The sequence below is a fragment of the Simochromis diagramma genome, unplaced genomic scaffold (genome assembly GCF_900408965.1).
Source record: "Simochromis diagramma unplaced genomic scaffold, fSimDia1.1 OVJJ01000302.1, whole genome shotgun sequence".
Classification (NCBI taxonomy): Eukaryota; Metazoa; Chordata; class Actinopteri; order Cichliformes; family Cichlidae; genus Simochromis; species Simochromis diagramma.
In genome coordinates this window covers 13,103,703-13,247,881 of record NW_024386792.1, presented here as the reverse complement: position 1 = coordinate 13,247,881, position 144,179 = coordinate 13,103,703, and the positions used below count along the sequence as shown (strand labels likewise).

General features: G+C 41.1%; 2 protein-coding genes across 7 annotated transcripts; one reads left to right on the top strand and one right to left on the bottom strand.

The window, feature by feature from the left end:
- Window positions 1-66,413: 66,413 nt before the first annotated feature.
- tnrc6c2 (trinucleotide repeat containing adaptor 6C2) lies at window positions 66,414-131,420 on the top strand. Of its 5 annotated transcripts, XM_040024645.1 has the most exons (23): window positions 75,698-76,570; window positions 83,889-84,009; window positions 87,069-87,169; window positions 88,121-88,142; window positions 99,199-99,600; window positions 109,369-111,822; window positions 112,811-113,014; window positions 113,602-113,768; window positions 113,860-113,937; window positions 114,372-114,429; window positions 114,676-114,818; window positions 115,543-115,686; window positions 116,470-116,610; window positions 117,102-117,221; window positions 117,464-117,547; window positions 118,185-118,467; window positions 118,810-118,974; window positions 119,925-120,113; window positions 120,659-120,808; window positions 121,644-121,859; window positions 123,291-123,364; window positions 123,631-123,770; window positions 124,360-131,420. In XM_040024645.1, the coding sequence occupies exons 3-23, from the start codon at window positions 87,107-87,109 to the stop codon at window positions 124,706-124,708; spliced, it is 5,646 nt and encodes a 1,881-aa protein (XP_039880579.1). In that variant the 5' UTR covers window positions 75,698-76,570; window positions 83,889-84,009; window positions 87,069-87,106; the 3' UTR covers window positions 124,709-131,420. The 5 variants fall into 5 exon arrangements, with proteins under 5 accessions (XP_039880580.1, XP_039880579.1, XP_039880577.1 ...); XM_040024646.1 differs by lacking the exons at window positions 75,698-76,570; window positions 83,889-84,009 and adding an exon at window positions 66,414-66,511; XM_040024643.1 differs by lacking the exon at window positions 83,889-84,009 and having other exon boundaries at window positions 75,699-76,570.
- Window positions 131,421-133,799: 2,379 nt separating this feature from the next.
- On the bottom strand, window positions 133,800-140,631 carry LOC120729155. 2 transcript variants are annotated; one of them, XM_040024649.1, is made up of 4 exons: window positions 140,364-140,631; window positions 139,278-139,631; window positions 135,916-136,019; window positions 133,800-135,498 (listed from the first exon to the last, which is right to left on the bottom strand). In XM_040024649.1, the coding sequence occupies exons 1-4, from the start codon at window positions 140,422-140,424 to the stop codon at window positions 135,313-135,315; spliced, it is 705 nt and encodes a 234-aa protein (XP_039880583.1). In that variant the 5' UTR covers window positions 140,425-140,631; the 3' UTR covers window positions 133,800-135,312. The 2 variants fall into 2 exon arrangements, with proteins under 2 accessions (XP_039880583.1, XP_039880582.1); XM_040024648.1 differs by having other exon boundaries at window positions 135,916-136,043; window positions 140,364-140,628.
- Between the last annotated feature and the right edge of the window lie 3,548 nt (window positions 140,632-144,179).

Genomic DNA, 144,179 nt, shown 5'->3' with positions numbered 1-144,179 from the left:
AGGTGGACTCATGAAGAAGAGAAGGGCAGAAGTGAGGATAAGCGGTAAAGCTGACATTAGGGTCAAGTGCTGATCTCGTGTTCACATTTCCCTTTTAAATCCATCTATATGCATATTCTCACATACACACATAGGAGCCTTTAGCTAGCCGTGTGTGGCTGCACGCCCACATGCTCTGCTGGGAACAACCAGCCAGACACACGTGGAGTCACACTGAGACAAAAAGCAGATGGATGAAATCAAATGAGTAAAGGAGAATATTGCATTTTATTTAACTGTGCTTGTGTGTGCACGTGCCACAGTGAGAATATATAGGAGAGGAGAGAAAGGGAGAATCTATTCAGGATAGAGGTAGTAGATCACTGACAGCCTGCACTGCCATGCTCAGCCAGTTCATTGCTGTCATTCCTTACTTCTTTTGACATTTTCAATTATGTCTTTCACACATGGCTGGGCACTTGTTTTTTTTTTTTTTCTATGCTCCTCTTATCGTCCTCGTCTGCTTTCCTCTCTCGCTCTCCCTCGCTAACACCTTCCTATTCTATTCCCCCACCTTATTCATTCCATTTCCTCTTTAAGTGGCCGCTCCCTCTTTGCTTTGTATGTCAGCGCCTTTCATATATAGGGGTCAGTTAGCCCACAGATCCCATTACTTCCCAGCTCTGCGGTGGATGGAGCGAGTGGGGGACAGTGGAGTGAGCTAGGATAGGGCAACCAAGGAGTGAAAGGGACCCTGTCAAATATGTCAGGGAGCCCTGTTAAATCTATCAGGTTATCCTGAGGGGGACCTGACAGGGCGAGAGGTAGAATACAGGAATACCTGTTTTAATACATGATTATCCCTTTCTCCCCCCCTTTTTTTTTTTAAACCAAGCATTCACCTGATACCAATGGAAAACAGATTAACACTTGTCAGTAGTGTAGACTGAGAAGGCCTCTAGACTGTAACGTGTATAAAGTTTTCTGGTATGTTATGGTCACCTCTGTGTAAAACCTTAACTTCAGCTGTGAGAGTGAAAGTTAGTGTAATCAGCATTCTCCAATCCATGTCACGCATTAAGGAAAATAGCCCCTGATACAGGGGTTGCCTGCTTAACCAGGACAGCTATAGGGGTTTGCACTGTAATCAGTATAGTCTTATGCATGGATTTTCAGGATTTAGGATTTTCACCCAGGAAACTGTGGTTCTTTTTCCATTTTACTTCATTATTTCAAATTATTTTTTAGATTTTCTTTAGTTATTAGTTACTGTTGTTTCATTCATTACTTGTTTTATGTTTTTAAGTTTAGACCAAATAAAATATGTAGCTAGCAAAAGTTTGTAAGTTTTTACTTGTGACTCAGAAGAGCTATTTTTAAGGAATCTTTGACCAAAGAAATCTGTGTGAAGTTGTAAATAACAACATTACTAATAGGTTAAAATAATTCAAATCTTTACCACATGTGACTACTCTGCAGGCTATGATTATCTGAAACTCCTCCTTTGTACTTTTATTGCAATTTTTTGTTATATTTTTCAAATTACAGAACTAAAATATTAACATGTTTTTACACCTTTTTAAGTAGAAAAATGGTGACTTCTTTGGGGAAATACCCATGCTTGTGAAAATGACTCAAAAATAAAATTAACAGAAAAATAGCTAGCGACAGTTTCTGTTGCAAAATCTGCAAACAAACAATGCACTTTTTTGGCCCGAATCCTTGTCCAGGAAAACTCTCAGTTATTAGGGGAAACCCCTCGCTCAGTGTAGCCACACACACCCAGAGGTACGACCTGGCCAGCCATTCAGCAAAATTTGCCCTCTTTGTGATGCTGGTGACTTTTCTGTGTTGCTGCAGAAGTTTAAACATAGTAATCCAAAGAACAGACACAGTTTGACATCTTCATGTCAAACATTCATAGAAAAAAAGATAAATAAGTAAAAAAATATATTTTTCATGTTCATTTCAGGAAACAAGTTTAGCGCTTCAGCTTGGTTTTCACATTCTGCACCATAATTAGTCCAAATCCAATTTCAACGTGACTAAAATGGTAATTTATCCAAATAACAATAAATCACTAATGTAATGCACTTTCAGTAAACTTTTTGCGGGACTCTTACAAGTCATGATTGTGATTGTGATGATTATGACAAAGCTTTATTATTACAACAGTGATGTCCATTACACACAAACAAAAAAAGGTAACAAAACCCGAGACTGAAAATGAGCATCACCATCCCAATAACAGTAAACACAAAGGCTGTCTTTCATATAGGAAACATTTAAATACTGATTGATGGATTGGCTCTCTGAATGATTATCTGACTAACTAATTGATTGAACCATAATGAGGACATGATGTTTTTCTCCACTAAGAACATCAGAGGAGACACAACATCCATAATGCATGTTTCATATTAGGGAAGGAAGGGATCATTCAAGACTAGCTGATGGATTTACTGATTGATTGGCTGACTGAATGACTAATTGATTGGTTTTGCAATGAGGGTAAAACACATTTTTCTCCATTAAGGTGAACCAGAGGGGATTCCCCTTGCTGGCAGCCATGATGTAATGTGTAGGTTCTAATGACCTCAGCATAATCACCACCATTATGAAACAGGCACTCTGCTCTCTAAACCACTTCATCATCAGTGTTGCCTACTCATCCCGACAGCCATCGCTCATTCACTTTTTGCTCCTCTTTAACTAAGTGAGCCAAACAGATTACCAGCAGTGCTGCCAGAATCGCAGCCAAATCGAAGCAGAAATTTAGCTGGCTGCCAGCAAAGCTTTGTTTGTCTGAGTTTGGATGAAAAAGAGAGAAAGTGAGTGGCTGTGTGTAAATGTGAGGTGGTAGACTGCTGGCATTGCAAAAAACGATGGCCCTGGATGTACTCACTTTCACCAGGAGGCAGACAAGTAGGCAGAAGGCCAGATTGCTATTTTTTTCAGACTAATCATGAAAAGAGGCTTGCCAGGTATTCTCCCCTCTAATCCCCTCCCTCCCCTCTCCTGCTGACTCTTAACCCTGACCCTTCAGCGGGAGATCCCTCTCTTGGCAAGAGGGATGTAGAAACGCAAGACAAAAAATGGGGGAAGTCAGTGGCACGGGCTGAACAAGAGGAATGGGGAGTCATGGTCAAGGGCTGATTAATGAGCCTTTAATTTAATCAGCAATTCCCATCTCGCCAGGGCCTCTCCACGTGGCTCTGTAGCAGCTTATTAGTTTTAACAAGTCTGTGATCTTTTTTTCCCCCCCTCTTTCTGTCTTATCCAGTTCCTCTTTCATGCAAAGCCCTTATCTGTGTGAGAGTCAGGCATATGAATAGGGGGGAAATGATTAATGGATATTTAAGAACTATGAAGGACGCCTAACTGACTTGTCATTCCACACAGAGTCACATTTGTGTCACAAAAAAATTGGCTAAAATGATTGCGCTTGGTCTAATAATGTGGAACATGTTATCTTATCATCTTATCCACCAAATAGTCTTTTATTTGGTTAGTATTCATTATTTAACAACAGTATTTCAGTACTGGGGTTAGTTTCTCTTCTGTCATTTTTGTTTTGGATCTGTTGCCTTAACACAAGACACACATTATGTGACATAAAAAAGAATTCAGGAAACACTGAAGCCGTTCAGATTTTTTAACATCTTGCTAGGGCGTTGCTGTCAAATTTTAAATAGTCTTCTGTTGCTGTCAGCTGTCATTTCAATCTCTGATCAAGCTTCATTAAAAACAAACATGTACCAGAGATATCTTAGGTCATGTGTCGGCTCTTTGCTGGACTTTTTAACTGTTTCGACTCTCATGTGCTGCAGTTTTTTTAAGGCCTGACGCTTCTTCTTCTGTCCTCCCATTTTTTGGGGACGCTCTGCACACCTGGAAATGCCAAATTTGTTGGTTCCGAAATACCACTTTTTGCCATTCGCGCTGTTTTTTGGCATATTTTGTAGATTCAAACAAAGAAATGTGAGCAAATTGTGTTTTTTAATTTGCACTGAATTCTTTGCTAAAGATAAATCAGTGGTTCATAGGTCAGTGTTAAATGGCCTGAAAAAATGGAAAAAATTTAAAAATTCCTCTGAAAATCATAGGTACAAGGAGTGGACTGCAAGTGTCCGAAGAAGAACTTTGAAAGACCTTATGAAAGCCTGGAGAAGTAATCCTCAAGGCCACTTTAAAAAGTATAAGGTGGCTCTTTTGGAAGCAAAACGTAAAGAAATCAGGGGTGACTTGAAAACTTTAGCACATTACAGTAAACACTGAAGTTTCAGTGATTTCTTTTAGTTCATAATTGCAGATATTAAGAAATACGTGGCTAAAAATGGTCTAAATATGAGATGTCACACAATCACCAAACAACAAGAATGGTGGAATTAGCAACTTATTTTCTTTAAAGGTTAATATTAATCATGTTTGTACACAATGACAGCATTCTGTCCTCTGAAAACAACTTCACCAGACTCTCCAGACCTCTGTTCCCTCTTCACACACAGCCGCTCTGCCTACTCTGCCTTCGCTCTCATTTCGACTGGATAAAAACAGCACACACAGCATCTTTTTTTCTAACGCAGAAGCAATGCATTTATTTCTAGATAATTAGAAATGATGGCAGGTAAAAAAAAAAAGAGAGAGAGAGAGAGAGCGTAAGAAGTGATGGAATAAGAAAAGCTTTGTAGTGAGTCAGAATGGAGATGAGAGAAGCTCTTTAATTCTTCCTCTGATTACTAAGTGGCTCCGTCCATTATCTTTACACAGTGAATAGCAGAACACCATAAAAGTAAAATGTGACTCATCCATCCCCACTGGTTATCGCACTCAGTTGCTTATGGAAGTCAACCCTGCACACCCCCACCCCCACCACCCCCATCCATCCGCACACAGATTGACAGTGCCCACTTAACATAGACCTTCAAAAAGTGCTTTTAGATGGTGTGTACTTGTGTGTTTGTACATCGAGGTCCAGACATTGTTCATGTATGAATGTTTGTGTTTGCATGAAAACGTGCATACGTGCCCTAGTGAGTGTGTTTGCGTCTCATGTTATTTCTTCTCATATTCTGAATCAAGAGTAGAGTACGTAGGTCCTCTCTTCTCTTCTGCTGAGGTTTTCTGAGAGGTATTACCTCTCTTATGGCTGTTGAAAAGTCCCATCAGTGCCAGGCATGCTGATTTATGTCCCTGATCCCCTCCACCTCTAGCTCCTTTCCATTAGGCTTTACAATATTCCCCCATTGTTCAGCTCCCTGCGTTATCGGTCCTGCCCAGGCCTGTCAGCAAGACCTGCCTCATACACAATCGCACCGAGAGTAGTAAAAGAAGGGGGGCGGGGGCTGATGGGATGGAGCGAGAGATCGACGAGGTGGGGTAGACACAGAAACAGAAAGACGACGAAGGGGAGGGAAAGCACGGGCGCTGGGATGAAGAGGGACATGGAAAAGTGGCAGGCAGGGATGGGTGGGGGGAGGAGAGGGGAAGGACAGAGAGGATTGGATGAAGAGGAAGACGAGGTGGAGGGCAGCGTGTAGAGGGAAGAAAAGAAATGGGAGATGTCCATCTAAGCCTCGGTTTTATTGTTTCTAAAAAGGGTGGGGGTGGTGATTTGAGGGGGAGTGGTGGGGTTGCTGAGCATAAGTTAGACAAAATGTGAGAGGTTGACTGTAATGATGGGGGTGGCAGTGCCATTTGGATGCATTACTGTGGGACATTCTCTTGGAGTACGTCCATTAAGATATAGATTTTATTGTCTCAGAATGGGCTGGGGTTGCTGTGCATTAGATGTTGACAAAATAGGGTGTTGGAGATTGAGCTGGCTGGTAAAGCTTCTGATATGGACCCCACTCGGCCAATTTCAGCCAGTTTTACTGCCTTGAGGAAAGGTACGATGAACCAGGAGCGATGCACTTGGTTAAATGTAGGTGCCTTTCAGGCTGAGGTTTACAGATGCACCGGAGTTAAGTGCGGTACAATGACTGCTTGAAAGGCAGCCTTGAGAAAGGTCGAGAGGGCCACGTGTGTAGAATGTGAATGAGGGGACGACTATTAAAGAGATTCAGGATCAATGCTTGCCTTGACGATGTGAAAGCAAAGACGCAGCACATAAAGGTTGCTTGTGAGGGTAAAACACTGAAAAAATGTGCTGGTTTACAAGCACTTCAAGGCGACTTTACTTTGCTTCACTATTTAAAGCGTTATCTCTTCAACTGCCAGTAATTTGACGACAATTAAGCCCCATGTCATCACAAATCTAAAATGTATTCTATCCCCCACCTTTTGAATTATTGCCAAAGTCTAAAAAATGTGTGTGTGTGTGTGTGGAGGGGGTGGAGGGGAATCCTATTTGTTTCAGTTCTGCAATTGCCTGCCCAGATAATGGGATGGTAATTTTAAAAGGGAACTCAAATCGCCCCCATTTTTATATGCAGGGGGCTTCTCATCCTTTGAAGAGCTGGATCCTTCCTCTGAAAGATATTTCTGACATATACCTTTAAGAGGAGGAAGATGAGAAAACGTGGATGAAAAGAAGAAGAGGCAAGGGAGGAAGGGGATGAGGAGGGGTGGCTGATAAGCTTGCTTGCTTTCAACTCTGTGGAGGATAAGGGAGAAGAAGTTTTAATATCTCTAAATCAGCTGCTCGATATTGAAAGTGTCATCTAATTGAAAATGATTTAGGACACCGGGCTCGCCTGGCAATCATATATAAATTCACTCCTGACACCAGCTCCAAAGTCTCTCTATTTCTACTTTATGAGTCATTTGCATGGTGGGGGCCTTGGAGAGTATAAACCATGCAAATGATATGGAGCGCTGCACAAGGTGATGTATCCCCGCTCCCTCCCCTCCCCTCCTCCATCTCTCCATCTCTCTCTCTCATTGCCCCTCTTAGCCTCAGGAGAAATGCTTTCTGCTTTGCCGCTGCCTTTGTCCAGAAAGTCATTTATTTCTCTTGTTGTTTGCTCGCTTGCTATTTTACTGCTTGCCACATAGGTTAGGGGGAAAAAAACAGCTGCTTCCCCATTCAGCTGAATGACTGTCATCTTCTATTTGCAAGCCCGTGTTGTGCGTGGAAGTTATTTCCTTATTTTGTGAAAAGACAGATAGACAAACCCACAATAGAAGCTGTGGTGTATATCCACACTGGTAGACATTGCAATAAACACACCTGTGCTTTAATGAGGCCTCAAAGTGCATCTGTGTACTTCAATCTCTAATGCGGACTATTAGTGTCTGCGGCTTGAAGCTGAATGAAAAGTTTTCATTTTTCACTGAGCTTTTTTTTCTGCCTTTCCTCAGCGATGTGGTCATTAGTGTGAACATAGACTCAGACCACTAAACACGCACACATCGGTGAGAAGAATTAACCTGAATCACATGGCAAAATCAGAAGAGGTGAAATAAAACAGGACAATACGCGAAACTCAAAATAAGTTAATGTTAGACTTGGTTCTTCAGCTGACTGAACACCTCTCCTCTCAGGTGGATATAAAGAGCGCCAGTGAGAGTTCAGAAGGGCCGACTGTACATGTTCACCCTTTACGACTCCCATAAAACTTTTATGACTTGAAAATCCTCTATTTCGCTCTCTGGAGAGAAAAGCAGAGATTAAGGGATGAGAGGATGAGGGAGTAATGGAGACAGATGGAAAGCAAGCAGAGAGGGGAGCGCGCTCCCTTTCGCCTCTGTTCTCCCGTAAGTGGGCTGAAATTTGAAAGCAAAATCCTTGTGGTCTTTATGGCTACTTGCACCGCCAAAGCTGCTGTTAATTAAGTTTAAGTAAACTGGCATAAGGGCATATCCATGTTCACATTATCATCTAACACTCTGTGGCTTTCTGTTGTAGAAACAGGACTAAGTGATTCCACAGGGTGTAATTTGTGCGTAAACATGTGTGGCCTCCCCCCCCCCCCCCCCGATCTGTGGTTTTGGTCCATTTACCAAGAAGCACAGTGGTATAAACCTCTTTATGTGTGTATGCGTACATGTGGTTTATGATTTGTGTGTCAGATTTTGCTATTTGCGTGTGTGTTTCTAGGTTTATTTCTATTTTTTTATTCTCTTTTTTTATGCTTTTTTTGATTTGTGCCTATATGCACTGATAAATATATGCAAATATAGTGTTAGCATATATGCGTGCATGTTCAGGAGACGGTGAGTGAATGACTGCGGCGGTTTCGAGTGTTGCCCAGGGAGCTCCTGTGTGCTGTGGCGGTCTTGTTTGTCTTCCAGCTGCTCAAACAATGGCTCCCCATGGGCCCGCTCGCTGCCTAATTGAGAGACTACAGAGAGAAGAAAGAAGTGATAGGGCCGCACTTACACTGGCTCGCTTACACACACACACACACACATATATCCACAAACACACCCAAACACCTCCACGCGTTCACAAGTAAACACAAACACAGACATGTAGCAGCATAAAGCATTAAAAATGGAGCAAATAGTGCTCATAGAGCCACTCTTCATCCCTTTTATGTGTAACAACAACACACACACCGTTCACCTCAGCTGCACTTAATCCAACAGCACCGAGGAGCCTCACAGAGCAAAACCACATTGTCGATACAATATTTTGTTGTATCTGGTTCTCTTTTTCACCAAGACGCAAGTCCTCCCTCATACAACTGTAATGCGAGCCATGGCTGGTTACAAGCTCTTAATTGTACGGATTATAACTGTATGTCATATGTAAGTGTATGTAGACTGTACAAAATGGCATATGTGGAGATGCCTCTTGTTTGATGAATGTAGAAAATTAAAATGTGATGTGTTATATGACCTCAGATTTGCCATGGGCTACAAGCAAAAGCTTATTAGTTCAATAATCTTCACCATATGGTTGCCCCAATACATTTTTTTCAAAGCTGTATATTGAAGAAACCCTGCAGAGGACAGCATCATGTATGGGAGTCATTATATGGGAGTGTATATGGCTGCTCTTTGGACTTGTCTGACAAAAGTAATGGTTAGGAAAACTTGAGTGGCTGTATGACTTTTAGCTAGTCTTATTCAGTATTTTTAGTGTCCATATTAAACTGAACCGTTTGAGTAAACACAATATAGCTTTTAGCATGCATGCCACCTATGACTGTGAAAAAACAATATTTGGCTATTAAGGGGCATAACAGCTCTCCAAAAGCACAGTTATGTTACTTTGATACTTCTTTAAAGGAATGCTACCAAAGAATCAAAAGGAAAAAAAAAACAGGGAAACAATCTTTTTATCATAGACTTGATTGCCTGATTACTTGGCTGCATCATGAACAAAAATAAACTCCATTATTCTGATGTATTTCCAGTCTGCAAAGATTACTCATTAACAGCTCCAAGTGGGTGCTTCACGGAACAGGAAGATGAAACTGTGACACAATACTGCAGACGTTTCAGAATTGTTACAAGCCAACAGCATATGCAGCTAGCAACTGTTACTACAAAATGTTTTTAATCTTCAAAGGCAGAGGGAACTTGAATGCCAAATATGTAACAAATAATTTGATCTGATTTGGTTTTCTGAAGCAGATGAAACTCATTATGAGTTTTAGGAGAATTATATTCAATGCTGTACAATGCTGTATAACACATACATAAGCATTTTTAAACTATGGCAATAGGAAGTAAATATTAATGTGCTTTCATAGAGCTGTGGTTGGTACACCTAACATGTGAAGGGTCCTGAATTTGAAACCCACTATTTACTCAACAAATACTTCTGTTTTTTGTGGGTGTTTGTTTTTTTATATATAGAAATGCATGCCACTGAGGCAAGACTTTTATTGTGAAAATTCAAGTTGTCAGAATTTATTTTACTTCCTTTGCCCACACTCCACCTTTCCACCATGTTTCCTGCAGCATTTGTGTAATACTGCTGGCAGACAGACAGGTATCCTGATCAACAAGAATGAAAATGGTTTACAAGGAATACATCTTTTTATGTAGTTATGTAGTTGAGATGGTGTTCCCACCCTCGTCAGAGGCCACAAGCTGTGGGTAGCAACTGAAAGAATGAGGTCGTGGATACAAGCGATGGAAATGATTTTCCGCCAAATAATGTCAGTGGTTTGTCTTGGCAATATGGTAAGGAGCTTGGTTATTCAGGAAGAAGAGTAAAGCCAGAGTAAAGACACTAGTCCTTCACATTGAATGGAGCTGTTAGAGTGGTTCGGGAGTCTGAGCAGGAAGCTTCCGAGGTGAGATGTGTAGGGCATATCCTACTAGGAGGAGCCCCCTTGTAGTCCAAGGACACCCTGGAGAGAATGTGTCAGTGGAGCTGGGGGAGGTGGCGAGGGAGGAGGACACTGCTGCCCCCGTGACCTATAGACCTGGATAAGTGGCAGAAAATGTAAAAACTATACTGGATTTGTTCTTCGAAAAAGAACAAAAAACATTAGGTGCTCTCCCGCCCTATAATTCTGTCTCTCTCTCTCTCTCTCTCTGACACACACACACACACACACACACACACACACACACACACACACACACACACACACACACACACACACACACACACACAGTTTGACAGCAATGGCCCAACATTTCTCTTCTTTCACTCTCAGCACTCCAAGACCATTATAGGAGGAGAAGGAGAGAGAATGTGTTTGTGTGTGTGTGTGTGTGTGTGTGTGTGTGCGTTTGTGTGTGTGTGTGTGCGTGCGTGCTAAGCTCTCTGGGCCCATTAAAGTGGTAGCACAGGGCGACTACCAAGAGAATAGACTGCAGAAACAAGTGGATTAGGAGTTTCTAATAAGGACAGGCAATACCTCTTGATGGATGACAGCCTTCATACTGTACTGCCGCGCTTCTAGGTTGCGTGTGCTGAAGGGGTTTACTGTATGTGCACATGTTAGTGTGTGTGTGATTAAGTATGTGTATGTGCTGTGTGCTGTGTGTTCTGGTTTGAATGTGGATGTCTGCATGTCATTACCTTCTGTATCAGTGTTTGTGTAGCCCTCCCTTTCAGAAGGAAACAGCTAAAATTATATCACAAACTTCACATCCCCATAATACGTTTTCTCCTTTTTTTTCTTTCTTTTTTTTGGTGTCGTTTTTCCCCAAGTATCATAAAAGACCATCTCACGGATATCAATATAAATATGCACGGTGCACTAATGCTACAAACCTATTGAAGAAAAAACCCCACAAGATATTGTTAAACAGTGCGCTGTGTTCAGCCAGTATCATTGACACATTCAGTTGGAAGTACAATAGAGGCCAGAACGAAGAGGCATGGAAGTGTTGGCTGCTTGTGTAGTCAATGGGACCCTTTTGCAAGCTATTTAAGGGGATATAAAGCATGTCCTTTTCAGCATGACACTGGTGTCAGTGTGTTTCAAAGGTGCTCCAGGGCCAGTGACAGCGCCGCCTGCTTTGATTAAAGCAGCACAGTGCAGAAAAGAGAGAGGCAACACTCTGTTAAGTGAATATGTAAATGACCTTCGCCATCCTCTTTTGCTCCCACGCCAACCTTTCTAAATGCACAGAGCAGTGTGATACAAATGAGTATGTCCTGTTTCTCTGTAAGCAACAAGGCATTAAAAGAGGCCCCCTGTACATTTCTAGTTAGGTTATAGCACTCGAGAAGTGTGTGCGAGTTTGTGGAGGAAAGAAAAGAATCAGGAAAGAAAGGGAAAGAACATGGGGACATTTGGTTGATATCTGAAAACAGACTCCCCATGGTTTTAACAAAAAGGCTAGCTTTATTTGAATGAGAGAATAAGAAGTTCAGTAACTTGTGGAATCACCTTGATCAGCAGTAACTTGAAGTATAAAATGATCACATCATGGAGCTTTGACCCACTCTTCTCTACAATTACGTTCATTGAGGTTTGTGGCCATTTGTTGATGCACAGCTCTCTTTAGTTCATGCATTGAAGGAGAAACACCTTGATGCTTTTTTAGCCATTCGGTCGTAGATTTGTTGTTGTGTTTGGAGTATTCATAGTGTTCACAGCTCATAGTGGAGTGACTGCAAAGTGCCCAAGTCCCAGGCAAAGCTGGCCCAAATCAGGAGCCCTCTACTACCATGAGGCATTGTGCTGATGTGATAAATTATTCTTCTCCTGATGTGGTTCTGTTCATTATGATCTAACATCTTCAGTTTGTCCTTTAGACAGATCCGTACCCACATGTTTTTGTTTTTTGTTTTTTAGAGAGAAGAGGTTTTCTAATGGTAACCCTTCCAACCAAGCCATACTTGTGCAGTGCACTTTTTCTAATTGTACTGGCATCATCTTTAACATGTAACATGCCAACACGATTTCAAACCCTGTGTTTTGTTTATTGTTATCAAAGTAGACTGTTTTAATTCGATTCATTTGCACAGGCACAGGTGGGACTCTGCATAGCTTTAAAGCAGCTTTATTTCAAATAGATACTATTAGAGGTTTTTTTTCTTCAACTTCCCAACTATTTGGTTTTGTTGGTAATAAAACATAAGAAAATAGTAAGAAAAAACTTGTAATTATTTTAGTTCTGCTAACAAAACATGCTATTATTGTGTTGAAAATGCAAAGTTAAAGTAACAGTCATAAGTAGCCTACCACAGAGCTGTTACATGTTAAAGGGGATAATTAGGGCGATCGTGGCTCAAGAGTTGGGACTTCGCCTTGTAATCGGAAGGTTGCCGGTTCCAGCCCCGGCTTGGACAGTCTCGGTCGTTGTGTCCTTGGGCAAGACACTTCACCCGTTGCCTACTGGTGATGGTCAGAGGGCCCGGTGGCGCCAGTGTCCGGCAGCCTCGCCTCTGTCAGTGCGCCCCAGGGTGGCTGTGGCTACAATGTAGCTTACCATCACCAGTGTGTGAATGTGTGCGTGGATGACTGGATGTGTAAAGCGCTTTGGGGTCCTTAGGGACTAGTAAAGCGCTATACAAATACAGGCCATTTACCATTTAAAGATTTTTTTTGTTTTGTTTTACACCTCTTAATAATATTAATAATAACTTAATAGTAATTGATGGGCCTCCTCTCAAACTAACAGCACGCCAAAGACTCATAACTTTTATATATATAATGTACACACACACACACACACACACACACACACACACACACACACACACACACACACACACACATATATAGTCTCTGTGCCTCTCTTTTCCTCTCTATAAATATTTAGTTCGGGGTAATCTATTCACATTTAGACAGGTTGGGCGAGATATACAAATTCCACCCAAGCCTAAACAGCTATGAAATACTGATAAATTACAATGAAACAAATAATTCCTTCATCTATCTCTGGAAAGATGCAAAAGAAAATGCATATACAGCTCAATACAGATCCTTTTTCATAACAGATCACATGGTCGGGCATAGCTGTGTCCTGTAGGTGAGCTCATTTGCATGTGCACTCTGTTACATGCCATTGGCCCTCAAATGGATGTGTCTCACCACGGAAGATTCAAGTAATTAACCCAGCGCAACATAGTTGTCATCCAGTAATTGACCTAATTGTTTGGCTTGTCAGCTCCCGTTCTACGTATTAGGCATTAAATATGTTGGGCGTCATTAATCAAAGGATTATCATGTATTCAGGGGAAGGGAATGCACTGCATCTTGCTCTTATTTAGCAGTGTGAGGTGTTTTGGTATCAACAAGGTGTTGTATAACTCTGTGCTTCTTTATGTATTTTAATCACCATAACATATTTACAGGCTCTAAGCCTTTAATAGCTATTGAAAGTACTTATTTTACAACCCAACAACACTCCATCAAATTATGCACAGGGTTTACTGTGTGTCGTCTCTTCCAGCCAAAGTGGGGGGCTCTTTGAAAAGTGGGTAAAATTGAATTTTGTTTAGCCTGGGTAAATCGCAAATCAAAATCTGTTTTTCCAAACACCATCATCCCATTACTGTAAAGCTCCTCCACTCTAGCCTTAATGTACTGACTGTGAGTGCCGACATCAGCTTACCAGCCCTGATACTTTTCTGTAGGCCCTCATGGAGGTACTTGTGTGCATGTTTGTGTATCTGACTGCGTGCACACCTGTGTGTGCGTATATGTGTGAGCAGGAAGATGGCTCAGGTCCAATTCACAGCTGATTCACGGCTGAGGCTTATGTATTTAGAAGCAGATTGCCTCCAGGTTGCAATAAAAGGTGTTGAGCTGCCACTTTTATTGGATTTTTAAAGTGAGGCGATTACATTCCGAATATGTCTAATAGTTCCCTACATACTGCTTATTCAGTTTCAGCTCTCTCCTCTGGTCAGGTTTTTGTACTGGCTACACCAAACGAGGACGTGTAGCCAGTACAAAAACCCAATGCACACACCCAGTGCATTAATAACAATAACAATAAAAAAGTAATCAAATCTGTAAAAACAATATGTACTTAATGTTGGCCCAGGATCCGCTGCTAAAAGCCCACCTCATCAAACTGCAAATTAGTCTCGGCCGTAACTTTATTACAGCCTGGCCCGGAGACGGGCAGCCATAAATAATTCAGCTGCACTATCTCTGGAAGTGGTGAGATTTAATTCTGCAGACTGGAAAGTGTGTGCACTTGCTTAGATGCATGCATGCATGCCTGCGAGGTTTTGTTTGAGCTAGTATGTGAATGTGGTTCTGAAATTAGACAATACCTCCCTCCACACATGAATAGTCATATAAACGCACACACCGCTAACACCGCCCTCCTCTTTCTCTCCGAGTTGTCATTGGCAGACTGCTAGCCTCCTGTTGCAGGAACATTCCCCGCCAGGTAGCACCATGGCAACACGCTCCGCCGCATCCGTCAGTCAGCTACTACCTCAGCCCTCCCAGCTTTAACCACCTAGTGAGAGACACACATAGGGAGAGTGGAAAGAATAAGGGCTGGGGTGCATCAGTGGAGAGGGTAGAGGATGAAACTCCTCAAAGAAAGACAATAACGATTTCCATAACAAACACATTTTGTCGCAGTTGGCTTCCCATTCATGTTGTAATAATATAACCCGTTCCCATTCCCAGGGCATTAACCACTGTTGTTTTGTTAAAGCCGCTGGTGTCTCACAGATGCAAGCTTTCCTTTGGCGTCTGTGGCATGGTGCAGCGGGTCATGGCAATAGTGAGATGGGTCTCTCGCTATTGGTCTGTCACATTCGGATGCTTCAAAAGGACCTCTCTGCATTTAAAAGCACTGAGTATGCATAGTTTTTCAATGTGAAGGGTTAATATGGTTCAATGGCATTCTTTGACACAAACAAACATTAGTATTTTCCTAAACTTCATCTGGTACTTTTTGGCGCTTAAACCCAACTACAGAATTAAAATATAAAGGGAGTGCAAATTAAACTAATCATAAAGGGAACACAAGCCAAACAAAATCCAAGCAGATCACAGATCACGGTCTTCTGGTTGGCAAATATTCAGAAAATCAAGTCTTGTATACTTTATCTGAAAAACATTATATTTACCGGCCTTTGTTGACAGTCATCTAATGGCTAATGGGTTTTATCAAAATAGTAAGTTTACGTAACAGTGTTGGTACTTGTATACACCTGGGAATGGTTTCCCTGTATCGTTAAGTTTTACTCTTAACCATCCCATAATATATAACTATATATAACTTTTCATTTATGCAAAAAAGCTAGAAAAGTCTTGCCTAAGTTTTACTAAAGCTGTCCATTTTAGCTATCATACATTTTCATCCCATGGTGTCAGATACGCAGATACTGCTGTTCCTTTTCTATTGAGAATGATGTTATTGCACACTGAGAGGTAAAAGGCATTTTTTAAGGACTAACGACACAAATTTAGAGGTTGGCATTGAAGAAAGTCAAGATACCTCAAAACATTAATACAGAAAAATGATGTTTAAAGGTGGTGCAAAGGGGTTTTCTGTGGATAAACTTTAGCCAACTTTTGCATAACAACCGATCTGTAATTTTTCAATGTCAATGACAACAATAGCTTAAATCAGCATGGCAGAATCTGGATTGAGTTTTCTATCTGACAGGACAGAGAGCTCATTTCCCTAAACTCTTCACTGTATTTTTTTTTCCTCATTGTGTGTGAAACGATGGACTTTCCAAATCACGGAGCAGACAGCCATCGTATGAAATGATGCCTCGGGACAGATGGAGGATGTCTGCTGCCTATGAAATTGTCATCACTGTACCTGTGCCATATATCTTCATTAACACAGCACAGATAGGCATCATGGGAATATGTCCCCAGTTTGCCTGGGAATGCTTAAGTGCAGCACGTTAAGCTTGGTGTGGTGTACAGCAGGCAATTTGAATTCATTGTGTGTGTAGAATCAGCCTATTAGTGGCATTTAGTGTTCAGCACTGCAAAGTTTCCTCAGTATGTTTGTGTTAACCTGTCTGCATGTGTAAGGGTGACAGCAAGAGTGTGATGTATGGTGTGGTGTAGCATCGGAGCATATTACCAGTCTACTGTAAACTCTGACGGGTGTCACTTAGAGAGAGGCACCTTTTATCCACAGGGTGACGGTGGGTGGGTTAGGAGAGGGGGGCGGCACGAGTGGAGCTCCAAGTCTTATAATTTAGGAGTGGAATGAGAAAATGTGTAAAAGTGAAAATGGTCAAAGAGGGACAGCTGTGGGCGAAATGTGAAATGGTTTTTTGCCTTGTGGCTAGAGCAGAGGTTGTGGCTTCCTTGAGATTACTGGATGGTGTGTGATAGCAGTGGGGAATGCAATGTGTGCGTGCGTGCGTGGGTGTGTCTTGAATGATGTAACACCGAGGCAATATCACCGGGAATATTGGTGGTCTACGAAGGGCTCGAGTGAGCAGGACCTGGGGGAGTTTGTTTCTCTCTTACTCGCTCTTTGTGTGTGCAGCCATATTTCTGGAGTTTTGAGGACATAAATCAGTTTGTGGTTAGAACAGATTTCGGGTAAGGAAAGACTAGATGGGAGTTCATTACATTGCATTTAGTTATTTAGATGAGTCTCCAGGAAATAAATATATGTACTGTGAGTCACTGCCGTCCACTGCAGTCATGGAAGCAAGGCTATTTGTGTGTATTTTTGAGTGTGTGCGTTTATACCTAATAGAGCAACAGCTCTGTGACTGCAAAGCACAATCAGTTCCACCAAGCTGACATTCCACCAGAACCTGCCTCGCCTCTCCTCTCCTCACCCCCACACCATCCGCACCCCCGTAGCTCGCCGAGTCTCGGCATAGATGCAGTGGCGCGAGCGATAAGGCCAATATTACTTGGGGATAAAAGCAGAATTAGCTACCTGCTGTGAAAAACGGGCACTGTGAGCCGTGATGGGAAGCCAGGGGGTTTCAGGAGGGAGGGTTCCACAGCTTTACACTGTGTGTGTGTGTGTGTGTGTGTGTGTGTGTGTGTGTGTGTGTGTGTGTGTGTGTGTGTGTGTGTGTGTGTGTGTGTGTATTGATGTGGTGGTTGTTCTGATAATATTGGATTCCTGTGAGAAAAATGGCCTTAAAACACCCCTTAGGTTGTGCTTCAGTAGGCTCGCAGATACTGACCCTCACTGCTGCACACTGATTCAATTTCATATCCCCTTATTTTTATGTTTTGACTTCTTTATCTGTCGCTGTAGATGCCTAAGCTCCTCTTATTATATTTTAGTTCCATTTCAATAAATGGCCCAAAACGAGCAAGTCAAGTGGTGTCTTCACAAAGAGTAGCAGCACACGATGTAACTGTTAGCTAAATAGTTTTCCAGAAAATACTCCGTGTCAGCTTCTTTCAATCACGAACGTTCCCCCCCTAAAATCTTTACTGTTAAAAATGATAGTGAAGTTCCCAAAACCTTTTCAGTAATCATTTTAAGCCTAACCATAATGCTTTCTGAGACTTCTTTTGGCCATTTTAGCACTTCTCCTGAATTTCATCATTTCCATCTTAGGTCCTGAAACCTAAAACCTTCATGAAAGCATATTTCTGCCTCCACTGATTTTGGAGGGCGCAGACTGACAGTGTCTTCCTGCACGCTGGAACAACATATAAAAACACTTCAGTGTGCAGGAATAAAGGGGAATTCCATTTTTGGGATAATCTGCTACTTGTTGTAGCAGATCATCTCACCCATCATCTCTGGCATCCTCTTCTGTCAACAGCGCTGAAGGCAGTCATTGTTAACCAAGTCCGCAAGTGATCCGGTAAGGAAATTTCATTCTTTGTGATCTGAGTGTTTGATTTAGGCAAAAGTTTTATGTCAGACGCACTTCCTTTACATGGAAGTGACCTGAACTCAACCCAAAGTTGTCATGCAATTGAATTCTGTGACTTGGAAGAAGAACAATAAGAGGAGACGAGAAAAAGACTAATAAGAAGAAAAAGCAGATTTGTAAAACAAGCCAAGCTGATAAAAATCCAAAAACAACAGCCTGTGGGGGTCTTTTTGTGTCTTACCAGCAAAATCCCCAGAGATAGACGCTTACTGGAAATACTGAAACCTGCCACTGAATTCATACTCTGTATGAAACACCTACCTCTGCCAAAACAAATAAGACACATACTTCAATGAAACCTCATTTGTGTCCATTTGCTCTTGTTTTAATTCAGGCTTAAATGCTCATTTCCCAACACAACCCTGCCTGAGGGTAGGAAAAGTTGAGGTGTGATGTGGGCTATCGTCGTCCAGATAAAGGGAAATACAGTATAAAGAAAGAGTCCTGAAATATTGATGAGGGCCCGACATGGAGCTTACAGCTCTGTAGCTCAGCTACCACCAAGTGCTTTATCATTCTCAGCTGTAATTGAGCAGTAGGTGAGAAGCCCTCAGGGCGGCTTGCAAGACCCAACAGCTATTGGGCTGCTCCAGCCAAGGACCTCCCATGATGCCTCCCAGACTGAAACAGAGAATTGTGGGGAAAAGACTTTTGTATCTCATATTAATTGGACATCATTTATCTTCCAAATGCTGCTAAGTCCATCTCTGCAGGGACTGACTGGAGCCTGTGCCTGGGCTCTACATAAAGACTTTCTTTATATACATAAATAGATCCTTTCCTGGCAAAACCTCGCTAGTCAGTGGGGTAGAGAAAAAACTCTGCTTCATGTTGTCTAAATACTTGGCAACCAAAATAAATTCATTCAGAACAATGAAGAAATTGCCTGCTTTAAAACTGCTGGAAGCGGGACTATCTCTGAAACAAAAATGGTTGCTCAGATTTAGTCACATTTCATTTTATGGAAATGAGATTTCATTTCTGCTGTTACGCATTATCCTGTGGCTCTTGGCTCAGTTTGATACTGAGATGTACCACAGTCTCTTCAAATTGTAATTTTTGCACTCTGAAAAAACTTAGAGACACCGCCAGCAGCTCTTTTTGTGAGTCTCCCTGTTCATCCTTGGTGTATGGCACTTTCAACATTGCTCTCATTTACATATTTTGAGGAACTCCTCCCCGCGGAGCTGCCCATGATAATGACCATGTTTTGCCCTTTCCAGCAAGCCATGTGGGCACAGGGGCACAGTGACTTGCCAGTTGGCAGGATGAAAAGGCTGCCTGGGGTTGATAACTGTAATCAAACAAGTGAGCGGGTCTGTTGGAGGACAGACAAGAAAAAAGCAAAGAGGGATGGAGCGAGGAAAGAGTAGAGGAAAAAAGAGATGGTGACAAAAATACGCCCCAATAAGGGAGCTGGTGGAGGGTTTTCATGAAAGGCAGGCAGTTGAGGGACTAGAACCTCCACCCTGTGTCACTTCGATACTCCCATTTAAATCAGTTAATTAGTGTGAGGCTACATAGAGGGAGATTGACGAGTGTGTTGCCATGAGACGACTTGCTTGCTAATTAAGACGAGCTCTGGGAGGGCATGGGATGACTGCGTGCGAGGGAGCGAGCACACTCGCATGAATAACCTTTTGCATAAATCTGCGTGCGTGGTTTTTTTTTTTGTGCTTGTGTATCTGCGTGTATACTCGCATGTTGTGCAAGCATACGTGTGAGTGTGTGTGTTTATGGAGTGCGGGTGGGGTGGCACAGGAAGGGAGGGGATGATAGGGGCTGTTGTAATCTGTGGGGGTACCCGTGTGAAACAAGCGTGGAAGGTAGAGAGGGAGAATCTGTTATTTTCTGTAATTACCTCATAATTGTGTCTCTTACTATCAGTGATTGCTTTGTTTATTAGAGGGAGAAGGGTAAATGAACTCCGGGTGGTTTCACTCATACAGTCGCCGCTATTTCTACTGTCTATATTTGTCATTAAGAAAGTGTGCCATGGGGTCTTGTTTGTTAAGGTACAGTAGGCAATTGGTGTATTAATAAAGTGGTTAAAAAATGTAACCCCAACCAGCATGATAGTGGCGGAAGAGGTAGACGTGTCATTGTGCCGTATCACGTCCGTACAGCTGTGTTGAACTGAGAAGATTCAGAACACTATAGTGGCTCAAATAACATCCAGCAGGTCTTCAGTCGGACTTAAAATTTAGAAATCTTGCTGATTCACTACAAATTATTTAAGCAGCACATACTTTATTCAGATCTCATGGGAAAACATAAAGTAATCACAAAATTACCTATTTGTTAGCATGCATGGATGCATTTTATGTTTATTTTTAGTTCAGCCTGAAGTCTAATTAGTTCATTCACTTAAATTCTACTCTTTTGTATTTATAAAGCACCAAATCACAACAATATTTGTCTTAAGGACAATTTATATTAAAAAGTAAAGACCCGCCAATAGTACAGATAAAACCTCCACAATCAAATGATCCCTTATGAGCAAGCGCTTGGCGACAGCGGGAAGGAAAAACTCCCTATTAAGAGGATAAACCCTCAGGCGCAACAAAGCGCACAGTGATGGGCTTCATAATACTGCAAAGTAGAAGGTGAAAAAGAGTGAGTGATGGTGAAACACTCAGTGCATCATGGGAAGTGCTCAGTAGCCTCTGCCTGTTACTGCACAATTAAGGGAGGATTCAGCCCTAACTATATGTTTTATCAAAACGGAAAGTTTTAAGTCTAATTCTAAGTAGAGACGGTGGCTGTTTCCCTCATCCAACTTGGAGCTGGTTCCACAGAAGAGGGGCCTGAGAGCTGAATGCTTACTTTTAAATATCCTAGTGACCACAAGTAAGGCCGCAGTCTGAAAGTGAAGTGCTCTATTGGGGTGATGCGGTGCTCTGGGGTCTTTAAGATAAGATGAGATCAATAAAAAAGGCCTTGCATGTAAGGAGAAAGAGCTTAATTTCATTAAATTGTGATTTCACAGAGAGCCAGTGAAGAAAAGACAGTATGGGAGAAATATTTAGTGCCATCATCAAATATGTATATCAGCTGGGGAATCAAAAAAGTTGAAAAACCTTGAATCAGTTAGTAAATTTTAACCCAAATCATGATCCAAACCGAGCATGTTTGATCCCTAATGTAACCAACTAGCAACTGAAAATCAGATCGTACAGTAAAAATGATTGAAGGCCAATGAAAACAGAATCTGAAACACTGATTCTGTATGTAAATCCAAAGAGTTCTGGGAGGCTAAGCCAAGGTGACTATTTCCATGTAACTGATTCTTGGCTGAGGACATTCGCAAGAGTTTCTTAATTTCTAGAGTTTCACCATCTGGTAATTCCTCTGACATTTTCTGGGCTGTGAAAACAGAGAGTAGAAGTTTCTGGCACAAATGCACCACGAAGAGCATGAAGTCTCCAGAAACACGTGTAGTATATAGATAAACGTTATTGTTTAACGAATGCGTTTTGGCTCGTGGGCTTCTGGACTATCCTGACGGAGGCTATGAGCTGAAATTCTTGAGAAACTCGTAGGGCCAACGGATTCTTTCGGCCAGAATTCAGTTAGATGGAAGTACTTAGCTTGCCCGCAGTCTGCATGGCGAGCTTTTTTCTTGTGCTGTTGCACACAGAAAAGAGGGGAAACTTTGTGCCAGTGAAAACGAAAGAATAGATTCGGTTTTTGTGAAGGTAATCCCGTTAATTTGCACATGTGGCTGTTGTCTACATCAAAACAATGTACTGTTCTCCTTCCTACCATGGCTAAAGGGGGGAAAACACATTGCAGCACTTGCTGTGATATATGGTGCAGCATTTGCATATGCTTTTATCGTCCCACATATTTAGATTTGTAATTTTCTCTGCCCACAGTTTGTTATAGGTTTGGGGAATTTCGAGGGATTATTCATTCTATCCCTGCGGCAATGAGTTGTGAGAGATTACGAGGTCGCATAGAAAGAAATCTTTATATATGGTGCAGCTCTGTTGTCTGTTGCTACAACAATGGCGTTATAATGTGCTGCTTGGGCAATTTAACAAAGTATGTCACAAGAAGATGTGCGTTTTTAGTATGAATGGCAAATGACGGCGGGACTTAGGCTATAGTATGCATACAGAGCTCTTAAAGGGCTTGGCTCATTAGAGAGATGAGTTTATGATTGCACACAGTGGGCTGGAACTTCAGCATGTGCCATCTACTTTTGAGGTGTACAAAAACAGTTAGTTTCAAAAGGGAAAGGAAAATCACAGGCTTTTCATGTAGTTCCTCTAAAAGAAATGGTCTAAAAGAACAGCATAAGCAGAGTTTTGCCTTAAATTATCCAATCCACGCGGAAGATGTTTGCTTCATTCATCATCCTCCTTTTTTATTTTTCTGCCTTTTCCTTTCCCCACATTCAGATACAGAGGCTCAAAATGAAAGTACCAAATGACCTTCAGCTGTCTCTCTTCTTCATTGTGCTTCTCCACTTTCTGTTGTCTTCTAAAAATAGAGCTCCCCAATCATCAGCGGAGTTCTGCAACCGGCCCTGTGGGCACAGGCTTCAGCAAGAGGGTGCCAGAGATGAGCCTAATTAACTCATTGAGAGGGAGAGAGTGAGAGATGTTGTGGGGGGTGAGGAAAAGAAAGAGAGAGCGTAACAGAGGTAGGGGGTGGGTGAATAATGACAGAGATGGAGAGGGTAAAGGATGGAGTGGTGCAAAGAGGAAACGATGAGGAAGAAGGGAGAGAGGAGTAGATAATGAGAATAAAGGGTCAGAGACAGAGAAAGAAGAGGCGAGGCAAGGTCTCTGGGGCAAGGATGTAGTCGTGAACAAGGCAGAAGAAGAGTGATGGAGAGGAGCACTAATTAGACATAGGACCAAAGCCCCTTCTCACTTTACATGGGGGGAGAGAAGGAATGGAAGAGAGAAGGAATGGAGATAGATGGGTCGGGCGGCTGCAGCACCAAGATATGAAAAAAGGAAATATGTAATCTCCAATATGGAGAGAGCAAACCGAGCGACGGCAATCTAGCCAACTCAATTAGCCCACGTCTATAAAACAAACTGCTCTTAATCGCCTCTGTCAGGCACTCATAGGCAAATGAACTGGCTGCTTCCTGCAGGAGCGGGAAAGAGCCAGAGATAACGGCAAAGATGACGACACCCCGGCACCGCTCCACCCCTCCTAGCGCTTATCTGACGTCCACTCAGTGTGCTTTAAAATTGTGTGGGTTTTTTTTACTTTTCATTTACCTTCTCCTGCACCCTGCTCATTTTTTACCACACAAATTATCTCTATCTTTTTCCCCTTTGTCACCTCATTTATTGCCCTTTCTGTCTGCTTCACAATAAAAAAAAGCTGTTTGTTTTCGTTATGGCTCTATGTATAATGATTTTTTTCTATTTTAGTTTGCTAAATATTTCCCAGAGTGGTTATTGTAAGTGTAGAGACACAGTTACATCCAGAGTTTTGAAGAACTTTTTAAAGTATGCTAAAGTCAGAGTTAAATTTAAGGTAATTTCTGATAAACTTTCTGACTTTTAACAGCAATGACTCAAATATGAGCCTAATGATGGTTTCTAAGTATATGCCACGAATTTGCTTTAAATAACTACACTCATGCGTAACAGATGTGTATAATCACAGGTGTTCGCCAACGAGACCTAATTAGCAACTGCTCTCCTTCTCTGCCATTCTGCTGACTGAGGTCTAACAAGCATCGGAGCCGGGAGGTTTGCTCTGCAAACAGGTGATGTACATCCATTTGTGGCTTTCTCCTGGATAACTTTGTAAATCTGACAAAAGAACACTTTTGCATATTTCATTTTTTTTTTTTTTTTGCATATATCGAGTTGTGGCTATGAATCTATGCAAAGTTTCATGAATTTGACCTCAGATGTCCTGGTTTCCATTCATTTCCATAAGAAATATAAAAACCATCACGTTGGCAATCAAATCTGCATACATTATTGTCATAGTTGTTCTTGTGGTGTAATGCAGACATGCAGACGTTTAAAATGAGTCTATGCTAAAACTGCATTACCACTCCGTGATATTGTATCGCTTACGTGAATTTATGCAGACTTTATGGAGGCCAATATGTTTTGTTTTTCTCAATTTGTAGGGAATATACAGATAAGTACCCTAACTTATATGACTTCTACAGGTGGTTCTACAGATTTGGAGCCTTTCTAAAAACAGATGGCACTACTTTCAGTGAAGTCTCTCTTAAATAAGAGGAAATAAAGGAACAAGAACTGATCATTTGCATCTGATATCAACCAACATTTAAAAATGTCCCTGTGATCTTTTATGTTAAACTAACAAACTGATTTTGTAAGATCTATATTTTATGATCTTTAGTGTTGGCCATTTGTAACACTCTTCACTCTTTGGTGAATCAATGCAGCAGATACCATCTCAGTCATATGTCTCCTTACTCGGCCTTGTCTGCCCGACTGTCTTGCATTCAGTGGCCCCTGATGAGTGGCCTGGCCCAGACTGACTGTAATTACCTAACAGGAGGAGCAAGTAGTCTAATTAACACATTAACAAGCAGCAGCCAGCCGACAAGGGTCTACAGCACCACCGAACAAGGGTCTGACAACTTCATCCCCCATCTGTCACCATGCGTGTGCAAACACATGCACAGTGTGCGCATTTGGTGCATTTGTGTGTATGCTGCTTGGCATAAGATAGGGTCCACCCCCTTTTGCACAGAGGAGGTTAACAGAGATGGAGAGGCACGATGTTAAGCGCCTGTTCTTCATGAGACCCTCCTGATGGTCTTGTGTCACTGTGCAGGGGGTCCCTTCCAAGGTAGAACTATACATCACAGTTGGCATCAGCCAGGTGGTCTGGCTCTCTGTGCCAGGCCCAGCCACACTGTGCCATGCTGTGCCATGCCACATTGAGGAAAGGCGGAGCAGAAGTCTTCAAGCTGTTTGTATGTGGTTGTGATTTTACCACCATGTTTTATAAAATTATAATTTAGAATGAATATCATTCAGATCAAAATAAGCTACAGAGTCTAGATAATCCGACCTTTAAAGGTAACAGCTTAAAAAAATAATTAGCTTTATGAAGCTATTGTTGTACTGTACCATTTGTAGATGACCTAACTTATTTGTGAATGTTACACTGGTTTGTTATAATAAGGATTCATATTATTTTTACTGCTCCATTGGCCAGCTATCTTATTTTGAAAAGGAGGCATACCATGAAGTCTATTAGTGAAAATTAGATATTTAAACTCTAAAAGTGAAGTTGTCTTTGAATGGATTGTTCGCTTGGTTGCTCATGTCTGATTGCGTTATCAGATGCTCAGTCACCACTTTGCAAATGAATAATTAGTTAGGAGATTAGTAGCAAGGCGCTACTTTGCTCTTTTTTTGGGGACTCTTTTTGGAAATCCCTCCCGATAGCCTGGATACAACTGTACACAACTGTGGTACCATACAACAAACCCTGCTCTGAGACCCTCCTGGGTGATCGAGTTTGTCATCCTATCTCTCAGACTGAGCCCAGACACAATTTGAGAAAACTCATTTCCAAAGCTTGTATGTGGGATTTTATTCTTTTGGTTACTGTCATCACCTTGTGATCATAGATAGGAACACAAATCGACCAGTAAATCGACAGTTTTGCTTTGCTTTAATGCTCAGCTCACGCTTCACCACCGGTGTACTGGACACCATCTGCATCACTAAAAACACTCCATCGATCAATCTCACGCTCGCTTCTTCCCTAACTCGTGAACAAGACCCTGAGATACTTGAGCCCCTCCACTCGAGAAGATACAGACAGCTTAAGTGTTATTTCTGGTGTAGTATTATGCAGAGATGAATGCATCTAGACATGTTCAATAGCACACACGTACATCGGTGTGCTGCACAGCAACACTCAGAGCAGAAACATAATAGTTACTCATTTTGAAGCTCACATTTGGATTTCTTATTTTGGACTGCAGCTCAGACTAATGTCAGGGTTCATGTTGGGTAGGATGATGATCAGGATGTTACAGCAATCAAGGATAATGGGCAACTTTTCAGTGCATTGCTGGTAGCTCATTAAGCATTCTTAGAATGGCAGTTGGGGTGAAATCAGTGGAGATAACATAATGGGCTGAATGAACAGTTTTTGATTAAAATAGCCAGTCTCCATTATTTCATATTGTCAGTGGATCCTGACAGAGGCATCTATTCTGCAAAGGTTGGATGCTGTAGCACAGACTTTTTTTCTTTTTTTTAATGGTTCATGTGTGTTAGCGGGGGTTTAGGAATGCTTTTTCTGTCCATCCCTCCTCATGTCTCGATCTCCATCCACTCTCAGGGTGCTGCTCTTCTTCTGTTGTCACGACAACCGCACACAGCGGCTCTGCCTGTGTGTCCATTTGTCTGTCTGCCCGCGCCCGCCTGTCTATTTTTATTTGTGTGGTACTGTTCAGACATCCAAGTACTTTGCAAACTGAGAGCAGTGTTTGGTTGCAGTTTCCAGCAGCAGCGTGACCGATCACAGAAAGGCTGCGTCTGACCGATAAACTACGAAACTAGGAGTTTTCTGCTGAAGCTTATATCAGTAAAATAAAGGAGCTTCTCTTTTTTTGTAAGTTGCAAATCTAAACTAAAAAGAGCATTTTTCCATGACCCTGTTGTTGTTGTCTAATCAGCTTCTTATTGTGTTTGCGCCTGAGGTCTTCGGTATCACACTGTCTCAGCAAACAACACGCTTTCCCCAGCGGCACGGCGATGCTTCATATCCAATTGGTTTGATTTCTTCTCTGAAAGAATAGAAGGCGCATCACCCCCCTCCCCCCCTCCAGCCTTGTGAAGTGTAGCGGATAGTCTTTTCACGCAGTGTAGACCCAGCACTATTCTCATTCATCAGCTTGTGTATTTGCATTTTCAATTAATTGCCAGCGTCACGCGCGGCGACTCCGAAAGCAGCCCCAGCATTGTGTGTGACCCTTAATTGCAATCATTACGCAACGCAAGGAACCCGCCTTTGAGTGTTCAATTGTACACTGGGTTTAATTATGGGAACGGAGTTAAAAGCATTACTCAACAGTCTAATAGACCAGATAGCTGGGGTTTTTTTTAACTGAATGAACTGATGGTGGAATGCTGAACTGGTAATTGTTACAGATTTGCATAGCTGCATGGTTTCAAAGAGGATGTAAGCATATTTGAAAACACAGACGGCACTAATGCAGCTTAAAGGAAAAGTGTCACATTCAAGCAAAGCAGCTTATTATGTCTCACTGAGAGTTAGTTGAGATTAATATCCATTTCAACACTGTGTGCAATGTAAAGATGGAGGTAACTCTGTGAGATAGGTAAGCTGGTTCCCATCCACTTACTGTCTTTCTGCTAAGCCATTCAAAATGTTTTGCATATTTACACAAAAGATCAAATTAATATTTATCTCCACATCTAATTCTGGCTGAGACAGCAAATAAAGACTGAAAAGTATGAATATTTTTTAAACACTAACACAGGCTGAGTCTCATATTCATTCAGATACACATACTCGCAGGCAGCCAGACTCACTCTTATTTATTCATCTGCATGCTGGCACGTTCTCACTCACAAATAGATTTCGCTTCTTGCGTGTGAGCGGTTAGGAACAAAGAGACGGCGTGATGCAGAGGGATGAAAAAAAGCAATTATTCTGTGCAGGGCTCTGTACCTGGGGTTAGAGCCTCGCCTCTGGAGTAAATAAGTCACTGTGAGTGTGTGTGCTCACGTTGCAGATCTAAGGAAGCCACACACACACACACACACACACACACACACACACACACACACACACGTATATATGCATGCTTCCTAGCGCAGGCACACAAATTCAATCCTGCATCTCGCTACAAATGTAGATCGCACACATATACGCTCCTTCACAGACACGCACGCTCCCCATCCTTCTTTCTGTTGCACAGATAGTCGTCACTCTCCAGTAATGAAGCCCGGTGTGTTGCATTCACACTTGGCCACTGAGCCAATAACAGAAAGACTGCAGCAGAGAGCTCCCCTCTGCTCTCCAACTCCATTTTTTCCCCTCTCTCCCCTTCACCCTTTCCATTTTTGCTTCACGTTTTTTGCTCCCCACTCCCTCACTCCTACACTTTCTAGAGCCCTGATGACAAATCATCCTCTCAGTGCCATGAAAGAAGCAAGGACAATTTGACTTGAGCGAGAGAGCAGGAGAGAGCAAGAGAAGAAGATGGAATCAGTGTGCTCGTGAAAAAGAGAGACAGGTAGAAGAAGGAGCAATTGTGTACTTGTCAGTGTACTACTGGAGTCTGATATAAATCTTAATACCCTATTTAAGGCTTTTCTTCATCATGAGCCCTGATTTATTAGTGGGTCTTCCCCTTCAATTTATCAAAATAAACTATGAGCTCACAGTCGCGGCCAGCAGGGCAAATTAAAGCAAACAGCCAAGTGAGAGGGGGAAGGGGTGAGGAGACTTACACACACATATACTTAGATATGTCTTTTTGTCTTCCTTTCTTTACCTCCTTCCATCTCCATCAGTGGCTCAATGAGGTCAACTAGTGTAAATGGTTGAGCTTCCCAAGAGCCAGACAGACAGAGAGAGAGAGAGAGAGAGAGAGAGAGAGAGGGAGGGAGAGCGATGGGGGGAGAAGAGCGGGAGAGCCGGGTGGGGCACGGATCTAAGACGCCGGGGAGAGATTTGTGTAAAAGCTGGATAAATTTGTTTAGGGATCTCCAGTGTATCAGTTGTGAGGAAGTGAAATCTGAAATCCACTCAATTAGTTCTGTGTGCATTGCTTTGGTGTGTGTGTGTGTGTGTGTGTGTGTGTGTGTGTGTGTGTGTGTGTGTGTGTGTGTGTGTGTGTGTGTGTGTGTGTGTCAGTGGGTGGGTGGGTGTGAAGGAGAGGCATATTCTTGTGTGTGTAGATAAAGGGTTTATTGTATTTGGTTACTATGTATGAATGCAGATCTATGCACAGCAGATTTTGCAAGAAGTTCTTGTCATTATTTGTTTGACAATACAAGATGGAGACGTTCAAAAGTGGGTTTTTTCTTGCAAATACACAAAATATTTGCACTAGTAGGTAATATGGAGAAGATGATATGATATTGTACTGATTCATTACAAAGAGAGAGCGTTACATTTACTACATATGTTGAATTTTACATGTAAACAGTACTACAGCGCTTTAATTGGAGCCCAACAAAACTATATCCAGTTTGGTCTTAAAACAGGAACAGGTGGTCACAATGGTGTCAGATGGTGGAACAATGATGGAGATGGTGGCATTGACAAGAAGACAGAAGACCGACCTGCAGGATTAGAAACCACAGGTGCAGCTTTGGAGACAAAGTTAGAGAAGCAATGCTGAGATGGGTTGGACATGTACAGAGGGATGATGGTGGGTATACAGGACAAAGGATGCTGAATATGGAGCTGGAGGAGATTCATGGATGTAGTGAGGACATGAAGGGCGACAGTGTTACAGAGGAACATGGGGCTCTAGAGAGAAAGATGTTCAAGCAAAACCTTCATTTGACCTTTAACAACTGCTACCTGACTCTAACGTAGCTATAAAAATGTTTAATAATGCTATAGTTACCCTAAAATCCCCATATTACAATGTTGAATATAGTGGCCCTCGACCAGTAAACTGATCTTAAACATTTCCCCATTATAGAGAATATAAACCGGTTGGCCTTTCTTATTTAACTTATATTTTATTTTTGTTTTCTGTATATACTCTAGAAGTGCCTTAACTTGCACTCATTTTAATGGCCTCCAGGGGGCAGCCCAAGTGGGAGAAAAAAGACTTTTAGTTGTATGGAAAGTTGTATCCCCACAGCTTTGTGACATCAGTAAACACTTTACTGTTGAATTTATGGGCTCAGTTACCATTTTTGGGGTCATATTGAAAAGAACATTAAGTCCATTTTGTAAATTATGGTCCAAGAGTCAGAAAGGAGCATCATCCAGGATGTCATCACCGGAAAGCTTGTGGGTTTGCTGTCAGATGTACCTCTTACTCGTCAGGCTTTAAAACTCTAAGCCAAGGATGGCAGGCTTCGTAATGGGATATCTCAACCCACTGGGTGGTATGATGGGAGGCTACATCAATCTTTGATATTGTACCATTAGACTAAATGTGAAATGAACAACAATTTGAAAGCACTCTAGACACCGATGGCATCGCACCAACTAAGTAAACACCATTCTTGGAACACTCATCTTTGATTGTATTATATGTTTAATTAGGGCTGGGCAATTAATTGAAAATGAATAAAAAATTGACATTCAGAACCTGAATGCTGGGAGCCTATCCCAGCTATCATTGGGCAAGAGGCGGGGTACACCCTGAATACGAGGAGAACATGTAGAAAGACCGTATCTGAAAATTAAAAATTATAAAATCATAAAATTATATTGTTAATGCTAAAATAATTATTGTTGTTATCCATAAATTTTCACATTTACTTTGTTCAAAAAAGCAGAAATGTTTTTAAAGCACATCATAATTTTTTGATTAAAAAGCCAAATTACGGTTATTTACTTGCATTACTGAACAGAAGAGTTTGTTTTTGTGGTTGAATGTTATGCTTTATTAATTTCTGACTTCTCGGAGAAGTTCATGTGTTTCACCTCAAATTTGGGTGTAAATGTTTTTCTAAATGTGAATTCAGTTGATTTGCCTAATAAATCATTTTAAAAGATTTAAAAAGCTTTGAAATATTTGGGTTTTCTAGTTTTTATGACAGATGGTCTTATAAAATTGTTAATGCTCTTTCTCTATCTGTCTGTCTGTCTGTCTGTGAGTGGCTGTATTTAATTGTTACTTGTTCATTATTCAGAACTGAGATAAAAATTTTATTTGAGGTCATATCACAACCTGTGTCAGATTGGCGACCTGCCCAGGGTGTTCCCCCGACTCCTGCCCTATTGTAGCTGGGCCAATCCCCCCCTAACTCTGAGTTAGAAGTGAAACAGAATGGATGGATGGATTTACATTAAATTTAGAGCATTCTTGCAGCTCTATATTACACTTGTTTTGTGCAAGAACTCCTTATATTTCTTCTTCTTGTATTTCTTTATTTTACAATGCAGCAGATTTTATTGTTAAATTATTGAAAAGTCACTTTTGTGGGGAGAAGAGCTCCAAGAAACTCTACGTCGCTCACATCTATCAAAGCCAGTCGATACACTGTACAGCCAGGGAGGCTCTCTGGGGATCCCAGCCTGTGTGTGTGTGTGTGTGTGTGTGTGTGTGTGTGTGTGTGTGTGTGTGTGTGTGCGCGCGTACGTACGTACGTACGTGCGTGCGTGCGTGCGTGCATGCATAGCAGCCATAATGCACATACAAGACACAGAGCGGGTTGGTATGGGTGCAGACATGAGCACACTGTTGGATGAGGGAGGGCTGCAGGGAATTTACACAGGAAAGGAGGACAGAGATTTAAATGATGCGCACTGATAAGGGAGAGATGGAAGCAAGAGATTCAGAAATGGATCAAGTTTTGAGGTGAACAAAGAAAGCTAGCAAGAGATCATGCTCTTATTAAAAAACAACATTTTTTATATAAATACATGTTTTCCATTTATTATTTCAAATACTATTTAGGAAGTATTTTTGCCCTGATGCTAATGCTGTCCTTGTAGGATTTTCTTCCTGTGGGGCAGCTGTGATTTCATCAGACATGATTTCCCCGCAGGCAAGACGTAGCAATGATTTAACCCACCGGTCAATCAGCTGTGGGGTGACTGATCGCCAGCCATGAGTGAAAAGGCTAGATGAGGTCGCCAACCTTGTCACCTTGCGACCTTGCTCTCGTGACCTCTGGCTCTGTTGTGGTGGGAGTCTGGCGTAGGGATGCTGGGTTAATCAATAGCAGGGGCAGCATGTAATAAAACAAGGGCTCCCCAGAGAGGATCCCAAACAAGCTATCAGTGTCCTGAGTGACCAGACTGTCTGTCAGACAACTGCTTTATCTCATTTACAGCATCATGCTTTTTTGTAGGCTTGTTTGTGTTAACAGTAGCAGCAGGAGGGGTGTATATATACACAGAGGGGAACACTCCTCTGTCAAGAACAATCTTCGGAAACTCTTTTGCTTTGTTTTATTGCCATTAAGGCTGCAGCAGGCACTATAGGCAACAACAAAAATGTAAAATATATGGCTCTCCTGCTGTGGCTTTTCTCTCCCTCTGCTTCAATCCTTCCCACCAGGAAGGATTCACAGTCAAGGTCACATCTTACGTCCTCTATGAACTGTTTCTTTTTCTGCTGTTTCATAGGGCTCACCTGATCTGGTCTGAGAAGGCACGGCCAAAGCTTCTTGACATTTTTCTAAATCTTGAAAATATGCTCAATTTTTACATCTTCAAATAGCTAATGATACAGTTCCAGATGATTTATATATGGTCAGATTATTCTGTCTGAGGTATAATTTTATGCTAACTGAGGTGTGCATTTGTTAAACAAAACAAAAAAAAAATTCCTGATTGTAGTTTCTTATTTATTGGTAAATCTAATACATCAATTTATCTATGATGTTACTATAAACCCCCCTGAACCCTACACCGTAATCTACAATATAAGGTACCTGCACCTCACGAGAAATGTAACTGGACATCAGGTTGAAGGAGCCTGTATCCTGCACATTTCTGAGACTTTTTCACTGTAGTTTTTTAGTTTATCAGTGAGAGAATAACAATCATCACCTCAGTATAAGGAATCATCATCATAGCATCAATATAGGGGTTCACAAATCTCAGCAAATTCCTGGAGGGAGATTGCTGAAAATATCACAACAGTTGTGATAATATTTTGTACAAAGAACTGGAAAAACTGAAGGGGGAAAGAAATGACCACGGCAAAGAGTGGAGGCCCTGGAGGGAAAAAAGTCCTGGCATTTAAAAAAAAAATTGTCGGCTGGCACCGAATATGAAACACCGGGACACGACTGGATGGTAATTTAAATGTAACGCAGCAGGACAAACATAAATGTCGGCAGCAACTTTGGCCACTTACGTTGTAGACCGTTCAAAGATTTCCTGCTGAAGTCTAAATCAGCCTGTATCTAAACTGCTGAGAGTGAAAGCCAGAGAGGGAGTCTGAGAAAACAAAAATGTCTCTTAAAGAATGTGTTAGATGAAGAAAAGAGGGGAAGAAATGCCTTTTTGCACATTTGGTAAATGGAGTGATTTTGTATGGTGCTTTTCTACTGTACTTGAGCACTCAAAGCACTTTATGCAACTCATTCATGTCTCATTCCAACAAACTTTTCTCTACGCTTTTACAGATGTGGGCATGATTCTGGGTTTATATTGGATTGTCTGTTTAGTGATGCACTAACTGAACTCACTGGGTTTGTATGCTTGGCTTACGGTGACAAATCACACAAGACTTTTATTTATTTATTTTTTTCTCTGTGCACTCTAGTCCTACCAAAATACTGTTTCTAGGCAGATTTATTTTCACACACCCTCCTGCTCCTCCCTGTTTCCCCATTGTGTTTCCATCAGAGAAAACAGTCTAGCCGTTTGGCTTGGCTTCTTCAAAACCTGGGGTCCCACCTTCCATCTCATCCTGCTCTTTCTGTCCGACCATCTCTCCGTTCATCTTTCTTTTATCTTTGTCTCATCAAGGTCTCCGGTGGGAGTGGAGAGGTGACAGGTGTGTGTCTGCTTGGCCCTGCTGTCTGCTTTTCTAATGAGCCTGAAACACAGGGGGTCAGCCTATTATGGAGATGAGGAGATGCGGGCAGGCCAAAAGGTGACGGACCTTGCTAATAAGGGCCCTCTCCATTGCTCCACCTTCCTACCCCTCCTCTTCTTTCCTCTTTTCTTCTTCAAGTTCCTCATTCCCTCCATCTATTTATAAGTCTTTCAGTCAGCCCTGCAAGGTCTAATGAAGATACTGGTATGCTAAACAGGAGCTACTGCCTCCTGCTTGCACTCCTCTTCCTCCCCATCCTTCTTTCCTTATCCCTTTATCTTTTCCTCCTGGAGGTTGTTTGAAATTTCTCTCCCTCATCAGTTCAATCATTTCTCTCGGCCCAAGGCCACCTCTGTTTGTCTGCTCGGCCTCAGTGGGGTCTCTTTGTAGCCTCGTGCTGGAGCCTACCACTGCTTCCTTCAGTAGAGAAGTGCGTGCTTTGGTGTATCCATGTGTGTGCGAGCTCACCATATTTCTTCAGACTTTCTTCAGTCATACGCGGCCCTCCCTTCGCCTTCTGGCCAGGCCGCCATCCGTCAGGTTGGCTTTGAAATGAAGCCAAGACTTAGCTATGCAGGGATGACAAAAGACGAGGAAGCTGTTTTATCATCTTTTACATTTTTTTTTTGTTTGTTTGAAGGAGGAGGTGGCAAACACATATACACAGAGACTGGCACATGCAGAGATGAGCGATCTGTTTTTTATCAGATGTGAAATACCTGATACACACTCACCCTCCCCCCGCTTTTTTTTTATTTTATTTTTATTATGCAATTTAGTTTATTTCTCATGGGGGCCAGACAGTGAATTTACCCTGGGTAAATATATACCTGTGACTGTTTAATATTGAATTGTAGCCTTGATGAATCCATGGAGGTGCATTCAATAACCTTGGTGCAGTGTGAAGCAGCAGGGTCACCCACATTGGGTAGTGGCTCATTAAAAAATGAAAAAAGGCTCAGAAATCTGCCTCATTAGCTCTTTCTTCAATATTTGATCTTCGGCGGTCCCAGGGATGTATTCTATTTTACTCATCGGCAGTCAAAAGCTCACCAGGTGCTTTTGGTTGCCAGGTCAAATGGAATGATTAAACAGGAAGCGATTCATTGGTCAGATCAGGTGATATGCAGATTAGAGCTACCGTGCTTGGCAAAGAGGAAGAAAAAAAAACATACTCTGAAATGGTTGTTGCTAGGGGAACTTTTGGGGGTTGGGGGAGCTGTGACTTGTAATGAATTCACCTGCATCATTTTTAGCAGGCTTTGTGCATCATTTGATATTTTCCCGTTTTTGAAAGCTGTGATATTTATGAAGGCATCCTTCCTTTTTTAGTTTAAAAAGAGCACATTAAAAAGACTGAGTTAGAAAGGTTAATATAAGACTTGAAAATTAACAGCGACAAAAGGGGTGTTAGCACTTCTGAGGCCATTCGCGTGTCAAATCAAATCACACACACACACACCGCGGCTAGTTCAAATATTTGAGACGATTTATTGAAATTTTATTAATATAATGCTCCAGGCTCTCGTAATTATCTGATTGCCTGCGCCTGAGGTTCCTGCCTCTGAGGGATATTTAGTGTCATAGCTGAACTCACAGTGAGAGGTTGTCTCGATGATTAGCTCCTGTTAGCGTCAGGTCTCATCCACTTCTCTGTGTTATCCCTTAGCATTAGTCTAATGGCCCAGGAAACGCAGATAATGACTTTCCGTACAGATTAGCATCTGTCGCCACCTCTGCTGCTGCTGCTAGACGCACACACTCACATGTTATACAGTGAAATTTGTTCCGGGAAGGTCAAATATTTCCAAGATGCAACATTAAAGGAAACACAAAAACACAGACCTGAAAGTCTGAACTGAAACTGACTATCGCACCAGTCAGTCGGCATTAAAACAGGTGAAGTGATTAACACTGATTCTCTTTTTACAGGTAAATGTTCAGCTGGAAAAACCACTTTCTTGTCTGTCTAAAGCATCTAGTAATTGCTTCTAGCCTGTCCAGAAACGCTGCTGTGAGGCTTTTGATCCACTCAAATAAATCTTCTCATATTGCTCCATTTTTAAAGCTGTAGCACTGGCTACCTGCCAGGCTTCCATATCAGTTTAATTCTTGGTTCTTACTTTAATGGTCTTATGGAGGGATGTGGTCCTCTTGCGATTCCGCACGCTAACGTCTGAAAGCTAACACATTGTGCATTTGAAACCTTAGCTGCAAAACTTTGGAAGAACACCCTTGACTAGGTGGCTTCCTTTACAAAGTAGCTGTTCAGACAGGCGTTTCATGTTTGAGGTGACATGTGCTGGTTTTTATTTACCTTTGGAAAGCACTTTGTGACTGTTTCCTTGCCTTGAAAAGTGTTATATGAATAAATTTTATTTATATACTTGCTTGGTTCCTAGAATTCATGTGGATATTATTTTGGGGTGTACAGTATACCTGCATGCAACTCGGTTGCATGCAGGTATACTGATATGCCTCACCACACTGCAAAAAAGCCCAGGAACAGCTTGAAGAACACAACAAAGAGCCTGAGGCATTGACCTGTCCTCTAAGCTGCCCAGATCCCAATCAGATTAAGCTTCTGCAGAGACAAACCCGGTCCACGGAGACTCCTACTTTGCAACCCACGGGATCCAGACGTTCGGCTGCCTTTAATCACTACAGCTCTAGAAAAATACTTAATCAGCTTCCACTTAAATTGATGACAGTTCTGCTGCGGCTCTCTGCGAGTGTCAGCAGTACAGTGAGTTTTTCAGCACTTACCCGAGAACTAAAAAACCGCACCGCGTGGCTGTGTTTGTGTGTGAGCGCTTAGAGGAGGCCCAAGGCTTCATCTGTGATGTGTTTGAAGAAGGAGTCGTGTGAGTGTTGCAATGCAAATGAGTGTGTGTTTCTAAACGTTCCCGCTCCACCGCATGCCCATGAATGTTTACAACCATATGGGTGAATGTTGTGTGTGTCTGCCTTGTGCATGTATGCATGAATGCAAGCCTCTGTGTGCAATCCCTCCTGCAGGGCAGTGGAGTGGGCTGGAGGGAGGAGGCTTTTTTTCTGTGCTGTCTGAAGTCTAGCCATCTATAAAGAGGCCTCTTCACATGTGGAGCACTGGTGATAGATAGTCACTTATGTTGCAGCTGACATCCAATCTGGCATCAGTGATTATAAAGCGCTCACCTCTTCATGTGTCCCTCTGTAGCCATTGGACCCCCTCTGCTCAAACACAGAAATCCCATTTTGTGTCACGGGGCAGTGAAATGAGGTTGTGTCTGGGTATGTCTGTATATGTGTGTTTTTCATGTGTCTCTGATAGGAGTGTGTCTCCAGCGTGTGAGAGCCCACAGGCTGAACGCATGTGTGTCATTGCTCATTCTGTCAGTATCTCAGCGCCCCCCCCTCTCCTAAAATTGCTTGTGTGTTTTTATCCAGGCTGAACAAATGTTAACATTTCTGAGGCACCTAAGTGGTGCCTGACTGCCTGACTGTCTGACTCTTTTTGGCTGTTTTCATACACACGAAGAAATATCTGCTGAGTTGACAGGTGTCTCTGTTTCAAGATTGAACAAAGTCTCCTTGTTCATGTTTTATTCTCGTCCTGTCTCACTTCTCCATTCCTCTATTTCTCTTCTGTTTTTTCTTCTCGTCTGACCTGTCCTGTAGCTTCTTGATACTTGATCCTTTTTGATCCCCGTGTGTGACAGCACCTGGCGCTGTGATTCCAGACATGATCAAGACACATGCACACATTGGGTTGGCGTTCACAGGCGAACTGTAAGCCCAGCACAGAAACTCCTTTGAGAGAGCTACACAGAAATACATACTGGCTATGTCATTGGCTCGTATTTGTCTACATGTGTGAATATGTGTATGTTTTTGATATGGTCACTTTGTATGTGATAATCAGAAGCCTGTACCTTCTGGGTTTTCGCACTGGCCCCTCTCAACACCATTCTGTTGATCCTGAGAGAGTCTGGCAGTCTTTTAATGAGCCTCGACTCACAAAGCACAAATAGCTCTAGAGCGAGCCTTCATAAGAGAGCATGAGTTTAACTCCCCCGGGTCAGTCCCTGTGTTCTCTCAGACCAGGTATCTATGACCCCGCCTGACCAACCACATCCATCATTGTTACACTGTAATTCAAATATTCCCTATCTTTGTTGTAATAACAATTTTACCTTTAAATTTTATGTTAACAAAGGTTTAGATTAAGTTTTTTTTATATGAATATAGTCACTCATAACAATAACAACCACCACCCCTTTTCTTGTTTGTTTTTAGGTCTTATTTCCAACAAAAAGATTAAATAAATCCACTGTTCACTGCCTGCTCAGAGTGCCAGAGCCATATGTAGAAGTAAGCATAGAAGCAGATGGCACCTCAATTTTATATTTTTTTTCTGTTTAGGTACGAGAAACTGTAAGAACAAAAAATGTGCAGTTGTTTTAAAGTATTGACTGAATGTGAATAGACACTGATTTTCAGTCCAGTTTTTGTATAATTTGTCCTTCGTACTGTGGCCAAAGGGGGCTCATATGATCGTTGGAGATTTCTCACGTTTCTTTGCATTATTGTAGGGTCTATACCTGACAATATAAAGTGCCTTGAGGCAACTGTTGTTGTGATTTGACGCTACATAAATAAAATTGAATTGAATTAATTTGACATACATCAGTCTATTGCCTGTTTCTCTTTGTTAAGAATGGCTTCTTGACAGCCATCCTTCCACTGAGATCATTTCTGATGAAGCTTCAGTGAACAGTAGATGGATCCGCAAAAGGACAAGATGCATCTCTCCGGTCCCGTGCCAGTTCTTTGCTTGATATCTTTTCTATTTCTATTTCTTAAACTCATCTGCTGTGCATAGTTTGGACCAGTGGTCCCCGGGCCACGGACCGGTACCATCCAAGAGTTGTTTGGTACCGGGCCGTGAGAGTTGAGGCTCGGGTGTGAAATACTTGGCTTTCAGGGTTTTTATCGGTTTTTAGCTTTATTTTTAAATTGTTTTTATCGTGAACTCGGTTTCCCTGGGTCTTTTCCCGTGTGTTATGAATAAAAAATTTTTTTTACCGGTACTGGTTACAGTGGTGATTGTTCTTATTAAACATGGCCACAATTTAAATATATATGTGTGTGTGTGTGTGTGTGTGTGTGTGTGATGAAATATCATATTAAACAGTGCAAATCTACTCTAATAGACCTCTGTAGTAGAAATATGGAGCCTAATGAGCAATACATTCCCTTACAACACTGCATTACATTACAACACTCTAACATAGTTTAACATAATGGTGTTTTAAAGTTATTACATCTGAAAGCAACTTCACACAGCCTCAAGGATGCCAGTACAGAGGGAAGATAAATGGTGTGTCAGAGACAAGTGGATTGAGATGCAGATCAGAGATTTCTGAAATTACTAGATAACTGTGGTCATGGAAAGTAGTGCTACTGAGTTTACTAGTTTTGTATCCTTTTCATGTGTCTCCACTGCTTTTTGTGCTTTTTGTTTTGCAGCAGATGCCTTATTCTTAGTAACTGGATTTCCAAGGCCGCTTGTATCCCTCTATTTCAGACATGTCAAAACTGATTTTCCTTTGTGGAAGTCTGATTACAGCATACTAGAAACAGACGTATCCGTGCCACATAATACTCTACAAGCTCCAAAATGTGTCCTGACACAAAGCCGACGTGATGGCTAATGGAAGGACTTTATGTCGTTTCAGCAGAGGCATAAAAATGGCTTTTAATACCACCTCTGCTTTTTCCATTTAAGAAATCTCTCCTCCACTTTTCCTTTTTCATGTGGTATTTTGAAACTCACCTCAGAGGAAAATGCCAAGAAGACAAAAAAGTCAAAGCCAGGATATTGTATTCTTAAGCAGCTGGTGATAATGATGGTGCATTGAGTCACTAATGGATTTTTGAAATAGCTTTTGTCTGCCAAGAAACAGCTTGACCCCTCTTTGGTTTTGTCTTTTATCAGCCAAAGTGCGTGCCGCATTCTTTCACATTTCCTCACTTTGACTACACTATCTTTGTCATTATGATGATTTTGCCAGGAATTCAGAGGAAAAAGTCACAATTTAAATATTTACTGGAGACTCTTGAGGGGAAAAAAAAGATTTTACCATCCGGCCTTTGGGTCTTCTATTTTGGACTGACTGCCACTAGTTCTTAATGAAAATATTACAATCATTTTTAGCTGAAATAGATACATTTGCTTGATTGATTTTTTTTTTTTTTAACTCTATTTAGACAAGAAGCTCTTTTAATCTTTTTTTTTACTTTGAATAAATGTGCCATAACAAGAACCTTGGCATTCATCTCACAACTCGTTTTCTATTAGTCCTAAGGTAGTTAAATCTGAACACTGCAAAAAAACTAATGTTAATATCTCTAAAGTCAATTAAAGATGAGCATCTGAAATGAAGATATTATCTCTCATTCATTGTGCCTACAGTAAAGATTCAGTATCACTACTCTTCTTCTTTTTTCAATTTATGTTTTTGAGCATCATAAAATTGTAATAAATTCTCAAAGTATCTGTCCTGTCATCTCTTAATGGGGCTGCAGTAGTAGTTGGGATGAATTACTGCCTCAGTAGCCAGGTGCTGCTAATCTTATCACTTGATCATCAGCAAGTGCTGAGCACCTCTATAAAAGCAGAATCTTTGGCATTTTGCCGGCCTGGAGCATTCAGGTGTTTGTTAACGCAATGGCAAGAAGGGAAGGCTCAGCAGTGATCTGAGAGAAGCAATTGTTGCTGCCCATCACTCTCAGAGGGGTTATGAGGACATTTCTAAATCCATCTTTCTACAGTGAGAAGGTTTATTCACAAGTGGAAAACAGCTAATAAGGTCTTGGGTCTTCCCTGGAGTGGACGTCCTCCAAATTTACCCCAAGGTCAAACTGTGCAATGCTCTGGGGAAAAAAAAGCTGTCTCAGACTAAATGTTGGAGTTCATGACAGGGGTTCCAGCTTAGCTCACAGGGTCACCAGGCACCCATATGCTTTAAGCCTGAAAAGCAGCAGTACAGGTAAGAGTCTGACCTGCAGCCCTTTGCCACATGTCTTCCCCTTCTCCCTTTATTCCCTGTTCCTGTCTACTCTTCACTGCTGATCTGTTTAATAAAGGCAAAGACTTCAGGAAAAATGTCCTTTAAACAGATGACACCAACTGGAGATGTTTGACCATAATGAACAGCACCATATTTGCAGGAAACCAGACACAGCATATCAGCATAAACATCTCATACTAACTGTCAGTCACAGTTGCGGAGATGATTTGAGTTTATTTTGCAGCCACAGGACCCTGGCGCCTTCCAGTCATTGAGCCAACCATGAACTCCTTTGCACACCAAAGTTTTCCAGAGTCAAATATGTGTCTGACATCTAAAGACTGGCCGCAACTGGGACATGTAACAGGGTAAAGATTCCAAACACATCAGCAAATCTACAACAGAATGGCTGAAAAAGAAAAGAATTGTGGTGCTGAAATGGCCAGTTCCAACCCACTTGAAATGATGTGGTGGGACCTTAAGGGAGCTGTGCATAAATGAATCCCACAAACCTCAAAGAACTGAACCAAGGCTTTAAGGAAGAGTGGACCAAAATTCCTCCACAGTGATGTGAGAGACTGATAAAGTCATACAGAAAATTCACACTTCACGTTAATTATGTAAAGAATTTCTACAAGCTACTGCATCATGAGGTGTACTTTTTCACACACTTTACAGTCTTTAAGTGGCACATATACCAATCAGGTTAGCAAGGAGAGGTATGCAATAAGTCTAGCTTATAGTCATTTAAACAGACTCCCTCCTCTGGGTTTGAGAGCTGTTTTTCATGGTAGCCATGCTCTCCGATAAGGTCTGGGGGCAACTCAGAGCTAGTTGATCGTGGTCTAAGGAAAATGAAGATGGTGTCAAATGTTGGAAGCCACTCAAGTAGGACCATTTCTTTCACTTTTCTTTACTAACATTGGCATTTAATCATCTAACTGAATTAATTACATTTGAACTATATACAGATACACATATACAGATACACTATATACAGATATACCCATTCATTTATTTTATTTTCATCTTTTCATTTCACTTGAATGAATATATGAATATATGTTGCAGATGTGAGATGAGTCTGCAGCAGTCACACTGGATGCTTTCAGCAAAGACCTTACAAGAATCCCTCATCCTGAGCTAAATGCACTCTCTTCTTCTATCACTTATCACTTTTTATGCCTTAGCACCATCCTAAGAGCTGTTTACTGTTCATTTTCACATGGAAAGTAAAAGGCAAGTTGACTAGTAAGGACAAATGTGGTAGTTCGCAAGTGAGTGCTAATGTCTGTCAATTTGTGAATAGTATATTTTTAACACCCAGTACTTGTTAAAAAAGGAAAATTGAATGTAAGTTTTGAGGATAACAGCAGATAAATGACTGTAACCTGTAAAGTAGGACGTTTTCATCTTGAGTGCAATAACTATTAAACCACACAAACAGAAACAACATTACCAAGCATATTGCACAGTGGGGTGTTGTCACGTTATATTTACTAGGATAAGAAACAGATGCTTTCTTTCTTCAATGTCGTACATCCTGTTGTGTTTTTTGTTCCCTGTGGGCAATTCCTGCCATCATTAATTAAAGCTTCAGTTCTAACAAGTGCTGAAACCACTCTGGGAGGAGTTAAATTAAATGCATTTGGGCTTGAATGACTTTTTTTGGTTTGTTTTCTCAAATTCCTTTTTATGTTTTATATTTCTGCAGATATGTGAGGATCATAATTACTTTTATCAAGGAATTCACTTTGTTATTGTTTATTTAACCCACTTTTTCTGGTGGAACATGCTTTTTTTTTCTAATTTCTTGCACACTGTAGTTGAAACAACTGATTTTGTAGTTATTTTGACAGAGGATGCATAGTTACCAGTTAATGTGTGGCCTGTGACATTACTATATGTGTGATAAAATTCATGCAGTACTCAATTTAACTCAACCAACTTTTTAAAATTTATTTTCAATACAATTCAAATCACACATATTCTGTTATAGTGGGCTACTATTGTAAATTATCACCTGTTGCATGTTATTCCAGGTTTTCATCAGGACTTGGGAAACAATGGCAGTAGATAATGTACAAAAAAAAAAAAGAATTAAAAACTTCTTGTATTTATATTTTTAATCCCACAGAATAATTTTCACATTTACTAAGAAACAGCTTTACATCCCAGTTAGACCTTTGTGGTTACGGATGATCTAAAAAAAGAAGAAGAAGAAAGAACGAAACAAATTGTTTGATGCATTTATGGGCACCAAAGCCCTCTCAGCTCTATGGTCTGTGAAATTGTGTTGCTCCGTAAGGACCTCATCATCACACCACTTCAGCTGTGTAAACAATCGCACACACATACGCTTTGGTCGGTGTACAAAACACATCCACCTACAGTGCATACACATGCAGTCACACATTATACAAAGAGGGGCTCAGCATTGTCCCCATCCCTCCTTTGATCACACACTAATTTACAGGCCATCATTGCAGTGATAAAAAAAAGACACTAGCCACAGAAAAGGAGGCTCCCTCTCATCGCAGCGGGGTGCCTCATCTTCCCACATGCCTCCCCTACTGTACCTGCTCCCCCAGTCCCCCAGTTTGCTCTTCCCCTTGGGCCCGGCTAGATGCATCCACACTAATTGGATTAGCCATGACAGTAATGCACTACTGGGTCTCAGCGGTACAAACACACACTAATAAATTGTGTGGGTGGGAATTAAAGCTTTCACTATCATTTGCCAGATTAAAAGAGATTATGAGTGGCAGAATTAAGTAAGTGTGAGTGCCCCTTGACGAGAGGAGGAAAAGGTTCCTGACCTTGGAGCTGTGGACCGGCACCATGCCTGGACAGTCAGACGCAGTAATTAGCCTGCAGACTAAGTAGCACACCAGCAGACAGGCTAATAATAGTGTCATTGCTATTAATAATGAGAGTGATAACAGCGCTCGTAATTATGACAGTCATAATCATAATGATGTAAATCATGTTCCGAGTTAGCACTTTAATCGTGTGTATGTGTGTGTTAGGAATAACATGAAGGTGATAGATTAATTTGAGGGTGTGTTTATGATTTAATGTCATTAGCGCCCTGTGTGTATCCATTGGGTTATCATTTATGTTGCACTGCTGTGCTGTGGGAGCTATCGTTATCTGTCTGGTTGTGTATGTATAGCTCACTGATACTTGTGCTCATTAAAAAAAACAAAAACAGGTCCTTTCCACTGCTGCTCTCTTTATTTTTTAAGTCACACAAACAGAAAAAACACTGAAGTGTAGCTCAGGCTGGCTTTCATGAAACACACACTCATGAGTACCGCATGTCAGCTTCACTCTTATAGGAGCCCCTCATCAACTTGCTCATTCTGTTCTTTAGGTAAGCCTCTGTGCCCGGTCCTTCCACTGCGGTTAGTGAACATGATGTTCCCATCTCTGCCACATTATTTTTTTCACATCTAGCTAATTTTTACTGGTGCCAGCCGACCTTTTCCCAGTGCCTCTCTTCCTCGCTTCCCGTTGACCTTTCGCTAGTCGTTGTGTCTGCTTTGTCCTTTTGTTTCGCCCTGAGGTAATATCTCACATTCATGCTTAGCAAATTATTTACTGCCTTCCTTAACACTGGGCACAGGCGTACGCAACCACACAAATGCCCTCCACAAGTCCAATTTACATCTTTAAAAAAAAAATCATTGCCTTTATACCCAAAGGTACACATACTTCAGGGTGTATAAAAGGGAAAAAGCCCGGATTGCCCAGTGGAAAAAGATGTTTGTTTTTTTTAAATCAGTTTAGTCCCTGGCTAAAATGAGACGTGGTCTGATTGTCGCTTACAACTTGAGCACTTAATTTAAGTCATTCATTGCTCTTTGAATAGGTTATATCAGCAAAATACGCTGCTGATTTGGATTCCCAGAATTTACCTGCAATACTTAAAGAACACTGGGCTCAGATTGCAATCCAGGTTATGGTTGTGCCGATGCCGGATGAGCTTGGGGATCTACCATGATCAGAATAATTACTAATAGCTTAAAAATCAAGGTGGTTTATTTGTCCTTGTTTTCCCGGGAATGGATTAAACCATCCGTCTATCTATCAATCTTCTTTGCGGCTTATCAACTTAAGGTTTGTGGGCGGCTGGAGTCTATCCCAGGTGTGGTAGGATGAGAGACAGGATACATCCTAGACAGGTCGCCAATCTATCACAGAGCTAACGTGGAGAGACAGACAATCATTCATGCTTGCATTCACACCTACGGCCAATTTAGAATCAGCAATTAACCTGACATGCATGTCCTTGGACGTGCAAACTCCACACAGCCAGCAGATTCAAACGTTAAGTAAATCAAAATATTTTTATTCGATTCCTAATAAATTTAATCTCTTTTGCTATAGCATCATGATGGCTTTCTGTATGTAAACAATACTTGTGACATAGATGTTCGTGTACATGCGTGCTATAAAAAGCCTAAAAAAAAGAAAACAGGCAGAGATTATGACTCAGTTCTGTTTTAGCTGTTCAGCTGATAGCCATATGCTTATTGTCATGAACTGGATTAGACTAAATCATTTATCGCTGTATGTAAACAGTACGCTCTCCAGCTGGTAGAGCCTACAGTCGCTCTCTTTATGCTGGAAGTGGGAGATAAAGTCCCAGTGTCTTTCTCTAGCCCATCAACTATGATGAAGGGTGGCTTTGGGCCACATAGAGTAAGCATTATGGGGAATGGATTGCAATGCCCTAAAGAGTGCACATTAACCCCCACCCACTGTCTCAACCAGCATCCCTGTAGGTTGGGAAAGGTCTTAAGTCTCTATAGTGTCACAAATACTCTCTCCTTCTGTCTTGCACTCATACTGAGCAAATAATCTCATGTTAAATAACAGGAAGCCTCTAACCCACACCAACCAGACTACTTAACATCACAGACAGCAGAAACCAATTCTCCTCAAAATTCAGGCAGTTTTTGGAGAATCTGGTTGGGATTATTTCCACACTTGTCCTTTCTCACATGTAGCACACATTGTAATATTACCATCACAGCTGGGAAGCTGACATTACTATAAACCAGATGATGTCTGATTCATGTGTGATCTCACATGCACTTTCTTCTGGTGATGTTTAGAAAAGGTTGCAGTATCGGTGAACATGGCTTTGGACTCAGTTGCCCATTGGTGGTTTAAGGGGACCAGGGTTGCAGTCATAAGGGTTGGCACAGTTTTAGACATTGCGGTAAAGTTTGTCAGTCCTCGGGTGAACCCTACCTTCTTGAGCTGCCATGCATACGCCTGTCTTGCTCATTTAAGCTGTTGCAAACAAGAAACATGAAGCAGCCACTGATCCACTTCCTGGAATCCCCAGCCATCAGCCCAAGAAGTGTGAACTGGATCAGACGAATGGCTGGTGAGAAAAGCAGAGCACAGAGAAAGGCACGAGTTCATTACTCCCTCATATCAACTTAGCATGAGTGAGCGTGAAGTTCTTTTAGAAATTTTACAGTTTTAATAAGGAAAAGCAAACTAAACAAATGACTTCAGTTTCACCTTCTTCAACTCTGTTTCCCCTTTTAATCGAGGGACTCGTGCTTCAGTTTTGACTGACTGTCAGTCAGCCTAAGTAGCGTATGATTGAGGTTTATTGCAGCAGATTTGGGAACCTCTGTTTGTATTTGCCGGAGGGTTTTTCTCTGCTGCTGTGTGCTGAGCTGAATTCATTACCAGGCGCGGACTTGGTACATTTCTGCTGTAGGTGGCAGCATCTCTCATACAGTAGCTCTGCCAAAGTTGAAGTTTGCCTCAGGGGCACAGTTTGGTGTAAGAGTTTCTTTACTTTGATTTCTGAGATTCTGAGATAGCAGATTCGCTCTGCTATTGACCTAGACTTCTGCACTCACTATTGCAGATATCTCAATTTAAACATCAATCCTCCATCAAGGGAGCGCCTGCCAAAACAAATCCTTAAATCTCCTGAAGATATTCAAGAGAGTAATGTATACATTTATAAAAATGTTTTCTAACAGGAGTAACTTTCACAGTATAAAAACTTCTTAATGCTTTCGTTATTATGATTAAAACAAGACTTTAAATAGTTGGTTGCTTTTTATGTGACGTATACTTCTCCTTATGGCCACATAAATATTTTAATTGATTTGTTTACAGGGTTTTTAAGGCAGCTGTTTCAAACTTTTCTCACTTGTGATCCACCTGTTATTCCTCACCAACTCGACTTGACTTATTACCTCAGTATTGGCAGGACTGTTTTTATAAAATATGGTTTTCCTGTGCTACATGAAAAGGTGAATGGACAGTACTGTGCAAAAGTCTCACGTCACCCCTCACATTTGCACATTTTTTCCAGGATAATTGGAAAGAGGTGCAGCAATTTATTGAAATGGAAATTGAATTGGATATTTAAATGGATATAGAATATATAATCAAACCTTTAACACAGCCTGAAGTCTCTTATGCATGCTTTCTTGTCATTTTTTTGAGTACATCTCAGAAGTATTTCTCCAGGCTTCTTGAAGGACTTTCCAAAGCTCTACTTTGGCTTCCTTTTGTCCTGTTTTCTCTCGAGGTGATCCTAGACTGCTTCAATCATGCTGAGGTTCGTGCTCTGGGGAGGCCAATCCATGAATGACAGTGTGTTTAGGATCATTGCCATGTTAAAAAAATGAAACCATTGCCAATGAGGTGGATCGACTAAATTGAAATCTCTTTTAGCTCCTGTATCAGCTCTTTGCTTGATGCTTTTGCTATTTCTGAAGGACATGACTTTCAGATACTGTTCATCTGCAGCAGATTGTATTTTTGTTTGTTTGTTTTAGGCCCAGCACTACTTTTATCATCCATTGTTCCTGTTTTCTCAGTTTATTTTTAAAATACAATGCGCAACATGCCAAGATATATCAAGTGTTCTTCGAACCTTGTTGGTGCAGAAATACAATGTTATATCAAATTTTGTATCTTTAGCATTATTTTAGGGATCAAGTAAGAAATGGGAACAATTTGTCTGTTTTTGTGTCAGACTGGTAGTAGCAAAGTGTCTGAAGATACATCCATCCATCCATCCATCTATATATCTATCTATTAGGGGTGCAACAATACTCGTATCGATATTGAACCGTTCGATACAGTGCTTTCGGTTCGGTACGCATATGTATCGAACAATACAAAATTTTTAACTTATTTTATCAACTTTCCTTCTGACGATGCTGTCTGTGTTGAGCGCTCAGTGGATCTGCGCTCGACAGTGCAGCCTAGGCGGAGTAGTCGAACGCAGATTCACTGAGCGCAGGGCAAGCTAGCGAGACAGATGTCAAGCTCTCCTTGCAACATGGCAAATTGAACCTCCCCCACCCTCATTCAGATCTGGCGTTTGGAACTATTTTGGTTTTCATGTGAAGTATGACCCTGAAGGTAAGCGCGTCATGGACTAAAGTAAAACAGTATGTTGGATGTGCCACGCAATGCTCAATTACATGGGGTGGGAACTAGTGTGTTAGCGCAGTTAGCTCGTTAACGTGTTGGCCGTCCAGCCCCAGGCACGGGGCGATCCGCGGTAGCTCGTTAACGGAGATTTGCCATGTTGTGGTGTTAACGTCATTTCAACGAGATTTACGCTGACAGCACTAGTGGGAACACAACGAATATGACTGCACATTTACACCGACATCATCCTAGTGCAAAGACAAGTGGAAGCAGACAAAAACAACAAGCAGGCATGCTACAAACTTTACCCGAGTCATTTAGACACCCGTTAGCACATGATTCTCCTTATGGGGACCTGATATGTTTAATATGCTGCTGAGAATACAGCCCAGAAGAAGCGTATAGTATAGCTTTTATTTTGGAAAGAGCCATTTCTCTGTAATAAACTCTCTTTTCCAAAGATGAGTGATTCCTCAATCAGATACAGGGCTCGCAAAATCGCTAGCCCGACATCCCGGGGCTAGCGATTTTTTCCAGTCCGTGCTACCAAAATCTATTCTGCCCTCCGCTCGGCCTATAGAAGGAAGGAAAAATATATGTCAATGCTTTTGCATTCTTTCGGAAAATGTAGCTGGGTAATTATGTCATTGGCATCGGTGAGCACCTGTCAATATGTGACATATTGAAATCGCGTTGATTGCGCTTGTTTTTTGCTTTCACTTTGCAATCAGTGTGTAGAGAGCGTCAGCACGTATTGGTGAGTGATGAGAATTTGCGCACCAATTCCTCTGACATCGTCTATCAATCGTTAGCTTACTATGCAAACATGACAAGTGAAATCTGCCCGAAGCAAGCTTAAACATGTGAGAGGTTGATCGCGCAGAGAATCGCTGAGCTTATGTGAGTGAGCGTGTAAAAGCAGCAGGATATATATTTTAGTTCTGCTGAGCCAAAGAAGACAGGTCAGGGTGAAGAAGTGACAGCCAAAGAAAAGCTTACCACAAAACGGAAAAGTTATGACAAATCAGACTATAAGGCAAAAAGAAAGTGCAGCTTTATGGTTTCATGGACAAAAGAATTTCTGTGGCTGCAATATGACGAGCTAAATAACCAGGGGTGCACATAAGTGGTCCGCAGGTGCGCATTCGCTGTCAAAATAAAAAACGCGCACAAGATAAGAAGTTAATATTATATAATTATACAATGTACTTTAATGTATAATATTGTAAAGGAAACAAAACAGGAAACAAAACATCAATCAAAAAATTGCTCTCTTTTTTATTAGGGCAACTTAAATTTATTTTGGGCTACCAAAAACTGAAGAGTCCCTGCCCGAAGGGCTACCAGGGATTTTGAAATTTTGTGAGCCCTGAGATATATATATTTTTTTTGTTACTTTTTTGTTTCAGCAACGTAAAATTTAAAAACTGTACTTTTGAGTTAAAATGTATATTTATAATTTTAATAAATGACAAATTAAAAAGGCATGAACATTTTTTTTGTATCGAAAAAATATCAAACTGTGACACCAAAGTATCGAACCGAACCAAACCGTGAATTTTGTGTATCGTTGCACCCCTACTATCTATCTATCTATCTATCTATCTATCTATCTATCTATCTAGTGACAAGTAAAACAAGGGACTTCATGCTAAGTCAGGTTTAAATCTAAAACAGCTCATCCTTACTGTTGTTTTCCTTACTAATATAAACAAAAACACCAGAAATAGATTCATTCAAACATTTAGATAATTGTTTCAGTCAGGCTGTGTGAACAAGCAGACTGTCAGCATTATCCGTACTACAATACCCATAAGCCCTGGGGTTTAGACTGTCAGCCAACCAATTAACTCCAAATGGCTCTGTCAGCCAATTATGCTAAAATAATATTTTGGAGTCCACAATGCAGAAACACATACACACAAACACACAGATACCACCTTATTTCATCAACTTTGTGCGTTTGTATGCGTTTGTATGCATTTGTATGCGTGTGCGAGCATGTGTGAGCATGTGTGTGTGATGATGATGAAATAGCCATCTGCCACGGGCAGTTGTGTGTGAATCCCAAATGAAGATGAGTGGCTGGCTTCAAACAGCAAAAGCCTGTAAATTTAAATGAATGGAGAGCATTTTTTGCCTTTGGGCAACCTTAACCTACACAGCACCAACACTGCACAGTGCCTTAGATAGAGAAACGCCGGTCAATTACTCCGCTTTATTCATGTTAATCCCATTTCTCCTCCTTTCTCCCCTTTTTTTCTTTTGATTTTTGCTCCCTTCTCTTTGAAGATGATACTATCAGAAGTGGGTCAACAGAGAGCTGTGTCAGCTGTTTGCTGATATTTGTGGAGCATGATGTGCACTGTGTATATTGTGTGTGTGTGTGTGTGTGTGTGTGTGTGTGTGTGTGTGTTAAAAAAAAAAAGGAGAGAGAGATTTAAGTGAGCCCTAGGAATGTGTTCATTGAGGTGCTCCTGAGTTACGCATATTATTGATTTGATGATGTCAGTCCAGCCCTAATAGTTAATGGCATTTTAAGCACCTCCTGGCACTGTGTAAAACTGAAGAAATACATCTAAAGTCAAATTGAACATTTTCATCTTTTTGATTTCAGTGATATTGTTCAGTTAAAGACATTATTTCTTTTTTTCCCTTTTTTTCCATCTTCTGGGGAAATATTATATGGAATAGCTGAAGCACAGAGCTGAAGTTTCACCTCTAATGAAATAATACGTTTTGACATGAATGAATTAAGATTGCAGTTCCCGAGTTTTTATCCTATCCCGACTGTTACCACTGTAATTACTCATAATTAATTATTCCAATGACATTGACCGGCAGGCCTCTGAGGGTGGGAGTGCAACTTTTCATTCGTTTTTCTGGTTGCCCAGAAAACCTCTCCATTAGTAGCATGCATGCATTTTAATTGGGCTAAATTAGCCAATAATCCACATGGATGCAAAAACTTTCCCTCCAAGCTGTTTTTTGTGTTTGAAGAGAAAATAAGATTAAAATCCAAAACATAACTGAGGAACATCATCTGGCATAAAAGACTACAGATGTTTGTGTGCGATAGCAAAGCTACAACGTGACAGCAGTGGTGGCTTGTTGCCCTTCAGATCGTATCAGTGTCAGTCACTCTACAGCTGCTGTGCAGGTCCCATTGTGCTGCCATCTTTGTGTGCATGTCATGTCAATGTGCATATATACCTGTGTTTGCTTAAACGACATATGAGACGATTCCTATAGAAGTGTATGTGTTTTCATATCATGCTGCATATGCATCCCATCCTCTGTGCCAGGGTGTTTATGGAGTGCTGTGTGTGTATACAATTGCTTCTGCATGGGTGTAGACAAGCCCCATATGAGACCTCTCAGACACAAAGAACGTAATGTATGTATAGAAGGGCCTCTATGTCCCAGTCTTATGGAAATACGGTCTAGCTTAGTGTCTCCATGCTTCCTGGTAATGCCTGCTGCTAAACCCCAAATGGACCATTATGTGTCTGCAGAGTGGGAGGTCAAGAGACCTCCAGTGGAAATTGGAATGGGGGTAGGAATGCATTAATTCAACTTAGGACTAGTCATACATACTCAGAAAGGATATGTTCATTTGTGTGAAGCACATGCAAACACACACACACACATACACACCGCAGAAATGCATACACCAACATAAAGAGGATAATTATGCACACATACAGATAGGGTGGACGTATACCATGTGTGATATGCATGCATACATGTATAATTAACTGCACTGGATTTAAATCTATAAACGCACGCACGTGTAAGTATACATATAACCATTTATCTCAAACTCCAAAACTCATCATGGACCTAACTCAGTCCCATAATCTACACCAGCCACATGCTTTCAGAGATCAATACAGTGATTACTCCAGAATCGGCCTAACACCCCTTGCGCTCCCCACCCCCAGCAGCTCTGCTCCGCTCTGCTCTCCTCTCTCCTTGGCGACCTTATCTCCTAGACTTAATCAAATTGCCAGCCAGATGTAGAGGCTGTTGCTGAAGGTGGCGGATGGAAGATAGGTTGGGAGAAAGCGTGAGAGAGAGAGAGGAATAATGAATGCACCCATGCAGCTTCAGTCAGCCTCAGAAAAGGAAAGGTGTTATAATAGATGTGGACAGACGTTCTCTGTCAGCAGACAGGGCTCCGTTCAGCCTCTCATCTCCTGCTTTAACGCGCCCTCGCCATCCCTTCCCTGCCTTCCCCACTTTCCTTCCTTCAACAATCCACTGTAACCTTTTGCTATCTTTGCCCGTCAACCTGTCTCCGTCCCTGTCCTCATCCTTTTTCCTGCCGCTGTCTAACATCACCCCTCTTTTCGGGTGGTTTTTTTTCTTCCCACCCATTCTTCAGGTCTACGTCCTCTCTTCCTTCTTTTTCTCTTCCTTCATTCCCACTCTTTCTCATTGCAGCAGTGTCTCACTCAGATCTACATATCTTCAGCAGTAATTGACATTTTCTATTTGCCAGCCTCTTTTCCTGTCGGCTGCCAGCCAGCGTCACCAAGGCAACTGCAATGGGTCCCTGTGCCTGGCGTGAGAGAGAAATGGGGAAAGGGGAGGAGGGTGAGGGGTTTAGTAGGACTGAGTCTGAACTGGTTTTCCCTCCCCTGACACACACACACACACACACACACACACACCTACACAGACATGCACACATGCTTTGACCTGATAGGACCTTCGGCAGCCCACTTAGGGAATAGTTAATAAGCAAAAAATAATCATGAAGGTGCTGTTCAATAAGGGCATTTAAGCTAATTTAAGGAATTAATGAGCATTTTACGATCCCCCAGGGCAGAAAGGGTTGTCGAGAATGGTTATGTGCTCTGTGTACACACACATATAATCCCTCAATATGTTGTGTCCATATGGATTATGATACAGAGGGGTATTAAATGAGTATTTCAAGCCTTTGCTGGGAACACAAGAGCAGTGTAGCTGTTTGATGTATATATTCTGAAGTAGGTTCAGCTGGCGCGTCGTTCTGTTTATCTTGGAAGTGTTTGAGGCTCTCTTCTCCCATTTTCCTTCTCTTTCTCACATTTTCTTTGATCTCTCGTTAGTCACTCGACGTCTGTGTCTCCGTGTGTGTGTATTTCTCCTAAATTTATGGAGTAACTAATGTCCTCATTGAGGTCATTTGTGACTTTAATTATCGCACTACATCTGAAAAGCAACTTTTTCAGCCAAATATCCATGCGATGCTTTACCCTGCTTCCCTTCAGCCATCTCCAGCTTCAGTAATTTATACGTGATACATGGGTATCATTTTAAAGTGACATAGATGATATTATGGTTGTGTTGCCAGATCCTGATAGTGGTTTTGGAAATGCAAACTGGCAAATGAGATCAAATTAAAAATTAAAGTGACAACGGAGATAAAGAAAAATCAGTTTGCCTTAATTAAGGACTTGATTCTCACTCTTCCTGTGTATTTTCCTAATGATCAGCCATTAATGTGAGCAGATTTCAAATTGCAGTCAATGTAAAAGCAGACATAGTAAGAAGATGAAGATCAATGTGATCAGTAGGATAAAATGTGCTATTGTACTTTTTTATGTCTGTGTGCGTGTGTGTGTGTGCAGCAAAAAATCACACACTGTGTCCTCGGACCAAGTAATGAGAGTCCATAGTAGAGAGAGCTGACATTCAGTAGTTTTTCTTCTTCTTTTAGTCATTATTTTGTTTTTTCTATACAATTCCAGAGATTTTATTTGGACTCTCATTCTTTCAGTCACTATGAGCTCATAACAGAGATCAAGGTCAACTGCTAGAAGGTTTAACTTTTTCCTCAGCTCGCTCTTCACCACATTTCAGTGCACTACATTCCTCCTAATGTCACACCAACGAATCCACCTGTCAGTCTTTTGTTACATTTTCCTTCACATGTGAACAAGGTTCAGAGATACTTTAACTGCCTCACTTCGAGCAGCGACTCAGCCCCAACCCTGAGGAAGTAATACAGCATGTTTCCCACAGAATGTAGCCTCTTGGCTAATTTATAATACTGCTTTTGTGTCCATCTATGGAAAGCCTGTGCAGAGGATGTTATAGTCTACACAAACATACAAAACACCAACAGCGTGTATCTCAACCTGTACGATGGTGCGTATAGGTCAACAGCTGATAAAATTATCATAACAATCCTCGAGACACCTGTTGTGATTTGGAGCTATATATAGATAAAATTGAATTGAAGTGAATAAGAAAAAATACATCTTGAGAAGTTTTTAACACTCTTTAGCTCTTTGTTATGCTTTAACTTTGTTCTTCTCCGTAGCTGGCTGAAGGACCTGTAACAGCACAAACAAGAGTAGCCCACAGACTGATTGTTTGTCACACTGCCCCCTAGTGACTGTAAGCTGCTATAATTTGTTTTATGGTACCACAAATGTGTCGATTCTGGTCGGACAGAGGGTGGAGAGGGGTTTTCACCCACCCCAGTGCACCCCACCCTTCTGCACAGTCCTCCAATATCCTGACTGCACATTGCTGGAAGCGGATGACGTTAACATCTGCCAGATTTTGTTTGGAAAAGTGGGCCGAAGAGCGGGCATTCTACCTTTGCAGGACCATAAAAGCAACATAAGCTGTGCATAGAACTGCAGCATCTTCCCACTCAGCTACAAGCTGAACATCTTGGTTTGCAGCCAGCAGAATTGCATCCTCTGCAAAAAGTAGAAGGGCATTTCTAGGGTAGGAATAAGTGACAAATGGCACCCTTGGCTGAGAAACGCATAGACTGGAGACGTGACTTCTTGATGAGATTATGAAACCTCAACCATACAGAAGCATCTGTCTTCAGTGACAAGAAGACCAAGCAGTGCAAATTCTATGGTTCTCACAGCATTCAAAGGCAGGGGGTGGTTACACTAAATATTGATGGAACGGTGTGCACTGTTTGAAGTTTGCAAATTACTTTCGAAAGAAACCTAACTTTACTTTTAGTTTCCAAAGAATTTGCTCGATAATGTGTATCTGATTCATGCTGAACACATGTTCTCAGTCATTACTAAGTAGAATATAAATCATATTCTGCTGTGAAATTTCTAGAAGTAGCCATTTACAGCGTCAGTAATAATCATAGGTTGTCACACATGTACTGTTCTTGACAGAGCTGCATATAAAAATGCCTGAATTTGTCGGATTAGACATTCATTGGTCTTTTCCCTGCCAGCTCCCTACTACAAAGTATGTGTGATGTGTAATTGAGCCCATGCAAGAAAAGAGCAGGTAACTATGCAGAGAACTCAAAGAAAGCAAGTGGGAGTTGTGTGTCATGTATTCTGCCTCCTGCATTCACTACACAGGTGCTAAACCGAACAGAGTTTTTCCATTAGTGTGAATTTCCTGTTGTGTGCTCTATGCTTGAGACAGTCTATAAACAGCTTTAGTGTTTGAAACATCACCAAAAACCTCAGACTTCTGTCAGAAGTACAAGACAGAAATCAAACTTGTGCTCTTAAAAATTACTTCAAAATTGTGCTACTGTCTCTCATACTGTGAGATGTGGGTTTCCCTACCATCATATGGAGACGTGGGAGCTCAGAGTAATGTGTGTGTTGGAAGGTGGGGCGGTGGGGGTGTTACAAGATCGCAAAAGCAGATTATCAGCACGACCGGAAATACGCTTCGTAAACCGCAGCAATGGCTTTATTGAAGACCCGCGTGATCTCAGTTAGTATTGGGCTTTATATTGCAGCCAGCGGAGATGCATGAGATATGGACGAAGTCTTCAATAAAACAACATGCAAAAGAAATGACATACATCCACAATCTAGTCTCCATCAGGTTCATCCAATACATATCCAGTATGTCTTGTCATTAAAAATGCATCTATTTGGCTTCCCTGCAAAGCAGTCTTATAACTAGGTTGTTGGCATGGCAAAAGTACAGCCAAGAATTACTTTCTCCGCTTCCATTTTTATACAACAAGAGACTCAGTCAGCAGCTCCAGGACTCTGCTACTTTTTTTTACACGCATCCGCGAGCCACGGAGAAAAAGCTCCTTCCAGATAAATTGCTCCATTATTTTACTTCTTCGTCCAAACTCCTGTTTCTATCCACACACATTGGTTTCCTGCCTGCTTCAAGGTTCAGGCTTCCTCCCTTGATGAGCAGCTAAATTATTTCAATTAAAGTGTCACCTGTCAGTCTTACAGCTTCAGGTGATGCTTTGTAATGTTGAGCCAACATCAGAGATCCCAAGCCAAACCAAACTGCCGGCGGAATTCATTTCAATCATCTCCGCAGCGAGCGGCAGAACCCAGGGACCGAGACAATCCCCCTGCCTCCACTGCTACACACACCTCCTGTACTGTCTCACCTCCGCCACCTCCTCCACCCATCCTCCCCCTCTTCCTAACATCCTCCCTCCCTCCTGTCCCCTCACTTTAATTAGCTACAGATTAAATTAAAAGCTATATGTTGGCGTTAATAGATTTATCTTGAGACAGGGTCTATAATTACAGGTTCTCAATGGAGAGATCGACGCTGTGAGGCTAGAGGCTTCCCTCACTTCATTGTCTGGCTCTCTCTCTATGCATGTGTGTCTGTGTGTGTGTGTGTGTCTGTGTGTGCATGTGTGCATGCATGCACTGCCCGTGTTTGTTGTTTCCGTGTGTGTGATCACCACCCTAAGCATAATAAGCATTGTTTAAGACAGCCAGAGGTTAGTGAGCAGGCACCACTCACCGAGCATGGGAATAAAAGATGATGCAAATAGATGTCGTCTCGCCATAATGAAACACAATTACAGCTTTATTAGAAGATGTAATTGCTTTGTTAGAGCATCTCAATTTGTCCTTGTTGTGCGCCGTTTACTCCTGCCATTATACAATGCACATGCTCATCCGTACTTGACCTGCTATGTAATACGTGACATCCCCCTTCAGTTATTATTCTACAAGCATGGAGAGAGTTGTCTTTATTGTTTTCACGGAGAGTAGTGAGCTCTCACTGCTAATGGGAGGCTTGCTATGAAATACATTGAGCGAGCCTGAAGGCTTTGGCTGTATCACTGGCTTTTGGTATTCTGCATCATAACACACACACTCACATATGCACAAAGGTAGACACAATCTGACAAAAAACGCTTCCCCAAAACACACTTCAGCATTTCTAGGTGCACAATTTTTAAGACTCACTCAAACACTGGACCCACTCTGCTTTACACGCACATGCTCACCCTTCTCCCACCCAATTCATTTAATGGGGGGAAAATTAACCTGCCACACTCCAGTATTTCTTTCACCCCCATTTTTTCCCTTTCAGTCCACTGTATGCATCCTAATCAGGGCCAGTAGAGTGCCAAGAGCCGTCTGTCTGTCAGTTGTAACACCACGAGCGGCTGACTGGCTGGCATCATGCCCAGAGGTGTGAAATGAGCCCACTGGGGGCTATAGTCTGGCGTGAGCACTAGTCAAACCGCTCAGGACATCATAAGAGAGGAAAAGGGATGGGTTGGAGGCAGAGTGAGCGCAGTGAGATGGAGGCAAAAAGAAGAAGCGGATGAGAGGAGAGAGAACAAAGGAGTGAGGGAGAAAGAAAAATATAGAGCCAACTCATCTGGAGAATGAGGGAGAGGGGAAAAGAAGGGAGGAAGATGGATAGAGGGGGGAATGAGAGATGGAGAGACATGGCTCATCTGCTTCTGTTTTCTGGCTTCTGAGAGATTGCAGGATTTCCTAGATCAGCCAGCTGTGGAAGTGAATTTTTCCCCCCGCTTGTCTCCTCTCACCGCCTCTCTTTCTCCACCTCTCACTCACACTTTCTCCCAATCCCTCATCACATACTGCCTCTCACTGACCAGTGGATTCAATTCCAATTTCTCTTTCAATCCTACTGTGATGTTACATTATGCTCCTGTATCCCCTGTCTGTATGTAACCATATTTTTATACCTACAGCACATAATTCATAAGAGCCCATTTTCATAATTAAAGCCTTTCAAAATAAATGAAATGATATCTTTCCAGTGTTGCTGATCTCAACTTACATTATGATGTTCGTTAATGTCATTTTTTTTGTCCTTCAAAAGAGGCCAAAGAACACTAAGAGTTGTCTGGTTAGTTCACCAGTTCATTTGTTCATCCAACAGTTCATCATTAGACAGACTGATGTAATTCATTGGGTCTTTTTTTCACCTTTTAGGTAGAAAATGTTTGCAGCACACACTTCTAAAGCGTCTGAGATGTTTATTTCCTTAAGAGGTGTCCAGTCAGAGAACATTTTTGTCTCTGTAGGTATCATTAGTAACCCTTCATGACAACTATACCAGCCATGGATATTTTTATAACCCATCCACTTGGATATTAGACACAGGGAGCTCTTTTCCATGAACTCTGTGGGTTTTTGTCTTTTCTAGATTATTCTAGTGGAATTATCTGATGTATAACTTGTCATTTGTCAATGAGTAATGACTAATGAGTTTGCTATGAATGTAGTAGCCATGTGCCTTTGAAACCCACATAAATATTGACCTCGTTGGTGTAAGGTTTAATGACTAAAATCCTTCTAGCAAGAACTTCTTTTTGTCATCACAGCTGTATTTTTAAATTTGAAAGTTTAAACAATTATCATGTCATGTAGGTCAGCGGTCCCCATCCCCCGGGCCTCGGACCGGTACCGGTCCGTGAGTCGTTTGGTACTGGGCCGCGAGAGTTGAGGCTCAGGTGAGAAATGTATAGTTTTCAGGGTTTTTATCGGTTTTCAGCGTTATTTTGTTATCGTTTTTATCGTTTACTCGGTTTTCCTTGGTCTTTTCACGTGTGTTATGAATAAATTTTCTTTTTTTCGGTACCGGTACTAGTTTTATTTTGTTGTATTTATCCGCGACACCTTAAAGGCCGGTCCATGAAAATATTGTCGGGCATAAACCGGTCCGTGGCGCAAAAAAGGTTTGGGACCGCTGATGTTGGTCATTGCCGGTTTTGGACAATATGTAGCTTAATCAGAACTTGAAGAGAGTATTAATATAGTTATAATAATACTGTGGCTTCCTTTAATTAATTCTTTGATTTGGCTACATGTTGTCAAAGCAGCATCATTAGTAACTAGACTACGCAATTTTTGGAGAAATCGCAGTATTATTGTTGCTACTGGCCAACTCAGTCTGTAGTTTGCCTCTGGTGCAGTTAAAAACTTGGAGGTAAAAAGGTTGGCTAGCAAAGTTGAAGGGAAATGGCTCGTAGACACATAAACACACGGGCAGCTACTTTAATGAGCCACAAGTGTGCTGTACCTGAAATATCAGCTACTCTGTATCTAATGGAATTGCTCTGAGTGGTTGAAATAATTTTTGTCATACAAGTTTATGTATTTGAAGTGTAGCCACCCTCACTGTTCAGGAACATTTACCTCACTTTAGTGAAGCTGTTCCTCTGCAGTATGAAATAATTCTGTCTATGACGAAATGTTGGAAGTTTTTTTCTGAGTTCATAAGGAGAAAAAAAAACATTTATAAAAACCGTGTTGATGTGCAATGCACAGTCCATCCATCCATCATCCATCCATCCATTTCAATTCAATACAATATAATTCAATTTTACCAATATAGCACATTAACAGTTAAAGCCCATATACACCCATCCATCTAGCCATCCAATTGACAATAATGACAAAAAGTGTCATTGTGAAAAATATTCCATGTTGTACTTTAACTCACAACCTTGAACGTACAGCAGGAGAGGTCAGCAAGTGGTGACTTTGCCACTGAACCACTAAAGACAAGGTGAACGAGGCCTCGCTCTCCAATCAAAATCAACGGGATTTTATCACAAGAAAAAATTGAACGCTTCAGAAGTGATCATTTTGAAAATCTGAATAGAAGCCAGTCGAGCTGTTCATTATGAGGTATGAATGTTCTGTCTACGATAAATGGCGTGAGACTAATTAGGTGACGACAAATAAGAAAAATGGCTGACGAGAATAACCCGTGCTGGGATTGCTGCTTTGTAGCAGTCCCACCAAATAATTGCCAAGAGCTAACAAATACTGACTGATTTAAGTTGGGGCTGAGTTAAGTGGGAGGAGTCAGAAAAACGTGATCAAAGTCACCACAGTCCTGATCATCATCGCTAACATCTGTCCTGAGAGGAGTTCGGTAGGCAGGAGGCTAGGAGAATGCACTGTGCAAACTAAATATCAGGTTGTAAATGTTATCATTGCAGAGAGTTTAAACTCTCTGCTCAGAATAAGTGATGATGCGTAAATTTTCCTGTAGTTGAAGCAGATACTTCCTTAATTTATCCTTGTTGTAGATTTATTATCAGAGTGCTAACTGTGGCCTGTGACCATTTCTGGTCAATGAATGCCATTCTGATTATCACGCAGGCTACATGTCATCTGTCAACACTGGTGAACTGGATAGTAAAGGTTAATATCTGTCGTAAACATTAAATCTCAGCAGAAGTCATTAAAACGTCTGATCATGTTCTGTTTTATTGCTCACGGCACTCCCATGAGGTAAGCGCAGCGATCACTAAAAAAAATCAACACAGATAAACAGAAATGAGACTTGATTTCTGTTTTTGCTTTGTTCTGTTGTTTCTTTATTAGTTTACCCACTTTTAGATTAAACTGGAAAACAGTCATTTTAGTCTTTGACAATAAAAATGAAAAAACTGTCAGAGTGAACATACAAGGCTAACAGTAATCTGCTAAAGTGATGGCATTTGCTTACAACACCATTGGTTCCAGACCTTTATGCATTTGAAAAATGGATTTGCAGTGTGTCTGGGACAAGGGCTTCTCAGGGGTAGGTAGTTACCTGCATCATTATTGAACTCAGTGCCATGCTGTGTGAAATTCATCAGCTTGGCTCTATTTGAAGGCACAGCCTAGACAAACAAAGCCTCCCCAAGGCGCTCTACCTTTTGTGTGGGCTCTTCAGACAGGAATAAGTGCCTCTGAAAGCTGAGGTAGGCTCTACAAAGAGTCATCAGTAAACGAGAGTATGTCATGATGTAGCATTTCTGCCAGTGGTAAATCTAAATTAAGCAGCAGAAGCATTGCCAGACGTACCTGGAAGTCTGAGTACTCAAGGAAAACTTACCTAAATATGGAGAGAATACAAACTACCGCCAGGAATTTTTATCCTTAGTCTTTCAATAACTGAACCATTCAGTTACCTCTCCCACAATACTACAAACTAGCCAAATGGGATTCTGTTCATCAGTAATGTCACAAGAAATCATATTTTTACTTCATGAGGAAAAATGCTTATCTGTATTAATTTGAAAAAGCCTTTGATAAGTAGCTAGCCTCTATCTTTCCATGCTGGCCAGCTGTCAAAAACTCTAACCAGCTATCCTTCGAGATTGCAGTTTGCCAGCCTTCCTCCATCTATCTTTCTCTTCTTCTGGACGGATGGACAGCAGATTAGCCCTGCCTTCACTGTAGTCCCCATACCCCATCCTGCGCTAAGTGACCTATGATTAATTGCACATTATTAACTTAACTGAGATAGTTCTCCAGATACATAGGCGTCGATAATGTCTGATTCCTCTTTAATAGGCCACTACTGACAGTATTCATAATGTGCCATTTGCCCTGATCTCTCCCTAATGTATTCCCGCTTTGTGAAATTTCAACTAATTTAGGGGTGGGGGAAATGGGCCAAAGGGAACAGCAGATCAGGAGTGGGATGATACTCCCATCGGTTAGTTAGCCCACAGGCACAGACTCATGCCTTTTGGGGATGGAGGGAAAAAGCAAAGTTTGCTCATGTGTGAAATCCTCATTCTGGGGTTTTTTCATGAAGGAGATGAAGATCAGCAGGTTTACTGAATACAGCTTCTCCATGTTTTACAATAATGTATTTAGAAATTATTGCTCAATTTGCATCTCTCTTTAGTGTTTTTATTTAACTGCATGAATCGTTTCCTTTTCAGTGTTAATCAAGCTAATAATTTAGACTGACGAGCAGCTGCTGTGCAGTCTTATACATTTGTGTCGAATCGATGTTGATTGCTTTACTTTGAAAATCTTGCACTTGACATTTTTTTGCACCATAGGTATTTTTGCTCAGTGATTATTCTGCTCTATCCAACTTGTAATCGTGTCATGACTACGCGCGCACGCACACACACACACAGACACAGACACCCCCCATATCTCCAAATTGCTGTCCTTACAGCTGTCAAAAACACTCCAGTCAAACACTTCAGCTGACCATCTTCTTTTCCACTTTTGTTAATCTTCTTCTCTCCAATCTGCTGTGTTCATCAACCCGCACAGGTTATATCTTCAAATAAGGTGTCCACACAAGAGTGACTTCATGTCTGTCTAGCACTCACACACGCACACACAGACACACACGCACCTTAACCAACACTTTCCAGTCATTCTAGCAGTATCTCTTGAATTCCTCATCACTGTTAGACATATATGTGGGTTTCTGTGCAAATCTGTCTCTATTTTTTTTCCTATATATCAGCATTTATATGTGTTGCAAAAGAGCAGCAGGGTTTATCTTTCTGCCTGTATGTAATGGGGCACTAACAAAGGTGTCATCCACACGGCCCCAGACTGCTCTGCAGCAGGACTGTAAACATTGTGCCACTACAAAGGGAAAACCCTTGCCGCCTGCGTGCCTGTGTAAATCCCACTGCTTTCACCAATTAAAACCCAGCGATGAAACAAACGGCTGATATTTGCCACTAGAAAAAGAGAGAGAGACACACACACAGGGAGAGAGAGAGAGAGAGAGGCAGGGACAGAGAGAGAGAGAGAGAAAACATATTACTTAGTTGTACGGCAACTGTGGGTGGTACAGTATGCGCGAGATGACGTTTATGACTGTTTAGATAACCATAACCACAGCAGGCGGTGATGGTAATAATGCTATGTTAACAATAGCCCAGGTGGGAATATTACACATTGAAATGCTACCATCTAATTGCCACTTCTATTGTTTTGTAATTAATGCTTAATTAGCAAGCTTGCTTCAATCAGCGGTGGGGTCGTTAAGAGGGGTGTCATACATGCGATAAACAAATGTTACCTCTGCGAATGCAAATTGAGCTGTTTTTTTTTTTTTTTTTCTCGTGCCCTCTTTCTGTCCTTGTGCTGCCAAGCATGAGAAGTGAATGCACCGAGGCATCCATCTTGAGAGCTGGATGTGAGTGCTGAAGGGCAGAGTTGAGACAAGGTTTCTCATGTGGTGCTTTACTCTACTGGTGATTTAGTTTTTTTCCTACCTTGTTTCTTTCTAAGGGAACTCTGTTTTTGTCAAGATTTGCGGGTGGCAGATCGTGTGGAGCGGAGAGTGAGGACCCAAATGCAGACAGCGGAGGCAGGAATGAACTTAAACAAAAGGCGAGCCCTTTATTCAGGCTGATTCTCAAAACAGAGCCAAATAAGAAAACCAAACTAAACGAGGAACTAATTGTCAAAACTTAAACTGTGAAAACACTAGGGAACCCGGCCCGCTAGGACTAGAGAGACACAGGAGTCGGTGAACAGTTGCTCTGACAAAGGACCGAGGAAAACAGAGACGATATATAAACTGAGGGATGATTAGGGAAGTGGAAACACATGAGAGCACAGCAGGAACAAATTAGACATAACGAGACAGGGGAAGCAAACCTTGAATACAATGCACATGAGACAAGGACTATCAAAATAAGACAGGAAGTAGCACGAAGACCGAGACACAAGCTTAAAACTAAGACGGGAATAAACAAACAAGCAAACACACAACAGACTGGGAAGACAAAGGATGAAACACAGAGAAGAACATGGGAACCGGTAAGGAAGACAGAACACCGAGACACAGGGGGAGAGGGTGGACAGGCACAGGTAGGTAAATAAACACGGAGACAAGACACTGACTTCCACAGGAGACACTGAGGAAAAAGAAACAGAGAAAGGGAAACACTAAAGGGAAATCAACCCGAACCACAAGAGATAAAGACAATAATCAGAAAACTCATAGACGCAAGAAAACAAAACTAGGAAAGTAAAGTCACTCTAAGAATGCAACAGTAATGATTAAACAACATTCAAAACACCGGGTCTGCAGAACCATGACAGTTTTGGTCTTTTCTGTTCTCTGGGTTATTATTTAGACAAGCATCCCCTAAGCAACTGGGCTGTCATACTCCAGCCTAAGCAGAGAGGCTGGCGGGAGCAAGGGAGGATGGATGGAATGGGTGGTACATGCGTTGGAGAAAAGGCTGTGTGCGTTTATAGATGGGGGAAGCAGAGAGTTGAGGTAGGGAGAAGAAGGAGCATACAGCATGCAGCTGAAAGAGGCAGAGAGGAGTGGAGGCGTGAAATTGGCACTGCACTGTCCACCACCCACGGCCCCCACCCCTCAGTCTCAACCTACTTGCCCCCTCCATTCTGTTCCACCAAGGAAGGGACAACTGTGGTGTGTGTGTGTGTGTGTGTGTGTGTGTGTGTGTGTGCTGGAAGGAGGGGAGACCTATGAGTCCTATACATGCTCACCCTGAAGCATCAACAACATAAAAAACGCAGGCAAAACCCTCCAACACCTGCGCATTTACCTGACGCGGTATTCATATTATTAGTTGTTCCTGCATGCATTTGTATATGAAGGAGCTCTTCTCCTTTATTCAACCTTTCCTCAGCTGTTCGTTCATTCTGACCTTGAGACATCCCAGTGAGATATATGGAACTTCACATGCATCAGTATCATTAGTACCTTTTTTTTCTCCTTACATGCTTATCTATCTGCAGCATGATTTCAGTGATATGCACGGAGACAGGCGTATTTGCAAACACATGTCTACACACATGCACGAGCCACCTTTTTGTCTTGTACAGCCTTATTAATCAGTGTCAAATTAAATCAGGGTCATGGGGTGAGAAGGTTGGGGGGCATAATAAGCTCATCAGGCCAGTGAGAAGGTGCTTACCGCTGCTGTGTTGACTGTCATCTCAGGTAATTATTGCAACATCCACAACTATGCTGTCCAGTCTCTATGATTTCTCCATTGTCACTCCATTAGGAACTTACCGAGACAACCTGCAGTCGGGTTGACTCACTCCAAAGCAAGCCGATATGAAGCTGATAAACTGTGGTGGGAGTTTATTGCAGGGACTAATATGGTGTATTTATTAGAACACATCCTAAAGCTTGAGATGAAAAAGGATGGCAAACAAGAAATGGCTTTCATAACACAAGAGAAGGTGGAAAAAACGCTGTCTATCATCCCATGTGTTAGGGTAAGCAAACTGTCTATTGTGAGTATGCTGTCATTATATCATAAAGCGCGTAGCAGGCAGGGAATTTATGTGTTAACAATAAAGATTCATTCATCAAAAAATATCATATTAGGAAACTTGCAAAATGTCCAACTGATGAACACCCTGTTGTCATTTAAGCCATTTTTATTTGATAGCATCTCAGTCTTTTTCATATATTGGGTTTGATGATATTTCTCTTGAGAGTGAGCTAAAGAAAAAAACTGGACTTTGAAGAAACTTTATGATGACCTTGGACTTTGTATGTGGGGGAAAAGGGACTATAATAACAGATTTGAACATCTCATTCCTTTTTTGTCTGTGTTTCTCTCTCAGCTGTCTACCACTGCAGAGTTTCTTATAGGAGGACATCATTTTCTCTTTTTTAGTGGGTTTGGCTTTTCTTGGGTTAAGAAACTGAACAAGATCAAATTACACTGATTCTGTGGTAAAAGCAGAAATAAATAGGCTGGTTAAGTTTGATATTTTCATATAAAAATTGTAGAGCTTTATTTCTCATGTTCAGATTGAATTTCAAATATAGTTTGGAAATTCATATTTGGTTTATGTTAAGTGTAGAGTTACATTTTATTGCAGTCTTAAAGGGATTAAACTGTAAATGTAGCATGTGTAAGTGTAAGTGTGGTCATCACATAGTACTTACAGCTAGCTGTGAGTCATTGTGTCTACAGTTAGCTGGTGTTTGGAGGAGCGATGTTCCTTTATCTTTGCAATGCTTCCTGTACCGCCGCTGCCACATAACCACATGCAGAGTATTTACACCTGCATGCTGAACAGTTTGCTAGGTGTTCTGATAAATAAATGCTGCTCTAAACATTTTCTCGTCCACAGAAGTTGTTTTTTTCAAAACCATTTCTGGCGTACGCAGATGTTGCTTTGCAGAGCCGTGTCGTCAACTTTTGTGATTCGGTTGCAGGTAAGGTTAGTTTCAGATGATTTTTCCATGTAGGCTGTCTTTGTGCATCATTGCTGCGCACGATATGTTGAACCGGCACTGCCAGTCCTGTCTCAGCTAAAGCTTCCTGCGGATTCTCTGCAGTTTTTAGCTTTGACTTTCTGCCCAGCAGGCAGAAAGTCAAACTTATCTGAAGTTTGACTTGGTCTTCTAGACCATTCCATGACTGCAACACTGTGCACCCTCTTAAGCTTCAATATTCTCACAAAGGCTACAACATTTCAATAAACAGGCTCTATTTCTGGCTTGTGTCTGATAGTGTGCAATTTTTCCCCCCTTTGTGCCTTTAGCACCTATTTTTTTTCTTGACAACTCCAAATGTACCCACTGTTTTTTTTTAAAAAAACAATTTTTGAAGAGTGCCACTTTCAAGATGGAAGTGCTTTAAATTTCTTTTGATAGACTCACTCGGCTTTTTAAACTTCATTTAATTTTCATGTTCCAATTAGTTGTTTAGAGGATCCCAAGGCTGTTGAGTGTTAGCATAAGGTTAAAGAGTATCAGGCTCTGAATTGTCATCTGTTGACAATTCCTAATGAATTCTTAATTCTTCAGCTGCTTGGCAACTTCTGAAAAGTCAACTGAGGTCAAACTAGTTAATCACACTGCAACAATAATTGTTTTTTAGCCCATGAAATTAACACAAAATGTGCATTAAGAATACTGTTTTTTTGGGGTGCCTAAACTTTTCCATTGAACAAGGTGTATTGTAACAAATGTGTATGTACACTGTATGTATGCATGGATGTGGCCTGTGTCGATATAATGTGGGCATCTATTTAAAAGGCAGTTTAGAAGACATATAGATCCTGATGCCATCCATTTTTCAGTTTCCATTGTGCTTCCATCAGACGAAGATTTGAAATGATACACTTTGACTTTCCAGTGCTGCCTTCAGCACCCAAGACGAAAGAGAACCAACCTCCCATTGTTATCTCTCTTCTTTTTTTCCTCCCCTCAGTGGTCAAAAGAAGGGAGGTAATTCCAGCCAGGTCCTACTTAACACCTTCAATTTGTCTTTTGCTTCCCACACCCTTGCACTCCCTCCTCCTTCTCATCCTCCTCCTCATCCTTTCCTCTCTCCACTTCACTCCCCCCCCTTTCCATGTCTCTCCATCTATCTTTCGATCTCTATCCCTCGCCTTCTCTCTCACTCTGTCTCTTTCCCTCATTCCCAGTGATGGCTTTCCCTCTCTCAAGGTGATGGAGGCGGGTGTGTATGGGTCTCAGAGAGCACGCCTCAGGGATTATACAGCCCGCTCGCATGAAAGATTCATGATGCTCAGGAGTGTGTGTGTATGTGTGTGTGTGTGTGTGTGTGTGTGTGTGTGTGTGTGTGTGTATGTGTGTGTGTCGCTCACGCTCAGGCACTGACTGGAAAAAGGGAACATGGAGAGACAGAGAAAAAAGGAAAGGAGGTGGGGGATGGAGGGTACAGAGTGTGAGACAAATTGATGGTGCACACCAGGGCTAACTCTCCAGGCTGTGATTATACTGCTGGCTTCTTTGTACACACTTTTGGATGCCATCTTAGTCAGGTCTGTCTTACAGATGACAAAAGTTTTGAACAGAAATAAACTGCATTGACTGGACTGGTGGAAAATACCCAAACATGAGCTACATGAATGAATTTTCAACAGGAGAAACGTGATTGGAATAAAACCCTATCACAGTCAGTGCCAATGTGAATACATGTAATAACTGTCTAAAAACGAGACCTTATCCAAAATGCTATTTGTTTGAACGGACTGAGAGAGAGCTGCGCGATGCACTATCAATTAAGAAGCAGCCATAGTCAGAAAGTGCATTAACTGGATTATTATAAACTAAGAAACAGGTATTATCTATTCATTATGTATTCAAAAACATATTTACATAAATCCATGAAAAGTCTAGTGTTTCATCCAAGAATTAAATATTCTCTAGACAACTGAACAATTAATAGACAGAAATGAATATTTTTCAAACCAATTCAGTACCTTGCAATGCAAAAGTCATCATTTTATACAATAAATCTCATCAACGCCTGATGATTTCCTATGATGTGGAATCTGCTTACCTTTTTTTGGACCTACTGACTTATTTGATAGCCCATGCCTATTGAACAAGATCCTACCCAGCCTAATAAGAAAAAAATTGGGCCCAATCTAGCTTTAAAATCATCAGTCAGGTCTTGGACTGAACCAGTAAAGACATCTGATGTACATTTTTACAAAGATCTGCCATGTAGTGCACACAGACAGATAAAAAGACCTGTAAATCAAATGCCAAGTTTCCTTTTCACAGAGCTGTACAGGTGCTCAGTCTGAAAATAGCACTGTGGTAAAAAGCAAGCATTTTGTTTGTGTAGTTGTACTGTTACAAGTTCTCATGAGATGAAATGCAATCTGGAGGTTCAGTTTGACCCGTACATCCACAAGAACACTAAACATAGGTTTATAATACAATGGAAAAAGAAATGGCTTCCAAGAAAAAACACCTAGAAGAGCCCTGTGCATCGGGACTCCCCACTGTGCCAACCCACAGGTTTCACAGAAACGAATGAACAGGCTATGTTTCAAGCAAGTAAAGCTGATCTGAACAAAGCTCACACAGAGACCGACACGAATACATATTGTGTACTGTCCAGAGGATAAGTGTTGACAATATATTATATGTAGTGAGGATTTCTATAGATGGGGCAAAAGGAGATTAGTAATACAAAACTGGAAGAAAAAGCTGGGAAATCATCAGGTTAATCAGGGACTAACAAAAAAAGTACAACTGATAGAGTTGGGGAGTTGAGTAGAAGGAAAACGAACTTTTTCACTGCCCTCCTCATGTCTCAGCCTTCGTCTTTCTCTCTTCCTCTCTTTGTATGTACATGGCTCCCTTCTTGTCAGGTTCATGCCAGGAAAGGCCGTCTGGCACAATAAGTAGCATTTGCTATGAGCGTCTCTGCCAGAGGAAGTGTGTCAGTGCCAAGTGTCTATTGGTGTAGGACAACTCTATTCATATGCCTTCACCTTGGCAGTCTTTCTGTGAACGGAGAGAGGGGAGGAAGTGGTGGTTGTGTGGAGGTGAGTATGTGTGAGAAATGTGAATGTGTTTATCTAAACCTCTTTCGGTGGCCTAATGGCCCTTTCCCGGCCTGTTCTCTCTCCCTCTCGCCAGCGTCTTCAAACACATTGCATTATTGCCACTTTTGATTGCATTTCAGATTAGAGAGTGCTGGTGGCGAGCACATAAGAGTCAAACAGAGGGAAAGAGAAATGGTGGCAGAGAGAAAGAGATGGATGAGGACCAGAATGAGAGAGCCCGAAGAGAGGCGGGACAGAACGAGGGTGGGGAGGGAAAAAAAGAGATAGACGGACAGACGGCGAGGATGAGAGAGAGAGAGAGCTTAAATGAGGGACAGAGAGGAAAGTGGAAACAGGAAAAACAGAGGAAACTCTGGAGGAGCATATTATATGGCCCTTACCCCCCTCTGGTAAAGCAGCAAATGGGAGCGGCTGAGTACCCACTATTCCAGTGACCTTGGAGGTCAGTTGGAGGAAAGCAGCATTAATCAAACTGACGCCCAGGCTCAGGCGGATGATAGCAGGCAGCAATGCTCACAACAACTATGCACACATACACACTCAGCCGACTGCCATCCCCAGCACCCCCACCACACCATCCCTGCTTATATACACATCTACCTCCCTCCACATTTATTTGTATTTTTCCTCTCATTCTTTCTTCTCTTTGCATTATACCCTCTTTTCTTTCGCCTCTCTTTCCCTCCCATTATCCATTTCTCTCCTCCTTCTTCTTTGTATGCCCTAAACTCCCTCCGGATCTCCAGCTACACACAGTGAATTAACCCATCTCCACCCTGTGTTAATGGACTTCTAAATATCAGCTCTTGCCTGTGGATATGCCACCAACATTTACATTGGTTCTGGGATTAAGTCAGTTGCCTTCTGGCCACTTGCAGACATATAGATATCAATTTGCTTGTGTTGCTCATTGGTACATATTCCATGTAAATGGCTGGTGGGGTGTCAAATATGCATATTCTTCTCTGTGTCTGGAAATGTAATGTTTGTATAGAGGTGTGTGAAAAATGATATCCAGTGCCAGACCTGTATATGTATATCCATATGGGCTTTATTCTGCCCTTTTCCATAATGTCAAACACGCATGTAAATACAGAAACAGTCATTCATATAATATTACATTGACAAGCAAGTCAGTTATTTTTTTTTATTTTTTTTAATTGCAACATGTTTGCAATCATAACAAGATGAGGGCAGCAACGGGTAGATCGCCCTCTCCCCTTCCTGTAGCTGGGGATAGATACAGCTACATTAGGACCCTTTCACTCTTTACACTGTGCAATAAAAGCCAGTATAGTAAAGTATAATCAACAAGCGCGTACGTGTGGTGTTTCTGCGTGTCAGTCAGTACAAACCAGTCAATACACCCAGGGCCCTGCTAAAAAAGATGCGTGCACGTTTGTTGTTGTGTATGGGAGAGAAAAGTGTGTGCGCACGTGTTTGCGTTGAGAGCTGGGGGTTGGTTAGAGGAGTCTGGGTTAATCTGTGACCGCTTGTCTGTGCCGATGATAGTATTGATCTGATGAAGATCATCTGAAGGTCAGGATATGTTGTCTTTGTTCAGGGAGCGCCTTGATCGTGAGGCGCTGGCTGTCTTTTCGCTGTCTGTATAACTGCTTATAATACTTCATTTTTTAGTAGACATTTTTTAAATACAAAGTGAAAAGTGAAGAAAAATAAATCTCCAGCTTTGGGCCAATACTAGTATGAGATTAAGTGGAAAACGTGCTTGTATCGGTGTTTTGACAGCATTATTATGATCAGTAGATTACACAGGCTGAAAAGCAAATATTGTTATGTTGGCATTTTGTGATTGACACTTCTACTACCTTCCCTTTCTGTGGGTCATTATCATCATTTCAGAATGATGAAACAGAAACTAGGCTTGTTAGTACTTAATTATTCATTTGAATCCATAAAGGCAATCAATTAAGCTTAAGTGTGCAATAAATCTGATTAACCAGTCAGTTCCCAAAACACCATAAAATCCATGCAGGTCTTATATGCTGGTAATGAGTTTGCAAGTAGGGAGGGGGAAGGGGCTAATAAGTGAGAGTGCTCACCCACAAACACACACACACAAACCTTGGTGCGTGAAACACAATTGTGCTTGATGCATTTTTTTTTTTCGGGTGATAATTTGATGTATTAGCTTTTGGGGATGAAAGATAAGCAGGGCTTAATGTATGCTAATATTAAGGTCTGCAGCTTGTAACAAAATAAAGCAAGGTCATCAGAAAACGGCGCATGTGTAATTAATAGATGAATTCATTAGAAAAACAATGACTCAGTTTAGAAACACTCATTAACAAGATAAGGCATTTGAAATGGAAATACAAATGTTAACGGTAATGTGTTGACAATCAGAGCGGCTAAATTCAACCTTGAAACGTTTTTAATGCAGTCCGTGCCCATTCGATTGGGCGAATGTGCTGCCCTCTTTTCTGCCACTGCTGTATCATTCCTTATTATTCTCTGACATACTTGCTTGCTGATGCTCTCCCTCCCTCCCTTTTATCCCAGCCTTCATCTATCCTTCTCTCCCTCCCTCCCTCTTTTGCTGGCCTTTACCTGCTCGCTTGTCTCGGGGGAAATTACCACAGCTCAGAAACGCTGTCCTACTGCCTGCACTGCAACGCTCTGCTCTGCTGTGCTCTGCCTCCCTCCCTCCACGCATACAGCACACATATGGACACATGCAAATGCATACACACACACGTGCACCGCAGACACACAGTCAAATACAGGCATGCACTTAAAAGCACCAGCACATACACACAAAGACTGCATAACCCCTTTCCCACCCCAAGCATAACCCCTTTACCAGATGCTGCTTTCTGTTTATTCTTGCTATTATGCTACCCAAAGCAGTACACGGGTACAGAGCAGTACAGAGGATTAGAGACACTTGCTGCCAGTGCTTAGACTGAATTTGTGTGTCTTCATGAACTTCATACATGCTGTATGTGGCTACAGCTAAAAAGAGCACGACTTTTGTACATCAGACCTCTTCTTACACTAATTCGCTCTTTAGTCTTAATGAAAGTTAATGAAAAGGATCCCTCCTCCTCTTCTCCTGCACTAGCATGCCTTTAGCTACTAGCAGTCTTCCTTATCTCCCAATGCAATGCTGCAGACCTTGGAGATGAGCAATGAGCAACTCAGCAGGGTTTTCCCACTCTGTGCTAGTATTTAATGGATAGGCACTTCAATCAGCACTGCTAATCAGAGTGAGAAAAGCTTCCCATGAATGTTTCAGTTCAACCACAAAGCAACCCACTTGCAAATTTTGCCTTGAAGTGGCAGAACTGGAGGAGTCACTGTGCAACATTCTTCTTTTATGGGCAGTTAGGAGATGGTCTCTTCCTGTCAGAATTATCATCATGACGGCCCTTTTGCATATGTCAAGTCATGCCTTTGGAAATGTCACTTTGAGAGAAGCGACAGCAGCTCGCTGTCTGCATTTTGATTTCTCACATACATAGAGTCCAGACTGATGCAGAGGATTGTGTATTCATAATCAATACCAAAATACTGACATCACCAAGTCATCAGTTACCCCACATCATACACCAAACTGTAAATCTCTTTTTCTGCATTATGTAGTGAGTGAGGTTTTAACACCGAGACCTGCTTTTGGACTCGGTAAATCCTCAGATCATGTCTAGCTAATTCCACAAAATGAAAGCTCTTGGTAGTACCTTTGAAGAGGTGCTTTGTATTTTTGAGTAAGGCAAAGAAACATAGACTGTAAGTGCTATGAATTCATTTAATGATCCCATAAATCTACCTGATCTTTCATAAACTAGATTTTGATCTCAGAAGGAAAAATACAGTTCGGGATTCTGGTTATGTAATTTGTCTGATGCGCCTGCGTTTTAATAATGTGTGTGTGCGCATATTAAAGTCTCAAGTAGGAGATACTTTGTCTCGATAAGACGTAGCCAGAGAGCACGTGCATTAAATTTGCATGTCGCCTTGTAACATACAAGTGTGTATGCGTGCTTGTGACGTGAGTAAAGTGTGCGCGGTAAGCATAGGAATTTGTGGTTTGGTGTATACACATGCATACTTGGGTGAATATGCGCGCGCGTGTGTGTGTGTGTGTGTGTGTGTGTGTGTGTGTGTGTGTGTGTGTGTGTGTGTGTGTGTGTGTGTGTGTGCGCGTGTGGCAGACTCTGGCAGCAGGCTTGAAATTAAAACCTTATGCGGAACAGAGCTCGTGATTGAACTGGAATTAAAACAAAAGGCAGAAGAGCACGGAGTAAAAAAAAAAAAGAAACGGGGAGAGGAGAAGGAGATGGCGAGAGCAGCAGGAGGAGGAGAGGTGTATTGTCTAAGAAGAGAAGAAGTGAGCGATTGCCACCACTGCAGTACTACAGCTCGTCTGGGTTGTTTCTTATCAGAATGTCAGGCAGACCTTTCCCATTGACTCGCTTCTGTCAGCAGTCTTCTTAAATGTGAAAGCAATTAGGGAAATTGGCGAAGTCAAAGAAACATCTCAAAGACACCTAAAAGAATAGCTGTGATGAGTTGGAGAGCGCATGTGGAACAGGGAGGGATGAGCGCACACTCACATAAAATACATGTGAATGTCTGCACTCAGGGAGAGACACACTCCCTGTCTTTTTTTTTCTTCTTAATGCACATACACCTGAGTAGCTCTTGCCTTTGATGGCTGAGATCATGTCGAACCACAGTCTTCGTCTCAAGTCTGAGCTGTCCTTTGTACCGCATGCATTTCTGTGTCTCTTTGATATCTCCTAAGTAATGCACTTTAGTTTTTGACCTAATAAATCACTGAATTGACGCTTCAAGTAAGCGTATTATATTAATTCTGGGACAAAATGATTACTAGGAACACAGCTTATTCAAATGGCACCCATTACAAGCGAATTCCTGCATTTTCCCTTTTAATAGCCTGAACTACACTTGCCTTAAGGCGTTTCTGAAGGCATTCCCCTCTGCTCTCACCTCTCTTAACCCCTGAGCATGGAGCATCTGCTTTCTCCATTCAGTTGGAGCTTGCTGATTTAATAGCTCTGGGCATATTGCCTTGAAAAGGAGGAAGAAAAAAAACTTTTGGCCAGGGCCCCTGGCTTTCTCATTAGTAGTCTCTCCCTGCGATGTATAGGAGCATTCTCACTGGTCAGCCCTCCTCTTTGTGGAACACAGTCTTGACCTGTTCCCACCACACATTGTCTGTGTGTGTGTGCATGGAGCGGTCATTTCCATGAGAAAGGAGTGCAGAGAATGGACAGGGGCTGCGTTTTCTTTCTGTGAGATGGCTGCAGACGCGACTGAGGGTGCACAAGGGCGACCTCATCCATCATGTTGTGAATAGCCTAAAATTATCGCCTAGTGTTTCTGGACATCATGTGATGAAGAGATTCTTGACAAAGGTCATCTTGGGTAAGAGCAACCCGGGGCTGGCTCTCTGACCCCAGTTTTTGGGGGGTTTATTTTCACTTGCTTAAATAAAGTTCACAGTATAACTGCCAGTTGCTTATGGAATTTATACACATTTACCATTTTAGTTATGCATCACATAATGTATTGTACTAGATAAAATATGAAATCTTATGTAAAATATGTGGCCCTTTAAACAAAAACTATAGGTTAAAAGGAGGCTAAAATGATTACACATGGTTACTAACAAAAGTAGGTTTGCAACTATAAACATTGTCTTTGCTATTATATTGAGTAATTTGATCCATTCTTAAAATTAACTGATTGGAGCAATTTTAAGAATTAAATAGCTAATCTGCTGGGTATATAATTCAAAATGCCTATACTTTCTTCATGTATGTTCTTTCCACAGCATGACATGTCTCACATTTGTTTCTTTTTTTAAGCACACAGTGCTTGCTGCACGCTTCAGCAATTACCCTGGAAATATGAGCTGGCTGCCTCTGTCCCTTTTTTGTTTTGTTTTTTTCCTGGTTGTCCGTCGCATGGTTGTATTAAAAAGGTCCATCCTCGGTGGCCAGTCGGGAGGTTTAAAGACCGGAGGAAGGCGGGGTGAGTGGGCGGCGTTAGTGTTTTGGTTGGTCGGGAGTGACGTATCCGGAGCGACTTCCTGGTCTGTCTGCTCCCTGGGAGGAGGAGACGGAGACTGCAGTGTTGTTAGTTTGAACAAAATGGCTGCGAGACCACTGTCAAGGAGAGCTCACTGAACGCCTACCATGAGTGTCCGCTCCGCCGTCTGGATCAACACAGAATGTATTTCCCCGGAGTCGCTACTCATTTTGCATTTGCGGTAGCCAGTCCGTCGCTAGTCGTCCAACCGACGACTTAAACAACAACAACAACAAAAATCTTTTGCACTTTAAAACAAGTTGGGTGGCTGGCTGACGGCCGTCGGCTTGCTCCGCGAGAAGTCATCGGCGATTTTTTTTTTTTTTTAACGAAAACTGCCTGATTTCTCTGGTTTGCAAAACCTTGCAACGGTCGACGACTTACGACGCCAACCAGCTAACGTTAGCTTACATAATTTAGCTGCTTTTAAAAGTCATTTTAATCGTGTTCGTATTTTTTTTTGTTTTTGTTATTAGCGGTGCTTCGTCCGCTTCCCCGCCCCCCTCCCCCCGTTAAATCGTGACGTTTTAACAAATTGTTTTTGGTAAAAATAATTTCACAGCGTATGTGTTTTGGGTTTTATTTTTTAATCTTTTTTCTTCTTGCTCAAAGCATAAATTACCGTACTTGCTGTGTATATATCTGGCTGAGTAGCCGTTGTTTACCTCGGTATCTTGTCACCAAGCTGCTACAGCAGCAGTCGGCTTATCTACCAAGTCTGACTTTAATTACGACTAAATCTCTGCTCCATCTCTTTACGGGTAACTTTAGAAAAGACATCGGAGAATGCTTTTATGCATTTTCCCCCCCTGCCATGCATCGACTCTTAACTGAAAGCTGCCAAAGCTGTGATTAAAGCAAGGTAAGTTTATACATTTAATTTATTTATATATATTTTTAGATTCTTGGCAAACTGATGAATAATGTTAATCAACGTTTGACCATCAAAAATCGTAGCGGCAGCCGAAAAATGAAAATCTCCGTGTTCCTCTATAATTAAGCTAAAGTATATCACTCAGCTCTAGTCTCATTGACATACAGACTAAGCCCGGTTAACAACAGCGGTAATGCCCCGGCAAACGCTCAAGTACTACATCATTAAAACATCCATTAACAGTTTACTAAGCGTGTTTGTTTTGCCCAGATTTCTGCTCACATTGTTTATGCAGGGCATTCTTCGGCAAAGGAAAACACTGATTGAGCCGAGGTATTCTTCCATGTGCCTTTAGACACGGGTTTGATGACTAATTTTAGTGTATTTATTTGAAGGGTCTTGAATATGTTGGGAACTTTTGTGTTATATCATAGCCCTTTTATGATTGGCTGAGTGCGCTGGAGCACACTATGTACATGTGAGTGTGTAATGTGATGGTTTCTTGGAGCCACTGGGAGAATTGCTTTGCCTTTTCAATGTCTGTGTGGTTATTAGAAGGTAATGGGGCGCTAATTTTATAGTTATAGTTTGATTGCAGATAGCACAGAGTTGCATTAGGGCTATAACACCTTTTTATATTTTCGTTAAATGTTTTAATTCGTGCCTATCCGATGTAGTTACACTTTTCTTAAATGTGGCAAAGGCACAGTCCCATTTGTTCCCAATTTTCGCTACGCTTCGGTCTGTGGTTCAACTGTATCACATTATGTATCTTGTACACCATTGTACATTCCACTACACTAATTCTTAGTACATTATTAAACATAGCTGTCCTGTCTCTCTTCCCTCCTTTCCTCCACACCCCTCCTTCCCAACTCGGATTGAACTGTCGCTTTCCATTGCTTCCCCCTCTCGTGCATCCTGTCCCCAGGCGCTGGAGTATAGCTTTTAATATCTCCACCGCGTGTCTTAATTGAAGTACATAATTTCCTGTTCAATTTCAAACCCCCTTTTCCTCCACCCCTCCTCTGACATCTCTGTCACCACTGTCTTATCTCTACCGTCACACATCAGTGAGGTGATGAAATGAAAAATGTGCCCAAGCTGTAGTGGCACACCGTACATTTGCAGTCAGATGGGGTTGGTTTATTTTTGTGTATGATGGATATATGCACTGTCTGTGAATGTAAATATTTTTGTGGCATATTCAGCCAGTGTCTGCACATGTGCAATGCCTTTCAATTTTTTTGCCATGGGACTGTGTGACTATTTATGTCTAGCTCAATACCTTTGCCATTAAGTAATGCCCTCCAGTTGTTAATCAGGACTTGAGCGCACCCTAGACGGCCAGCTGACAGACAGGCACAAACACACAGCCCTTTTTTGCCCAGAGCTAAGGGTCCTTCAAGGCTGATGAGCATGCAGTAAGGGGATAGCTCTGAAAAGATGTTTTGGGGGGTGTCCAAAATGAGTGGAGAGAATAGGATGCTCTTCACCGTGGAACAAAAAGGAGGAGGGAGTTTAGTTTTTCTTAAATACCATGCAATTACCTTTACCATTACCAGACACAACTGTAACTAGCACTTAAACCACAGCAAGTGGTTTAAGGCAGTAGGGTAAATTTTGGGATTGCACATGGACCTTAGATCACCATTGAGGGGGTCACTCCTTAGGCAGTGCATGTTATGCTGTAATGAAGGTGCAGGTTTTCTGCCAGAAGCAGTCAGGAGCAGTGTGGAGTATCTGGGGGTGTAGCACTGATTTTGCAAGCCACTGTCCACCTGCCCTACTGTGATACTGAGGGAGCAGTGCAGTAGTCTCTGTGTACATGCAACTCTAGCAACTGTTGCTAATGAAAGCAGACAGAGAGAGACACTCTGGGGAGTTTATTCCCTACTTCCAGCATGAAGAGAAAGTACTATACCAACAGTATCGAAACATGTATCGAAATACGCTTAATGTCATTCACCTGCAGCAGTAAATTAGGTAGTCTGCCCTGCTGTAGAATAGAATAGAATAGAATTCAACTTTATTGTCATTGCACATGCACAGGTACAGGGCAACGAAATGCAGTTTGCATCCATCCAGAAGTGCTTTAGTGATATAGATATATTACAATATATATTAGCAATAATATAGATATGTGAGTATATTACAGAAATGGGTCTATTATGGAATGTTATAATGTACACGGTATGAAGTATGTTGTGAATAGTCTATAACTATAAGTATGTACAGGCTGTAGTGAGTACAAGCTATGTACAGGATATGAACAGGATATAAATATGAAAAACTATACAGAATATGAAATAAATAACTTTACAGAATTAGTCAACATAAGCAAAATTAATTAGTCAACATAAGCAAAACATTATAAGTTGAACTGCCGATGGGAAAACAGTGTTAAAGATTTGCTTGGTTCCTTTTTATTTTTAACTTTAAAAAAAAAAAAAAAAACTTCAATTCATTTGAACTGTATTTATGTGTGGAAAGTGGTTAGCCCACTGTCACTGTTAATGTAACAGTTGTAGTATAAAAATAACCTAAATGTATTAAATGTGCAGAAAGTCTGGCATAAATATTGGTATATGTCCTATTGTCATTAAAACATTTCTGAATTAAATTAGCTCAGTCTTGTGACGTTTACCTTAGTCCCTTACCTTAGTCCCAAAATGCAAAAGGATTCAAAATGAGAAATTTCATCTCACAGAGGCTCAGACTCAATGAATTGTATTACTTCTTTTGCCTTTTTGGCAGCATTGCAGGCAGGAAACACATTACCCATGTTGGCTCTGGATCTAACCAGGCTTTAGGCTGTTGGCATCTAGACACTGTTTTGATTAGAGTGTATTGTAACAATGCCGGGAGGACAAATCTTGGCAGTAACTCCATCTGCAGCCCCTTATCACTAAAGGGGCAGGATCATTTATTTGAAAGGAAACCCAAGGCTTGCTTATCCTTAGTTGACCCTTTGCAGACAAAACATGAACACCAGTGTAAGTTACTATCATTAGCCTTGTTTCCACTGCAGGGCCAAGTGTAAATATACTGTATCCACCATGCATTTTTCTGTACAGTGGTAAAATAGTTTATTTTCCTTGTCAGATATTTTGTTGTGGCCCTGGTGAAGCCCCCTGTAGTTGGACTTGTGTGTGGCTTCTGTTGTCAGTCCTCACCCCCTGTCATTGACCCTATCCCAGGCTTTAGTGTGGTAGTTACTGAGCCTGTGATTATGAGGCTTTTCAAACAACTGGCACAGTCGCGATAGATAACGCGCTTAACACCGCCGCAGGGTGCTCCTCAAGTAAGGGTACATTGACAGTAGAATCAGCTGGATTGAATAGGGGGCTGCCAAAAGCCATTAACCTCTTCCTCTGCTCACTGTATTGCTATTTTAATGTCAAGGGGGGCAGGATCTAGATTTACCAAGCAATGGTGTTTGGTTTGGCCATTGTACCAAATGAGTAGTGTTTATGTGGGCACACCCCTAAGGGGGGAGTGTGTCTGTACTTTGTGTTTGCAGTTGTAATAACAGAGCACCAGAAAGTCATAAATGGTTACAGTGTCCTTCGATGGATGTAAACTAGAAAACAAAGCTTTTTAGGTTACATCCATCCATCGTGTAGACCAGGCTTTACTGTTGTTTTGGTATAAGATGGTGATCTCATGTTATGATAGATGTGATCTCCACGTCTTACACTCTCATACCCATATCTGGCATTTCTTGTGAATTTGCAAAAATTGAAGATGCACTCTAAATAGGCATGGATGAAATTAGTTTAAGTTGTGAGTAAAAGGTGGCAGTTTAAGGAATCTTCTTGTGATTAGTAGCCACACATACAAACTAAAGGGAGGTGGATGTGTAATTGTCCTCCTTATCTAACTTCTGTGCCAATTGAGGGGGCAGGGGCTTTAGGGGCCCACCAAGGGTAAGCTAGGACTGGGTGGAAGCAGGGGGATGGGGGAAGCGAAGCTGAAACCCATCGAGCTGCTGCCTGAGAGTCTTGGCAGGGGTCCAGGGGAATGTTCAATGTGCCGAGGTTTGGTTGGGGCCCCGGTCCCTCCCTCTACTTCATGTTAGCTAATTGGAGAGACGTGGACAGAAGGAGATTGGCATCAGATAGAAACTGACAGAGAATATGCAGGACAAGCAACCATATAATATTCCCATTTCCTGCTCAAAATCAACAGACATCCTTACTCATTATGTAACAGGACTTGGTCCCTACAGCACTAACAAAGCTTGCAGTTATGGCAGTGTAAATCGCACTAGCATGCACTAGCTCTCCCTTCACTGGGGTCATGGCTTTGGTTGATAATCCACGTCAATTCTTACCCCTGAACACAAACTTGAATACAATCAATGAACTTTATCCGTCTGCTTTTACTTTTATTGATGTATGGATGTAAAGTGGTTTTCACAGCTCAATTTGCACTTCAATACATGACAAATTATAACAATAGGAAATAAAAATAAATCATGTTTGTTGGTGGCAAATCAGGTCACCTTACAACACAAAAACAACAAGAACAGTATTAAAAGGTAGGAAGAATAAAAACATATAAAACAAGATAATAGCTGATATGCAAATTAGCATAGTACAGTAGGCACAAACCATTGAAGGCAGCAGGAATGTCATTTTGCAAGTATTTTTCATATTTAAATATCTTTATTAGTAGTTTTCTCAGTTTTTTCTCAACCAATAGCTGCAAGACATTTCTGAGGATTGTTATTGGCCACATAGACCTAGGGTGGGTATTTATTCTTATTAGATCAGTTAAGCCAATTTTTACTTTAAATTAAAAAAAAATGGTCTAATGTTTCATTTCACTTTGATAGATGTAGGCTTTTTTTGTGTCAGAATATCTGTATCTCATCTGCTGTCCAAACAGAAGGAGCTGTTGTGGCTTTTTCTGCCATTCTTTTCCTCTAGGCATTGTTCCTGCATCTCTTTGCAGGCTTGCTTCTCACTTTCAGAGACTGACTGATTGCTTATACTGCTGGCAGTCAGTAAATTGTTGATGGGACATTGTGTATGCCCATGTGCTTAAATATCAATCTTTTCTGAGTAGAACTTTGTCTTTTCAGCCTTGGGTGTGTGATCATTTGGTGGAAAGTAGGGAAATTTTGGTTAGTCCTCACTTCCTGATATACCTTCAAAGGACTCTTTGATGGTTAAGTCTCAGTTTATGACTCAGGTTAGAATAACATTTAGGTGTGGGTAAGGTAGCCAGATGTACTAGCTGACAGAGATAAGTGCCACTGGCAATGGTAGAATTGCTGGTACGCCGACAGTGCAGTCAAGCTATAGAAAGCACTCAAAAATAAACACATACACCAACACATTCAGCTTGACAGCTTCTTCTTGAATTCACTAAGCTTTAGCAGTGGCGATGGCAAGGACCAGGCTTTGCTTAGTCTTGTGTATTGTGCTGTTTTTCAGTTTAATGAGCTGCCACTGTGTTAAAGTTTCATATCTGCTTGGCAGAGGCAGCAGCCAAGACTGTGAGAGAGAATTTTCTGGAAGCAAACCTCAAAGCTGTTATTTATAGTACAACTGACTCCTAATATGTGGTTGTTTGACATTTCTTCCTCCCCAGTATTCCCCCCGCCGAACCAAAACACTGCTCTCCAGGGGCCATCTCTTCTTTACAGGTTTTACCAACATACAATATGTATTCCACAATTCACTGAGCAAGCCTAGTCTAATAGCAATAAAGTGCACTGTATATTTTCATAGACCATTTTGACCACCGGCTGTAAGCAAAGCAGACATGCACTGTATGCACAGGATGCTTACAAACCGAGCACTCACTGAGACTGAAGGATAGAAAACACAAGAAGATTGTTATTAGCACTTACCAACCGTGGAATTTACAGGCTTGTTTTCCCCAAGCTGTTCAGGTTGAGAAAACACAAATGCACTCCCACACACATTTGTGGAGATTAGTTGGGGTGTGTTGCAGTATTAGCAGGTATTGAGGAATTATTCCCCAGGTAAAGGCTGCCTAAAATGTTCCATGTAATAAGGCTCTGGAGAGTCTCATAGCTTCCATAATACGACAGGAATGGGTGGTTTTCTGAATGGCAGCGGTGGCAGATTTACCACAATCTGTGGTCACGAGTCTTGACTCTGTTATTCTCCCCCTGCCCCAAGAGAGGAAACTCCTCTTCCTACTCTTGTGTTTGTGGTGTTGTCTGTAGCCATTCCAAACATGATTCTCCATGTTTTGATTGCTCTTCTTTTTCTTTTGAAGTCCTGTGTCTCCCTTTCATTGTAACGCAGAGAATAACATTAGCACAGTTATCCTCCATTTTTCCCATTCTCTACCAGCCTTGCATTATCTTTTGCCCTCAACCTTATTTTCGCTGTCTGGTTCTTTTGACACTAGTGATCAAGGTGTACGAATATTTCAGCTCCCCCCCCGCGGCACCACCACACCCGCACACCCACACGCGCGCGCGCACACACGCACACGCGCGCGCGCACACACACACACACACACAACTCCACCCCTGTCCTCCAGTCTCTCCTTGGTCTGCCAGCCTCAATAGAGCTTCATTCAGTTTTGTTTCCAACTCCTCTCCAGTGAGGATTCTTTTGGTCTTTGCCCTTTTCCAGCAGTATTTTTTCTTTCTCTGTGTGCCCTGTCTAGTTCTCTGGCGGCTGTCGTTCTTAATTGGTATTGCTCTGCGTCTGCTTTCATCCTCCGCCTGCTCCCTCCCTTTCCTCCATCCCTCCTCCCTCTTTTCTGCATCCCTGGCGGAAGAAGACAGGCATCAGACTGTCTGGTCCCGTGTGTGTGTCTGTGCTTTTATGCATGGTTGGTGTGTGTGTAGTGAGTTTCTAACCTCTTTCCTGTATAATAGCATGTTTCTTGTCATGTCTCCTCCTCTGTAACTTATCCCCACATATAGAGATATTAAGCAGTTGTATTTAGCATAGTAAGAAAGGGGGATCCTGCTTGGATATGAAATCATGAGTTTCTAGTGGTCAGTTTGGTCAGTAGTCAGTTATAATAGTTATAATACACAATTGAGCTCTGCAGTTACAACATGGAGACACATTAATTTTAATTTTATTTTTTTGTTGGGTTAAATGCACCTTTGCATTGATTTTTTGTCTTTTTATCTGCAAATCTCCATATGTCATTTAACCATACCTTTTAAGGGCAAAAATATGAGCTGATTGCTGGTTATTGGCTGTGGTGTTGCAAGTCCCTTTAATTTAAGAGAACCTTAAGTGACACACGCTGGCTTTGTAGGTCATTAATGTCAAAATGGGAAATGTTTCCCTAATTGCAGAGTCTTACTGCCAGAGGGGGTAAACCTGATGCTGGGGAGTGTGGCAGAGAGCGATACAGCCCAGAATCACTGCTGAAGAAGTGCTGCTGTCAGCAGTACTGAGAAAGGGGGAGAGAGGCAGGTAATGCAATATGTAGGGTCAACAGAGGTCAGGATGGAAGCTAACTTTGACGATGACTACATAAGCTCAAAAGTCAACTGCCCACTCTCTGATTTCACATTCACATGCTGTTAGGACATTACCCTAAATGATATTACAGAGTGTGACACATAGGAAATCAGGATAATAACTTTGTTGTTTTAATACTTGGACCTGTTTTTGTCCAACCTTCATAGTGACAGCAATACTTGTAAACAGACACTAGTGCAATCTTTTGTGTATAAAGACTATCAGGAGGAGCTGTAGTAGAAGAGACTCTGTCACTAGCAAATGAAAGGAAAACAAAAATAGTTTCTGTCACCTAAAACTCCTTTGTCCATTTCTTTCCTCCAGTCGCTCTAATTTGTTCCATCGGCAAAGCTTTTCATTCACTTTTTTCCTATTCCTCTTCTAGATGTTTATAGCAGTGCAGCATTTTCTATTATTTTCTTGTTAGGTGGCCAGAAAGAGACTTAATACTATACTTAATAATGGTCTCAAATACGGAAGAGAATTAATAAAGAGTAAGATTACTTCACACTGTTGTCAAAATAGAATTTTTTTTTGTTGCACATTTATTTGAAGTGGTTTCAGTGGTCATTTTTCACAGTATCGATGCAGCATTATCAACATCACGAAAAAGGAATAGAATATCATTAATCTATTGGTATTGTGTCAAATGTAGAAATCCCAGTATTGAAATTTCTAACTTTCCCACTCCTATCCACAGTGCACATATTCCATACCGTTATCTGTATGCACACTGGATCACACAATCACATCCACACATAATGGAACCCCTATTTATTCCCCGAGGGCAGCGTTCAGTGGGGCTGTTTGATATAACGATATATATCGGATGACGATATAAAAACATCTATCGTTTCATTTTACGCTATCGTTTGTTTCGTGGTGTCGCAAAATAAACTGTTTACGGTAATATTTTTTCATCGTTTTGATGGTCACTGTAGTGGCTATATTAATTTCTTAAAGTTCTCTCTTTCTCTTATATGTAATATAACCACACTACTGACGGACAAGCGCCTGTTTTTATGTGTTGTTGTTAGCGACAACAACGGTAACACCATCGCGTGTCCGCTTGTTTATGTTCCACATAAACCTTTCACAATAAAGCTCAAGATCCTGTTGAGACTTTTCAAAATAAACTGAATCACGTGAAAGAGCAGATTATTTACGGATTAGAAGTAAAAAAGAGCCGCCAGGTGCTAAAAAATAAACCTTAGACTCAAACGTTAGAACAGGCTTTTACCCGCAGCGCGCCATGTAATAAATACAAAGAAAATGGCGGCAGTTACAACTTATGTCTAAAAATGTATAGTTTCATGCATCGGTTAAAACACTCGACTCCAGGTAAAGGACGCGCAGCTGGAAACACTTCACGCAAGTCGAGCTGCCCGAGATTCACAGAATTTACAGAAAATGATAAATTTTTGTGATTTATATCGTTATCGGGACGATAGAATTCTTATATCGGGATATGAGATTTTGGTCATATCGCACAGCCCTAGCATTCAGTGAGCTGTTGAGATAGCACAATGAAAAATGGGATTGTGTTGAGTGTATGCGTGAATGTAAAGGAGAAAGGAAGAACAATGAAGCAGGAAAAGGAACAAGGAAGCTAAAATAATTTTCCCCAGGGATCAATAAAGTATTCTGATTCTGATTCTGAAAAAAAAAATACAGTTGGAGGAGCAGTAATGCAAGATCTGTATGTTTGCCCAAACCCCTTTATATGATTCCTGTTCCTTTGCTGCCATAGAGACATTACTGCACCATCAGACTGTCTCATTGAAGCCTCTCCTGTCTTTGTGATTGACAGCTCCCTCCCACTGCCAGTGGGCAACACAGTGGGAGACAGGCCTTCCATTAGTCTTCTGTTAGGAGAGTTATGATTCATTCATATATTCAGACTTTGATTCATATCCATGCTTGTGTAGGCACTTTTTATATTTAGTGTTTTGTTCAGTTGTGGTAGATAACACACATTTATCAACATTGGGATTTTAACTAATGATTTTTCATCATATTGATTATTATTGTGCTAATTGTTTCACTAAACCAGATATAATGTCAGTCTTATGTATGTATGTATGTATGTATGTATGTGGAAAAATGCGTTATTCCCTTCACTGGATATGACACATGCATTGATGTCCATTGCACTTGGTAAAGCCTAAAAGCATGCACACAGTCACTGCCTGTGTCCTAGCTCATGCCTTTAATAGTTTCCAGGAGCTGTCACTAAAGCTGAGCCAAAGCAAATGGAGACTGAAATGAAGTACTTAGTTTCCCCTGAGCCCTTAGGCTAGCTATCTAGCTAGTTTGGAACCACACTCCCACTAAAAGGAGATCTTCGTTAGAAGAACTCGTGCTTTATTTTGTCTGTTGGCCTTCATGTTTTATTCCTTTTGCTCCTTTAAATCCTTTCCTCTTTTTTCCCCTTGACTCATTTGTTGTTTTTAAGCCAACCTTTTTATGCTAACCTTCGTTCTTCTTGTTCACACTCACTTCATCTCCCCCTCTGTCCCTTTCCTTTTTGTACTCGAGTAGTCCTCCTCTTTCACCTTCTACATTTTAGTTTCTGATCATGAGGGAAAGTGTTTATCACAAGTTCCTGGAATGATTTTTTTGTATGCAGTGATGCTTGTAGATGGAAATGTTTTTTTTTTTGTTTTTTGTTTTTTTTATGTTCTCTGAGTGCACTTTGGCCCTGACTTACAAATGGCTCATAAGGAAGGTACTACAAGTTAATGTGTGCTTTTGAACATGCTTGAAATCCCCTGAAATTAAAAAAAAAAAAAAGTAACAGTAATATTGCATTACCATTTAAGTTCATTTAAAGTTTAAAAATGAACAAAACAAACAATTTACAGTGTGGGGCCAAGATGTTTCTGAATAACTCTTGATGTCCAAAGTCTGCAATGCAGATCATACCAGTTATAATGTGTAGAAGTATTCCTTAATTGTGCTCTTCTTTTTTTCTTTTTTACTCATCATTCTTTCCCCTTCTTGTTGAACAGCTGAGAGAAGCTAGCAACAGAAGAAAGGGAACCATTTGATGGAAGAAAAGAAAAAGAAAAAACAAGAAGAAAAGACCAAGAAGGAAATTGCTCAGAAAAAGGTGAATGTAAAACCCCTATTAAGGCTTTGCAGACATGTGAGTGCTAATCAAGTGATGCTGACTTGTCCACCATTTTTGGACATGTGACAATCATTGTGATGGTCAAGTTAATAACGGGCAAGTCAGACAGGCCTTTGGACCAGTCAGTGACCCCCTGTCACTAGGGAAACGTGTATTCCCCAACCTCTTGGTAAAAACCTCCTTGTGGTTGCTAGCATATTGCTGCAGTCTTGTTTTGAGTGGAAGTGGCAGCCTTGTAGCCTGACCAGCTACTCTCTGAGCTGTGCTGAAACCGTAAAAGTGTGATGCACAATGGAAATTGACAGTTTGCCCTCACAATAAAAGTTGCACACTTTGAAACATGTTGGCTGCAACGCCGAATTACAGCTTTTACTGTGAAGATGAACCCTCTCCATTTCTGGTATATAAAGTACTTCCACTTCTAGCTGACAAGTATTTGCAGACGAACATGAAAAACTCTAGGCAACCGTGGCCATCTGTGAGCAACCAAAGTACCACCTTAGTTATGACCGATTTCACCAAGCAACAGCCCAAACATCCAGCGACCTAACAAACAGTGATTGTATCATGTCCGATATGTCTCGCACAGTGTGCGCATGACGTCACGTGAGAAACCTCAGTGCTATCCATTACACACACTTTTCTGTTATTAAAATAGATAGGATACTAGCCTTCACTTAAGTTGCCCCTGTGCATGGAGTGGTTGTATTGTAAGTGCTTAATGGTAATAAAATAAATGGAATCAGCCTTGGTTGATTTGTTGAAATGTAGGCAGCAAATTTCCATTAAAGGACCAAATGACTACTTCTGTTCACTGATGTCTTGAAACGATAGGCTCACTTTATTCGGTAGCACTAGTCGTTTGATTTATTTGTGAACATCATACTTAAACTATTCATTTCCTAAATCAGTTTCTCTTCTCCTCTGCAGGCTGCTGATCAGAAACCCAAAGGTGAGTGTCATGAGCAGACAAACTACACCCTCTCATATACTTCATTTTCTAACACTACATTCCAGCCACTGATGTACATTAATCAGCTCTGATTAATACATAAAGGCACACACATTATTTATGCATCATACACACGTAGCATTTAGCATTCTTGTACACAGATGGACACACACATTTTGCACATGCATGCACAATTGTGCTGTTTGACTCGGCACACACACATGCAGACGCTCATTAGAGCAAATACAGGGGCGTTTTAATGCAGAGTGACGCTCAGTATGCCAGGAGCACCAGGCAGTGAGGCGTGAGGGGACCCAGACAGCTCACTGAGTGTGCTGTAGGTAAAGCGATGGGGGGATGGGCTATAGAAAGAAGGGAGAGGATGAGTGGGATAAAAGACGCAAATGGTGTTCAGCTGAAATGCAAAACTAAAGGAACAGTGTCCTCATATCCCCTCTGCAATATCTTAAGATGTTAAAATAGTTTCTCAGCGTTCTTGTTCCTGTGATAAGTTTGTAATTTGGATTGTTTAAGTAAGACATGTATAACGATCTGTACAGCCAATAGATTTACATGCTTTTGTTTTATAAATAGATTTCTAAATAGAGTTCTACTTTAATGCAGTAGCTTACATCCACATGCATACCGGTATAAAATGAAATATGGAAGCGCTGTGTCCCAGCTGTCTGCATTAAAAGGAATGAACAATTGTTAGTTAAGAACATCTAAAATGCTCCATTGCCTCCATAATTTGCGATCTGCTTTCAAACCTGAATTTTCATACATCATGGACGAGGATAATTATCAAGCACACCCTCCCGCTTTGTTGTCACTTAGCAACACAGTGAGGTTATTTCTGTGTTGACACTTAAAAAAATGCTGTTAATGCTAAATACCTAAACTAAAGGTTTCTGTTAATGCATGGTAGTGTTGGATTGAAGATGGCAGAAGATTTCATCCTGTCTGGGGGTTTTTTCTTAGTGTGTCTCTTAGCACCTGCACTTTGCCAGTTTGAGCAGCAGTTTGGCCATCTGGGTGAAACTGTGAGGCTTTAACAAAGGTCACCACAGCTTGCCTTGGACTCTGACCTGCCTATTTAATTACCCTCCCTGTGTTTCACTGCACTGCTTGTGAGTTTGACCTATTAACCAAGTTTCAAAGCTGCCTACAAAGCTGAATGCATCCAATTTCAATAAGCATTTAATGCCACTGTACTTCTGCTTCAGTGAGAGATTAAAATATCAGACTCCTCTAGGGCTACAATTCAATTCAACATTTGTATGACTTCTGCTTGCATAGTACTCAGATGAGGGCTTGTCACAAATATTAACAAAGAACATCAGGAGTGAAGAGGCACATTTTATAGTGGGTTTTCTTTTTTGTACACAGGACATATTCACTGAGATCTTTTCCAGAAACAGTTTGTACTAATATACGTTACTTTCACACATGTATGCTGGCATTTACAACAGAAAATGTATGTTTTGGTCACTGATGACGCATTAAAGGCAAGCAGGACTGCTGCACGTTTATTTGTTTTCTCAAACTTTACCAATGACCCGCATAATGCATTAGACAAGGAGCATGGAAAAGATTATGTTGATGTTAGGCTGTAGCCGTCCACCTAACCACAGGATGTGGCCAACAATACGTGTCACATGCTGTTTTGTGTTGTGAAAGCCTGCATTGTTTCTTTGTGCATCTTCCTATTTGTCTTCAGAGATCTTGTATTTAAATATGAGGCAATACCTTTTGACCAGTAATGTGTTTTGGCCCTGCAAATCTGCAGCTGTTGCTATTTTTTATTTATTTATTTTTAAACCAAACCTTCCAATTTAGTGCACTGAAAGTAATTAGATGCATTATATACATGAGCAGAAATGTGCTATAGCCACCGGTGGTGCTCTGAAAAGCATGTTTTACAGCCATCTTCACTGTGCTGCTCAGTTCAGGAGCCCTTTTTACTAACTTGCTTTAAAATGTAGGCACTATATATAAAGCACATCCTGCTACACTGATGTTTCCATTGTTAGATTTGAAAGTTAGTGTGCCAAATAAATGTCTAAATAATGAAAAGCATAGCACAGTCTTCATATTTTCTTGCTGCGCTGTATGAACTGTGTATGTTGGATGTGTGATGCAGCAATTGAAATGCCAAGAAAGGAAGGGGGGAAAACTCTTTTTAGGAGAGAAACCCATGGATTAGGGCACAGTTACGAAGGGAAAAAAGGGAGCGAGAGAGAAGAAATAGGAAGTGTAACGAGCTGTTTTGGTTCCACATAAAAGCAAAAATGAAGAAAGGAAAAGAGGAAGGGAAGTAATGAAGCAGCGAGCAGCAGACAAGTGCCAAAAATGACCGTCAAGAGTCAATGACGACACTAATATAGCAGAGGACTAATGACATGGAGATTTATTTTATGGTGTGTTTAATGAGAGATAGAGAGGGAAAAGGACATGGGATGAGAAACTGATTGCGTTTATGTAGTGGGTAGTCATGCAAACAGACAGATAAAGAAAGTAGGTGAAAGAAGACTAATCGAGAAATCAGGACTTCTGTGAGTTTGCTTATAACCTCCCATCTGCAATAGCTTTTAAAAGGAACGTGGCATCGACTAGAATGAGATGGGTTTTCATGCATGACACTAAATAATAGAGGTGTGTGTGTGTGTGTCTGCTCGCGTGTGTGTACGCAAGACGGGGGAAATCGGTATGCGGTAGTGATTTGTGTCTTTCCATCCATATCAGTGCATTCTGTCTTCCTTATACACTTTCAGAAATTCATAGTCACATACACACTACCACTCCCCACCCTCTCTGCCTTTTGCTGCTTTCCTCTCTGCAGGCCTCCCTGGTCCCAGGCATTTCAATTTGTTTGCGGTAATCGATCTCGGCCTGGCGCGTTCATATGTATGAAAATGAGATAAAGCTTCGGCGCACTGGAATTAACTTCTCTGCCCCCTATTAGGCATGGAGCTTCACAGAATGCAAGGTTCCAGGAGGCAGTGTCCCATTGCCCCAACCCACCCCCACTCCCTCCTACACACACACACGCACAGACAGGCTGGACCTCTGCCTATACAGAGCCTTTCCATCCTCCCCCCTCTTGGTCCCCCAGTACCTCAGAGACGCTGATTATTCACCCCCAGCACAAACGCACCTTCATCACAATCTTTGCTCCTGCTGCAATCACAATCAGTCGATTTGACTGCTACACATATCTACTAACCTTGACAAAAGCATGTGCACATACACAGATAGAGACACAGGGTACGTAGTGAGTTTGATACCCACAGCCATCAAAACGTGCTCATTGCAGCGACTTGGAGCCTTTCAATATGTTTTCAGTGAAGGAAGCTTACATTGTTTAACTGCAAAACTGCCAAGATAATAATGTCCTTGCCAAGATTGCTCTTAGCATGCACAAACACATGTGCGGACATACAAATATGATTGAATTTGTAAGAAAACATGGCCCAAACAGGATGTTAGACAAACGGAACTCAAAAATACAAAACAAAAAAAATTAGAAAACTACATTTAGAAACAAAAAGCCACAAGTAACACCACGCTGTGTCTCTTACATTCCTACTCTCCGATAATCAGAAAATCTGCAGTCTCTGTTTCTCCTGCTTGTGTGCTTTTCCCTGATGAAAGGTTGGAAATTTAATGTGCTGTCTGTCAGTACCTCGTTCCTCACTCTCCTCTTTGACCATGCTGTTACTTCCGCCTGTTTCATTACCCTCTACGTGTCCCAGCGACCGCATCCGAGGAGAAACATATTTACACGGTGTCACCATGGTGGTAACAGCATTATGTTTTCAAAGTGGCAACAGACACACATAAACACAAGTGTGTCCTTTTAATACCGCATTGGATTCATTCGCAATTTCACATGCTATTAATTGCGTCAACACAGCTCAAATGGAATTTCATGAATTGCAATCTAATTAGAGGCTAATTTACTTTAACATTTGGGCTGCTTTTTTTTCCGCTGTTAAACACATTTCTAAACACTGAATGAATTAATAGTGAATAGCTTGTGAATTACGTCCCGTGGATTTATGACTGCCAAGCATAATTGTTTTTCCTTTACCCCCTGTGTGCATGAATGTCAAGTGTTAGGGGAAAGTGAGGGATGTAGGAATGGACCAAGGGAAGCGATAAAGGAAAACAAGGGGGACGCTCAGACTTAAACAATGCTCTCCTCCCTCTGTATTCATGTTGTATGATCACTCACAAGCTGCTGACAAGAGAGCCTCACACACCTCCCCCATCACCTTGTTCTCCCCCACCGGAGAGCTGCTTTATGTCAAATACCAGGCAGATTAATAGGATGTAGCGAGAAGGATATGAATGACACTTAAGCCTGTTTTTTGAAGCGCGAGGTCTTTGCCAATTTGTTTGTTTAATGTTGTAAAACTGTCTGGTCTCCCCCTCATATGGCAGCTTGCTCCCCCAAAAAGGTGATCTTGTCCATATGCCAAATTATACTTGTAGCTGACTTACAGTTCAAGTTCAATGATGTCCATAATCACCGTGACCCATAGGTTTGGGAAGCCCAGTTTTAAGTCCTCAGCCTTTTGGCCCTCCCATTTTGGTTTTTTGAAGAAAAAGTGACCTTCAGCAGCCAATACTTCATCCAAAGACTTTATGGGTGCCTCCCATGTATGCAGAATTAATAATTAAGGGTTCTGTACTTGATTGTTTAGATAGTTGGGCATAGACGTCTATGGGGATTGACTTGTTTTTCACCCATGTAAGTGGTCTTTTGTATAAAATGTAAGGCAATAATGTCTGGGACCTGTAGTCATAAAATACCTATGTATGAAAACATTCTTTTGTAGACCCCCAATGAGTTCTGCTCAGATTGTTAAACTGATACTCAAATTGAGCTCCCTTGACTCTAATAACACTAACATTATAACTGGGGCAGACTTTGTTCCTCATTTATGTATCAGCCTTTAAAAGTTTACAAACCTTGAATCACACTATGGAGCTATCAGAGCCAGAGGGATTCACAGCCGATCGTTGCACTCAGGCACTGACCTCAGAGAGAGGTGTAGTGCGATCTCGTTAAGGCTTTTTACCTCGTTTGAAGTTGGCTGGTATTAGGGTTAAAAAGCAAAAAGGGGTTGTTGAGGCCACTCTGTCATAATACTAACAAGCAGATGAGACACGGCTGAGATGAACCTGGCACAGCCAGAATATGGCGGCACTAATTATGGAGAGAGTGTAGAAGAGGCGTGGTGGGAGAAGGGGTCACAACAGGCACATGGAGGTGCATTAGGCAACTGTCAGTCTCTATAGTAGTGGTCCTTTTATAGGATGGGTGAGGGGTGAGAATTTTCTCTCTCTGTGTGGGTTTTTTTTTTTTTTTCCTCTTTTCTTATACAGACAGATGGGGCTCTCTATAGACACACCCACTTGACCATTTGAGTGCAAAATCGGACACACGCACATTTGCCTGTAAGTGAAGAGTCTTCTCATCGAAACAGCCAAACCTCATTTCTTTGTAGAACCAACGTCTCTTTGCAGAACATTGCCATCTGCTTTATACTCACAATGCTTGTTGATTATATTTAGACATTTATTACACTTGCTATAGAAAGTAACAAATTACAGCAACTGGCGTCTCCAGGTAAACAAGAATATTGTGCCAATTGTGAGAATTGTAGATGAAATGCACAGAGCAGTGTAATGAAAGGAATCCTGATCAGATTTCTGGGGAGGGACTTGACTCTGATGTGGTGATTGTGGTGTTAGTGCCTCTGCTTACATATTGCCTGCAAATTTAGTCTGTGTTCCACTACTTTTGCTAGGGTATAGACATGCTTTCTTTCTTTGCCTTGTTTACATATGCAAAGAGGAAGCACTGCAGCACACACAGTCGAACACAGCTTGTAAAAAGTTATTGTGTGTAATGCACTTTGTAACCTTCCAGGGGTTTTCTTTACCTTTTCTGCTTCTTGGATGTTGTTACATTGAGAAATTTGGCACCGTGTAGGGCATAGAAGCCTGTGCGTTGCGTCTCTCCCTCCCCCCTCTATAAACATGGCTGCATAATAAAGTGGCTCAGCAGACAATAGAAGAGATGTGTGAACCTGCACTGCCTGGCACTAAGCTCAAGGAGCAAATCAGTTCTTTATAATAGCAGATACCCTCTTTTTGTGCTTCATTCGTGGATTTTCAGTTCTATATGTGATTTTTGTTATATACTTAAGTTTGCGGCTGAAGTTTTTTGTTTTTTTTAAATGTTTTTTTTTGCAGACTATTCTTAAGCCACTGATCCTTTTGATTGTGTAATTAACCATTTAGTGAAAAGAATGGCTTTAATTAAAACTTTGGTGCGAGGTTGCAGAGAGTCCTTGAGCTGGAGGGTTTAATGGAATTTGCAGGGCACTTGATACAGATGCTTACTTAATTGGCTCTCATTTTCAGGTTCAGTTAGAGGCACTAAGGGCCAGACCACCACATCATAAAAGCCTAAATTTGGTTTTCACAGCACTAGTTGAAGTTTCAGATAGTTTTGTATTTACAATTGCTAGTAAAACAGTTATTTCCAATAGTCCATTTGTCTTTCCTTGCAGTTTTAAAAATTAGTTTCTTATCGAGATATTGTCGAAAAGTTGTAGTTTGATTTTAAATGCCCAGTAAATATGTCTTCAGATTCTTTTAAATCCTGCTTGTGAGTGAATATTTATAAAATGTTTTCTTTTGCTTTTGTTTTGTTTTTGTTTTTTAATCTGAGTTAGAATCTCTAAGAAAAGATACTGGACCTTTTTAGAAGAGCTTAATAAACAGTGAATTCCTGTTTATGCAAAGCTGAATTAAAATGTATTATGAATTTATTCAGTAAATTTCATTGACATTCCCAGTGAACCAGCATATGCTTCACTTTCCTCTTTTAATCTTTTATACTTATACACTTATCCAAGGGACCCCCTTCACCTTCCACACACACACACCTCTTATTTTATTTTTTTCTCCTTGGCTCTCTTTTTCTGTAAACCCCACCCCCACCTCTTCAAAAGCACTTAACCATCCATCATGGATTAGGAATCTCTCTGAGCAAAATAAAAGACGTGTCTCATTAAATGTATTTATGTTTGTGCAGGGGAGAGGGGAACAGTGTCTGTACTATTTTTCTCACCTCTTACGCACTCAGACAGCCATTTTTGCCGTCTCATTTTTGTCTGTCTACACACACACACACGCGCGCACATTACTTCCCTCTCAGGAGAGCATTAATTCTCATTCTCAATTCTGATGTACTTATTAAATACAGATTACACTGAGGGTGGTTACACATTATCCAGTTTGGAAGTGTTATAGAAGAGATGTTTTTTAAGCTTCCCTGCAAGGAAGTTTTGACAGCATGATTTAAAAAAAAAAAAAAAAAAAAGTTTAATAGTTATTGTATATGTGTGAAAGACATTTGTCTTAAAGTACCCTTGTTACTACCACAACAAACAGATTGTAGTGTGTGTGTGTGTGTGTGTGTGTGGGGCTAATCAGACAAAAAAAAAAGATTTTCCTTTTTGTAACAGAAATGTGGAGAACTGGAAGCAAAAGATGTATAGTAGAAACTTTGGGCTGGAGTTTGAAGAGAGACCAAAGAGAGAAAAAAGAAGGTATAAAGGCAGGTTGAATGAAAGGGTGAGATTTGGAGTGGAAGGATAAGGAAGTGGAAACAAGAACATGGCCAGGAAAAAAGACAGAAACAAGACATGGGTGAAAAGAGACAGAAAGGCTAGAGATGAGGGATCAAGATGGATAAAGGCCCTGAGGGAGAATAACATAGTGAGCAGTGAAAGACAAGGAGGCATGGAAAAAAGGAATGGCAAGAGAGTGAGTGAGCACTGGGGCTACGAAGCAACCTGCTGGTGGGAAGATGAGGGGAGAAACGGGTGGAAACAGTGGGTAGAACAGAAAGGGAAGGGGGCAGGGCGGCGTGTATTCACCATACCGGTGTACGATTGGCTGAGACAATGTCAGGCGGGCAGCGCTGAATTAAATCAGATGTGCGTCACCAGCTGCAGTTCCAAGCCAACAGCCAACCACATACTGCTGGAAGGGGGAAGGTTCTTCTTATCCCTGTCTCTCTCACAGGCTCCCTCTTTCTCTCTTTCTAAAAACTCAGTTGAATTGGATGAAAACAACTATGAAAGTGTCTTTTTGCCTGTATGTGTCAAATGCTATGCAAAATATAAAATTCTTACCTTAAATGTGCGTTTGTATGCCTGTGGAATAACACTCTTTGTGTATGGGAAGTGGATGTTTTTTTTTAATTTATTTTTTTAAAGATCATTATGTTTTGATTTCAAATAAAAATAATACAAATACTTAAAAAAAGTCTTTCTACAGGAAAAAACATATATTAGTGAGTGGTTGTAATTTGTATTTCTTTCTGATACAGATCAATGCAAATTCCCCTGCTGTTAGTGTGTTTCAGCAGGTAGGCACCCTGAGAGGGCCTCTGTTTTCAGCTGTGCTTTTGGACAAGCTTTTGGCAGCCACAGCGAATACCTCTGCACTCTGATTTATTTTCACCTCCTATGCGGTAATGTTGGCTGGTGTGTGCATGTCACTGTGTGGTTAATTACTACCACTGCAGTATAGGCCTGCTGTAGGAGTAGTTTAGACTCTCATACCAGAGAGACTGAACCCCTAAATATAGCTGCAAGCAACTATGGTCAGAGTGCAATAACCTTCCAGCGTTTGGTGATCTCAGTGGGCAGTTTGACCCCATCTTATCTGAGTGACCTTATAGTACCATCTCACCCCACTGGAACTCTTCCCTCTCAGACTCTCAGAGTAAAATTTGAAATTGAATCTAATTTAATTTTAAATTGAAGTTGAACATATTCAACCAATTCACACGTGTAGTATTTTGGCAAACAGGACCTTGAATCTTTTTATCACTATAGAAAATGTTTATTAATTACCAATGCGAAAACATGATTGTCAACACACCCAATAAGGTGAGCGTATTGCATTATATTTTATTATAGGTTTATTTGTGTATTTAAATTTATAATGTTTAAATATTGAAAATGTAGGTCTTAAATGGTTCTCTTCTGCAAATATATTATTTGCTAAGTACTTTTTGACATGTAACTGAGTAATAAAAGCAGTCGCCTCTGTGGATGACCTCCATTTTCACCTTGTTAGACTGCACCTGCAAACTGGTAAGCCTTATTCTGCTCTGCCACCAAAGTGAGCTTTGGTTGGAGCACTGGCCTTCTAGTTCACAGCAAATCTCAGTAGCAGAACAACTACTAGAGTCTGTCGAACCAAGGGACGAGACCCTCTTTGGGCAAAGAGCTGAGTGATATTGGGGAATTCCCCAGCAGTGCCCTGACTAGAGAGAATGCAAAGGTAGGGAAGGACACAGCTTTTTTTTTTTTTTTAGTTTTATGGCAAGTGAACTTTTAAAGGGACATGCCAGGGTGTTTTCCGTTAGTAAATTAATCACATGGGTTTGTTCTCTTTGACGAATATAAAAATATAACATTAGTTGCCAAGTATAGATCTCAGATAATGAGTTGCGGCCACAACTCTGGCCTAATGTAACTAAAATGAGCAATTTTCTTTTTGTTTTATTTCCTCCTGTTAAATTCTAAACTTTGGAGGTACACCGGATAGTTAAAAGAAAATGTTTGGGTGCAAATATTATTGTAAAGTTTTTCTTAGCTTGGTCGCAATATAAGAAGATGAGATCACTCAATTATTTTTAAGTAGATAGGCATTTGCAGCCAGTAATGATAAGAATAAGAAATTCATAACTAATTTAATTAACTAAGTAATAAAGAAAGAGAATGTAAGTAAATACAGATAATAGGATATTTGCAGCTTGGACTAATTAATTTCTATTCCATTTATTTTTCATTCGAACAAACTGGCCATCCTACCTCTACAAATACAAGAACTGTCTTTTTGTCCCTCTCCCACTCCCTTGAGTCAAGGCAGTCTCAGCTGTTGTGTAGAATGGTTGTGTCTATCCAGGGACTATAGAAAATAACATCATCAACTATTCATCATGTATTTTCCCTTGGACCAAAAAACTGTAATTCACAGCAGCTATTGAGTTACAAGCTATTGATGTCAGTATGAAAGCAAATATTTCTGTGCAGCAGGAAATTGTGAGGTAGAGTACTTATACATGCTACAGCCACAGACTCACACCAACAAGCTGCTCAGTTCCCATGACGATAAAGAAGTGTGTAATCTTACAGCACCCTGTAGAGAAAACTTTAGCAAAGCCAATCTGTTTGGTTGCTGGCTATCCAAGTCCTACTAATAATAACATCTTTCAGGCTAACACTCGATTAGATGGCTGGCTGGTCAGTGTAACCACAGGGAAAGGTTCAGACTGAGGCCAAACCAGCAGGGAAGGGAAACGTGTGTAAGTGTGCGTGTCTGTGCTGGGAAAGGAAGAGATAGAGAGGCGAGTTTAATTAGGAGAAAAGGAGGTATCTCGTCGTGTTTGTGTGTTGGTGTTCTTTCAGCAGAAAAAATCTGACCTTTTCATAGATTGCATCTGGGTCAGTAACATATGCTCAACAACAGGCTACATGAGGCAGTTAACTTCAGGTGATAGTTCACAGGAGAAGTGCAGAGAAAAGGTTAGATTGCTCACTACCTGGATAGTAGTACCATAAATAAAAATGAAATGCACTGAATTTACAGAAACTGCATGAACATCTATTTTTAGTAAACTGTCTTTAAAGCTTTTTTCATCAGACTTCAAGTGTCATTAATTGTAGTTAAGACCATTAAATATGCTAGGATATAATTTGATAAGATGACAAGTTTAATGTGCTGGCATGCTGTGGGCTATACATATGGCTCTGTTAAAAAGGTTGACAGCTCTCTTATAAAAAAAGAATAGCTCTATATTTTCAGCCTTTTTCAGTGTTGGTACTGCCCAGACAAATAAATATCTTCTGCTCTGTGTAGTATTAATAGTGACTTAACCCCGACATTAATACCTTGCTACCTGCATCTGTCTTTCTGTGTGTGAATGCTTGTGTGCCCATGTATTGTATCTGTCCAGTGCCAGAGCCTGCTCCCACTAAGCCCAGTCCCGGCCCATCCCACCACCCCGCCAGCCCCACGCTGCCCCTCTCCTCCTCCTCCTCTTCTTCTGGCAATGGCAAGCGCGCCTCCTGCAGTAGCCAGCTCCTGACTCAGACTCCCCCTCAGCAACAGTGCCAGTTGTCCTCTGCCAGTGCTCGCTACCCACCCAGAGAGGTGCCCCCGCGCTTCCGTCAGCAGGAGCACAAGCAGCTACTGAAGAGAGGCCAGCCACTGCCAGCAGGAGCCCTCAGCGCTCTCACTCTCTCCTCCTCTTGCTCCTCTTCCTCCTCTTCACCCTCAGCATCTTACTCTTCTTCTACGAGTACCAGCAGCACTACCACAAACTCTGCCACGTCCACTGCGAGCAAACACCACCAAGGTTTGTGTCAGTCTAGTAAAAAACATTGCGGCCAAATGGCTTTCTCATATAAATATATATATATTTTTTAGTGGTTGCTTTAGGGTGATGTTGTGACTTTTGTCCTTGTTAGATGTGCATTTTAGTGAGTTTAAATAATACAATACATATACATGATATACAAAAACCCTCCTAAAGCATTCAGGAACCATTATCCATCTTGGGATGGATTATGAGAGAGAGATGTTTGCATTTGTAGATGTAACTTCATTTCAAACTTTGCATCCTTTTTTCTTCTTAGAGACGCATAAGAAAAGCAGTACTGGCAATACAGTAAAAACAGTGATTATAATTGCACTTTCTCTGTCAGCAAATGTAATGACAAGACTCGCCACCTAAAATTTTGTGGGTAGACTGACCATATTAAAACGGGCCTCAGACTTTTTTTAGTTGATTGCTGCTTTTTTCCCATTTCCCTTTGTGGCTATTCTGAAGTAATGAGGTTCTGGTACTTGGATGCATGTTTTCAAAGCATGTCTGTGTTTTCTACGTGTATTAGTGTGAATAATGATACTTATAACGGTGACAATTATGTCTTCTTTTTTTCTTCTTTTTTTTTTCTTTTTCTTTTTAATCAAAGGCCAGCTGGGATATTTTAGTGTTTGAAGAACTTGGTTAAGTGGTTTTAGCCTTGTGCACTGTTTTTTAAAATCACCAGCGGTAGGCTTTTAACGAACTCTTTGTTGGCCCTGAAGTTCACTAATGTTGAACCTGCCTTGAGGGGCTCATTATACAGTGGTTTGTGTGTATTTGTAAGCAAGTCATGTGTTCTTAAATCATGGCCATTTATATCAATATTACAACTATATTTCTCTGGTTTTGGACATGAGCATTTTTCATACAGACACTTTTTATTTTTCTTCTGTTTATTAAAGGAATCTTAACCATCTGTTTAATGTACACAGATTCAAAAGTGAGGGTACTTCTCATCCTCCAACGTAACAAGCCGTAGCTTTGAAGACACAGATGTGAGGCTACCTCTGTAGAACACCACACATTGTTTGAGCAGGATCTAGCACGAGCATCTGCTTGCAAATTTGTTGAGCTTCTTCTCCTGTCTCTTTTTTTTCCACTCTAGCTTTTGATCATGCTGCTCTGTGCTGCTTTTCATTATTGTCTCTAAATTTGCTGTGCGAACACGGATACTCAGTAAACAAATCTGCAGCTGCTGCAGTGTATGGTTAGCTAGCCAGGAGGCTACAGTCCTCTGCATTACAGTCAGCTGGTCTTTCTGTGCTCTGCTGCTGCTGTTGTTGTAGTCAAGTCTGTGCCACCAGTCACAGCATCAAACAAAGGCTTTAAGCCTATGCAGCCACCCAGTGACACTCTCTTTGCCAGAAATTGTGCTTTTCAGTCTATTTAGTCAATTTACTGTTTGGATGTTATTTTTCACTATGTAGCCATTTGATGATGTTTCACAAATAGTGTTATTAGTTGTTTTTTTTTTACTTATTTTTTTAATGTATTGTTTTTAAAAATATAATAATAGAGCTAATTGATTTAAAAAAAGAAAATAAGAAGATCCAAAAATAATTCTAATATTATGACATCATATAAAAACACAGAATCTATATAAAATGCATTCATTTTAATATTGTCTAAAGAATTTTAAGAAAATTCACAGGAAGTAAATTCAAGGCAACTGCATCACTGTATTTTTTTTAATTCAGTAAATATATTAAATTGGTGGCAAAAATTCAACAGATTCAATCTGTCGGCACAAATTTCTTTTTTATTACATTGGTAATAATGTTTTTTTCTCTATGCACAGCTATCCGGTTGTTCAGTCTGACGTCACTAGCCGTGTCTGGGTCTAAACTCCGCTGCAGGTCCATATATCAAACGATCACTATGGCATTACTGAGAGTTGAAAAACTGTCTAAAGTCTTTCATCTTTAATAAAATGATCAGCGTTCTGCTCTACCAGGTGTAACAATTGAGTTTAACATCCAGGCATCCATGAAAACGGAATTTATGACATTTAACGGAGTTAGAAGTTAGCAGGAAGTTAGCTCGCTAGCTTCTATCTAACTACAATATAGCATGTCCTGACTGCGGGGTTTTGGAAACAAATTAAAACGTACAGCTCTGCTGTCACTTCCAGCATAAATGAAGACAGAAAATTAAACAGCAGTGACGTTTGTAGGGTTACTGTAGTTGGGCTAGCTGGTATATAATAATGTGCTACGTGACCGCTAGCGACACAGCTATCTTAGCATAATATAAACAAGCTAACTTTTTTTCCACTCGATAAAAGTTAACGTGAGTGTTCTCGGTGGTCAGGAACAAATGTAATCGCATGGCAGGATGCTGTAAAAGGACCAAACTTCAGCCAGGAGAACAACTGAGATAATCCATCCACAATACGAGGTTAGTCATTCATATACTGCTGCATGGGCTGGGCTGTAGTTACATCCTAAGGTTTTAAAAACTGAGCTTAAATAAATGATTAGTGGTAATAAAAGCCGAGGGAGATCAACAGTGATCACTGACTGTTTTAGGAGCTTTTTGAGATTAAATAGAAGAAAATACAAAACATTAAACATGTTAACAACACAAAAGCCATATTAAACGCAGACTACTTTAGGCCCGGAAGTAGGATCGTCACGTCATCACTGAACAATCGGATTTACTGCAGTGTTTCTTTGGCTGTGGGCCAAGAAAAAATTTAGCTGCAGGCATAACTCTCTTAAGAGAAACATTAAGTCAGAACCTTCAGATTTGAAAGCATATGTTTCTTCTTTGAGCTCTGGACACGTTAGGATGCCCTGGCTGAGTGTGTTACGTTGTAATGCTGTATTATTGTCCTAGTCCAGCACTTGTTGTCCTAATTGGCCTTTACCTACCTCTGGTTTCCCCTGGAGTCTCTCTGTACAACAGCCTGTGGCAGAAGTAGCCATTGGCTGGGTTTTCACCTCCTTTTCCACTCATGTTCTTGTCCTGAGGGCATCCAGTCCACAACATGTTCTTTCCTATCTGCACAGCCAATAGCCTGAAGCCAGTAACCAGTTGTTGCAGTGCGTCTGCGATACATAATTTAGGGATTGGACACTGAAGTTAAGTCTACAATGCAGAGCAATTATTTAAGTCTGTGGCTTCTTTCATTTCAAACATGACTTTTGCTGCAGAAAATTCTGAAAAACTTCTCACCTAAAAATTTAAATCCAGCAAATGTATGTTTGCTGGATTTACAAGTTAATACTGGACTGTGATAGATTTAATGAAGTTTTTCCTGATCATGAATACATCTTTTTTTCTTTCTTTTTTTTTTTTTAAAGTCAAAATGCTTATATCTCAAAGACATTGTCTGCAAATATAGAGGTAAAGTTTTATTTCATTTTGCAAGTTACAGATGAACTTTGTTCCGAGGACAGTGTTTCTATTTTGTTTTCGAGGACAGTGTTTCTGACCTCTGGTGAGGTTACTGAGGCCCTAAGGGTGGCAGTGATGTGATGGTTCACTTTTGTAGTTGCACACATGCAAATACTAACACATGTATATAGATATAATGAATGTGCAGCAGAGGGAGTACTCTAGTCTGACCTAGTTGTGTCCCCTCAGATATGCGTCTCCCTTGCAATCTGCCTCACACTTTAAAGAGGAGTGTACTCACACTGTAGTTTTAGTTAGTAGCAGTACACGGTAAAGATGTTAAATTTATTTCTTTGACACATTTTTGATCACTCCACATTTGGCTTGGAAAGTCCAGTTTAATTATTGTAGAATCTATATGAATTCTGTGTAAATCTGTAACGCTTGAGATTCCAACAGGCTATCCAAGCACCCCATCCCCAGTGTCTAAAATGCAGTCTGCTCCCGACACACCACCCTCCGACACAACGTCTTTTCCCAACCCATTCAATTGTCCCACCAGACAGAGACCCCCTGTCCCATTTCCATCCCCCTGTCACACCCACCATTCCCATCTCTCCAGCTGACTGGGGACCATTTAAGTAGTCCGGAGCATCCAGCAGCCAGACAGACTCCCCAGTAGCAGGTGCTGGAATGGGGTCTCTTAAGACTGTGGGAACTGTAGCCCAACAGCTGTTTGCCGGTCACCCAGACAGCACGCGTAGCCAGAAGGCACTCTGCTGGGTGCGGTTTAAAACACTTGGCCCTTTCATAATGCTTCCTTTGATTTTTAGGTAAATTAGCTTAGATTTTGAACACATCTTAAGTAAACTGTTTGGTGTTGGTGTTGCTTTATTTAAAAAACAAAACACGTTTAGAACACTTGCGCATTTTTACATTCTTTAGATATAATCTTATAAAAATGTTGTTTACCTCTTCTGACATCATCAAAAAAAATAAATCTCAGTTATTTCTATGTTTTTTAAAATCAAATGAAAAGATCACTTGGCCCCAAAGAAGCCACGGAGGTATAGATTGGCCCATATGCTCAAGCTGTGACACACACATAGGCACACACAAGTGAGAGAACCCCCTAGTGGCTTCATTAATGCAGCCTCTCTCAGGGAAACCAGAGAAGTCACTATGGTCTCGCTCTTCTATTTTCTCTCTTCTCTCAGCAGAGGTAAACAGACATGAATGATGAGCTTTTTAAACCCCACGGAGACCGTCCCCTCTGTTTTTCTTTTTCTCTATGTTTCTGGAAAAACATGTGCATGCCGTCCTCGATGTGAGTGGGCGTAAAGTTCTCCTCAAAGAGAGGGTCAGTATGGTGACAAAAGACTAGTAAATGTTCCTTCCTTTGATTCTGGGTTTATGTCATCCCATAGTTTTAACCGAGAAGCCGAGCTGCCTCTGTTGCTCACACTCAAGCTAAAAGAATCACTTTGTCGCTACAGTTATTCTCATTCTGTTCATGCTTTCTCTTTCGCTGTCTCCCTTTCTTTTCCCTCGCCACTGTATGTACCGACCTCTCCCCACCCCCACAGACTGTCTTCCATCTCTCTCTACCGCACTCTTCTTCTTTCTTTCTGTCACGCAGCCCTTTATTTCATTCAAATGGGGGAAGAAAGGCATTTAATTCTTGGCTTATTGCCCATTTCCATGATGGCAGCTAGTGTCATTAGCAGGAATTCACCTCTTGCTTATTTGTGCTTCAACTCTGGCTGGTACCACACAGCTCCACTGCAGTGTTGATGCTGCTTGTCCGTGTTTTGTAGTAAGCACTGTCGGTGTACCTACATTAGGATGTTTTTATTATTAAACTGATGTCCACCATTTCTGTAGTTCAGTGCAGGTGAGAATAAGCTAGACTCCACATACACGCATACAAAAAGGCTGTCTTTCTGTCCGTTTGAAACATGAAGAGCTACAGAGATGCTACTTTTTTTTTCCTTTCCGCTTTTGACCCTTTTCATTCACAAGGCATAATCATAGGCTGCCCTCCTAATTGCAACCAGAATGAAAGCAACACATTACTGACATATGATTGCAAATGGTAGATGGAAATAATTCTCCCCTTGCCTTTGTTTTTCATATTCAGCTTGCTTTCATGCCCCTCCCGCAAATCAATGATTTGCCAAGAATCAGCAGTACCTTTTTCTGGAATGCCTGGAAAGGGAGTTGAAAGGGGAACAATGGAGGCAAATTAAGGTGAAAAGAAAGGAAGGCTGTTTTGCATTAGTCCACTCGTACATGTTGGCAAAGACGCACCAGCATTAAAACCTTTGCAGTGTAATGCAACCCTGTAATCCTGTTGTAAACACTCCTTTTGTGGAGCTAATAATGGTCTGGTTTTGTTGAGGTAGATGTCCACATGTGCTGCCTCTGCAAAAGGATTTTTTTTTTTTTTTTTTTTTTTTGCTTCACTGACTAACCTGTTGCAGATGTACTAAGATGATGTCTGCTGTTTCTTATTCTTGCGTGGATCTGTGTAAGCACTCTTAAGACTAAGGCTGCTGTACTTCTCCTCAGGTATTTTTCCATTCTGTCGCTCTCTGACCTCCTTTCTTTTATCATGTGCATGAGAGTCACCTTTTCTTTCATATTTTTTTTTATGTGTGTGGTTTGGGGGCTTGTTCAAAATTAGCTTTGTACATTTCCTCTGTGACGAAGGTGTTGAGTGTGATAAAGGAGGACTGCTTTGCAGAGTTTACATTAGTCAAGTAATCTTTTATTTTCAAATTGTGCGAATGAAGGAGGAAGATATGCTGGGTGGTGAGAAACTGACTGAACAAAATAGTTTTACTTTGACTGCCCTCCCCTGAGCTTCTTGGATAGGGTCCACAGAGTGATAAAGTAGTGCTCCTATTTGCTTGGAAATCGACCACGTACAGTTGGACAAAGAGAAAACAGTAAATCAGTGGGCTTTTCTGATCAGGATTTGTTTTCCTACTGACTAGTAGTAAAAAGTTGTTTTGAACAATTTAATATAAGGCCAATTACTTTTGCAGTCTAGATCACTTTAAACTAGGAGTGCACAATAAACTTTCCTAAGGGGCCAGAAGAGAAACTGAGTATGTTGTGGAGGGCTGCATCAGTAAGCTAAACTCAGTTCTGCTCAGTAGCTCTGGGTTTTGAAAAGTCCTATACAAATAAAGTTATTATTATTAATGTTATGTTTTTATAAGCTGGTGTAGCTCTCACTACCAGTTTCTGAGTTTTGACCCCAAACTTTTTTCTTATATCAAGTAGGGCTGGGCGATATGGCCTAAAATCCATATCACGGTATAATTTGAAGCATGTGCGGTAATATATGATATATATCGCGATATATTCTTTTCTTCTGTATTAAGTATTTTACACACTATAGGGACATTTAAAATCCTTTAATTTTCTCAAAAATCGACAGTGTGCCTTATGTATGAATTCTGGTTGTGCTTACTGACCTCAAACTGATTTTATGTGGTTCACGCCACTCAAAAATCTGTCAAAAATGTTTTAGTACGACTTTGGTAAGCTACGAAGGCGCACAGCTTGATGGATTGTCGGAGCATTATGGCTGCCGTAGTCAGGAGCCTTGCGGAGTAATCTGGGTCCTAAACTCCGTCTGGTTCAGGTCCCAAAGTCACACGATCACTGCGGCATCACTGAGAGTTAAAACTGTCTAAATTATTTCATCTTTAATAAAATGATCAGCGTTTCTGCTTTACCAAGTGTAACAATTAAGTTTAACATCTAGACATCCATGAAAATCGAATTTATTACATTTAAAGGAGTTAGAAGTTAGCAGGAAGTTAGCGGCAGTTAGCTCGCTAGTTTCGCTAGTTACCTAAATATAATATAGCATGTTCTGACTGAGAGATTTCTGAAAAAAATTAAAACGTACAGCTCTGCTACCAATTCCAACATTAATGAAGACAGAAAACTAAACAGCAGTGATGTTTGTAGGGTTACTGGAGTTGGGCTAGCTGGTATATAATGATGTGCTAGCAAAACAGCTACGTTAGCATAACATTAGCACAGTGAAGTTGAAGGATGGCCGCTAACTTTTTTTTTTCACTCAATAAAAGTTAACGTGAGGGTTTCTGGTGGTTAGGGACCAATGCAATTGCATGGCAGGATGCTGTAAACGGACCAAACTTCAGTCAGGAGAACAACTGAGATAATCCATCCACAATACGAGGTTAGTCATTAATATACTGCAACAACATGGGAATAGAGCAGTTGTTAGGGAATTCAGCATTAATGAATCAATGTTACGGAAGCGCAGTTTTTGGCTTTCCCTATATTCCAAAAGTGCTTTGTCTCTGCTATTACTGTCGCCCAGCATAATTTGCAGATGATGTTGTTTGCAGCCACTGCAATGCTGTCGACCAAAATAGGTGCAGCTTGATGACACCATCAACATGCGCTATCGCGGTAGAGCGGTATGTCAAAATCTCTACAGTTGGCCAAATTTATATCATTTCTACCGTATACCGTTCACACCGCCCACCCCTAATACCAAGCTGTTGTCAGAAGTCAGAAAACCCATGGCAAGTGTAATTTAAAAACTTTCTGATGATAGGCACACATGGCTTTTTTCCCAGCATCTTTTAAATGAACTTAAAAAGAAAAGTACACTTACAGCAAATATGGGGATTACTTTTGTTGTGATGTTTCATTAGTTATTTCTGTTTTCAGCTGATTGCAAACTGACTGTAGATTAATGTTGGTGTGCATGTGTGTGTCATCAGTCTGATGACCCTGAACGATAAGGCTGCCTGGGGAGTGGAGATAAGTGAAAATGTAATTCACAGCCTCTGTGGCACATTCAAAGTATCTAAAAGTCATACATCTGCCAGAATATGTGTCTTTGTCTTCACACCTCAAATAAATGGACTTTTCCTTCTATATCTTGTGCTGTGTAACGTCTTGTTAGGATGGCAACAATTTGATAGGATCTTCTTTCCTGTCTTAAGGTTCTATCTTAAGCTATACAGTTTTACTTTAGAAACACATTACATTTAGTGTGGACTTTAGAAAAAACAAACTCAGATGTCTAGTTTTCATGTACAAATGTTTATTATTATCAATTATTAATAAGGTTAGTTGGTCTGCGCAATGGTGATATTCGTAGCTCCTACTTCTCATTAGCTTTTCTGCCATTTGCCTGAAGCTACCCTATTGGTTAGAGTGTTTGGATGCTGGATCAATAGCCTCTCTGCTCTCACCCACTAACATTAATAAGATTATTGATTAGCTGCCTCCCACAGATTGATTACCCCTTTGCAGCATCAACCCAGTCTATTATTAGTTCACCATTTGATGGTGGCTGCTTTTGTGCCTAACGAATCTGCTTGTGCGTGATTCCATCTTGATCAGAGTTGTAAAAAGCTGCGATTTGGTAGCTTGGTGAGGGATTTGTAGATCATAGATCATAAGTAGAAGGACAAAATCTATGGACAATCCCTCATTTTCAGTTTTGTCATACAGATAATTCCTAGATATACAGAATCGCATGTGCAGTATTATGTATATGCAGGTAGTGAGAAGCAAATAGACACACACTTATTCACACAAGCTTGGAGGAACTGTTATGTGGTTTCTTATTGCAGTGCAGTTGAAGGAGGAGTAGGCCCAGTAAAGCGTAAGGAGTGATGGATGAGACTCTGTCCTGGTTTCATTCCAATAAATGAACGGCGTTCCACTTGGGCTTCCCTTCACAGTCCCAGCCAGTGAAGCCACGATGGAGACGGATGGGTCTCTCGCTGCCGGGTGTTGGAGGAGTGCAGAAGGGAGAGAGGGACAGGGTGAAGAAAGTGGTGGGGGGGGGGAAATGGAGGAGGGAGACATGAGTATAATAGGACATAGGTGAGAGGTGGGATAATAATAAATAAATGACTTTAGAGAGTGAAAAGGGAGTAAATCAGTAAACCTCTGTTTAAGAAATGGAAGTTAAGTAAAAACTGGGGAGAAAAAGAGAAGGAAAGAACGATGTAAAAAGAAAGCAAAGGCTCCATCTCAGTGTTTCTGTTTGGCTGACTGCACCAGAGCAAGGATATATGGATATCCTGAAGCTGATATGACAAGAAGCACGCTTGGCTGTGCATTCTGATTATGTTTTAAATCCTGAAACATGCAAGTCTGACCATCTCATCCTGCCAAGTCTGATAGCTAGCGTTAACTAACCAAGAAGATAAAATTGGTTCAGGAAGCTAACTGTAGCCTGGTTGTGAACTTGCATTACATGATTTTCCTTACTCTAAACTTATGAATTTCTTTTCTTTCTCCCCTCCTCCTTGTCCTCCCTCTACTTTTACTCATCTCTATCTGTCTCCTTTGTTTAATCTCTTACCCCCCCCCCCCCCCCCCCTTTTTTTTTTTTTTTCTCTTTAGACATATCCCTCCAGTGTGGCCCTGGTGCCCAGTATGAGATCTCTTATTGGGGAGCCTCTGTACCAGTTGACAGCCCATCAAGTGCCAACAGCTGGGACAAAGTGATTATTGACAAGAGTGATACAGAAGCTTGGCCCTCCATCAGCCGCAGTAGTGACCCCTGCAACCCTGTAACACCAGAATGCCCCTCGGGCTCCACCAGCTCTAACCTAGACACCAGTGCTGTCACTACTACCAGTAGGAGTAGTTTTGTGAGTATGGCCACAGGCGCAGCAGGCCAGCAGGCCCACTACCCCTCTCTCAAAGCTAACAATAACATGATGACAGGACCTGGATCAACCAACGCATTAGTAGGTAATAGAGGCTGGGTTTCAGATGGTAAACAAGATGGTATGAATAGTGGCAGAGTTGGAGCACCCAATAACTGGGGCTCTTCCAATTTTAACTTGAATCTCAACCCAAATGCCAACCCTTCAGCCTGGCCTGTTCTGGGCCATGAGAGTGTTGGAGGTGGTACCAGTGGGGTGTCCAGCTCTTCATCCCTTCCACCAGGCATAAATGGCAATGGAAATTTAGGAAATGGGAACATGGGAGGTGCTGATAACGGTGGGGGAAGTTGGGTTGGCATGATGAGTGCTACAGAAAATGAGCAACAGCACCCTTCAACCAACACAAACTTGTCCTTCAATATAGAGCCTGTTAACCTTAACACTGATGGACCAAACCACACTAAACAACAACAAGCTCAGGAGCCTATGAGCCCTATCCATGGTTTAACTGGTTGGGGAGGCCAGTCACCCACTGAGTCATCCCAGCTCAATGGGGATACAACCGGCAGCTCTGTATGGGGTAGTGGAGAAACAAAGGCAGCTGACTCCCCCAAGGACTCCAGCTGGGACTCAACAACATCTGGAGGCCTCTCTGCTTGGGGTCGCCAAGGCAGTGGTGGTGGGAGTAGTGGAAGTGGTGGCTGGGGTGATTGGGGAAAATCCTCTGGCGGTGGAGAAGCAACTAAAGGTTGGGACAACATAGATGCTGGTAGTTCTGGCTCAGGCCAAGACCAGCAACTGAGCTCTTGGGGCCAGCAGCTTGGAACAGCCCCAGCAAGTGAGGACAGCGGAGACAGCAGTGAAGGTCGATCCCAGCGTAGAGACAGATCCTCCAGCATGGAATTTGCCCCTTTGCTACCACGGCAAGACCTTGACCCTAGAGTCCTGAGTAACACAGGTTGGGGACAGACCCCCGTCCGACAGAACACTGTATGGGAGATGGAAGAAGCAAACTCTGATGATGGAAAGAGCAGTAGCAGCTCAGACACCATAGGAGCCTCCAGCTCCAATGGCGGACCCTCATCTACCAATGGCACCATAACTCCTACCATTGCTCAGAGGCCTGGATCTGGAGGGAAAAGTGACAGTGAAGGATCTTCATCTTCTGGGTGGGGAGCTCCAGCATCTCAGCCAGTCCAGACAGGATCAGGATGGGGTGACCCCCCACAGTCACTCAGTAAAGCTCCGAATGGCACTACTAGTGGCTGGGGAGATCCTTTGCCTTCCAGTGGTCCCAAGAATGGGGGTACCTCATCCTGGGGATCAGAGGACAAGTCATCCAGCTGGGACAATGGCCTAGTGAAAAACCAGCCTACTAGCTGGGGAGAAGGCCCCAAAAATGCCCATAAGTGGGGCAACAATAATGGTGGTTCTAATGGCTCCACTACAGGGGAATGGGGAGAGCCAGACATCAAGAATAATGGTTCCTCTAGCAGCATGTGGGAAGGAGAAGGAAGTAACGGAGGAAATGGTGGATGGAAGGAAAGTCCTCGAGGAGCAAATGGAGGAGGCTGGGGCAAAACTCCTGCTGTGAGTAATAGCAGCTGGGGGGAGACCTCACGTGCCAATGGACCAGTGCAGGGTGGCTGGGGCTCCTCCAAGCCACAAGAAAGCAGCAGCAGCAGCACTGGTAGTGGAGGAGGTGGAAGTATTGGTTCTTGGGGAGGTCCCAGTTCTGTAAAGCAGAACAACTCTAGCTGGGGTAATGTCAGCAAACAGGACCAAGGTATGGAGCCTACTGGCTGGGAAGAGCCCTCTCCTCCCTCCATTCGTAGGAAGATGGAGATTGACGATGGAACATCTACCTGGGGGGATCCCAGTGCCTACAACAAGACAGTCAACATGTGGGATCGTAACAATCCCACTAGTAACCCAGGCAACAGCGGCCCCCCTCCAAGTAAGAATGGTGGAATGATTATTCCCAACAATAACAACAACAATCACTCCGTTGGACCTGGCAACAACAATCACCATCACTCTCACCCTCACCATATGCACCACCATACTCATCATGGCCAGCCCCCAACTCACCTGCAACACCATGGAAACAACAATGGGTCGCCCAACAATGCAGCATCACATCCAAGTGTGGGGCCCCAAGGCAGACCCACCCACTCCAACCCAGGTATTTAAAAGACTTAAAGACATTAATGACCTAAAATCTTATTTTGCTTAACATTCAAGTAGTATTTGAAATTCAAAAATGAATTAAAATTTGATTTCTGATCTTATAGTCTCCCACCATACTATAGTCAATGAAATGTTTAAAAATTTCAAACTGACTTTTACAAAAGTGGGTATTTCTTTCTAACAGCATATGTGTGTTTTATTCAAGGGATACTGATTTTCTTGTCTGTTAACAAGCCAGGGAGACAGACAAAGAGATTTTGTTTTCACCTGTTCCCATAAAATGAGAAAATTATAACAAGCTTGGGAACTATGGTCCTTCCTTTCAAAAATAAATTCTTTGAAGAATTTACAAAGTGACTGTTTTTGCTCCCAGAGAAGTTAAAATCTTCACAGTTGTCATCAGCATTTAATAGTAGATTTAAGTTTGCACTTTCACAAGATCTAGTAAGTCTTTGAAAAACAAAAGCCCTGTGAAGCATAGATATTTGCCAAAGCTTTAATGGCAAACAGTTTTAATTGTGAATGAGACCACTGCCATCTGCTGTCTGCAATTTGTGCTGCAGTGACTAAGGAGCATCATGAACACTTCCAAAACACATTTAAGCCAAATAGCTGCCCATTTCTGCTGATGTCATTAATTTAGGCTTTTCCTAATCTGCTGCTTTGCTTTGTCTTGTCTCATTCACCTACACATTCATAGACACAGCTTGGCAGGCTGGGGTGGTGAAAGGCATATAATTATAAAAAACCACAGCATACAATAGAAAAGGTTACTATCACTTATTGATATGTCACTAAAGCTTAGTCTCTTTAGACCTTCATGCTATGTGATGCTGTCCTTGATGGGAACAGTGGTATTATTCCATTTGTTTTCAGGGAAGCACATAAGAGGATTAACTAATGATGTTTTAAAATTGATGAAAATTTCTGCTGTAAAGAAGCTGATTTCATTCTTTTAACTAATTAATTGCCCTTTCTTCCAGGCTGGGGGGAGATTCCAAGTGTTCAGCCCAAGTCAGAACCTGCTTGGGGAGAGCCAGCAGCTCCAACATCAGCTGTGGACAATGGTACCTCAGCCTGGGGCAAGCCCCCAGGTGGGGTAGGAGGATGGGGAGACGGTGGCCATGAGTCCTCTGGCCCCTATGGCAGGGGAAGTGGACCCCCAGGTTCTGCACCTTGCAAGCCAGGTAACACTCAGAATTTATTGTTAATGCTGGATGTTAATAATAGGAGTTGATTAACTGATACCACCAGTGCTATATTCAGTGCCATCAATTAGTTCAGACTTACAAAATTACTGTTTTTCTGCTTTAACCTGTGAACACAATTGTCAACTTAGGCACTGGTTTGCTTTGGGTTCACTATTTTGTTTACGGCAGTAGCTCCATAATATGTTTGCACAGCACACTTCAGTTAGGGAACACAAACGGGAAGTTTCTACAGAACTATACCGTTTGTGCCAGTTTTGAAAAGTTTTTGTTAGTGCTGCTGGAGTGTTGCTTGGATTAAAGCAATTCCACGCCTCAGTGGAGCTTGGTTATTTGTGCTGTTGGTTTTAAATGTTGGAAACGATAGAGGGGAGGTGTAGGGAGAAAGTGCAGACTGGCATGTAGCAACAGTGGCACCAAGTGGCTGTGTTTAAAGTTACCTGCTGCTCAGCTTCTGAAATGGTATTGTGAATATAGAGGACACATAGTATCGAGTAATGCACTGAAGATTTTTTTTCTTTTATTCCTCACAACTTAATCCTATATTTCCCATCCCTTTCTTTCAGGCCCCAAACCTATGCAAGATGGCTGGGGAAATGGAGGGGAAGAGATGGGCATGTCTACCAGCCAATGGGACACTGAGGATGGGGATGTATGGAACAGCCCAACCCCCCAGGAGAGCAGCTCTTCTTGTAACTCCTGGAGCAATGGACCCAAGAAGTGCCCAAACAAGGTCAGTGAACTCGCCTGTCACAGTGGCATTTATGACCTTGGAAACATCATGTAATGTTGAATTCATAATATTTTTGCTTCTTTGTTTTCAGGGGAAGATGGGCAACAAGCCAGATGAGGCCTGGATTATGAACCGTCTCATCAAGCAACTCACTGACATGGGCTTTCCGGTATGAACCCTGCATATTTAGAATTAAGTGTCAATGCAGACTCAAAGCACTCGCAAGCTTTCTTCTGGAATTTTTTGCTTTAATGCCTCTGCGCTGGTGGCAGATTTAGCTGCGAGGTATCATTTATTTAGGTTATCAGTTCTGAAAGTGATACTCAGAGATGAAGGTCACTATGACCTCTAACCAGGAATTTGATATTTATTCAACACAGGAAGAAATTTCTTACGATTTAGCACAAGCATGCACTAGCGCTGTGGAATGAACTAATTGGATTTCAATGGTCAAAGGTTATTGTGACCTTAAACAAAACTTTTGGGGCATTATAAATGAAACCTTTTCAGGCTGGAAAAACTATCAAGTGATGAAATATCAGCTCTTCTGGCAAATTAATCCCAGTCTGGTTATGCTAATTACAAGGTTTTTGTACTTCACAGAGAGACCCTGCTGAGGAGGCATTGAAGAGCAACAATATGAACCTTGACCAGGCTATGAGTAAGTACACCAGCATTTTCGTGTGTCAACCTTGTCTTTACGCTTGCTGTTCTGAGATGTTTGTTTTTATTTGAATAAATCAGTTCATTCTCTTCAGTTCCGCTTGGTTGAATACTGACTGACCTTTTTCTTTAAAATATATATTTTTACCACTAATGAGATTAAATAAAACTCTCTTTTATAGTGACACAATATATTTATTTGGCTAGATTTCACAACCTCTGCAATCACCTCTTCTTCTTCTAGCTGCTCTTTTAGAGAAGAAAACAGACCTGGACAAGCGGGGCATGGGCATGTCTGATTACAGCAATGGCATGAACAAGCCTTTGGTGTGTCGGCCTTCCGCACTCTCCAAAGACCCCTCCGAACGCAACGCCTTCCTCGACAAGGTACGTCGGGTATAAATGCATGGTGGTATTCAATTCAATTCAGTTTTATTTATACGGCACCAAATCATAACAACAGTCGCCTAAAGGCGCTTTATATTGTAAGGTAGACCCTACAATAATATGTACAGAGAAAACCATATGACTCCCTATGAGCAAGCACTTTGGTGACAGTGGGAAGGAAAGACTCCCTTTGAACAGGTAGAAACCTCCGGCACAACCAGGCTCAGGGAGGGGCGGCCATCTGCTGCGACCGATTGGGGTGAGAGAAGGAAGACAGGATAAAGACATGCTGTGGAAGAGAGCCAGAGATGAATAACAAGTATGATTCAGTGCAGAGAGGTCTATTAACACATAGTGAGTGAGAAAGGTGACTGAAGAAAAAACACTCAATGCATCATGGGACTCTCCAAGCAGCCTACACCTATTGCAGCATAACTAAGGGAGGATTCAGGGTCACGTGATCCAGCCCTAACTATATGCTTTAGCAAAAGGAAAGGTTTGAGCCCTTACTGTAACTTTAGGCTTTTCTCTAATTATATGCTTAGATTGTAGCTTTTATGCTATGTTAACACATCACATTGGAAGGTTTTTAGATTGTAACGTCTTGGTTAGTACAAGAAATGTTTTTACACACATATAATTAACATTGTCAACGTGTAATGTTTGATGTTGCGCTCATCTGCCTTTATTCCCCTCATTAACTGTTTATTTTCCTCTGGTCTAGGATGGCGTCCTGTCAGACGACACCCCCCCATCACCGTTTTTGCCTTCCCCCAGCCTGAAGCTCCCCCTGGCCAATAGTAGCCTTCCTGGGCAGGGTCTGGGACAGGGCAACCCGGGGCTGGCCATGCAAAACTTGAACAGACAGGTAAAGCAGGTTTTCTTTTCTTTTTCTTTTTCTTTTTTTTTTCTTTTTTTTTTTTTTAATATATATGTAGTATAAAATACTACATATGTAGTATTGGGGGGGGGGCTTTGTACCCTTGGACAGCTGATACAGACAGTATCACTGTGCACAACCACTAATTTGCAGTGCTCTCTGTGGGATTTCCATATACAGATTGCAGTAGCAGCAACAAAAGATGTGTTAAATTGTTTTATACACATCTCTCTATTCACATGCTTTCCCACATCTCCCTTTTTCTGTTGCTCACTTTTGTGTATAACCTTGCCTGAAGAGCCCATTGAAACCAGATAGTTATGCTCTATCAAATATCACCCCTAGAGGCAGGCATGGCCCAGAAAAACTACAGGATGTCCTTGAAGTCCAAACAAAGGCACTGCAAGCAGCCTTTTTTCAAACTGAAAGGAAAGCCCTCTTCAGCAGTATGGGGTTAGAAATTTGAACAAGTGGCTTTTACAGGCTGATTGTTTTTCGTCAATTTAAAAAATGCAATTTCTGACATTTTTATGATCAAACAAACAGTTGCTCTCACCTTTTTCCCTCAGTATATGCTCTGCTGTAAAACACGTGATCTAGACCTAATCAAATTTTGCAATATTGCAGACACTTCACTTTTTTTTTTTTTTTCTTCATTTCAGATTTTTTTTTATTTATGTATTTTTGTTTTGATGTTTTTTTTGTTTATACTGCCATTACATGGCAGTACTCTTGAATATTTAATTGTACCATTGTGATTCCTGCATACAGATACCCAGTGGAATGTTTGGCAGTAGTGGAGCAGCACAAACCCGGGCCATGCAGCAGCAGCCTCCTCAGCCACCAGTGCCACCTCTCAGCTCCTCCCAGCCTAGTCTACGTGCTCAAGTGCCTCCGTTTCTCTCCCCTCAGGTAGTCAAACACATGATAATGCATATTAGATTTATTATGTGCTACTATGTCAAGTCCTAACACATATAAACAATCGCTTAAAGCTTGAAGATTTTGTGATATGGCCGAGGAACATGATTCTTTTCTTCCCCCACGTGTATATTTTGTATATTTTGGGCTTTTTAACTCATTTTAATTCTGTTGAATATGTCGTCTTTGTCCTCTTAAAATCTCCACAGCGTAGATCGCTTTTTACCTTCTTTTTTTTAAAATCACACTTAAAAACTCATGTGCAGTTTCAGTGATGTGGTTGACATACTGTGGCCATAACTCTTGAAATTGCAAGATTGCCTCCCAGACCTTTCACCTCCCTTCTTTTCTATCCTGCACAAATGCAGCGGTGGCTAGTTTCATCTTGCCAGAAGGTGCTTTTATGTACAGTTATTGTGATGTGCAGTGACTAACTTGTCATCTCTCTTTTGTTCCACCTCCATTTTTTCTATTCGCTTCAGGTCCAAGCACAGCTCTTGCAGTTTGCAGCAAAAAACATTGGTCTGAACCCTGCACTTTTAACTTCACCAATAAACCCTCAACAAATGACCCTGTTGTACCAACTTCAGCAACTGCAAATGGTGAGGTGCCATCGCTCTTTGCATTGCATTTGCAGCGCAGCTTTAACTTTTACAGCTTGAGCGAGAGAATATGTCTTCTGGACCTTTATTTTCATTTTTGATTTTACTTTTTAATTTGATTTTACTTCCTATGAATATGTCATTTTTAAAAATGATGATATCTAACAATGCATGAGAAAGTGAGTGTAGATTTTTTTATTGTTTACATCAATGTATTTCTTTATTTGTCTTCATCGATTCAGGCGTACCAGCGTTTACAAATCCAGCACCAGATGATGCAGGCGCAGCGCAATGTTTCCGGCCCTATTAGACAACAAGAGCAGCAAGTGAGTCAATAAATGTGTCATTACAAATAAAGTATGACCGTGAAGGTCTTTTAAAATTTCATGTGTGTGACTACATGTGGGCCATGAGTCATCGTACTGTGACCCAACTTCATTTATTCCTTTTTTTTTTTTTTTTCCCACTTATTTTTTGTCACATCATTACAACAGCGAAAAGAATATGCTTTGTAACAACAGGAGTTGCTGAAACGTTTAGATAACACAGGAACTTGTTACTTCCCATTATCTGACAACTTCTCCATTTTGCAAAAGGCGATAGTTTGTTCTCCTTTTTGTAAAAAAAATTATGTTTTGTTAGAAATAACCCACAAGATCCATAAGATATAGGTCAATCTTATCTATCTAACATTTTCTGTTTAAGCTTATCTTTGCAAACCACCCCTGCGTGTTCTTTTAGTTTGTTTTTGCTTGCGTATCTTTATCTATAACATATTTTGAAACATTTTATTTCCTCTTGCTTTTCCTTTCTATTCTCCACTGTCTCGACTTCCTCTTTGTTTTTCTTTTGTTTCAATATTTCCATCCATAATTTGATTAATGTTGTTGCTCTCCTGGCCTATATTTCCCAGTGCTTTCTTTTGAAATACATAATTATGACAGTCCTCCTTTTCTCTCCCAGGTTGCACGTACAATCACCAACATGCAGCAGCAGATCCAGCAGCACCAGCGTCAGCTGTACCAAGCGCTGCTGATGAAGCAGCAACAACTTCCCTCTCATTCCTCTTCTTCTTCCTCCTCCTCCACTGGTCTGCATCCCCCCGGTGGCCCCGCCGGAGGCCCCGGCTCTGGCAAATCAACCCTGGACCCCTTCACAGGCACTCACCAGGCTCCGAGCCTTGCCGATACACTGCACACCAAAGAGCCGCCGTCGTCGCCCAGCGCCTACAGCACCTACCCTCTCTGTGAGTCTGCTCTAGCAACAACACAGGGCTGAAAGAACAACACTATGGTCACTTTGTTTAAAACTCAAATTTTCCCATGACACAGAAATAAAAGAAGAACCCTCATTGTGTATTACAGCCTGTGTAGCACCTGATTTTGTGTCATGTGAAGTAAAAATAAATCAGCAACTCTTTAAAAAAAAAAAAAAGAAATTGTGCAATTGCTAAAATGCTTGCATCTTGTGTCTTATAGTTCTATGTGCAACACAATGTATCAAACAGTGTATCGCTGTGTTGTGTGTTTGAAGTATTTGTTTTTATTTGTGCAAATATTAACAAAAGATTCCTGTGTTTTGTGTTCAGCTGGACTGAATCCAAACATGAATGTAAACTGCATGGAGGTTGGGGGTCTGTCCCTTAAGGAGCCCCCTCAGCCCCAATCCCGCCTGTCCCAGTGGACACACTCCAACTCCATGGACAACCTCTCTGGCAACTCTTCAAATCTGGAGAACAACCTCAATAAGCACGGTACTTTGCACAATAACACAGACAAGCATGCTCACATAATGCAGAGGCTTTGAGAAAATTGTTAGATGAAACCAGCCTGACATTTAATGTTCAGTTGTTTTTTTGCATAAATACTTTCCAACGCCTTTTTAAAAAATCTTGATATTTTTGTGCAGACATGCTTCACTTGTTGAGGAGTGATTATAAGGCACTATTGGAAACGCCACACCTCCTAACACACTTAAGACTCGTTGACTTGTTTCCCAATGAGTAACTCAACAACTGACAGTAGCTTTTTGCCACTTGTATCATGCAAGACTTTCGACTGTGCGTTTGTTTTTTTTCGCACGTTCTGTTTGCAAGCTCATTAAGAATCCCTGAGTCTGAGGTGTCATAATTCCACCCAATAACAATGACAGGTGTTGCAGTCACATCCTTGAATATAATTGTGACATTTCTGTGATTTTCGAGAAGACAAATGCAGTCTTATATTTGTGTCAGTTTGAAACCACTGAAGTACACGAAGCACTCAGTAATGATGTCAGTTACTCTCCATAAAAACAATTTCTGTAATGTTTTGAGAAACTAGTTAACTGACGCAGACTTGTCAACTACTGCATTACTTTCATTTTAGCATTTAAGATTTCGTCAGGTTCTGCATTTCATACACATGATCTGTTTTCCAGCTTATACGTAGATAAAAATCTGTGGACTGCAAACAGTTATTCTTAGCTCATAGTTTCATCTTTTTTCTCCCACTATGGAAATGTTTATTGAAGATCTTAATCTTATGTCTACTGAAGCTCAATAGGAGCATCAGTAGACTTAAAAATAGACTTAATGTAGACACCATTTTTAGGGTGGTGTTAAATGTGCATTTATAATATTAATACTTGAAAAAATGTGTATATTTTTCTACTAAGTTGGACTAGGTTCAGGTGACTTTCTTACTTTTTCCTTGTGTGTTTCAGGTGCCATATCTGCTGCCTCTACCCTGGTCCCTCCTGGGAAGCCTCCTCAGCTGGAGGACTCATACAGCCCTTACAATCTAATCTCCAGCTCTGAGTCTCCCACCAGCCCCCTCGTGCCCCCTGACTGGGGCCAGGGCAAGAGTCCCAGTGAAAAGATCTCCAATGGGACCAACATTAACTGGCCCCCAGGTGAGAATGAGATGCAGAGGTATAAAGGTGTAGAACAGACAGGTGTTTTTCTTTAAATTGCGTGAAAAAGTCTCTGAATCTTTGGATACAAAGGCATTTATGAACGTGTCGGGTGTTTATCTAGAACGCAGTACAATCTCACTGGACTAATAAAATACAAACAGTACTTTTCTTATGTCGTAATTGCTTAATTGCATCAATTAAGGCTGCTGCTAAGGAAGCAGCTATTCAGTCTACAAAATTCAGAGGAAGATTTAAATACGAAGCATAGCATTAGATCAGGTTGGTTCACCACAATACCATTTTACACATTTACATGGCAGCTCTTATATAAAGTAGGCTAAACAGTATTACTGCTAAACTTAGCATGTCCAGAGTGGACCTCTATCTGCAAGCCCTCTTGCAATTCATCTCACGCACCCCAGTTGCAGCAGTTGCAGTGCACCAAGTATAATTCAGCGTAACACCTCGCTTCACACCTTTGTGTACATCTAACCTTGAAGTTTTAGCAGTCCTTTATTGTGTGCGTGTGTTTTGTGTTTTAGAGTTCTGCCCAGGGGTGCCATGGAAAGGCCTTCAGAACATCGACCCTGAGAATGACCCCAATATGACCCCTGGCAGCGTCCCCAGCGGTCCCACCATCAACACCAACATCCACGACGTCAACCGTTACCTGCTGCGAGACAGGAATGGAGGTATGACAACAGACAAGGGCCCAAATATCAGTACGACCGATAGCCCCACCGAAAAGCCGCGCTTTGTAAAGTTAGATGAATGTACGTTAGTAACCACTTCCAGAAGCCTACCCATGCTACCATATCTGCTTCACCACAGACCCCCACCATCATGCTGCACAGCATATATGAAATTAACCTTTTTGGGGGTTTGTGTCTGCTCACCACACTGTTCTCTACAACCATATAGCCACAGCTTCTCCACTTCAGAATGGCTCTTTGCCTCCAATCAGCAGCGACTGGCCCATCAGTGGCTACTCTAGATCTTTCAGTCTGTCGTCCTGTGATGGAGATGCCTCAGGTACACATCCCACGTATTCCCACTCATGTGTGGACCTGCTGACCTTTCCTTGCCCAAATGGAGAAATTCTCCTTATCTTCAACCTTACTTAACCTCTGAACTTTATTTATACATGTCCTTACCTCAGTCACACCTAAAAACCTGTTCCTTCAGCGCCTTAAACATCCTTTACCAAAACTCTTTGACCAAACCCACAAAAAAAAACAAGCCTCACCTAACTGGTCGTGACATTGGTACACACCCTGTGTTCATGAATCTTAAAAAAGGGTATTTGAAGTTTTTATTTGTAGACATTTTTGCAAAGTATGGTGTAATTGAAGACAGGTGGGTTTGTGGCTTGTTTTGCTGTTCATTTCCACATTTTGAAGCTACTATAAAGAAGTTCCAGATGATCCAGTTGAACGGTCATATTACATATAAAAAAATAAATACATTAAAAAACATTTTTTAACAGTATCCTCTTTCTCTTTCTCTGTTTCTGCTCTCCATGTACAGGTAAACTGTCTGACATGAAATCCACTTGGTCCCCAGGGCCCATCTCTCAGAGCCAAGCTTCTCTGTCCCACGAGCTTTGGAAAGTCCCACAGGGGCCACGCAGCACCACAGCCCCATCACGGCCTCCGCCAGGCCTCACTAACACCAAGCCCTCCTCCACCTGGGGAGGCAATTCGCTGGGTCTGTCTCAAGGCTGGAGTGGCTCATACTCCTCTGGTGAGCACTCAATTTCTTTTTATCAGAAATAGTGATGTGAAACTATCTGATACGTCATCACTTATGAGTTTTCATTGAAAATAAGCATACTATTGGAAAAAGAGGAAAAAAAACACGAGTATTGACAGTTTAGTGTGTGAATCAGGCACTTCAAGTGTGTGATTACTCCACTTTACATTTTTCTTCAGTTCTTGTTTTTATTTTGTGTCGTTCTGTTTTGAATTGACTTTAGTTTCAATGAGTTTCCTGAGTGAGATTTCTCATTTCAGTATCTATTGTGTCTAGTTTTAGTTTAGTTTTTATTCAGTGTTAGTTTTAGTTTTGTTTTTACTACACGAGGAAGAGTCAGATTGTGTGATTTAGAAAGTTTATAACGATATGATGTTTCTTTTCAAGCTATACAAACACAGTCATGTAGACAGTCTCAATAACCAGATTCCCCAAAGGCTGCTCAGACTGGTTGCGTTCATAAATTTGATTATAGTAACATAAAGTAAAGACATTATTCCTTTTTTATTTTTTAATAACACACTTTACAAGTAATTTTCTTATTTTCTTTTTTTTCTGAAGTCTCATTTATATTTATTTCAGGTGGCTAAAATGGTTTTTAATGCCCAGTTTTATTTTTAATTTTCATTTCAGCTTTAGTTAACGATCATCATGTGGGTTAAACTGCTTTTTTTAAAGAACAGTGTATCATCATAACTGCAATATTGGCTATTTACTTCATGAACAAATAAATATCAGGTTGCTTCTAACAATTTCTTTGAAATTGCTGAGCTTAAGCACATACAGTGCCTGTAATTTACAGAGGACAAATCAGGACATTTGAGCAGATTGCCGTGACCACGAATACAGGCGAATACATCTCTATGATGTATTACACGCAAGCCACAGACATGGTTGCCTATGCATAGGTGTGGTGTTCACAGCTGCGACTCTGCACAACCCAACTCTTGGTATTGTAAAGGTTGCCTGAACACACCCTGCCAAACTGACATCTTGAGGTTTACCAGCTTTCGCGTGACCTCGTTTTGACATGACAGATCTATACTTTATGCAGCAAAGAGGAAATAAATTTAGTGTGTGGAATAGATAGCAACTGGTGTCATGTTTTCCTTAGTAGTTGAGCTCTTAGACTTCAAGGCCCAGAGTCTCAGGGCTCTGGAAAAAGTCTCATAATATCAGAGAGTGTTGTATGTTGAATACAGCCCTTTTTCTCTTTCTGTTAGAAGGGCACTGTCACATTGATACACACTCACTTTATCTTTCTTTAGAAAGAAGGCATCTAGGCTTCTTGCAATGCGTGCCTGTGCCTGACCAAGATTCAGTTTTGACATTGAGTCAAATAACTTGTAATGAAAGTATTTCTGCAAATCATTATTCCAAGAAAACTCTTAATTTTTAACTCTGTCTGCATCCGCGTTACAGAGGGAACCACATGGAGTACAGACAGCTCCAACAGAACCAGCAGCTGGCTGGTGCTGAGGAATCTCACCCCACAAGTGCGTATGCTTTTCTTTTTTCTTTTTTTTTTTTGCTGCTAGTTTTTCACTGATACCTTGGGCCATTATGAGGAATTTGAGTTTAGTCTGCTCAAATTTGAATCTGCAGTTGTAGATTTCTGCTGGTGTAACCTTTTATATAGTTGCAATGACAAAAGAAACAAAGCAAAAGGAATAAAAACAGAAGGTAGACTGTGTTTGAGATAAAATGGTAAGATAGTTGTGACTGCAACTTTAGTGTGCTAATGTCTTGTTCTTTGCTTCAGATTGATGGTTCAACTCTGCGGACCCTGTGTATGCAGCACGGCCCCTTGATCACATTCCATCTCAACCTGACCCAGGGGAATGCTGTGGTGCGCTACAGCTCCAAGGACGAGGCTGCCAAGGCCCAGAAGTCCCTGCACATGTAAGCGTTAGCACAAGTCTCTTACATCAGCAAAAGTGGACTTAAAAACGGGGGGAAAAGTGCACTTTTTACTGAAGCAATATAATGGTGAAAAAAATGACAAATGCTTGGGGAAAACACAGTGTTCCTGATTTCTTTAGTATCTTTTCTCATGAATAGAACAGTTCAACATTCTCAATAATTCCAAGCAATGTTATTTTTGTGTCTGGGACAGTCACATGGGGGTGGGGAGTCACACCGTGGTCAGATGTATTGCAAAATTACAGAGATTGTTGTGATAATTAGTTCATCATGGGAAAAGAGCAGTGTGGAGACACGTGTTTAGGCTGCACGCTCGCATTGTTATTTCTGTGAGTCTCATGAGAGTTCCCTGATTCGGTTTAGCTAATAGCTTGTTGCCATGGAAACAAAATACAAGCCTTGTGACCCACTTTTCATTATCAGCAGCATTAAATGTGGTTACAGTGTAATGTTGGCATTAAGCACAAAAACAATTGAATAACATTAAAAGCAATCATCTGTCATGTCTGGTTTGCTCCTGATCGTAAAAACCATTCATAATTTTTTTCTTCTTCTTCTGTGCGTTAAGGTGCGTGCTCGGAAATACCACAATCCTGGCGGAGTTTGCTGGCGAGGAGGAAGTGAACCGCTTTTTTGCACAAGGCCAGTCGCTGGGGGCAAACACCACGAGCTGGCAGGCCAACCCGGGAACCAATCAAAACCGAATGGGCGGGGCAGCGCAGTCCCACTCAATTGGCCAGTGGAGCAGCAGCACCGGCGGAGGCAAGGCCAGCGGAGGCGACCTGCTGTGGGGCGGTGTGCCTCAGTACTCCAGCCTGTGGGGTCCGCCCAGTGGAGAGGACGCACGCGTGATTGGGAGCCCCACCCCTATTAACACCCTGCTGCCTGGAGATCTGCTGAGTGGGGAGTCCATGTAGGATGATGCCACAACACACTAACCAACCAACCAACTAACTCACCGCCACCATGTCATGTAAGCCATTGGTGGAGGGTGGGGTGGATTAAGAAAAGAAAAAAAAAAATCAATGTGAACAGGAGCAAAACCCAAGCAAATCATGTGGTGATAATCAGTATCAATTTGAACTGTTTGAACTGTGAATTGTAAATCAGAAGGTTGGGGTCATTACCACAGACTGCAGACCCCAGTCCTTTTGTTTTACTTTGGTCCCTTTCTCATTTGGTTTGCCGTTTTTTGTTTTGTTTTTGAGGGAAAACAGCCCTTTTTGTCCTCTTGGTATTTTTTAAAATGCATTATATTAAAAAAAAAAAAACTGAAGTGAGACACAACACAAAGAAACCTTTTAACTGTTTTATTAGTTTTTCCATAAGTATTCATGGCATTCTGTGGGAGGATTTCTTTTTAGGAGAAGCAATCAAAGCTGCCATCTGAGACTTTCCTTTTCCCTCCTAAAAACAAATAAAAAAAAATCATCCCAAAATAAGACTTACAACAACCATTCCCAGCATATCCATGGCCAATGATGTTGTTCAAAGACCTTTACTAGTTATGTTAATGTTTGTTTCTCAGCACTAATATTAGCCTTAAGTGCTCTCTGGCCCAGGTCCTTCCCAAGCCGTCTTTGTTTTTTGTTCTTCTTTTTTTGTTTTGTAACTGAAGAAAAAGCTGAAATCTTGCACAGTTTCACCTCTGAGCCAGCGAGCGGTACAGGACACAACTGGTGACTGACCTTGTCGCCGGGCAGTAAGAAGGCCTGGCCACGCCACGTGACTGGCACTACCAATCATCTACGTATTATTTTAATTTGTCTTAAAGGGATTGACACAGTTGTTTTTTTGTTGTTTTTGTTTTGTTTCTTTGGTAGGCCTAAATCCAAGCAAAAGTTTTGACACCCATCACAAGGAATAAGCTGAGAGAAGATTATTTGTCAGCCTTGCTGCGTTTGTCCATTTCCTTATGAATATGTATGTCCGGTGGCACCTAATCATTGACCTCTGTGAGCCCGGATCCTTCTGGTCACCTTTAAAATCGGAACCCAGTTGCTTTCTGGTGCTTTGTCGAATTTTCTAATGACAGATTTGTTATGAAGCCCAGCGGCCTTTATGGTCGGCCAATTTTCGGAGGAAAAAAACCTCAATTCTACTTTCAAGTGACAGTTACATTGTGCAATATACACCATAGACCTTTCTTCCGTCCACAGTCGATGTCCACCGGAGCTGGTTTGTCTAATATTTTTGTTTTCTTGTTTGTCTTTTATGTTTTGAATGTTGCTGATTTCAGCAAAAAGACTTTGGAACTTCAAAAAAAAACAAAAAAACCCCACCTTACCCCCTTTTTTCAAAACTTGGATTCCCTCCAGACCACCAGTCCCCTTGAAACTGTTGGGAAAATTCTGCAAAGAGGAAGAAGCAGCTGTTGAACTGTGTATGCAGCAAATTGTACTAAAAAGTGACACTGGGGTACACAACAATGCACACTTCCTCTCTGCGTGCCACAGCCACACCCAACAGAGACTGAAACCACAGCGGGATTGGATGGTTCTGGGCATCTGGCACAATACCAAATAAGAGGGGTTTCTCCTAATGCAGTAGACCTACGAGTGTTCCTTGCGTTTGGTACTGTACAAACAGAAGAGACTAAGATTTTTTTTGAGTTCTAAGGGTTTTATCATAGCACTTATGAAGAGCAAATCGCTTCAACTGCAATCCAATAAATCAAAAAGGAGCAGCAAAAACGATGAAAACGACACAAAAAAAGTACTGCTCTTTTATGTACTGTATCTATTCCATGGAAACGTGTCTGGCGTTGTTCCTCTGGTAGCAGGCTGAAGGGAAACAAAACTGAACTGTACCATTGGACTTTTGAGGGGAAAAAACTTCACTCTTGGTTTTTTCCCCTTCTTTGAACTATATCAACGTGATTATCACTGTTACTCCAAAAATTGTTATCCTTGCTCTCTTTGGAGGCTCTAGACTTTGCAGTGTCAGTGGTCTCTGACACCCGCTGGACAGCCAATCCGGTCAGTCGGTGGTTGAGTCAGAGTGGGGTGAGGTGGGGGAGTGTCCACTGAGTGCCTCTTTGCTGTGGTCCTCTGGATGTCGAGCGGCAGCCCCACAGCGCAGCACTTCCTCCTGGGCTCCACTTGACCGTCTCTCAGTCTGGCGTGAAAAACAGATCCTCCGGGACTGGCCAATCACGGCTCTCTGCCGCACACACGGCATCTCCAACAGGGGCCCACTACCACTCGACCCTGCTGTCATCCTGCCCTCTCCCCCACCTCCCATCTCTCAGTTCTTTGACACAAAGATCACTTTAGCTGGAAGATGTAATAGTCATATTTCTGGAATTTTTGCCAGTGTACTTTGTATTTTTTGGAAAAGATCATTTGACTTTTTTTTTCCAGTGTGTTATATTGTTATTTTTATCTACATGCAGTGGTCTACAAAGTACTGGCTGCTGAACTAGCCCTTCACTGTTCATATGCAGAAACACTTTGGTCAGAGGTGCCTCTGTATGTTCATCCTGTGTATTGAATGCAAAATGAGGATCAATACTACAGACCGTTAATGATTGTCTATTTGTTTTTAACTGATCATGCTTTCTTCGTTTGACAGTATTCTGTAGTACTTCCAGGTAGTATCTTGAGATGTGTAAGAAAAAAAAAAAAAAAGGTGTCTCAGACGGGGATGTGGGTGTTTGCCGCTCCAAGCTGCTCCACCTGCCCGCAGGCTGTCCCCCCTTGCCCTTTGCCTAGCTGCTATGCTATGACCTCCTCTCCTCCTCCACCACAAGAAGACCCAGTAGCCCTCCCCTGACCAGGCACCTACAGGCCCTCATATCTGTTTCTATGCAAAAAGACGAGAGGCTGGGGCCCTTTACAGCACGCCAAAGCTGTCTTGGGAATGAGCACTCCTCCCAGAGCTTGGCATATCCTAACAATTGTCCCCCACGCGCTCCTGTCAGCACTTCAAACTGGCCGCAGTTTCTGTAAAGTCAGGCTCAGCCACCAGAACACTGTCATGTATCTAAAAGTTAGAACACTTTATCAAAAGGTCGGCCTTTCTCTCTGAGCTGAAGACGCTTCTGTCCAGCTTGATCTCAGGGTAGGGGAGTTGATGATACAAAGTATGAGATGCAGCTCTCCGTATCTGTCCTTTCTACTGTGAGAGCAAAGTCTAAAACTTCGAAGGCCATCTGCACGCAGCAGGACGTACAGACCTCATGCCTCGAAACTGAATCCTTATTGTAGGGGGGAAGAGGCTCGCATTGAATCCTCTTCCCAAAAAGATGGCCTCTTGTTATTGTTTGGGGAGACATTATTGCATGTAAAAAGATGCCAATGTATTGTGCCAATATAAATTTGCTGTGTCATACTGTATATTTATAGAGAGCACTTCTGTTCCCTGTTTGGAGGAGCTTTGATGACCTTTGCAGAGGGTGTAGGGGGGGACAGGAGGGATCAAACAAAAGGGCGGCAGCATCACACCCTGAAGCGACTGAGATTTTTTTTTTATGCTTTTGTGGGGAATGCCCCAAGCTAAGGAGAAAATCTTTACTCAGTTGGGGGTTCCAGTTTGCTACAGTGCACAGTTGATGATGGGTAATCCCGGGTACATATTTTTTTAAAACCAAAAATGAAATTGCATTTTAACGTCATTTTTATGAAGTTTGACATAAAAATCTTAAAAATGCTAAAAAATCTAAATGAAAAAAAAAAGATCTATAATATGTTAAAAGCTCTGCACTTCTAGCTGAAACGTCTCTGGTCATCAGCCTCTGCTACCAACATCTAAAGGAGCAGAGCGGTGGCTGGGGTGCCTTTTTTTTTGTGGATGCTGTATTTATCTCGTTTTACGTTTGTGCCCTGCTCAAAGCAGGCCCACTGAACTGTACATTTCCACAGACCCAGGTGGCTTGGGCCCACTGTATCAGCCTCACTCTCTGATTCTGCATCAGCAGGAGCAGAGAGGCACATTTCAAGAGGTACAAAGTCTTAAAAATGAAACAAAAAAAAAAAAAAATAGCTTAAAAAATATATATTAAAAAAAAATAAAAATAAGAAAACGGGAAAAGGCTACCTTTCAGGACTTTCAGTCCTGCAGCACACAAGCAAAAATCACTATTGCCTGTTTCTGTAACTGCCTTGATCCAAGCTCAGACAGACCCAATAGCCGAGGACCTCCCAGCATCCTGTACTAACTGGAGAACCCTGACAGTGAAGGGGGTTTCCCATGCTGCACCAGCATCGAGAGGCTCTCCTCTCTACAGCTCTGTTCTAGATAGCAGTATATGTATACACTACATATAAATATATATATCTATATATATATACTGTGAGTACGGTGTGTGGTATCACCTCTTCAGACTTCTTGGATCGTAACCTCTGAAACTTTCATTTTAGTTTGAAAGGTCTTGGTTTAACACAGCTGAAAATGAGCAATATGTATTTTCCCCGCAAATAAGTGAGACAAAGGAAAGAATTTGGGTCGGGTATAAACTGATACTTGACTGATCGAAAGCAAAGTCTTTCTTGTACGGAGTCAGATATGCACGTTCTGGTTTTGATGACATATTACAGTACTATGAAGTGTTTGTACTGTATATGTGTGTTATTTGTTTGTTAATTAGGCTGCCTAAAAGCCCAACCTGAATCACCTGGTTTAATGCATATTTTACCCAGTTGATTAAAAAAAAAAAAAAGAAATCACAAACATATCAAAACAAAACAAAACATTGAACAGAAATACTTGAATCATTGAACGCCAATAACATAATGTGAAGTCAGTAATTATTATTTTTTTGTTCTTTCCATCTGACAGGTACACTTAGGGGCTTTTAGAGAACATCAGATGTGTATTGCATTAAGTTACAAATACAAAATCTTTGAAAAAAACAAAGTCATCTTAGAAATGTGCTTGAAAGTCAGATGTTTGTATGAATGTGTGCTCAAGAAACTGTGCGTACAGGGCACGTGGCCTGCTGTTATGTTCCACTCAGTACGTTATATTTTGTGTCTGTTTATATCTTCTTTTTTTCGTTGTTGTTATTGTTGATGATCTGTCAAAAACTATTCTGATAGACGTTGTTATCTTCTAAGGTTGCACTGAGTGTCTTCTACCCCTCACTCAGCTAATCGTAGTTAAACGAGTCTAAGTACGGAGGGGCGATGGTGACAATTCATGTGTACATGTTTACTCAAGGACTTTGTTTTTCCATTCTGTAAAAAGTTTATCTACCTTATAGTGGCTTTTATTGTGGAATAATCCAATACAAGGATTATCTTGAGTATTGCACCATTTTGTTCCAATTATATAAAAAAGAAAATAGGAAAAAAAATTTAAAAAAAGAAAAATGTGCAAAAAAAAAATGATAAAAGGAAAAAAAAGTAACAAAAAAAACAAAGAACTGTGGCCATAGATAGCTGTAGAAGGACTAGTAATCCCGATTTTAACTTCATGGAGAGACGGAAAGGGATAAAGTGTGGGAGGTGAGTTTGTTATAAGACTCATTTCAGAGGTGCCTATCTTTTCTTTTTTTATTTTGCAAAAGCCACCTGTCGTTTACAAAGCATTTCATTTATCTGAGTTCAAGGAAACAGGAATGTTTTTTGGTTTTGTTTTTTGTTTTGTTTTTTAAGGACAAATTTCATCTTCCATCAAATATGGACATGAAAATCTTGCAAAATGAAGATTTATGCTACTTTCAGAACTCTGGGATTGATCAGTGTTGTCATATTTCAATTTTTAATTTCTCTTTTAGTATCGATGGACTATCTCTGTATGTGTTACGTGGTGATTTTATGTTTTCTGTAATACTGCAACGCAGTTTACTCACTATCTTGCACACTCATTAAAAAAAAAACAAAAAAGATGTGGATTTTGTCTCAGGAAGGCCAGGGTTCCAGATACCAACTCCATCATTTCTAGGTTTGATGTTCGTGTGAAAATAAGCAACTGAGAACTATTAAACTCCAAGAAAGCACTGAAGTTTATGAGTTTAACAGAATATAGAGAGTACCATTGTTTCTTTAAAACAACAAAAAATGTTCGTAGCAAGTCACATATTTACCAAATAAGACTAAGAATCAACTTTGAGAAAAGTGGAGCGCTTTACATGTGAAATTTGAAGTAGAAATTGCTTTACATTTAAACGCGATCAGTGGTTTGATTGTCATTATGACAGTGACAGGAAAATGCATTTGTATGTTTTGACTTTGAGTTTCCATCCTGTAGTTCAGGAGCACGTGCAAGACACTCTTTGTTTGTTTGTTTTAAAATCATCTCTCCTGCCTGTTAACATGTCAGTTCCTGTGACAGGTATTCAATAGCTGAGAGATTTCTTAACATGTAACAGATGGTTTTCAGAGGCATGTTGAAGAGGAGGAATAAAGCTGGTTTTTAATGGATCATGATCTATGCACAAGTGGGAGGGAGGAGTCCAAACCCTGCTGCTGTACTGCGGGCGTTTGTCGACTCAGACTCTGGGGTTCAGGGTTTGATGGAGGGTTTTCATTTTTTTGTGTGTGTGTTTTTTGCTGAAATTTCTTCCACTCCCATCCCACCCATTGTCATCTAATGTTTTAGCAAAATTTTACATTGCGTCGTCATGCTGTGTAATCCTTAACCAATGAGCGCTTATCCTTCTGCTAAAGCACTGTGGGTTGTACTGAGGAAAAAACAAAAAGAAGCCCGTTACTTTTAAGGCTGTCTGTTTTTTTTAAGGGGAGGACGGCGGGTGGGTTGTGGGAGTGGGGGTACTTTGCCTTTGCCTTTCTCTTTACTTTGAAGGAAAAAAAAAAGTAAAATTGTCTGTAACTGAAATACAAAGTTGTGGCTTTTAATGTTGTTCTTTTTTTCTCCTCATAGAATGTGATTGTTAAAGACATGCACCGAAAAAAAAAATGTTTCCATGGATTATGGAACTTCTTTCGGACTATATTAATAAACTGCAAATTTTCTTGTCTGTTATTTTGTATCTTGTCCTGTTTTTTTTTCTTTGTTTGTATGTTTTTTAATAGTAGAAGGAAAAAAAAAAAAGCTTTTTGGGGGGCAACTAAAATCAAACTTTTAAAGCTGATTTTAGCGTATTTTACTTGTGATTCCATACGTGCAGATTTTAAGGTCTGGTGAACATTTTTATAATGCTCCAAAGTAACAGCCAAGAGGTATGTTGAAGGTACAATGTGTAAAATCTCAGCACCTTTCGATTGCAGCCAACTGAATTCTGGTTTCTTACCCCTTCCAATTTAATTGCATAATCCTAGTTACAGTGGCTGCTGTAGGGAAAAACACACTGTGGTAGTTTTGGTAGTTTATCTGTAGTAAATGCAGGCTGTTAGTCTGCTGTTTACCTCAGCTGGCAATGCCAGGTGAAATGCGTGAAAACTAATACAAGTCGCAGAAGCTCACTTCTGCTTTTGATGGTATCCTGAACGTTTGTTAGTAAGTGCTGCTGTTGGCTGGTATTAGTGAAACTTTCTTTGAAGTGGATCTAACATTGGACATTCAATTCAGTTCAGTTAAATTCAATTTTATTTATGTAGCACCAATAACAATAACTTAAAACCAGCTGTTTTAAGTTATTGTCTAGCCCACTTGTCAGCTGTCCAGAGGTGGAAGGGTGGCATGTCTCAAAGTAAGTAATAATAATGTATAGGCATCTTTTGATGTGTTACAGCTCTGATGATGAGGATGAAAATAAGCATGTACAATTCTTAAATGATCATACATAGTTTGAAAGCAGTTTAATCTCCCCCCCCCCCCCCCCCCCCAAAAAAAAAAAAAAAAAAAAACCAAAAAACTTATAAGGTGTACAATAGGTCTGTAAGTGGTCGATCTCTTGGTAGATACATAAAACAAGATCAGGCAAAACGTGTCCGTCTCAGCTGCTGTATTTAAAATAGCAGGACAACATAGCAGCTTCCACAGACCGGCGCTCTTTCCTGTGTATTTTAAATGGATTCTTATTTTTTTAGTTTATGAGAACATCAATTTGTTGTAGCACATAATCACACACTAATCATTGTATAGTTATGAGTACATCATTTTTTTTTCTATTACAGTAATCTCTGAAATTACTGTATCTTTAAGATTTTGTTTAATTTTTTTTATTTTATTATTATTATTATATTTATTTATTTATTTATTTATTTTACCAATAATCTTAAAACTGCAGAGTTGGCTGTAGCTTACGAGGTAGAGCAGGTCATCTACTAATTGGAGCTGTGGTGGTTGTCTGTTCGCTCTCTGATACATTCATTGGAGTATGGATGTCTGAAAATGTTAGAACTTAGGTGCAGACAAAACATACTTGTATGAATAAGTGAATGAGGCTGTTGTTTAAGGCACTATACAAGAACCAGCCCGTCTTTGCCTTGCATTATAAAACACTTTGAGATAACGGTTGTTGTGGTTTGACACCATATAAATAAACTTGAATTGAATATTCTTTTCTTAGTTAATTTGGTTCAGTTCTTGACTGAAAGTCAAGGTTGTCAAAGTGATGTAAAATCCTTCAGAACATTTAATTTATGTACGACTTCACGGAGTGTGATGGGTTAGACAGACTCGCCAAACATTTTGAGTTCCCAGAGGTGAGTGTTGCACATGAAGTGAAACTTAGACCAAAATAACTCATTGTAACTGGAAACAAACACATTCTGGGCACTACAGCCTCCCTTCACTTCTCCTGATCTGAGGAAACCACTGACTGTGTGTTTATAGGGCTGTCTGTGCACACAGTTAGTTTAGCTGGTGCCAGTAGCTAAAGCCAGTAAACCTACAATTAAATAACACTCACTAACTGATGACTGCTACGTTACTTAATAGCACCATACAGAGACAAATGTTCACAGCAATGTATTTTTAAAGTGATAAAACAAAAGAAAAAAGCCCACCTCCACCTGATTTAGCCCAACTGCTATTAAAAAAGAAATCAGGCTTTGGAGTCTCAGAACAAATGTATGATCAAAGGAATAAACAATATTTAAACCTGCAACACAGTAAAAAAAAAAAAAAACTGAGACTGCATTTGCTTTAAAATGACTTTAATGCAAACTGCAACACAATGCTCACACAAACAAATCTGGGATAGTAAGTGAAACAGTGGTAGCTACAGTAAACCACAGCAAATAAACACATTTAGAAAACAGTATGACGCAGCATGTAAAAAAAAATGACATATTAACACATATTAACACATGACACAATTGGTGAGAAGTGAGTATTCACCGACCTTGTCCCAACGACGGTAAAATTTCTGATTCGTGTTAGAATTACCTTTCATCGCAAGTGTCCTCAATCCTATAAACAGTACAGTTGTGTAGATGAAGTTGCAAAACAATCAAAATCAGCGCAACTGCCAAAAATTGAGCCACAACAGTTTCTCATTGTTAACAGGTAATTTGCCATGACTGTTTGCATGAACTATATTTATTATATTTAACTATATTGATGACAACACTAACGGTCATGACAGTTTCAAATTAATAAAAGCAAAACCGATCTTATGGCTTATTAGGCAATGATGCTAGTTTTGAATGTTATGCAACTGCTCGGTTTATAAAGCTGGGAAACCTGCGGTCAACTGAGACTGAAGAAATCAGTTGGATGAGTGATGAAACATTTCTCCCATTTCTCCCTGCAACAAGTACAGATTTCTATCTTTTTTTTCAGAGCTAACTGAAATATAATAATTTTGTGCTGTTCATTTTGCTTTAGGATAAACTGCTTAGTTTTCTGTGTTGTGGTGATGTTTACAGCCCTCTGTGCTGGACTGGTGCAAGGCCAGGTGTGGTGTTCATTTTAGATGAAACCCCGCCAGATTCAATTCACGTCTGATTATTTTCCATCAACATTTTCTTACTGGTTTCCTTCAAAATGTTACGTTGTATTATTGCATGGTTACATTGTAATACTGGTTCTCTGAGTGAAGAGACTCACTCACATTCCAAATGTAACCGCTTACTTCCACCTATACTGGCTAGTGTACTTACTCAAAGAACCAGTGTTACAATGTAACCATGCATTCTTCATTCCTTCTTCCTGTTACATAACCCAAATGTTCAGTTTAACGTGTAAAAAGGTGGGTGAATGTACTACAAGATAAGTTCAGTATATCTTTGTGTTGTCTGTCTTCACAAAACCTAAAAACCTCAGTTAGAGATAACGAGTATTGCAACACTGATTATCTACTTCCTTTGTCAACTCAGGCTTTCTGCTAAGTTGAGTCACCGCACACCAGAACGAAGCTCTTTGACAGATTATTTGGCTCTTTGTCTGCTAAAACGGATCAACTTACCACTATCTACTCCAATCTGAGACAACTGCTAAGTAACTGGAAAGGATATGTATACTGGGATATGTAACGGAGTGCAGAATAAAATTCAGTAATGTACAGAGCATTTAATCACTATGATCACAGCAAAAGCAGCCAAAGTTATTTTATAATAAGGTTTAAAAAAAAAAATGTCAGAATGCAAGCTGTCTAGCAATATGCAGGAGATTTAAAAGATATAAGAATTCTGCACACTAACTGGAGTTTAGTGTTTTTGGACACTCTAGTTTATGATGTTGATGAGGGCACCTCTTGAAATTCATAGGGGTTCCCCAGGTGAAGTTTACTTTGTTGGGAAGCTTCTGTTATTTCCCTCTGATGGGCAGGTGCTTGTGTTTGACTGGGAGGTGTTGCCCTACCCATTTCCTCGTAGACATCGGCTTCATGTGACTTCATACTCTGAGATCCTTTGCACTGACAGTCATTGTGAAAGGAGGAGAAAAAAGACAGAATTAACATACACTCACAATTTCCTGTGTTGAAATCAAAATGCATCATTTTCTCTCAATGCAGCATCCTCGGTGGAAATTTAAGAAGAAGTGTTAACCTAACTCAGACATGACTTATAGTTAGAAAAGGCTAGAAAAGTCCTGTAATACCATTTTATTAGCGCTCAAATAAACTGAAATAAACTAGAAGAGGAGGGGGTTTAACTCAAAGGTGCCAACTGGCTGCACAAAGTTTTGAAACCAGTGGGGGTTTCTGTGGTTAGCTGCAGAGGATCTTGACGGCAACAAACAGGCAGTGTAGGTGGAAATACTTGTGACACATTTCCACCTCTTGCCTCGTGTATATATGTATATTCAAAGTGGCACATAAAAAGCTACTCACTTTAGAAATCACCACAAATCCAGTGAAGAGCAGAAGGAGAAAAACCACAGCTGATGACAAAGCGTACACCAGAAAGGAGTAACTGGAGCCACCAAACTGCGCACCTGTAGGCACAAGGTCAAAGCATCCTACGAGGAACCAGACAGAGACGTTCAGCACCTCTGACCCTGTGCTAACATCATACTTATTGCACAGTTGGCACAATTCTTGATTGATACTCCAAATCTCAAAACGACACAAACTCCTTCACAAACATTTGACTTGTGAATACGTTACAGATGATTTCTCATTCATTATTGCCATCTGCAAAAATGTAATAACATTAAGAAAAATGGCGAGTGCATCTTTGAACAATTATTGAATGTTTATTTCTTTACAATCCAAAAAGTCTATTGCATTATTTATAATTAGGTTAACTCTCACACATCACTGATAAAAAAATCCCTGACTACTGTATACTATTCGAGACAATGAGTCATACATCCCCATTTATATCAGCAGTGTCACCAGACGTATTTGTACAGTTACTTATTTAAGCTGTCTCTCACATACAACACTGGCTCATTTGATGTCATTTACAGACTTTGTTTCGTCAGTTGTCCACATGCCCACAGACTAACTTGTAAAAAGGCAAACGGTGCTGTTGTAGTACAGAGGTTATGTTTTAGAGCCTTTAAGTGCTCCGTAGCACCTGATCTAATCAATGAAAAGTTATCCAGGACCCTCTGGGAACTAAAAAGAGGAGAAAGACTGCCTCTTTAGAGTCATCCCTCCCAAGCCAAGCCTTCCTCCATGTTTGGGGAGGCAGGGGAGCATGGCTGAACCCCAGGCACACATCTCTGTCACCTCCATGTCTGCTGACCTCTGTCCTCAGCTCCATCTCCAGAGGGAAAGGCAAACAACGTGAAGTAACAGACAGGGGTACCAACAGTAAGGATTTTTCCTAAACTTTTAAAAAGCTAGGTTTACACTTTAATTCATCTTTTGATATTGTTGCTGTGTGTACAGGGAGTGCAGAATTATTAGGCAAATGAGTATTTTGTCCACATCATCCTCTTCATGCATGTTGTCTTACTCCAAGCTGTATAGGCTCGAAAGCCTACTACCAATTAAGCATATTAGGTGATGTGCATCTCTGTAATGAGAAGGGGTGTGGTCTAATGACATCAACACCCTATATCAGGTGTGCATAATTATTAGGCAACGTCCTTTCCTTTGGCAAAATGGGTCAAAAGAAGGACTTGACAGGCTCAGAAAAGTCAAAAATAGTGAGATATCTTGCAGAGGGATGCAGCAGTCTCAAAATTGCAAAGCTTCTGAAGCGTGATCATCGAACAATCAAGCGTTTCATTCAAAATAGTCAACAGGGTCGCAAGAAGCGTGTGGGAAAAACCAAGGCGCAAAATAACTGCCCATGAACTGAGAAAAGTCAAGCGTGCAGCTGCCAAGATGCCACTTGCCACCAGTTTAGGCCATATTTCAGAGCTGCAACATCACTGGAGTGCCCAAAAGCACAAGGTGTGCAATACTCAGAGACATGGCCAAGGTAAGAAAGGCTGAAAGACGACCACCACTGAACAAGACACACAAGCTGAAACGTCAAGACTGGGCCAAGAAATATCTCAAGACTGATTTTTCTAAGGTTTTATGGACTGATGAAATGAGAGTGAGTCTTGATGGGCCAGATGGATGGGCCCGTGGCTGGATTGGTAAAGGGCAGAGAGCTCCAGTCCGACTCAGACGCCAGCAAGGTGGAGGTGGAGTACTGGTTTGGGCTGGTATCATCAAAGATGAGCTTGTGGGGCCTTTTCGGGTTGAGGATGGAGTCAAGCTCAACTCCCAGTCCTACTGCCAGTTTCTGGAAGACACCTTCTTCAAGCAGTGGTACAGGAAGAAGTCTGCATCCTTCAAGAAAAACATGATTTTCATGCAGGACAATGCTCCATCACACGCGTCCAAGTACTCCACAGCGTGGCTGGCAAGAAAGGGTATAAAAGAAGAAAAACTAATGACATGGCCTCCTTGTTCACCTGATCTGAACCCCATTGAGAACCTGTGGTCCATCATCAAATGTGAGATTTACAAGGAGGGAAAACAGTACACCTCTCTGAACAGTGTCTGGGAGGCTGTGGTTGCTGCTGCACGCAATGTTGATGGTGAACAGATCCAAACACTGACAGAATCCATGGATGGCAGGCTTTTGAGTGTCCTTGCAAAGAAAGGTGGCTATATTGGTCGCTGATTTGTTTTTGTTTTGTTTTTGAATGTCAGAAATGTATATTTGTGAATGTGGAGATGTTATATTGGTTTCACTGGTAAAAATAAATAATTGAAATGGGTATATATTTGTTTTTTGTTAAGTTGCCTAATAATTATGCACAGTAATAGTCACCTGCACACACAGATATCCCCCTAAAATAGCTAAAACTAAAAACAAACTAAAAACTACTTCCAAAAACATTCAGCTTTGATATTAATGAGTTTTTTGGGTTCATTGAGAACATGGTTGTTGTTCAATAATAAAATTATTCCTCAAAAATACAACTTGCCTAATAATTCTGCACTCCCTGTATGAATCTGGCACCGTGTGTTAATGAGCAAATTTATATTTAATTTCAAATTCTTACGCAAAAAGTTGATAAAAAAAAAAACTGCATCTATGAAAAGAGAAGAAACTTGGGCAACTCAAATATTAAAATCAGACCTGAACTTTCAAGATGTTTGAGACACCGTCTTATGCTTTGTACTCCAAGAGACGGGTACTATAACTCAAACTGGCCAAAAAGAAAGTCGATGCTGGTTGTGTGTAGACCAGTCAGAGTGCCCCTGTCGACTGCTGAAATCACTAAAGCATCATTATTGGACACAATGGAAGAAGGTGACCTGGTCTGTTGAATCACGTTTTCATTTACATCACATGGCACTAGGATGAAGTATTAGAAGAAAGCAACATGACAGAGACGATGTGATGCTTTGGGCAATGTTCTGCTGGGAAACCTCGGGTCTTGGCATCCATGAGGATGTTACTTTGACACATGCCACCTGCCTAAGCGGTTTTGCAGACCATGTACAGCTTTTCATGGACATGGACATATTCCCTGGTGGCTATGGCTTCTTTCAAAAGGATAAAGTGCCGTTGCCACAAAGCAAAAATGGTTTAGGAAAGGCTTGATGAGCACAACAACGAAGCTGACGAGTCGATTTGATTTGATGTGCTAGACAAACAAGTCCAATTCCCAATACAACAGCACCACATACTTACTTTGGAAAAGAGTAGAGAGATTTTTGCCTTTATACTCAACAGTTTTGGAAATAAACAAAAAAAACCCTCTAGTTTGAATAAAAAACAAAATTGCACTCACCAGCACCAACAAGGAGGAAGAATTCCATCTTTCCACGTATGCGGTCATCTGCAGAGGAAAGATTTTCCACGACAAACTCGCAGTAGTAGCGGTCTGTGTCGCTGGCGTTCAGCTGAGAGATGGTGATATTCACAGAATGAAGGCTCGGGTCTCCACTGACGCTAATGCGGCTTTTGTCAGCAGAATTTTTAACTGTAAAGTCTTCCTTGGTGTACTTGAACAGCACTTCTTCTTCAACCAGCCAGGATCGTTTGAGTGAGACTCCCAGGGGCGCTGGGTACCTCTGTTCAATCTCACAGGGAAGAACAACGGATTCACCCTCATACTGCTTCAAGAAGTGAATCTCACTGCAAACTTGATGAAATTTTTTAAAAAGGAAAAAAAAGAAAGGCATCATAAACAGAGAAGAACCACACGTGATTTATTTTTAGCCCAAATATATTTGTAATTTATCTCTGTTTTAATCTCCTCTCGCTTTTTTATTACTCGTCTGACCAAAGCTAGCTGGGTTCTTAGGCCCTCAGATAGGGTCCTTCTTGTGATTCTACATACAGGGATGAAACTTCAGTCAAGAACTTCAGAACAACTTACCACTCACGCTTTGCACCCGTGACTGTGTGGCCTCTTTTGAAAAGTAGCTTAAAACTTTTGTTCAATAGAAATTTGGGTTGTGGTTGTGTTTTGTGACCTTTTGCACAGTTTGTGTGTGTTCATTTCGCTTTCCTGAGTGATTTTTACTGATACCTATGCAAAACACTTTGTAACTGTTCCTCATCTTGAAAAGGACTATATAAATTAACTCTCTGTTTACTTAAAAGCGCATTTTCAAAAAAGTTGGGCTTGTGTAATAGCATACAATGGTATACATTCAGTACATACATATAAATAAACAATAAACAGCAGTGAAAAGTGTATATTCTAACATCATATTATAACAAATGTAAGAGATTATCCATCAGGACTTTTAAAAAATGGCTTAGCCCAGAAATTATTCAGTGACTTTTTGGTTCAGCCTCACAGAAAAAAGCAAACGATCAAACTGCCAGCCTGAGCTGTGCAAAAAAAAAAAAAAAAAAAAAAACTTACCAAAACCAGTCTGTGTGATGACAAAAGCCCACGAGTAAGCCAGGTACTGAATCCCAGACATCTGGTCCACTACCACAAAGCAGTAAATAAGATCTGGGGAGAATTATGAGATTATAGATGGCAGGACTCTTAAATGGACTTCAAAACTAGATTCATTGAAAATGAAACCATGTGAAACTTCATTAGCCCCACCTTCAAAACTCAAGACACAAACAAAAGGAAGTAAAAACTAACCAAGCGGTGAGTGGAATAGTTCTCTGGGCTTTCTGAGTGTAAAACACAAGTCAAAAAAGAAAAGAAAAGAGGAAATTCTTTGGACAGTGGCTGCTTTTTCATTCACTTTCAGTCCAGTACAGATCATTTTCATTGACCACTAATTCTTTTTTTTTTTTTAATTGGCTTGTTTGTTTGTTAGCGACTCTGACCTACACTATATTGCAGAGTCTTCTCTCAGCTTTCCAATTCATTGTATTCATGTGTTCCAGTTACTCCGAAGGCCACAGGTGTATAAAATGAAGCACCTAGGCATGCAGACTGCTTCTACAAACATTTGTGAAACAATGGGTCACTCTCAGGAACTCAGTGAATTCCAGCTTGGAACAGAATTATAACAAAATGGAAGTGATTGGGAACGACAGCACTGCAGCTATGAACAGTTGTAAAGCCACAGAATGGGGTAAACGGATCCGAGGCAGAAGTTGCCAACTTTCTGCAGAGTCAGTTGCTACAGGGGCTTGTTTTTCACGAGCTGAGCTCAGCCATAACAAGAGTACTTACAGAGAGCAACCCCTGCACCAAAGGGCAAGCTTTCTCCATGTCCTTTCATGTGATATGTTATACTCGCAGGCCTTGCAATCTTACAAGGACTTGTTTAATGTTGTGAAATTTGATGACTGATAATATAATGTTTTGACTAATTTTCATTTTTGGTGTAACAACCAAAACTGAATTAGCTCGGGCTTCTACTAATATCTACCGTCGCACAAAATTTGACAAAGATTTTATTCAAACAGTAGATCGCACGCTCTTATAACAGAACCAGCCTCAGCTGTCGACTGGTCTGATAAACCTCATTGTGTGGGACCCCAGCAGCTGTTATAAAGTGGGGTGTTTACTAAAGCACAATGGAAAAAATAAAAAATAAAAATGAGGAAGACATGGGTGCAGTGAGACGAGAGGAGGGGAGAAGACGTTGTTTCCTGTTGTTGCAGCAGCAGAGACGGCCTCAGATACAAACTGAGGTTGTTGCTTCTCCACGTGTGGGCTGACTTGACCACAATTTGAAACTGAGGCCCTTAATATTTCTTAAATATGTGTTATTAGAAGGTAGGACTGTCATTATATATTTAGCAAGAGATTGCCAAACTGTCTCGCACGTCTATTTTTAATCAACTGAAAAGCTTACATCAGACAATATCACAAAATACCCACAACTCTACTGCATTACAAATATAAAACCATGCACAATGTTTGAAAGTTCATGCTTTATTAGAATAGAATAGAATAGAATTCAACTTTATTGTCATTGCACATGTCACAGGTACAAGGCAACAAAATGCCTTGTTTGTAGCCAAACCCACAGAAATGCGGCAACACCAATAAGTCCATGATGTCTTCCTGACAGTCCAAAAAGACTCGTATAGATTGAAATTCTTTGTTTTTACATTCATCAGAGCCCAGCGTGCCCAAATATCAAAGAGAAATTAAAAATGCATGCCATGGAAGAGTTCGGGTCTAAGGAGGTTGAAGAAATAGACTCATGCCACCCACAGAAGATAAAAATCAATTGAAAAGAATTGGAATATTGGAATATTTCAATTCCAAAATGAATGTTGTACGTTTGTCTATGAGCCTGGGAGTAGGGATGGGAATCTACAAGAATCGGTTCTTCTAGATTAGGCTAGGGATTTGTGTTTCAGGAGCGGGACCTCGCCTCCAAACACACCCCTTCCGGGTCTTATCTATATATCACCCACCCAGTTCTACAAGCTGTTTGTTCTCATGTTTGGACTCCACCTTCCATCCCCTCTGCCAGGCCTGGGAGCTGCTGCCAGTCCCCATTGAGGCCTTCCCCAAACCCCAGCTCAATTCTTGATTAAGCCATTCGCCTTTATCTCTTAAAAAAACGCTGCCCACCTAAAATGAAGACGTGAGCCCAGCTAGTGAGTTGGTTTGTATTGATAAACGGTAATTTTGAGACAATGCGTTTCAGCTATTTTACAGTAACATGAAAGTAATGTAACGAGTAATGTAATTGATTACTTTCTCCTGGGAGTAATTAAGTAAATTTTTTGAGTAATTATTGTAATTCTGTGTAACTGTATATATATATATGTATGTTTGGGCTCGCTAAAGTTGTTTGAGTTCATCCAAGCTGGTGAGAGACGGTGTCGGGGTTTCACAGGAGTTCTTCGACGAGGATTTCTTTGCTATTTAGAGGACTCCACTTCCTTTAACTTGAGAGGGGCTCAGTTTTGGGTTGGGACATTTCTCTTTGATCACCTGCTGGTAAATCGAGGGTTCAGGATGTAACTCTGCACAGTGGTGAGCTTCACGCTTACAGTCATCGAGAGAGGAAGGGTGGAGGAAAATCAAAAATCAGTGAAGGGTACAAACAGAGTTAACACACGCTCTTGATTTCCTGTGTTAAAATCAAAGTTTGTCAAATTTTCTCAAGACCACATCCTCAACCGAAACTCTTCAGAAAAGCTTAACCTGAGTCTGACCTGACCCTGAAAAAAAAATACTGCATTTTATCACTAATGTGAATGTAATAAACAAGCAAGAAGAGGAGGGTTTCAAAATATGCCTCACTGAACTTTAAGAAAACATGCTGATAACTGCATGCACATGAAACCTGTGTGGTTTTTGTGGTGAGCTGCCAAGCAGGCATGACCGTAACAAGCAGCTACTTATTACACTTCCACTGTGCACGTGCGTTCTTATGTATATTCAAAGCAGCACATTGTAATCAGAAAGCCACTTATTGCATACATCACCAAAAATCTAACGAGGAACAGGAGAAGGAGAACTCCCACAGCTGATGACAAAGTGCACAGCAGAGAGGAGAAACTGGAACAACTATGCGACACAAGGCCAGAACATCCTGCAAGATTCAGTTTCTCAGACACTGTGCTGCTGTCAGTTGCTTCAGCTCAATTTTAATAGTTAGTTAACCTAGTAAAAAAACATTTCAAATCCTACAAAACATTTCATTTATGAATGACAGATGATTTCTCATTCATTTGCGAACATTTCATCACATCAAGACAAATCATGAGTAACAGTTAATGGCTGCATATACTGTCATGACCTCAAAAATATTGTAGTTATTAGTTATTATAGACTATTCCATCACTTCTTTAACCCTTACTTGGCATCACTGCTACTACTCCTCACTATCAGATACCATTCCCCATCTCCCAATTTATATCACCAGTCACTGCTGCTATCTCATTAAACTTACTCAGACATAAAATCTAAAAACATACGTAAAACTTGAATTTTATCTCTTTTTAATGTGTCTTAGTTTGATCGTGTTATTAGTTGACTGCACAGCCAAATAAGGTGAAATGGGAACATGATGCATAGCATGTGCTTCAGAGCCTCAGAGCACCGAGTCCAATCAATGAAAAGTCATCCAGTGATATTGATAGTGTTCGGAAAAGCTAGAAACTGTGGTGTGACCCACCTCGTACAGACATGCACAATGCTAGTCTCTCTAGGTTGTTACTGCTATCGGGTTGACTGTGCAGGATCAGCTGGCAGCATCATTGTTACCTGTGAATCTCTCCTGGTGTGCCCTAACTAATCAGA

Excerpts from the sequence above, each read along its gene's own strand:
- tnrc6c2 (XM_040024646.1), top strand. The coding sequence starts at position 87,107 with ATGGAAGAAAAGAAAAAGAAAAAACAAGAAGAAAAGACCAAGAAGGAA. Across the intron at positions 114,430-114,675 it reads GAACCTTGACCAGGCTATGA|CTGCTCTTTTAGAGAAGAAA; the intron begins GTAAGTACACCA and ends TTCTTCTTCTAG. Across the intron at positions 115,687-116,469 it reads TGCAAAACTTGAACAGACAG|ATACCCAGTGGAATGTTTGG; the intron begins GTAAAGCAGGTT and ends TCCTGCATACAG.
- LOC120729155 (XM_040024648.1), bottom strand. The coding sequence starts at position 140,424 with ATGTCTGGGATTCAGTACCTGGCTTACTCGTGGGCTTTTGTCATCACA. Across the intron at positions 136,044-139,277 it reads CTTCCTCCTTGTTGGTGCTG|GATGCTTTGACCTTGTGCCT; the intron begins GTGAGTGCAATT and ends GGTTCCTCGTAG. Across the intron at positions 135,499-135,915 it reads GATTTGTGGTGATTTCTAAA|TGCAAAGGATCTCAGAGTAT; the intron begins GTGAGTAGCTTT and ends AATGACTGTCAG.